The sequence below is a fragment of the Suncus etruscus genome, chromosome 6 (genome assembly GCF_024139225.1).
Source record: "Suncus etruscus isolate mSunEtr1 chromosome 6, mSunEtr1.pri.cur, whole genome shotgun sequence".
NCBI lineage: Eukaryota > Metazoa > Chordata > Mammalia > Eulipotyphla > Soricidae > Suncus > Suncus etruscus.
In genome coordinates, this window is record NC_064853.1 from 52,957,786 (window position 1) to 53,101,964 (window position 144,179).

General features: G+C 45.2%; 3 protein-coding genes across 3 annotated transcripts in view; all 3 read left to right on the plus strand.

Moving 5' to 3' along the window:
• The first annotated feature begins 46,164 nt into the window (after positions 1-46,164).
• IFNLR1 (interferon lambda receptor 1) lies at positions 46,165-72,188 on the plus strand. The gene is made up of 7 exons (XM_049775193.1): positions 46,165-46,365; positions 54,800-54,923; positions 60,611-60,795; positions 65,843-65,991; positions 68,126-68,285; positions 69,615-69,736; positions 71,293-72,188. Exons 1-7 carry the CDS (start codon positions 46,308-46,310, stop codon positions 72,037-72,039), a joined length of 1,545 nt encoding a protein of 514 aa, XP_049631150.1. The 5' UTR covers positions 46,165-46,307; the 3' UTR covers positions 72,040-72,188.
• Positions 72,189-92,577: 20,389 nt separating this feature from the next.
• On the plus strand, positions 92,578-116,230 carry IL22RA1 (interleukin 22 receptor subunit alpha 1). The gene is made up of 7 exons (XM_049775556.1): positions 92,578-92,620; positions 100,544-100,676; positions 102,481-102,659; positions 106,698-106,873; positions 110,612-110,750; positions 113,691-113,812; positions 115,289-116,230. Exons 1-7 carry the CDS (start codon positions 92,578-92,580, stop codon positions 116,228-116,230), a joined length of 1,734 nt encoding a protein of 577 aa, XP_049631513.1.
• An 11,032-nt stretch (positions 116,231-127,262) lies between these two features.
• The window catches only part of MYOM3 (myomesin 3), a 50,153-nt gene continuing 33,236 nt past the window's right edge, over positions 127,263-144,179 (plus strand). Inside the window, exons 1-10 of the mRNA XM_049774640.1 lie at positions 127,263-127,423; positions 127,890-127,967; positions 128,387-128,546; positions 128,998-129,155; positions 135,723-135,818; positions 137,969-138,057; positions 140,491-140,535; positions 141,231-141,371; positions 142,501-142,662; positions 143,722-143,863. Of these exons, the coding sequence (XP_049630597.1) occupies positions 127,263-127,423; positions 127,890-127,967; positions 128,387-128,546; positions 128,998-129,155; positions 135,723-135,818; positions 137,969-138,057; positions 140,491-140,535; positions 141,231-141,371; positions 142,501-142,662; positions 143,722-143,863 (1,232 nt within the window). The remainder of the gene's footprint in view (positions 127,424-127,889; positions 127,968-128,386; positions 128,547-128,997; positions 129,156-135,722; positions 135,819-137,968; positions 138,058-140,490; positions 140,536-141,230; positions 141,372-142,500; positions 142,663-143,721; positions 143,864-144,179) is intronic.

Sequence of the window (144,179 nt, forward strand, 5' to 3'; positions counted from 1 at the left end):
AATCCCTGGCACCCCATATGTTACCACCACCCCTAGACCTCCACGATTAAACCTTAAGTACCCTTGGGTATGATCTAACCTCCTAGCCCCTGCCCACATACATACAAAACAAATAAGTGAATGTAAGGAACAGTTTTGCATACTAGAGCCATCCTGATGGGAACAGTTTCTCTCCTGCCTTTTGCTTCTGTAGTGTTCACAGAGTGGTTTGCTCACAGGAATGGTGCTGAAGGATCTGTCTGGGTGTGGACTCAGGAACAACTGAGGGGGCTGGAGTGGTAAGTGGTACAGCAGTAGGGCCTTGCATGTGGCCGACCCAGGTTCAATCTCCAGCATTCCATATTGTCCCTGAACCTGCCAGAAGTGATTCTTGAGCATAGAGCCAGGAGTAACCTGAGCAGGTATGACCCAAATAGAAAAAAAAAAAAAAATTAACCACCAGGAGTAATTCTTTTTTTTTTTTTTAATGCATTTTATTTATTTTGGTTTTTTTGGGCCACACTGCCTAAGCCCATGGTACTTAGGCATCGCTCCTGGCTCTGCACTCAGAAATCACTCCTGGCAGGCTTAGAGAACCATATGGGATGCTGGGAATCAAGCCAGTCTGTCTGAGGTCAGCCGCACGCAAGGCAAATGCTCTACCACTGTGTTATATCTCTGGCCCCCACCAGGAGTAAATCTTGAGTGTGCAGGAAAAACTACCTAAACTTAAATCTTGGTTCTATTATATTTTAATAATATAATCCTGAGCAAGTTTTCTCCATCTGTGTCTCAGTTTTTCTCATATATAAAATGGGAAGATTTATTGAAATCCAAAACATAAAGCACAGAACAGTGCCCAACATGGCACTGTCATTATTAGTATAGATCCAGGATCCTCTTAGATTTGAATTTTCTTCTTTTGTTCTGTTTTGGTTTGGTTTTGGGCCGGTGGCGCTCAGGGGTTACTCCTGGCTCTGTGCTCAGAAATCGCCCCTGGCAGGCAAAGGGGACCATATGGGATGCTGGGATTCTAACCACCATCTGTCTTGTGTTGGTCGAGTGCAAGGCAAACTCTTTACCACTGTGCTATTGTTCCAGCCCTGAATTTTATTCTTGAATGCATCTAACACCAAGGGACCTTCACTTTATGTGACTTCTCCATTCATTTTCTTTTACTTTGTGAAGGTAATAAAAGCATGGGTAGCAAGGTAATAAAACCATGCTGAAATGTGGATCCTGGGGTGGAGTGGGACATTCACTAGGCCAATTGGCCAAATAAACACTTTCTCCCAAACTCCAACCACATGTGATCCCAAGAAATACACATTTGGTTACATTGCTCACACATATTCTTGGTTAGGTACTCTTCTGGGTTGAGGGGTCACGTTCTCTTGGAGATTGGTTGAGGTTTGATCTCTCCAGATCTCCCAGAAAGGAAAGGCAATTCCCATTCCCCTATCCAACAAGGAGAGGGAACACAGTTCCAGTTGTATAGATCTGCAGTAAATAATCCACACAAGCAAGAGGGTAAAAGGAGGCAAGAAGGTCAGACACAAAATCCTTTGCCCAGCAGGGGCTAGAGCAATAGCACAGCAGTAGGGCATTTGCTTTGCAAGCTGCCAATTTGAAACGAACCCAGTTTCGATTCCCCAGCATCCAATATGGTCCCCCAGCCTGCCAACAGCAATTTCTGAGCACAGAGCCAGGAGTGAGCCATGAGTACTGCCCTGAGTACTGCGGGGTGCAAACTAAAAAATATAATAGAAAAAGAAATTCTTTGTCCACCAGTCAACTGCTCCAAAATCTAGAGCCAGCTCTCCTGCTGCAAAAGACCCTTTCCTCCCAGCTTTTGTCCTATTTATTTAGATCCAAACAGAGCCCCCTACCTGAAAGGTCATAGGTGGAAAGCAGGCAGAGAAAACATACCAAAGAGAAATATTATAAAAGCCTCTAAATACCTAACAATTCCCCCTTTTTTAGTATTTAAAAATATAAAACAACGTGGAAAATAAGTAATAGAACCTCTAAATACCTAACAATTCCCCCTTTTTTAGTATTTAAAAATATAAACCAACGTGGAAAATAAGTAATAGAACCTATAAGGACAAGGGAAAATTTAAGCTAACAAAAGGCAGCAGTTTGCATAGATGTATGATAAGAAAAATGTAATGAAAAAACTTCTAAGCCTAAAGACAGGGTGTCCATAACCAGAAACATGAATCAAGCAATGAACAATAAGCTCCAGAGATGATCATTCTACAATCCACGAAGTACAAGACGAAGAGTTCTAATAAGGTCTTCCTTAGAAGATTGAGTGATGTAGCCAGAATTCAAAGATCAAAGATTTGGTAGATTACGAGATCTTAAGAAGCAATTGAAAAGTCCCACTGTGATGTGAAGTTGGAGATCCTCCAAAGAGATGCAGGAAAGGCCGTCCAACAGGCAAGGTGAAGTTTATTTTCAAGTCATGCTCAGAATGGCAAGGAAGCCCATTTTGGGGGGCACAGATTTGAGTCTCTTCCTGGAAGACAGTAGACACACCCAAAGATCACTGTGGAGAAACCTGCAATGTAAGACTAATGGATACCTCGGCTTAATTCAAGCTCTTCTTTCATTTGAAGAGTCCATGCAGAAGTCCCTGAAAGATCCAAAAGTAATGTACTAAGTACAAGGGAGTTTGGACGATGTCTTAGTGATGGGAGATTAAGTCAAAAATCCAAGACAAGATGTTTCAGACTGAGAACCTCCCTATGTAATTAAATAAATTGAGGTTCCATCCATAATGGATAAAAACTTCTTTTGAAGCTACAATTTTTTTGATATGATGTGTCCAAGCAAAATATCCTGACAGTATACAAGGAACATCATTTGGGATAATTTCAACAGGTCAACAAAACCATTAACCTAAAATTATTATAAGAAACAAGGGGCCGGGAAGGTGGCATTACAGGTTAGGTGTCTGCCTTGCAAGCAGATGGACTGCGGTTCGATCCCCCGGTGCCCCATATGGTTCCCCCAAGCCAGGGTGATTTCTGAGCACGTAGCCAGGAGTAACCCCTGAGCATCAAACGGGTGTGGCCCAAAAACAAAAACAAAAACAAAAAAAAGAAACAAACCAAAAAAATGTTATACAAAGTAAATTCCTATAAGTAACTAAAATTGGGGGAGTACTATAATTGCAATAGACAAAAGAAAACTAGAGCAGCAAATATAAATTCAAGAAATACACTCAAGAAATATACAAAAGGTGAATGTCCTTCGGAGTCCAATACAGATCTGGGTGAACTATAAAGAATCTGGAAATCCTTTGGCTGGAGAGCTAGAATGGAGGTAGGGTGTTTGCCTTGTATGCAGAAGGACGGTGGTTCGAATCCCAGCATCCCATATGGTCCCCTGAGCCTGCCAGGAGCAATTTCTGAGCATTGAGCCAGGAGTAACCTATGAGTTCAGCCGGGTGTAACCAAAAACAAAAAAACTAAAACAAAACAAAATCTGGAAATCCAAGAAATCCATCCATGGAGACTTGAGAAGTCCGGATAAACGGTTCATAGCTGTCATAGAAAGTGAAACTCCAAAAGCCATGGATCTCTTCAGAAGGCCAAATTAGGAAGCTGATTGTAGCTGAGTCTGGAGGAGATGCCTTGAGGAGAAAGAGGAGTTTCTGAAAAGGGAAGATTAAGGGCTGGGGGAGAGGGGAATAGATCTGACAGAAAGAATAAATCGGAAAAGAGAAAAATGAGGAAGAAAGGACTATATACAAAATATACAAAATGGACAGACAAGTAACAATAGAGGCAAACGAAGAATAGACATAAAGGTGGCCACACACTCACACAATAGGTTAATCATTATATCAGATGAAATGGATCCAAAATGAAGTGAAAGAAAAGTCAGTTGGAATGGTTTAAAAAGCGCTTCAAGGGGCCGGAGAGATAGCACAGGGCGTTTGCCTTGCAAGCAGCTGATCCAGAACCTAAGGTGGTTGGTTGGAATCCCGGCGTCCCATATGGTCCCCCAAGCCTGCCAGGAGCTATTTCTGAGCAGACAGCAGGAGTAACCCCTGAGCACCACCGGGTGTGGCCCAAATAACAAAAAACAAACCAAAAAAAGCGCTTCAATATATAATAGCCAACAGACTAGGTAGAAGAATAACTTCAAACTCACAAAAATTTCTTCCAAAAATCGAATAGAGCAGATCTGAAAGAGAATTTCATGTACAAGACAAGCATGGAGAACCCTACTACAAATACTGTACAGTAAATCTATATTTTGAGCAAAAATGAGGAGCACTGGAAAGGGAATCCACATCAAAAAGTATCATCTTGCCTAAATTCCGGGTCCAAATTTCATCCTGAAAACTAAACTGAGGAAAATAAAACAGGAATATTAGAATATAAAACTGAAACTCATTAGAGAAATATACCTTAATAAAATGATACAGAGAAACATTAATAAAGTGCTGAAGTCTTCTTTTGGAAAATCCCTGTGTAGTAAAGAATTTGATTATATAAAATTCATAAGGAGAAACAATCATGGAAAATAATAAAAGCAAGACATAAATTCACCATAAGGTGGGGGGGCAGAGCGATAATACAGCGATAGGGCGTTTGCCTTGCAAGCAGCTGACCCAGGACTGACAGTGATTTGAATCCCAGCATCCCATATGGCCCCCTGTGCTGCCAGCAGTGATTTCTAAACAGAGAGCCAGGAGTAACCCCTGAGAGCCACCAGATGTGGTCCAAAAACAAAGCAAACAAAAAAATATACCATAAGGATTACTGAAGGGTATATCCAGCGTTTTCACTGGGCCACATTATTTCACTGCAGTGCTTGCACACACCATGGCTAAGGTCGGATATCTTGTGGTTCAGGGGATCACAGCAGAGCTCCAGGATTATACTCAGGGCATGTAGCACACAAGAAGCAAACTTTTGGCCTCGTATAAGACAGGTACTTCAGACACTGAGTCACCTCTTAGTCCCAAAGATTTCTTTTTTGGGTTGGGGAGGTAACCATACCTGTCAGTGCTCAGAGATTTAAGAGTTGCTCTCAGCAGTGCTTGGGGGACACATATGGGACCTGAAATGGATCCCAGACTCTTGCACACAAAGCATGTGCACCAGTTCATTAGGCTGTTTCTTACCCGTAAGTCTATTTTTTTTATTTAAAATTTAATTGACCATTTTGACTTACATGTCTTTCACAGTAGCTAAGTATTCTTAAAAATCAAGTGCAAATCTAGAATTGGTATTGATAAAAAAAAAAAAAAAAGACAATAAAAATATGATGAGAGCCCGGAGAGATAGCACAGCGGCGTTTGCCTTGCAAGCAGCCAATCCAGGACCAAAGGTGGTTGGTTCGAATCCCGGTGTCCCATATGGTCCCCCGTGCCTGCCAGGAGCTATTTCTGAGCAGACAGCCAGGAGTAACCCCTGAGCATCGCCGGATGTAGCCCAAAAACAAAACAAAACAAACAAAAAAAAAAAAACCAAAAAAAATATGATGAGTACTGTACGTAAAATCATTTTACCAATAGAAAATAAATCAATTTTGTAAACACACACAAATCCAAAGAATCTTTCATAATTAAAAGTGCATGCACAAGGGCTAGAGAGATAGCATGGAGGTAAGGTGTTTACCTTTCATGCAGAAGGTCATCAATTCGAATCCTGGCGTCCCATATGGTCCCCTGTGCCTACCAGGAGCAATTTCTGAGCACGGAGCTAGGAAAAACCCCTGGGCACTGCCAGGTGTGACCCAAAAACCAAAAAAAAAAAAAGTTCATACACAATACCCTTTGACCTTGGGTTTAACACTGTGGGATCCATTCTACCTGGGGTGAGGGCTAGGTAGAATGATAGAAACTGCCATAGAGAAATGAACAGGAGGTTCACGGCTCCAGAAACTAGGCTGGGAGGCATGTGGGGCTAGAATTTAAAACATATTCACTGCTAACATACCTAATCACATAATCCCACTAACCTTCCTTATCAGATGTCCACCTAGAGGAACATCCTTTGCTAATTTGCAAAAATGAACTACAGTTCAGTACTTAAAGATACATCTAAGATGGTTCCTGCAACAGTCTGCAACAACCAGTGCAGTAAATCAGCAACAACTTGGATAGTCCACTAGGAAGAAAATAGTCAGAGAACGTACAGTCAGCAACACAATGAAAAGTAAAAGATTATTAACAAGAACAAAGTCAATACAAGTTCACCTCAAGAGATGTCAAAAAGAATCAGATTGGGGGGGGTTGGGTCCAGGGATCCTCTGAAATGTTCTCCAACAATCCCCTGGTTTCTCTGCTTCCCCTGATTTCATTTTCCTTCTTAGGTTTCTCTAAAAGACTTTGCAGTTGAAGATTGGGCATTACTAAGTCAGTCCTTGTACTTAACTCTTTACTAACAGAAAATATGACTTTTCACACCTATGAACTGTTTTGTATGTTATAATAAGATTTTTATTTATTTATTTATTTATTTTTGGTTTTGGGCCACCCCTGGTGATGCTCAGGTGTGCTCAGAAATTGCTCCTGGCTAGGGGACCATATGGGATGCTGGGGGATTGAAACCCTGTCTGTCCTAGGCTAACGCAGGCAAGGCCAGACGCCTTACCGCTTGCTTCACCACTCCGGCCCCATAATAAGGTTTTTAAATAGTAATCAGAAAAGAATCTGTTATATTGACTATGTCTGCATGCACATGTTTATGGGGGCTTAGAGAAGGTTGTGGTATGCTGAAAAGAGACATACAGCCCATACATACACTTTGTCTACACACACTTCAGCATCATTTGACATGTTATGACTAGCAGGCATTATTTGTCATTGGCCAAACAAAACAGTACCTAAGAGTTTCTTGTACTATTTGTGCCACTGTTCTGTAAACTTAAAATTACATTAGATTAAAAAAAACTTGAACATTCAAAAAACAAACAAATAAAAGCAATTGCTCTTTTCCTGAGAAATGAAATAACAAATCAGTAGAAATCACCTACTGAATTGCTAACAAAACTGAAATGACTCCTATAAAAACAGTCTAGTGAAAGAAGGGACCTAGGCATGTGGGTGAAACTATTTTTCAACTACAGACTCTAACTTAAGTTCTTTTTCACTGGAAATCTGTGATGAAGTAGGATGATGTTTAACATGGATTGAGTCTCTTATGCAAGAGATTGAGGATCTGGAGCCACTAGTCCTTTATGAAGACATACCTATATGCATTTTTATGTTTGTTTGTTAGGGGGGCCACATCAGTGCTGCTCAGGACTTCATTCCAACCCTATGCTAAGAGATCATTTCTAGCAATGTTTACTTAGATTACATATGGAGCTAGGTATCAAATCTGGCTTGACTATTTGCAAGGGGCCCTAAATACTGTACTATTTCTCCAATCTCTCTATGTACATTTTTTTGGGGTTTTTTTGTTTTTGTTTTTGGGCCACACCCGGCGATGCTCAGGGGTTACTCCTGGCTGTCTGCTCAGAAATAGTCCTGGCAGGCATGGGGGACCATATGGGACACCGGGATTCGAACCAACCACCTTTGGTCCTGGATCGGCTGCTTGCAAGGCAAACGCCGCTGTGCTATCTCTCCGGGCCTGCATTTTTGTATTTTTATGGCTCATACCAGAATTTCAAGAAAAGGATAAACTCATAGCTCATAATTCCATTTGATTGGAACTCAGACTTCACTAAGCCAGTCCTCATGATGAAAACCCTAACAAGCCAACATAGCCTGATGCTCTTTATTCATAGATTCACTGTAACACAGATCACAAGAAAAAAGGGAAAACATCAGAAAATGACACTGAATGGTTGTTTTGGTATTTCACTTTCTCCTTTTGTTTATTTCTACTCTCTTGAAGGTCCGCAGCCAATGTGTATTATTTTGACAACAATAAAAAGCTATTATGAATACATTTATTATTATAAATATAAATATGTATATATATGCATAGACAGAGCCCTGAGACGCACCACACCCAAAATAATCATAGTGTTTATGCACGAGTGGTGGGCTTATGGGTTTTTAGCTTCATTTCTGGAGCTTATCAGGAGCTCCATTTTCCTTATTACTTTTAGAATAGGGAGTTGATTTGAAACAGTAAGAAATCATTCCCTCCAACTTATCAGCTTTTAAGATCTTTTTACCTTTCCCCACATGGGCACCCCACTTAGAGCCTCTCCAGTTTCTCAGAGGACCCCTCTCTGGCTGCCTTATTTAGGGAAGTGGGGGTGTGGTGGGGGACCGAGAGAGGGAGCATTGCCTGGGCTTGCTGGGGCGAACTTGCTCTGAGTCCAGCCCCTGAGTCACATGGGAAAAACCTTTAAACACATGTTCCAGAGCTGAAGTTCCCTCGCCCACCTCTGTCCTCTGGAGAAAGAGCTGAAAGAATGCCTACGAATTAGGTGAGGCTAGGGAGCACTCCCAGATTCAGGATTTGTTCCCAGCAGAGAAGCAAGTGAAGATCGGGAGGTGGAGCTATGTTCCCCTGCTCTCTGGGCCTAGCTCAGGCTGGCTCCTCCATCTCTCTCCTCTCCTGCAACAAGCAAAGTAATAGTACCAGAGGTTAAATGGCAGGAAGACCTCTGGATAAAAACCTCACATGGAATATGCAACCAGATGTGTCCCTTACCCAACCACAGATCTTCACAGCAAATCCAGCAACTATAGCCACTTCCCGGATCATCACAGAGATGCCATCTTAAAGGGTACCATAGAGCAGAATGGGTTTTGTTCCATCCAAGGTTGAAATTACTAAAGCCTCTGTGAGGGGGTTCTCACAGGAATCAAACTTATCCTGATAAAAGGCCAGAGAGGATCAGAGGGGGAGTGAGTGAGACACTAACCTTGCATGTGGTTGACCTTAGTTTTATCCCAATATCCCATATAGTCCCCCAAATTCCACCAGGTCTGATACCTGAGCTCAGAGCTAGGAGTAAGTCCTGAACACTGCTGGGTGGGGACCAAAAAAACAAACCAAACAAAAACAAAAATCCTCACCCAGATACCCAGGTTGTCGGTGCCTTATAAACTGTTTCATGGCTAGCACTGATTCAATAGGCAGATCTTTATCTTTATTTATTTTTATTTTTATTTATTTATTAGGGGGTTGGACTACACCTAGCAATGCCTAGGGTTATTCTTGGATTTGAGTTCAGAAGTGACCCTTTGTAGGACATATGTAGGAACATATGTGGAGCTAAGATTAAACCAGAGGTCAGCCCCTCCTGGTATTTATTTATTTATTTTGCTTGTTTGTTTTGTTGGGTTTTTGTTTGTTTGTTTTGGTTTTTGGGTCACACCTGGCAGCACTCAGAGGTTACTCCTGGCTCTACACTCAGAAATCATCCCTGGCAGGCACAGGGGACCATATGGGATGCCAGGACTCGAACCATGGTCCTTCTGCATGAGAGGCAAATGCCTAACTTCCCTACAGGACCTCAAAACCCTCCTGACTCCATCCATCCTGATCCCAGCTTTCTCATCTCCAGCCCTTAACTCCTTATTACCTCCTCCAGGAAGCCATCCTTGCCTACTCCTCAATAAAGGGTTGGGATCCCTTCTGGCCCCCTCCTGCCTTGCTCGCTTCACCACAGTTTTTTTTTTCCCCCCACCACAGCTTTTAGTATCATGGACTGTTTGTCTGATTGCTTGTTCACTTACCAGTGGTCCTCAAACTATGGCCCGCGGGCCACATATTGTATTCGTATGTTTTGTTTCTTCATTGCAAAATAAGATATATGCAGTGTGCATAAGAATTCGTTCATAAATTTTGTTTTTACTATAGTCAGACCCTCCAATGGTCTGAGGGACAGTGAACTGGCCCCCTATTTAAAAAGTTTGAGGACCCCTGACTGTTCCTAAATTGTGCCCTCCCCCCACACCACTTGACCAAGTGCTGACTGAAACCCAGGAAGCATGCAGTGAGTATGCTTTCTTTGTCATACCTCAGGCATCTTACATAGGGCCAGTGTAGATTCCCACTAATCAGATTCATCAGTGATACCTGATTTACACAATAATTTATATAGGGCAGAGGCACAGAGAGAGATAGTCAGGGGGCCGTGGGTCCAGATACACTTAGATCCAAGCCGCACTCCTCCAGTCTCTGGCTAGGGCCAAGGACCATGAGCTCCTCTCCCAGCCCAGCTGTCCTGGTGCATAAAATGGGAGGAACAATGACCAGAGCACTGATGGGGAAGGCTCAGGCCTCTGGTCCAGGAAGTATTAGTTCAGAGGCTGCTGCTGCACGCAGCAAACATTCACTAAGGCCTTTCAAGTTTCTGTTCCCTCAATCCTAAGTGACTATGGAGCCCTCAACCTTCTCAGGAGCTTGGAGACAACGAAGGCCAGGGACAAGGAAAGCCCAAGGGGCCAGGCCCCTGGGTGAGTGGCAGGTTCCTGACCTGGATTCCAGATCCTTCTGAGGAGAATGGAGAGACCCAGCCTGGGCCTCCAAGGCTGGGCTGCCTCTCTCCCTGCCAAGAATTAGCCTATCGCAGCCTGTGAAACTCAGGTGGGTGACTCAGAGACAGGCGGGCCACCCTGATTGCTGCTCCCTGGGCTGGGTTCCTGGGCAAGGCCAAGGCGTGGGCCTCTCCACGCTTCACCAACCCCCTACACCCCTTTGGGACCCCAAGCTGCTGGAGACCCCCTTCTGCCTCTCAGAGCAGCCAGAGAAGCCCCCGCCCCCTTTCTTCTCCTCTTTCCTATTATTTACTTGTCTAGCCTGTTGCTTTCTCACCCCAGTGAAACATGAGAGGTGTCATTAGAAATTACCACCATTGTCTCCAGCTGACAGCAGAAATGCAGTGGGGAGGGGGCTGGGAACACACTTTTGGCTTTGCACCAATTCCCTTACCCTCCCGCTGGGACAGCCAGACCAGATGTGTCACACCCCAAATACAATGGTGGTTTCTGGAAATCTTTTGGGAGGGCCTCCAGCTGCAGTTTTCAAGAGGCCTGTAGTGCTTGCATGTATGAGGCCCTGGTCTCATCCCTGACACCCTGAAAGAAAGGAGATTTGCAGACCCCTGAGGGGTCCAGAAGCCCTGTGAAGGCATAAGCAAGGCCAAACTGATTTTCCTGAGTGCTGAGATGCTGTGCAGCTTCTCATCTCATTTTTAGACAAGCATACTATGAAATTTTCCAGAAGCTACATGACATGATATTGCAACAGATGGAATGCAGTGGCAGCTGCAGGAATCTCACCCTCTCCCATTCAGCCAGACACTGACTAGGCTTGCAAAAGCATTAAAGCTATGTCAGTTTCCTCATGAAGCTGTTTTCATCTGGAAAAGGCTCTTCCAAAAATGTGCTTTTGTGCTCACATGTAACAAGTGTTTATTCTGTTTTTAAATCAGAACAAACCTTTGGCACAATTGACATTTGGTACTGGATGATCTATTGGGAGACTGGCTTGTGCTTTGTGGTTGAGTGTGGGCAGCATTTGTGGACTCTAGGACCAAGTTGCTTAGCAACCCCTCAGCACAGTCACCATTGTGATCAATAAAGTGTGTTGAAGGCTAGAACTATAACCCAGTGGAAGGGTATTTACCTTGCACAAAACTGACCTGGGTTCAATCTCTGGCATCCAATATGGTCCTCCAAACCTGCCAGAAGTGATTTCTGAGTGCAGAACCTGGAGTAACACCTGAAAACTGCTGGGTGTTGTCCAACCCACCTAATAATAATAATAATAATAATAATAATAATAATAATAATAATAACAAAAATCTATACATAAAATAAAGTCTTGAGATGTTACTATATGCCCCTACAAGACATAAAATTGACCCTAGCTGAGAACTACTCCTTTAAGTGAATGAATAAATAAATGGCTATTCATTCTAAAATGTCAGGTTCAAATTTGAACATAAATGTTAGCAATATGTTAGCAATAGACATAATCCACAAAGCTCTCAAAAATTTTGAAGTGTCTAATGGATCCTGAGGTAAAGAACTCTCAGACCCTGCAAGCTGCCAGGACTAGCAGAGAAAGGCAAAGGAGTGGCCAGCCCTGGGATCTCTGAAGGCCAGTTCCTGCAGTGTGTGTGTGTGTGTGTGTGTGTGTGTGTGTGTGTGTGTGTGTGTGTGTGTGTGTGTGTGTGTGTGATGTAACCACAGCCCTTAAGAGGGTTGCTGGGGGACATAAAAGTCAGCTTCTCTGGTTGACTTACAGTTTTCCTACAGCATCTATTTTGCCTTTTTTTTTTTTTTTTAGTTTTTGGGCCACACCCTGTGACACTCAGGGGTCACTCCTGGCTCTGCACTCAGAAAACGCTCCTGGCAGGATTGGGGAACTATATGGGATGCTGGGAACTGAACCTGGATCCATCCGGGATCAGCCTCGTGCAAGGAAAACACCTTACCACTGTGTTATCACTCCAGCCCCAATTTTGCATTTTTTTGAAAGACAGAATCACACATTCAGGGATGGAAAACATACAAAAAACACATGGAGACGGAAAGGATCCTTAGTTTCTACCACTCACAAAGAACACATCACATGCCAATGTTTGTACTAAACCTGAGTGATCTGAATCTTTGTTAGTATGGCATGAGTACATTTGAATTTGAATGGTTTTCTCCCCAACTCTGCCCCAGAAGTGCCTCCTGAGCTTGTAATTTAAGTTTCCTCAGATGGACCAGGCAGAGGGTGATTTTTGGAATATACTAAAATTTCTAGAATATCACAGAGCCAAATGTCTCTGAGACTCATACCTGCTCCAAAGTTTTCTGAACCACAGGTTAGTGTCTGAAGGCCCAACATCTGAGTGTCAGGCTTTTCTCCCTCACACCCTCCTAGAGAGATTTGCCATCTTTCTGCTCTAAAGCCTTTAGGTTCCCCATTCTTTGTAAATCCTAATGTGTTTTCATGAGTTGGTAACAATTGGATCCCATTTACTATGTGCCCATTAGATTCCCAGGCTTTGTGCCAGGTACTTCACATATCACAGTTCCTTCTATCTTATAGACTACATATATATGGAGAGCATTTTTAGCCCAATACAGATGAAAACAAACAAGCAAACAAACAAACCTATAGAGACATAGCTACTAGCAGTAGATCTGTGTCCTCACAACCTGTGTTCCCAAATGTCCATGTACCCATTGCATGCTCTTTGCAGAGTTCCACCTCCCCTTCAGTCACTTATCCAGAAATATAAACTTTTCCCAGAAATGATGACATCATAAGTTTATTATCAGATAATAAATGAATTCTGGTTTTAAGTTCATCATAAAATACTGGAGGGGAGGCACCCTGGAACACTGTAGGAAGACATACATTGGTGCAGCTTCTATGGAAAACAATATGGACATTGCTTTAAAAAGTTAGAAATTCTACATGATCTAGCAATTCTTTCCTAAGTATTTATCCAAAGGTTATGAAACACTAACTCAAATGGGCATTTGAACCCTTTATTCCTAGCTAATACATGGAATCCACCTCAACTGTCCATCAACAATGACAGGGTAAGGAGGTTGTAGTATACCACTCTGCCCTTAAGATCAAATTGTGGGGGCCAGAGTGATAATGGGTAAAGCACTTGCCTTACATGTGAATAACCAGGGTTCAAGCCTGAGTCACCTCAGGCTTAAAAATAAGTATGGCAAAAACCATTTTGGACAAAATGGTTGGATCTTGAGGTGATTCTTCAACAGACAATAGATAATGAAATGAAATACAATTACTGAATAGTTTCATTCATATGTGGAATATAAATAAGTAAACAGGAAACAAAACAACAAAAGGAACTCAACAAAACTAACTCCTAGAACTATGGTGATTTTCAAAAATAAGGAGGGACTGAAATAAGGGTCACTTTGGTGGTAGATGGTGGGATGGCACTAGAATTGGGTAGAGGGAGTGGTTAATATTATTCACTTGTACTAGCCACTTGAAATTCCATAATATTATAAACCAATGATGAATTTAAACCAATAATTTTCTGTTTTCATTCTTAAACCACATTTATCTGTACTCAAAGCTTACTTCTGACTCTGCACACAGGGATCATTCTAGGCAGGTTTGGAAGATTATAGGGGATGCCAGGGATAGAACTCAGGTCAGCCACATGCAAGACAAGTACCCTACCTGCTGTACTATTGCTTCACCCTAATATATAGGTTTCTTTTTTTTGTGTGTGTGGTTTTTGGGTCACACCTGGCAGTGCTCAGGGGTTATTCCTGGCTCTAGGCTCAGAAATTGCTCCTGGCAGGCACGGGGGACCATATGGGGCGCCGGGATTCGAACCGATGACCTCCAGCATGAAAGGCAAACACCTTACCTCCATGCTATCTCTCTGGCCCCTATAGGTTTCTTTTTTTAAAGAAAACATTGTGAGGGAGCCAGAGAGATAGCATGGAGGTAAGGCATTTGCCTTTTATGCAGAAGGATGGTGGTTCGAATCCCAGCATCCCATATGGTCCCCCAAGCCTGCCAGGACCTATTTCTGAGCATAGAGCCAGGAGTAATCCCTGAGCGCTGCCAGGTGTGACCTCCCTCCCCCAAAATAAACAAAACAAAACAAAACAAAAAAGAAAATATTTTGAGAAACGGAATTTTCCCTATAAAATTTGGTTTGGTTTGGTTTGGTTTGGACCATACTCAGCAATTGAACCATACCCAGCAATGCTCAAGATTTCTTGGCTCTATGCTCAAGGATCACTCTTGACAGTTCACAGGAAATGATATGGGATGCCAGAAATTGAACGTGATTGGCCATGTGCAAGACAAGCACTTTGCTTGCTATTTTCTCTGGCTACTAAAATCTTTTAAGTTAAAAGAATAAAATAACTATAACCTAAGGAAGTGCCTCTGTCTCTGAGCCTTGTCTATATCACCTGTAAAATAAGAGTAATATTTCTGACCTCATAGCAATGAAGACTTAGTGATGTAAACCATATAAAGCCTTTGCACCTAGTCTGACTACTAATAAAAGGGAAAAGAAACCCTTCACCCAACCACACCAAGATCCTTGTGGTTTCTCAAACACCTGAATTCCTTGTAGCCACTCTTTCCTAAATAGTTACCTCCATCTGACTTTCCTCTGTTTCTTTACTTGCAACTCCTATTTGTTCTTTAAGGCCCTGTTCAGGTTCCATCTATTCTTCAAGCTACTTCTTAGCTTCTTCTTACACCTCCAGAGCTATGCTCCCGAACTTGGCTGGGTCTTAGAATCTCAGGCTTCTTGTTTAATTCATTTACTCTTGGCCCCAATAATAGAATCAGATCATTTATATGAAATGGGATTAGACTCTATCTCTGATAGCTTCTCAGTGGATGAGGGCAAGCAGTCAGTGGACAACCAGCATGCCTATAGCACACTATCCTATAATTATTTGTTTCCAGGATACTTATCCTGGTCTCCCACAGGATGGGCTCCCACAGAGGGTGGAGAAAACTTTGAAGGTCAATAAGAAGCCTCTGTTTTCCTTCCCCAACCTACTCATCTCATGGGCTGAGCACTTACTTACTGGATCAAGATTGTATGTGTTCCACTTGTACAATCTTATGGAACTCTCTGTATACTCTCAGAAATAGATATCATTATCAGGGTGGGTTCTGCAAATTGACTTGCTCAATTCCACCTCCTCTGGAGCAGCCGCAAGAACAGGCCTGGAAAACCTCCTACTATAGGGAGTGTAAATGCCTAGCCCTAGGGGCCCCCACTAGCCTTGCCTCGAAGTTCATCTTGATGGGATGAAGCCATGGAGTCAATGGTCACTCTGAAAGGGATAAAGAAACAGATTTATTTCTTGGTAACACATATTCTTTCTCAGTTGATATTGGTTTCAGCATTCCAGAGGCTGTGCTGAAATATTTTCAAATGCTTTCATCTAACCTATGCCTTTTCTTGGAGTCTTGCTTTACCATCACTCAGCCTTACCTGGCTCCCTAACTCTTCTTTCTTATGTAGGCATTTCCCCTAATTAAATCCTTCCATGCTCAATTCTGTTTTATAACTGCTTTCCAAAGGACCAAACTATCTCATTACTTGTGAAGAGACTGGAAAGCTTAATACTATTTCCCAGACTACATAATATCTATAATTCTGGCTATGGGCTCTAGTGTGATTTTTGTAGATGGAAGAAGGGCAAAATAGTCTTTAACTCTTTTTTTTTTTTTTCTGATAGCTATCCAAGTTGGATGTTTCTGCAGTAGATTCCAATGTTCATTATGCCTGGGTACCAAGATAATTCCAATGGTGGTTTCTAAATTTGCTTGTCTGCCCCATGATTGGCAATTTGGAGAAATTTTCTCTTTCACACACTATAGCTCCCCTACTTAGTCAACTCTAGTGCTGGATTCCAGTTGCCACATCTATCTCTGGTTACCTTAGCTCTTCCAAGATTTTTGTAAACTCCTAAATCCCTTGACTGAGTCCCTATGTTTAAGATACCTGGAGAGACTTCGTTTTCCGCATAAACACTGGCATAATTATTATTTTCTTTTCCTAGATCAGAAAACTGAGCCTTGGGTGCTTAAGAAACCTGCACAAGTGTCAGAGTAGAAACAGACATAGGCCCTCACCACCAGTCTTTCCAGCAGTGTCCCAGCTACCACCATTCCCCACTTCGTGTTTTATACACTCTGGGTACATCCACGTGATCACATTGAAAAAAAACCTATTTTCCACTTTTTTAAGAAGAAATGTCCCCGCCTTGTCCCCATCACTCTACTCTTGTTCCCAGAAACACCCTACTCTGCGCCTCTACTCTTGCTGGCTCTGCTGCCTGGAATGCCTCTGGTAGCCTTTGATTGACACCTTATTTAGCTCAGAATTTCACTCAACAGTCTCCTCACAGTCATCTCTATGGCCTCTGGATTTCATTTCATTACTCCTTTATTCACTCATTTTTTCTTTTTCATAGAATAGCAGGTTCTGTCATTGTTTTTGGTCTCTTTTACCATGCCCCCACTGTGTAGATTGGGATTGGTGTCAGTAAGATGGGGGAGACACTGGTCCTAAGATTTCTCAGTCACACAGATGTGCTCAGTAAATTATTTTTTGCTCAGTAAATTTTGATTAGATGAATTAATTCATGTAAGAAAAGTTGATACAGGCCTGAGTAATAGTAGAGTGGGTAGGATGTTTGCCTTGCATGCAGTTCAATTCCTGAGACCCCATATGGTTCCTCAGGCCCACCAGGAGTAACTCTTATGTACAAAGCCAGGAGTAAGCCCTAAACACAACTAGTGTGGCCCAAAACAAAACCAAAAAAAAAATTAAAAAGAAGAAAAAGCTCATACTTAGGGCCAAGAGATAGTACAGAGGTTAGTTAACATGCTGACCTTACATATGACTGACCCTGGTTGATTCCTGGCACTAAACAATCCCCTGGGCATTGCTGGGAGTGACTCCTATGCATAGAATTAATAGGAGCCCCCCAAAACTGTAGGGTATGGTCCCAATCTTCTTTCTTCAAAAGAAAAAGTTTGTGTTTTCACTGGTTGAGTTATTTATTTTTTAACTTATTTTTATTCCTTCTTTTTAACCTATTTTTTCACCTATTTAACCACAGTTGTCCAGAAGCCCCCTCCCCAAAAGCCTTGACCACTGTTCCCAGTAATCATTAAAATTGTTTGTTGGTGTCTCATTCTATTGGAGAGTCACTACATCCCAGCTTGGGGTGCATGATTTCTTTCTTTTACTTTTCTTACATCATTTTGGAGTTACCCACACATCTCAAAGCAGAGTGCATCATTTATTTCTCTTAATTTATGGGGTCACCTCTTTGTCTTTACTCTCATCTCTCCTACACAATGCTTCTACTATACACATATTCACACACACACACACACACACACACAAATGCATGCACGCACACGCAAGTGCTCTCACACACATATATGCTCACACACTCACTCACTCTCTCCCAAGGCTGTGGGTGTGGATGGATCCACAGTGTCAGTGTGTGTAGGATACTGGGAAAGTTGTTTCAGTCTTCTCAGAGCCCTGCCGTTCCTGCTCTGAGCCAGCCCCAGCTCAGCCCACAGCAGTGTTTATTTGATAAAGAATCTGCTCAGCCAAGCCTCCATACACCCCAAGTTCTGCAGCACAGTCCTGACTTTTTCCCTTCCCTCCCCATAACCTAGCCCAAGCCCCTTTAAGTTAAACATAACTAAGATAGGGTCAAGGGGAGAGAGGAAAATAAACACAGAAATTGTCATACCATTAAGTCATCTGATTCCTTCGTGTTGAATATAGCCATCATAACACATGCCATATTTCCTATTTCCCTTCCCTGTGAAACACCCCTCTCTATCCCATAGGAGAGCCCTTAGTCTAGATCACCAAGACTTCAAGAGCCAACTCTGCAAGAGTTGGATCCTGAGGGTGGCACAGACCTCATTGTGTCCTCCAATGCTGACCTTCCAAAACCCTGACTTACAGGTCAAACTGGCCCATTTCAAAGATAACCAATACCAAGGCAAAATAGAAACAGACTGTCACACTCCTTCCTCTGGGATCCCTGTCAAATTTCTTCCTCTGGGGTTCATGTTAAACAGTCCTAATCAATGCATCCCTTCTCCCCATCAAACCCAGATGTGTTCTTCAAATTCATTCAATACACCTCTCCACCAAACTAATTGACTGTCATCATGCCTTCAAACTAATTGTTGTCAGGGATTTGTGCCCTTAACAGCACAACCAGTTCAGATTCTGTGAACGCATGTTGGGAGCTGCAAAGTCATGTCTCTGCTCAGAGGTAACTCTCTTGAAGGCTCTGAATAGTTAACAAAAATAGATCCCTATATGGTCCCTCCTCACTGTTCTTTGCACTTGAAGAAAGAAAAGCACCCAAAAGGTTCTGAGATTATACCATGGTGTCCTGTGGATAGGGTACAAATCCTAGTCTCGCCACTTCAATGTGATCTTGGATATCCTTTCTGAACTTCAGTGTCTCCATCTCAGTCTTAACCAGGGACCTTCAGCAATGTGTAAAAACATTTTGATGATCAAAACAGGAGAATGTATGAGGGGTTAGGAGGGATTGAAAACCCCAGGAGTCCACTGGGGCAAATGCCACATTGTGCACGTTGTGTTAGAGAGAATTGCAGAGCTGGCAATGACTTCTAAGAGTCTAGGTGCCCGTTGTGGTTTGAATTGGACCAGAAGTTGCACTTTTAGGAAGTTAATACTGTTTTGTTATTATTTCTATTTTATGGCTATGAAGCCCTGGAATGGCTTCTGCCTGAGTGGGATTTACTTGTAAATCAAGAATAACTGAGTGAAAAATGAGGATTAGAGCATAGTTCTAAGAGAGAAGTCAGAGGCATCAGTGCATGAACTTTATACTGTTTCGTGTGTGCAGAGGTCTTTCAGGCCAACTTCCTGGTTCACAGATGAGGCTGTCTGATATGAATTTGATGAGTGCAGGCATTATATTATCACCTGAAGAAATTCTGCTGCTTCAGAATCTATTGTATAAAGTATGTGTATGCGCACGCACTCCAGGACACAACTTTCTTAATTTGGACTTAGAATCCTTTCTTCAGTAAATGTACATGGGGTCCCCACTCTGCCTGAGCACAGAGGGTTCCCCAGGGCAGTGAGCACAGGATCCAGAGCTGAGCTCTTACCTCAGCATAGTCAACCACCACCTGCCCAGTCACTCCTTCATTCATTCATCACAGAAACATTTGATAAGTCCCAATAGGAACTGAGCATTGTTCTAGGTATTTAGTCAGGTTAAAACCTCTTCTCTTCAAAATGCCCATTCAGGGTAAATCTAATAATCCCTAGTTGACAGATTTAAAAAAAATAAAATGAACAACTGAGGGCCAAAATAGTGAAGTCAGTAGTTGTTTGTGATCTCACATCCAAAAGGGGACAGAGCTGGGTAGAGTTCTCAGCCCTGCCACTCCCTCTCCCTGGCTCTCTCCTCCTCTTCCCTCCTGGGTCTTCAGGCTCCCCTAGGAAAATTGCTCTCTAAGAACGCTGAAGAGCTCTGGGCCTCGCCTGGCTCCAGAGCTGTGACACGGGTGTTTCATTAAGCTCTTTACAAAGTTACCTGGTTCCACCCTTGAGAGATACCTAAGTGCCAGCCTCCCATGACAGAGGGGAAGCCCAACGGTTTTGGGGCCCTGGCAATGCTGGCCAAGAGCCAGCTGTCCCCAGACTTACACTGTAAACCAGGCCTGGTGGTGTAAGCGGAGCCTGGCAAACACAGAAGGGATGATAGAAGCCCGGCAGTCAGGGCAGAGCAGGGTTGGAAGAGCTATGTGGGGGGATAGTTTACCTCTGTGCTCTTGCTTTGTTCGGTGAGAAAAGTTCCTACTGTCTCCTTATCAGATGAATCATCTTTGGAGTTTTGTCACCTCACCTCTATGCTGAACCCCCCAGAACTCCTATGTGAGAGGTTTTGATGCAGTCAGGCCCCACTGTATGCAATAAGCCATGCAGTGGTCCTCAAACTATGGCCCGCGGGCCACATATTGTATTTGTATCTGTTTTGTTTCTTCATTGCAAAATAAGTTATATGCAGTGTACATAAGAATTTGTTCATAAGTTTTGTTTTTACTATAGTCAGACCCTCCAATGGTCTGAGGGACAGTGAACTGGCCCCCTGTTTAAAAAGTTTGAGGACCCCTGCATCAGGGAAATAAAAAGTGCGGCCCAGGGAGTTTCAAAGTTCCCAGTTGTTCCCTGTCAGACATCACTGAGGACCACAAAAAATCGGCTCCCTCTGAGCCCTGCAGCCTCATTTTTCTGCTCAAGGTAGAATGCTAGATATCTCCTTACAACAGAACTGACATGTGTCCCAATAACCCATGACAAAGTTGGTGGTTAGAGACAAGCATTTGTTACATCTCAAGATTTTATGAGTCAGGAATTCAGGTAAGGGGCAATTCTTTAGTTCCATGTGGTGTGACTGAGGTTATTTGATAAGCCTCACTCACATTCCCAGTGGTTTGGTAGGGATGACCAAGAGCCTGTGCCCAACTGGGCCTGCTCCTTCTCCACCAGTAGTGGGGTTTTGTGTATAATTTTACCAGCCAAGGCAATAAGATCCTGCCCTGGACAAGCTTCTTTTGACTGTAAACAGAAGCTTGGGGTCAGGCAGGCATGCATTCGTTCTTCTGGATTCTCATGACCAAGATGATAACAGAATCACCTGGATTCAAGGGAAGAGGCTCTTGACCTCACCCATTGAGGAAAATTACAAAGAATGGACAGCCACCATTAAAGTATTATGGCTTGGGACATGCCATGTCTCCTAAAGCCATAGAAGGGTCAGCAAACAGAACCTTCCTTACATTTTCATGTGTACTACAGTCCTCACTGAATTAATTCAGAACCTTTGTGGTGCCGTAATCTTTGGGGAATATAGAAATAAGCTATTTATCCCCCTTCAGGAGGTCACCACTGCTCTGGGAAAACAGCCCAGACTCCCTGGAGGACAAAGTGAATGAACTAGGAGACTCCAGAAGGAAAATAGAGCTCATACTTGGGGGACTGGGTGGTCAGGTGGATCTGAGCTGCATGTTAAAGATGAACTATAAGAACTTATGGGTTATGGAATGCCTGTGGGTGCCAGGTACTGATGATGAGGCAGCAGGGCCCAGGACTAAGCCTTGTCCAAGAAGCTGCCGTGTTGATTAAGAAAGACTACTTCTAGGCCAGGTCATAAATAAATAAAGAGCATAGTTTCGCATTGTGATAAAGGCTATGAAAGAAAAGGAAGTGGGAGAAAGGGACTGAGAACAGCTGAGCTGGGGGAGGCTGATATAGGTGGGGAATCAAGCCATTCCCGCCCCAATGACACTGGAACAGGGATGTGGCTGGTGCAAAAATGCCTTCCAGGTAGGATCTGAGACCCCTAATGTAGGCAAGTGGCAACCAGGGACAAGGTCAGGAGATGGCTGCCATTACAGTTCTGTGAAAGGCACAAGGGAAAAGCCCGTGGTGATAGACTGTGTTTGGTGAGGTTGGAGATGGCAGGGTTGGGATGCAGGCTGGAAACTTGATTCACAATCAGTCCTCCATGGGAATAGGAGCTGAAGAGAAGAGGTGCAACAGAGCCAGTAAGGAAGGTTTGGGGAAGAGAAGTACAAGTAGGAGAGAAACTGGATTTGGGATTATCTGAGAGGACCTGGAGCACCTTGCTGAGGAACCAAGGTTGGATGTAGGATTTGAGAAAAACCCAGGGTCTGCACATGAAGAAAGTCCAGGGGCTGCCCTTCCCTGAGATGATGACCTGGTGGCAGAGAGTGACTGTCCAGACACACAGCACTGGTGAATTATAGCTTCAATTGTTCACAAAGCTGAGAGGGGATGGGATGTGACTACAGCTGTTATTTGTTTGTTTGTGGGTCACTCTCTGCATGCTCCTGTTTCTGAACTCAAGATCACCTCTAGAAGGGTAACATGTGGTACCAAGACTACAACCTGGTTTGACCACATACAAGACAAGTGCCCTGCCTGTTATACTATCTCTCTGACCCCTGCAGTTACCCATTTGAAGTGTGCTTGGCAGGCCCAATTCTCTTGGCAATTGGACAAACCAAAGCTCTGAATTCCCTGCCTAACCCTGCAGGTTGCAGAAGCAGAGTCTGAATGTAAACTGTGTGTCAGATCAACCCCATCTCCATGCCTCCTGCCTGCATTCTACACTTATGTATCTACCATGTTAAATCCCACCCACTACCCTGGGGAATAATATTAGGCAGGGTTTGGAGGCATTTTTGGTTGTCACAACTGGAGAATGAACCTGGATCTAGTGGGTAGAGGCCAGAGGTGTATGTGATTTAAAAAAAGGCACTGGGGTCAGAAAGCCCAAGTTATAGGGGAGAAGGACAAGTCCAGGTAGGCCACAGGATACTGTGTAGTGCTGAGAGATTCCAGCAGGTGTAAAGAGCCAGATGAAGGGCCTGGATGCCGCTCTGTGGGGAACAAGCAGACCTGAGGATGGGAGCAAGAGACAGATTCCCTTTCCTCATCTCTGCTCAGGAAAACAGCAGTCAACATTCTTCACTGGAAGGAGAAGTGGCAGAGGGCCAAGGAGAGCCCTTTCCTGGGCTCTAAATTTTAACATGAGCAGAGCCACGAGCCGAAGAATGAGCCAACGATGAGGCAATTGTGACCATGTCAGGATGAATCCAAGCAGAGAGTTTGCATGAATGACTATGTGCAGCCTGGGTTGAGCAGGTCAGGGCTTGCTGGCCTTCAGAAGCTGAGTAAAAATGTACAAAGCACTTCCACCCATCAGCTGTTTATCCCCCTGGCACCACCTCCAGGAGCAGCCACATCCCATCATTGATGAAAAGTGGACACACTCACGTATTAAATGGTAACCCTGGGAGCTGCCCCTTGAACTGAGAAAATACTCCCCAACATTGTTTTTGTTTTTGTTTTTTTAATCTTGGTTAAGCTTAGGGAAATTGTAATCATTGCTGTCACTTATTGAGCATTAAATATTTTCTGGGTATCAGTCTAAACTTTACATATATTATTAATTCACTCATTTCCACAGGACAAAGGTTAAGTAGTGCCATTTATCAACTTCACTTCACAGATGAGGACACTGAAAATCAGAGAGGAAAATCACAGGCCTGAGGTCACATGGCCAAGTTAAGACTCAAATACAGATTGTGCACCAAGGAGCTCAACTACTGTCCCACCAGAGATGGGAGCTTTGTGGGAAGGAGAAGGCCCAGCCAGATGGGCAATACCACACCATTCCCAACACTTCTCACAATAGCTTTCAAGGGAAGATTAACACGCTGGGGCTCTTGGGAACCAGGGACAAAGTGGGCAGTGGGGAGGGACCAAGGAAGAAAATACAGGACACATTCTTGGCTGGAGGCCAGTTGAGAAAGTTAAAGAAAAGACCACGAGAATTCTCCTTTGGGGGCCTGATACATTTGCAAGGTGTTGTCTTTCTACTGGACTGTATTTGCTTTGCCAAACTGGAAATGTTTTCTGAAATCCCACAGCCGAGGAGTTGTTTGTCAAGGGCTGTTTGTCAAGGGACTGGGGCCAGAACAAGTGGGGAAGGTGTGGGACTGAGTCTGCATATGTCCACTCCTGGAATCATTTGCCTGGACAACAGAGAGCAAGAGAAAGGAGACAGAGAGAGAGAGAGAGACAGAGAGAGAAGACAGAGAAAGAGAAAGAGAGAGAGAGAGAGAGAGAGAGAGTGTGTGTGTGTGTGTGTGTGTGTGTGTGTGTGTGTGTGTGTGTGTGTGTGTGTGTGTGTGTGTGTGTGTGTGTATGTATGTGTGTGAAAAACACTGGGTTGGGAGTCAGGAGAAAAGAGACAATTTGGACCTATTTCTGGTGTTTCTCCTTCCCTGGCCCTATCCTGGATCACATGTATCTATTTTACCTTCCCTCTCCCTTGGGCATATTATTAATTTCTCAAACTTCATACCATTCAAAACCATCCTCAGATCCCCAGACCAGTAAAAGATGCTCAGCTAGAAAATGCATGATCATTCAGGCTTCTCCTTGGTTCCCCCTGCCACATATTCTATGTGTCAGCACCTCCTGTGGCTCTACTACCTAACTGTACCTGCTGGGCTATAAAGGTGGAACAGCCAAGAGGGCATTTGCCTGCATATGGCCATTTCAGGTTCAATCCCCGATGCTTCATATATGCCCTACCAGAAGTGATCCCTGAGCAGAGAGTCGAGCGTGACCCAAGAAACAAAAAGCAAAAACAAATTCTACCCTGCTTCTGACCACTCCCCCCTACAACCACCACGGGCCCAAAGCCCAGTCACTTCTCAGCTGCAGAGCTGAACACCCTGGCCCCCCCACAGTGTACCTGTTCAATGGCTGGGTGGAAATCAGATCATCTGCCCTGCTCAGCACTTCCTGGTGGTTTCCCATCAGACTTGGAGCAAATGTCCTATGTTCTATCATGACTTGGGTACTATCATAGACATAGTACCATGACATAGAACATTTGTAGTATACTCCTGTCACCTTGCTCTGCATCATCATATACTCCCAGCACTCGGACCTGGTATCTGTGTCTTCTGCTGAATGGACTCTGCCATCTAGATTGTTCTCCTCCCACAACTTTTCATGGCTCCCTCCTTCCTGAAACTCACAGCATCCACTTAGTGCCAGCTCTTTAGAGAGGAGCCCTATGACTACCCTGATCCAAGGTTATCTATCTTCTTTATACAATGTTCTTCATAACATGCATTGTATTTTGAAATCAGGAGTTACTGTTTGAAATCCTTATAAAAGTAACTTCTTGAGAGCAAGGACTGATTGTCTCTCAGTCCCTGCTGTGTCCTCAGTGCTGGGAACTGTGGCCAGCTCACAGCAGGGTCCTGCACCTCTCTGTTTCTGGAATGAAGATGCCTGCTTTGTCATTCTCATCAGTCAGCAGTCAGCTGTCTCCTCTGACTCCTCTTGAGTGTTCTATGAGACATCTGGCTTCATGTGAGGCCCCTTCCTCCTCTAATGCTATCTCTGACTCACTTATTCTCAGGATCATAAGAGGCCAGGTAGTAGATTTATCAAAAGCCACAGAGGAAAAAATGATGGCTAGAATTTTCATGGGATACAAAGGATGGAGGAGGACATGGGCTAGAACTGGGAGAGGATTGTTTGAGTTCTGCACCTTGGTCACTGCCTGCTGTGATCTTTGACCAAGAAGTTTGCTCCTTAAAGGTTCATTTTCCTCTTCTATATAGTGGTTACGTCTTCCAAGCCCTATGTACTCTGCAAGGTCAAAGAGAATCAAACAAGAACACATTCTGTGGGCCAGGATTTTATTAAGTACACAGATAAGGAAAAAAAAAAAAACAATCTTTACTGTGGCAGGAAGGGGGAGGGGGTGGTGGCATGGAGAGTGGCTTTTGCTTTCTAGAGGACAATCACACAGATAAAAGTGTGCTAACAAAGAGCAAGGGATCAGAAAGAAAGCACAGGGTTTAAAATGCTTGGGGTTTGACCCAAAAACCAAAAAAAAAAAAAAAAAAAAAGTTGCCTTGCATTGTCTGTCCCGGTTTGATCCCTGGCACCACATATGGGTCTCAAATACTGCCAGGAGTCACCTCTGAGTACAGTAGTGGTACTTCCATCAAAAGAGATCAAGGAGTGAGTGTGAGAGGTGTGGAGGGAGGGCATTCAGAGAATGCCTAGTATAAGGGATGGGTCCAGGAAGACTTCCCTGAGGAAGTGTCACGTGGGCTGAGAGGTGAGGAATAATCCATATTGATGAGATAGAGGAGCAGCAGGAAGGTTGGAAGGGTGTTACAAGCACAGAGTTCAGCTGAGGTGGGAAAGGACATGGAAGAAAGTGGGAACTGGAGAGAACTGACAGCAGACACAGAGGCAGGCGCAGCAGAGGGAGACACAACAGGCAGAAGTCAAAGCCCCAGGGTCACATGGGACCTGGAAAGGATTGGCTCCTGGTCTCAGAGAAGTGTAACCCCAAAGGGCAATTGGGGAGTTTGAGAATAAATACACAGTTTTTATTTTGAAAAGACAACTGATAATTGTTAGAAAAAGAACTAGAACAGCCCTATTGCTTACAGCCCAAGTCCTCTGAAGAGCCGAGAAATGAATCGGAGAGGTGTCTCAACCTTGTGCCCAGGGAGGTATTTTTTTTTTCTAGTTTTGGGCTCACACACTGCATTGCTCAAGGCTTACTCCTGACTCTGCACTCAGGGAATCACTCCTGGCACTCAGGAGTTACTCCTGGCAGGTACAGGGGACCATATGGGATGCCAGGATTTGAACCAACATTGGTCCTAAATTGGCTGGTTGCAAGGCAAATGCCCTACTGCTGTGCTATCTCTCTGGCCCCTAGTGTGATTTTTTTTTTTACTTTCTTGTTTCTTACACCAAAATTCTTCAAAGTCTGTTACATTTTATTTGCTTACAGCAATGCAATAAATTTTTCATTTGTTTTGGGTTACACCTGCGGCACTCATTGGTTACTATTGGTTCTGTGCTCAGATATTACTCCTGGCAGGTTTGGGGAGCCACATGGGATATTGGGGATAGAATCCGGGTCGACGTCATGCAAGGTAAATGCCCTACCTGCTGTGTTATCAGTCCAGCCTGCAATGAATATTAAAGTGATCTTTTACTTTACTTTTTGTATTACAAAAAATCTTCAAAATCTGTTGCACTTTGCTTATTTACAGGATATTTTAGCACCAGCTAGTCTTCTTTCTCAAGCTTAGTAGACACAGTTAGCTAGTTAGGGGCTCCCCAATTTGACAGCACAGTTTAGAGCCTCCTTCTTGGGTTTATATCACAGTGGCATGTTGTCAGAAACCAATCTGACAACTAGAGGAAGGTCATTCATATTTATATTTTTCATGACATTTTATAGTGTCATTATTCCAATTAATATTCAACAATGTCTAGAAAAATTATTTTCACATTAAAAAGTCCTAAATCTAGGACTGGAGAGATAGTACAGTGTGTAAAGTGCTTGCCTTACATGTGGCCAACCTGGGTTCAATTCCCAGCATTCCATATGGTCCCCAAAGCACTGCCAGCTTTGATTTCTGAGTGTAAAGCCAGGAGTCATTCCTGAGCATCTCCAGGTATGCCCTTCATCAATTTTTTTAAATTAAAAAGTCCTAAATATGGGATCAGAGTAACAATACAGCTGATAGGGAGTTTACTTTGCATATGTGGGACCTGAGTTTGATCATCGGCATCCCTTATGGTACCCTGAGCACTACCAGGGGTAATTCCTGAATGCAGAGCCAGGAGTAATTGCTGAACATGGATAGGTGTAGCCCAAAACAACAAAAACATTTTTCTGTACCTTGCTGCTATACCTGGCCTCAGAGTGGAAGGAGGAATCCTGGGCGTCATTCATCCTCTTCTCTCATCAATGTCACAAACTTTTTAACTTGATTCCACCCTTTTTGTAGTAGACTGGATTTTACAATATATAACAATATATATAACAGCCTCTGGGTGAAAGAGCTTTTAATACTTACCTTATTGCCTCTAAAAATAAATTAATAAGATGTCCCTCCCCAAAACTTAAAAGGGACCGTCATTTTGTGGCTAATAAAACACTGCCTACATTGATAAGAACTCTCATGTTTGGATACTTTCCACAGGCCCGGTGGCTGTGCCTGATAAGTGTGATATCCTCCTACACCCAATTTGGTGAACAGTGTGATTGTCCTCATTTTACAGAATAGGAAACTGAGATTTAGATCGAGTCAAGATCAAAGACATGTATTAGTAAGAGTCTTCACTGGAATTTATGCTTAGATTTTGCATTGAAATTTATGTTCGTTGATGTGACTGGACTGTTTCGCAGTCTAAATGAAACTATAATGTGGTCCTGAGCAGCTTCCAAAGTCCAGACTGGCAGATTAGTGAGTTTTTCCTTGCAGTAGGCAGGTAGGAAAATCTCTCCAGCCTGTAAAGCACACACCCGACTTTGAATGCACCCACAAAGCTGTCAAAATTGCCAACACTTCCATTTTGGCCTGTGCCACAGAGTTGATAAGAATTTTCCTTTGGTTTTGAGGCCACACCCAATTATGCATTGGGATTACTATTGGCTTTCATGAATCACTCCTAACAGGCTTGGGGGACCTTATGGGATGCTGGGGATCAAAAGCAGGTTGGCCATCATGTGTAAGACAAACTCCCTATCTATTGTACTATTGCTGTGACTCTGGATTGAGGAGCATTTTGAATATCACTTTGGGTAATACAAGATTTATGGCTTGGGAGATTATCATGAGTTAACTCACCAAATGATCTAATATTCTTCCTTCTTTTCAGAACAGTTATCTGGACAATTGTTAGATAATTCAATGAGCTCCAGAAAGGCTAAACACAGAGCCTGAAAGTCCTTTGCCCATGGCTGTATCTTATACTTTTACTATGTCATTGCTAAGTTGGATCTGCCCTTTCTAGACTCTTCTATATTACAGAATTTCTTAAAAGGTGCTCAGAAGCACTTTAAAATCAAGAGATGCCACATTATTAATTATAAAAATTGAGGTCAAGTAAATTTGGGAAGCTGAAGCTACTTGGATTCCTAAAGTAACAAAACACTAAAGGGTGTGAGAAGACTTGCAGTCTAGAAACTCAATTGGCATTGTTTGTTTCCAACTCTATTTGGACTTATCGACTAGATTCTCTTTCTCTGTAGGGAGAGTCAAGTGGGTGGGTAAACAATGATGTGCAACCTCCAGATTTCACATTGGAAACACCTACTGTTTCCAGCTTCAATTTGACCAAGTGAGGATGGTCAAATTAATGAGAGACATGTGTGTATATGTGTGAGTGAGTGTGTGAGATAGAGAGAGTACGTGCATGTGTATTTCTTACTTGAAAGCTGGCCCTGAGAGTCTTTTCCCAACATTTGAGCATGGACTTGCAAATTGTGAACTTCCATGAAATGTGAGCACCTATGAATGGAGACTCTTTTCCACGAAATATGAGCAAGTTCACACATATATGTTAACTCTTTTCCATAATATGTGAGTGAGCTCACATGTGTGTAGTTCCTTTCCCCTGCTGTGTGAGCTCACACGTGTATAGACCCACTCCTGTGATGTAGAATCTCACACCGGTGCTCCTGCAACTTCCTAGACTCCATCATCTTTCTTCTGCCTAGATGCTGATGCTGCCTTGCAGGCAGGCAGTGAAGTGGAGACCTACCACCAAGGAAGGCTTCCTTGAGGAAGGGAGTGTTGAGCCAGCCATTTAGGAGGGGTGGGGCCCAAAGGGCAGGGAGGAGGGTGGAGGTGAAAATGCCACACCCCTGGAACACTGGCACCTTCCAAACCATGCAGCACCCTGTCAAAGTCAGCTGTTGGCTTTATGCCCTGGCTTTTCGCCCTCCTTCATTCCCCTCCCTCCCTCACTCCCTCCCTCCCAGGGCCAGAACAATCTCCTGAGTCAGCTTTGGGCTCAGACCCCTTCCAGCCCAGGACAGAGACCACTGTCTTAGGACAGCAGGGTGCCCGCTTCCTCACCGTAGAGGCTGCAACTAACTTTCCTGCAAAAAGGGACAGAGCCTGAGAGATGGTGTTTCTTCCACTCCAGCCCTGGGGAAAGCTCAGGTGTAGCCTCTCAGCCCAACCTCTCCTTTGCCCAGTAGAGAGATCAGAAGTCATGTGAGTGGAGCTAAGGAAGGAGCTGAATGCGAGCATGGGAAACACAACTCAGGCTAAGGGAGCTTGGGGGACCCCCAAGCCCACTGGAGGCCTAGGAGTGAGGTGAGCTGGGAGCAGCAGGGGTGTGAGAGATAGAAAAAGGCAGGCACCCAGCCTCTCCTTCATCCCAGCCCAGGGGAGCGGTCTGGATCCCTCCCTCTCAGCTGACAGGGCAGGGCCTGGAGCATGCAGGGACCTGGAACCGAAACTCAGCAAAGACTAGACTCAGCCCAGGGACCCTCGCCCAGGCGGAACCCCGGATTCCCTTGGAGCTTCCCCGCCCAGAGACTGTCGCCCCAAGAAGGGGCTGGGGAGGAATCACAGACCAATGGCAGAGAGGAGAGTTTGCTGTCAGTCAGAGGTGTTTGCTGAGCACCTGTTACGCTTCAGGCCCCAAAGTTGGTTCCAGAACACACACAGTGGGACAGAAACTTGCATCTTGCAGGCTGTGTGGTCTTGTCATGTCCCTCAGCCTCTCTGAGCTTCAGCTGTAACCGGGGGCTCTGAATGCCCCCATTTAGCTGTGAAGATCAACTGGCCTAAGCTTCAGTGTGTAGAACCCTATTAAAAGTAGCAGCTTAGGCGGGGGCTTTGCTGTGTAGGTTCTTTTAGAAAGGCTCACTGCATCGGATCAATCCTTGGCTTTCTTCAGATTCAGAACGCCAGTACCCCCTGGCTGACCTCTGTAGAGCCTGCCCTATGCCTCTCTGGCCCTCAGTTGCCTCTGCTCTGAAACTGGATCCAGCTCTTGGCTACTTCCTTGGTAGTCCGGTGAGAAAGATTCTAAGACCATTAAGAAACCCCCAGGGACAGAGAAGAGGCAAAAGTAGCATTGATTTTCAAACTGCAGGTCATGAGTCATTGTAAGTTTTGAAAGCAATGGAGAAGCATAAATCAGAATTTTAAAAGGGCAAAAAGAAAGAACACCAGGTTGTATGAGGTACTTTTCCTGCGTAAATTTTGTTCCATGTAAATATTGGTAGAGGCTTGTTTACTGTGTCTGAATATAAAATGTAATTCTTGTTTGTTTGTTTGTTTGATTTTTTTTTGTTTTAATTGGGGACACCTGGCAAAGCGTTCAGGGGCTATCTCTTGTTTTGTACTCAGGAGTGACCCTTGGCAGTCTTCAAGGACCACATGCAGTGCTGAGGATTTGAACCAGGGGGAGCACATACAACCCTGTATTACCTCTTCAGCCCCTACTAAGTGTACTTCATACTGTGGATGCAAAACCACTAGAATGATGAAGCCTTCTACTCAGAGTCTGAGTTTGAATCTCAACTCAGCCTCTTGCAGATGGTTCCCTGTTGGGAGGATAACTATAGCTCTCTGTCTTCTTTGTCCATACTCATAAAGGGGATCAAAGTAGCCCTCTTCCTTGTGAGGGCCACCAGTGGCTGCCTGGCAGTGAGACCATCAGTCACCATCAGTCGTGGCACTGACCAGAGTGGCACTGCGAGGCATCTCTGAAGAGGGGAGACGGAGCAGGTCAGCTTAGGAATCAGGGAGAAGAGGAGCTGGACCTGGCTACCTTTCTCCCAGTGCTCTCCTTCCAGAGTACCTATAACTCCCTGGGGTGGCATGAACAAGGACCTGAAGCAGAGTTCCTAGCAACACGCTTGCCCCCAGAACAGAAAAAAAACAAAGGTGTTCTACAAATGAACTGTGTGAGCAATACTAAAGTGCTCCAGAGATGCCAGACTGGGGTCACAGACTGAAGGGGAAAAGAGAGCTAGGTGCCCTTGGCCCCAGGCAAGGGTTAATCATGACACATGCACAGACGCCCAAACCACACACTGGCGTTTTGTTCTCAGGCCTTCCCTGGACATTGAAAATTCCCATACCACCAAGTGTTTTCCATTGTGATATATCAAACAACCCCCAAATCCACTGTAAATCCTCATCAGCAGGATGAACTTTACTCTCATCCATAGAAGGCAGAAGTGTGGTCTGTGCGTATCCCGTGGGCAGGCCTGGTGACTGCTTGTTGGGTTGGTCGCACCAACATCTCCAGCTGCCTCTTCTGCAGCAAATGAGCATTGTTTTCTCTATGAAGGACAAAAAGACTGTTTTCATCAACCAAAATAAAAACTCCCCACCTAAACTGACTCATGCCTCCTTCCCGGACCCACGCGTGGGTTGAGCCCAGGCCGCCTTCCACTAAAGCCTCCAGGTGTGTCCTTGTGGTTTGGGGCACCAGAGCCCTGAGATACAGCCTGCTTTTTTCTTTCTTTTTCTTGTTTGCTTGGTGTGACAGCCCTGACCTACTGGTGGCGCTTTGAAAAATACACACACGCCACAGATTGCAGCTCTCACACATGACAGGGTGGAAGGCAGAAAGGAGTCTGAGTCATGCCAAGTTTTACTATGCAGTGACTCCTAGTATGTCCTGTATATAAAACTAAAGCCAGGAGGAGTGACAAAGATTGGGGGGCAGATATTCTCTAAGCCTTGAATGCCAAACCAAAATGGGGTCCAGGTGGGCAAGGGCTTTAGAAACTGCTTCACAGTGAAATAGCCCTTCCCAGAGCCTTCCCATGAGACTACCTTATTTGATGTGTTATGCATGTGTATGTGTGAAGTACCTGCATATGTGTACGTGTGTACATGTGTGTACAGATGTGCTGTGTGTATACGTATGTTGGAGGAAGCCAGAAAGAGATGCAATTTGTCCAAGAAAGGGATATAAAGGCTAAGAATTGAATGTATACTGAGTGTTAGGCATGGGACAAGATAAACCCAGATGGACATTAAAAATAAAGCCCCCTTCCAGGATGATGCAGTTTTGTGGGTTACCACAGGTATCCAGAAAGCCCTTACTCAGAACCTCGACTACCCATCCCTTCAACACAGCACATTGTTCTGCATTATCTCACCCTCCTGCAGGGAGTCCATAGGTCTCACTTCCCACCTGGTCTAGTCCCAATCTAGGCATGGTGCCTGTTATGGCAGGTGCTCACAGGTACTCAGGGAAGGCCTGAAAATGAAGACCAATGAAGTTTGGAGGGGGCATGACTGAATGTGCCCAAGGTCAGCGGACCCAGACTCCTTTTCTTTTTTTGTGGTGGGGGAGGGGGGTCACACCCGTCGGTGCTCAGGGGTTACTCCTGGCTATCTGCTCAGAAATAGCTCCTGGTAGGCACAGGGAACCATATGGGATGCCTGGATTTGAACCAATCACCTTAGGTCTTGTATCAGCTGCTTGCAAGGCAAACACCGCTGTGCTATCTCTCCGGCCCCACAGCCTCCTTTTCTTTCTGTCTGGCCCATGAGTCAAGTGCAGGCACCTTCTGGAATCCTCATCTCTTTCTGTTCTCTATCTGCAGAGAGCAACTGGTCCACCCCACATCATTTCTTGCTCTGAAGAGGAGAAATTGGGGAGTGGGTTTCTGAAGAGAAGAAGATAGAACCCGACACATTGCAGGTGGCACACACAGTCTGACAAGGAAAGGGTACTGTGCATATTTGCCTTTTTTTTTTTTTTAGAAAATCAGCCACTCCTGCAAGTGTGGATGGTTTGGGAGATGGATAGGAGCCTAGGAGGCCAAGAACCATAAAGGATTAGACCCAGTGAGGAAAGCTTGTACTGGTTTGGAACTTAACTGTGCTAGGAAAACCAGGTCTATGATGACACTACTCCAGTGAAAATTGCTTCAATCTGTGGACCATGGAAGTAAATGTCAACAATGTCTCCTGCTGGATGGCATAAGCATTACACCATTACACCTTTTGATTCCCAGAGCTAAAATAAATAAATAAATAAAGGATATTGAGCATTCGACAACTACCTGAACTGCAGCTATTTTTATTGTGTCCTAGTTACTGTGCTAAGTACTTGTGTTGAATTATCTCCTAATAGTCATAACACTACTGGCTGAGGTAAAATATCCACACATCTGAGATTCATGATGAATTAATGATGTCTGCTAGGGACATTGGAAGGGGTACAGGAGCTTGTAAGTCAAGTGTGACTTCCTCTTTAACTCTTTTGTTTGTTTCCAGGCTACACCTAGCAATGTTCATGGGTTACTCCTGGCTCTGTACGCAAAATAACTCCTAGCAATGTTGGTGGGGGGGCGTCATATGGAAAGCCAGGAATCAAATCAGGTTGGACACATGAAAGGCAACCACCTTGCCTGCTTTACTATCTCTCTAACTTAATCCAACACACTGCTTCCAGTGATGCTTCCAGCAATCTCTCCAATGGGGTTAAAGTTCAATCTATCCAATGACCTTAAAGGTATCTCAAATATACCAAGTCTAAGAAAGAAATCTTGACTTGAACCTCCAAAGTCATTCTTCCATTGATCACTCCCTTTAAGTAGAAGGCATTACTGGTTTTGCTTGCCTCAGCCAGATGCTTTGCAATCTCTCTTTTCCTCTTAAACCACACATCAAATATACCAATAGATCTATTGGTTCTTCCTTCAAAATATGATCAGAATCAGTCATTGCTCACTATTTCCACACCTGCCATCATCATCATCATTCCTAAGCTAAGATGGCAGCAGCTAATTTGACACCTGACCAATCTTGTTCCTAGGATGCCACACACTATTCTCCACACCAGAGGTAGACATTGACACACACACACACACACACACACACACACACACACACACACACACACACACTCACACACACACATTGAAAAGGTCAAGTAAAGATGATAACGAAGAAATCCAGAAAAAAGATCTTCTTTTTAGAAGATTGTCTTCTTGAAATGTCTTCTTGGTCTAGCAGGGGTCTCAAGCTCAATTTACCTGGGGGCCGCAGGAGGCAAAGTCGGGGTGATCCTTGAGTGCAAAGTCAGTAGTAAGCCTTGAACATTGGGGGTTGTGACCCAAACAACTAAGACAAAACAAATCAAAAAATGATTCCTCTAGGGCAGGGCCACAAAATGCTGTACAGAGGGCCGCAAACGGCCCCCGCGAGTTTGAGAACCCCTGACACTCTAACGGAACTTGCATCATCTCTGTCAGGATCATTTTCCTTTGGTGTATGGTTCCCTCTGGTGCTCACGAGAATGAAATGCAGGTGATTATCTAAAAGCCAAGGTGAATGGGTCTGCAGGGAGGAAGCAATGTGAGGGTTCCCTGCCATTCTGCTCTCAGGGGAACTCCCTTTCAGCAAGCTTCTAAAGCTTCCTTTAGAAGCCAGAGTGTTTCAGGAGGGTAAGACAATTGCTGTTTGTTATTAAGCTTGTGCTTCTCAAGTAAACCCACAGTGGTGTAACTTTTTTCAACATATAAAACACACACACACACACACACACACACACACTCACCAAATAGAAATTTCAAAATAAGGTTTGTATGGCATCTCATGATATAAAAACATAATTGGCATGCCATCTATGTAGACAGCCACTGCACATACACACATGGCTTATGTGTGGGTATCTGGAGAATATCAGAGAGGGGCTTACATTCTTTGGCAGTTTTTCTAATTTTCTGTATTTTCAAAATACAGAAACTTTATTAATTTAGTTACTTTATTAATACATCTTCTTAGATTTCTCAGTCACGCTGTACATGTGCTTTTATTAAATTTTAATAATGAAACTAATAACATAAAGCCACTTTAGTGAGAGGTCTGGTCCTTTTCCCATGAAAGCTATAAAAGATCCCTTAGGAGTGCTGTGAGGCTTGGCAGGCCCCCAGCTGTCCTTATCTTTCTCCCCTGACTCCAGGCCTTCCCTGGGTGCCAGCTCAGATGGCCAGAAGTGGGTTCAGGTGGACTCTTAGTGGTCCTCAGGCTTCCCCCCTCCCTCCATACTCCAGGGGAGAGGTGCATGGGGAGGAGGGCGGGCAGACATCTGGCTTCCAGTTTTCTCCTTGATTCTGGAGACCAGCTCTCGCCAGGAATAGGGTTTTTCTCTCCTGTTCTTCAGTCCTTCCCTGGGCGCTAGTCTAGGTGGACTCTATAGGGGTCAACAGGCTTTCCCTCTATCTCTCCCTACACTAATGAGAATGCGCTCTGGGAGGAGGGCGGGCCGTTCTAGCACTGGTTTATGTTGGGACAGTCAGTGGAAATTTTTTCTCCTTGTTTTCATATTGATAGTATTGTATGCATATATTCTATATATCCATAATATCCATCTTGTATTGTGACCTTGATACTGCCTACAAAGCTCATTTCTAATATTTTACTGCCTCAGTCCCAACCCATACTTCCCCCCATCTTCCCATGTAGGTGCAGCTAATGACATGAAGCTCACCACATAGAGTGATAAGTGCAGTTAGAGAAATAACTACACTGAAAACTATCATAACAATGTGAATGAATGAGGGGAAAAAAAAACCTGTCTCGAGTACAGGTGTGGGTGGGGTGGAGAGTAGGTAGATCTGGGAAATTGGTGGGGGGAATTTTGCACTGGTGAAGGGGGGTTTTCTTTACATGACTGTAATCATACAACTACAATTATATTTGTTTTTGTTTTTGTTTTTGGGCCACACCCTGCGGTGCTCAGGGGTTACTCCTGGCTGTCTGCTTAGAAATAGCTCCTGGCAGGCATGGGGGACCATATGGGACACCGGGATTCGAACCAACCACCTTTGGTCCTGGATCAGCTGCTTGCAAGGCAAACGTTGCTGTGCTATCTCTCTGGGCCCTACAATTATATTTGTAATCACAGTGTTTAAATAAAGATAATTTAAAAAAATTAAAAAAAAAAAAGATCCCTTAGAAGCACTCAGTAAATAGTGAGCAAGTGAATTTGTCCCCCATCAGGAACTTCTGTGCATTCTAGTGGTCAGTGGGTACTGTGCTCACCCAAACATTTTATGCCCTAACAGGAGGAGAAGGGGAAAATGCTCAGGAGATGGAAATAGTGACATGGAAACAGGAACCCACCCTCGACTCTGCCAAAAATAAATAAATAAACATCTATTGAACAATATTCTCAGGCTGAGCAGAAACTGCAGGGTGCAGAGAAATTATATACATATGTGTGATCAGGGCCATAGTGGTAAATAAATACTCTCCAAGGTCACAGCAGATAGAGAGAGTCTAGGTGTCCAGAACAGCTAATTCCTAAGTTTATCCCCTTCAGCAGCTATCTAGAACTTCACAAAAGTTCTCTACTTTGGTGAACATGTAAATTATCACAACAATAAGAAAATAATATTGGTCTACAGACATAAATCTGATGAGACCAAAGGTTGGCAAAGATCCTGAAGATAGGATAAGTTTCAGCTACACCTACTGTAAGAATGAGATTGGTAAAAATATTAAAAAAAAAAAAAGAATGAGATTGGTTTGACTATGTTGGAGACCAATTGGCAATTTTTCATATGTGCATACTAAATATAGTGAATGAACCCTAGAACCTATTGTGGAATAAGAAGGGGACCTTCTCAGCACTTTGTTACCCTGAATACCAAATATACTCTAAACAGTTATTGCTTATACAACAGTTACATAAAGTGCCACACATCTGAACTATGGGATCATCTGAGTTGGGCAGAAGGAGGGGAATCTTGTAAACTGATTCAGAAAGTTCTCTGCCAAATTCTACTGAGTGGAAAATGCCAGAAGCAGGTTGCAGAGCTGCACGACTTTTATGAAATATCACACAGAGAAATACAATCTCATATCATTGCTGAGTTGATCATAAAAGACTTAGAAAAGTCACCCCTAAAACTTTTAGAGGGATGAGGCAAAGGAAAATGGGGAGTCTGTGTTACAAAAACACCTTCGTTCATTTCTTGTACAATTAAGAACTCATTCTTTAAAGCATAGAAATGAGATAATAAGGAGAAGGAAGCTTTCCCTCTGGCTGCTGCACACACACATCAGGCCCGCCAGCATGGGCAGTCCGGACAAAGGTGTCATAAGCTGGAAGATTCCAGATAGGAGCAGACAGGTAGCCTGGGGGTTAGGGGGTGGAAGGGGAACAGGCTCCTGCAGGTGCTTCTGTGTTCCCAGGAGGTGCAAGTTGGCCTCTGGGCTCTGGGCTAAGTCTCTGCAGGAGCTCTTCAGTCCCTGCATGCCCAGTAGCCAACAAGCCTGGGAACCACTGTCAAAAGCCTGGGGGCCTTCCCAGGCCTGAAAGGAACTGATAAAGGCAAGCTTGGAAAGAACCCAGGAAGGAAGAAGGGGGTTCTCAAGGTAAGTACAGCTTCTAACCACCTCTCCCATTCTGTGTGTCCAATCCCACGGGCATTTGGACCCCAACTGTGAATCAGGATAGGCTTAAGCCAAATTGGAATATGAGGTAATTTTTCTAAGATTAAGAGCTGAGCTGAAATCAGAAACCTCGGGCTACCTTATAAACTAGGTTCAAATCCTGGTCCACCTCTCTCTAACTTTGTGTACTTAGGAAATGATCTCTCTCTCTCTCTCTCTCTCACACACACACACACACACACACACACACACACACACACACACACACACACAATCATTGACAAGAAATCCACTTCTGGGGCCCGAGAGATAGCATGGAGGTAAGGCGTTTGCTTTTCATCCAGAAAGACAATGGTTTGAATCCTGGCATCCCATACGGTCCCCTGAGCCTGCCAGGAGCGATTTCTGAGCGTAGAGACAGGAGTAACCCGTGAGCGCTGTTGGGTGTGACCCAAAAACCACACACACACACACACACACACACACACACACACACACACACAAAAGAAATCCACTTCTTTTTACAACTTGATTAATTGCTTGGTTTTTGGCCACACCCAGCAGTGCTCAAGGGTTACCTCTGGCTTTGCACTCAGAAATCACCCCTGGCTGGCTGGGGGACCATACGGGATGCCGGGAATCAAACCAGGTCTCTTCTAGGTTGGCCACATGAAAGGCACGCCTCATCACTGTGCCATCTCTCTGGCCCCAAGAAATCCACGTTTATTTTTTATTTTTTTTAATTTTCTATTTATTTATTTATTTAGAAATCCACTTTTAAAGTGTACAGTGTGGAGCCAGGAGATAGTACAATGGTTAGAAACATACCTTGAAGGTGCCCATCCTGTGTTCCATTCCTGATACCACAGGGTCCCTTGAACGTCTCTGAGTGTGGCTTGGAAATCTTCCAACACTACCAAACATGACACCTCGGGACCTAAGCAGCATCACGTCCTCAGGCTCTTGCATTGAGTCTCCAGTCTGTTGACTAAGAACTTCCATTGGTTCTCCTGAGAGGACCATTTGGGAATCCCCATTCCCAAATAGAATTATAGGGTGTCTTATATATTCACAAAACTATACAACCATTACCACTAATTTCAGAATGTTTTTATTGCCTGAGGAAAACACCCTCACCACAATTCTCCTTATTCCAACTCCTGCAACCACTAACATACTTTTGACTCTACAGATTTGCCTATTCTGGATGTTTCATATAAATGAGTAATTTAATATGTGACCTTTATGTTTCACTTAGAATCATGTATCATTTTCCTGTTTCTACTTCATTCCTTTTATTAGACCACATATGGTTTCTTCTTTCATCTAGAGATGGAAAGTTAGGTTGTTTTTACTTTCTGGCTATTATAAAAAAAAAAATTGTGAACTTTCAGGGGCAGCTTTTGAGACCATAAGTTCTCTGTTCTGAGGTATATACTTAGAAGTGAAACTTCTGAGTCATATAATTCCTATGTTTGACATTTTGAAGAGCTGCCCAACTATTTTTGCAGCAATTGCACCAACTTACATTCCCATTAGTTAAGTTCTTAACCTCCCTGAACTTTATGTTCCCACTGGCAAAGCATCAATATTGATTTTTAGCTTATAGGCTGGCTATCAACCTAATTAGGTAAAAAGTAGGGAAAGAAGTTAGCAGGTAGTGGCCTTCAAATCCTGAAATAAAATATCTACAAGACTCAGCCTATTCCTTTCAATTTCCTTCAAATGAATGGATGTTTGAATCTACTCCTCAATCTCTCCAGCTCTTTATCTGTGTCTTGAATTTCCCTCAAAAATTGAATTAACTTTATTGTGGAGAAAAATCAATCTCAACCTTTCTCCCTCTCCCTCTCCATTCTCTCTAATAGGGTCTAATCCAAAGCTAAATAAATGCCCATATTTCAAGGACAAGAAGTTTGTGTGGCTGATCTCAAGCACTCCCTTATGTGTAAACCAGTGGATTGGAAATATGCTGTTTGTCTCCACAGCATTCATTTTGGGGACAGCTCCCCTGATCCCCTCCACATGGTTAGAAGGGCTATTTCTTGGGGGTGTTCGACTCATTGCTCCCACCCCAGGGAAGAGATGCCAGTCAGATCAGCTAGCTAGAGAAACTCATCTTCCTTGGTTAAACAACCATTGAGTCAAGGAATGGCATGTGACTCAAATCAAACCAATCCTGGTTTTTTTTTAATCTTTTGCAGAAATTACATTTTGTTGGTTTATTATTTTTATTTTGGAACCATGAGTTACAATTGTGTTGATATTTTTGTCTCAGGCATATAATGTTGCCGTACCACATCCACTCACAGAGTGCCATTATCCTACCACCAAGAACTCTAGAACTCCTTTCAGTGAACTCAATTCTGTAGAAAAACTCTCAGCATAGTTTATCATTATTTCAGGCAATTAACATCTTTTTCTCTGCTAGAGCCATCCCATAGATCACATCCAAACTTGTGTTCATTCTGGAACTCTGCAAAATTCTTTTGTGCCATAAACTTACTTGGGGTTTCTGTCCTGACCATTAATAAAGTCTTAAGTGGCACTACTATATAAAAATGGGTCTTCCTAGAGCCAGACCGAGAGTACAGTGGGTAAAGTGCTTGCCTTGCATATGACTGACCCAGGTTTGATCCTGGTGTCCCATTTATCATATTTTTTTCGCTCTATAAGACGCTCCTGACATAAGACACACATGGTTTCTAGATGCTCTCCTCCCCTGCACTCAGGCTTCAGCTCCAGGTGGCATTCTCCCCATAAGACACTTTTTTTTTTTTTGGTTTTTGGGCCACACAGGTGATGCTCAGGGGTTACTCCTGGCTGTCTGCTCAGAAATAGCTCCTGGCAGGCACGGGGGACCATATGGGACACCGGGATTCGAACCAACCACCTTTGGTCCTGGATCGGCTGCTTGCAAGGCAAACGCCGCTGTGCTATCTCTCCGGGCCCAAGACACTTCTTTTATGGGGAAAAAGTGTGTCTTATGATACAAAAAATACAGTAGTCCCTGATGACAGCCAAAAGTGATTCCTGTGTGCAGGACCAGGAGTAATTAATCCCTGAAAATTGCTGGTGTGGCTCAAAAAATAAAACAAAAATAATTAATTAAATACAAACAAAAGTGGCTGATGAGATAATACAGAGATTAGGGCACTTGTCTTGCATGTAACTGATCCAGGTTCAATCCTTGGCACCACATATGTTCCCCCAAGACCACCAGGAGTGACTGCTGAGTGATGAGTCATGAGGAAGCCCTGAGCGTGATGACATGCTACCTGACTTCTTGCTCTTATATTGAGGCTGCACCAACCCCACCCCAACATTGAACTAAAAAAACAGCAAGAATAAATAAGTGAAAATAATAATTGCTATTAATTTAAACTCTTTAGTCTCCTGGGAGCAAAAATAATGCTAAAAGGAATCCTACTTCTAGAACAAAAGAGTTTAAGATGTATTTTCTCCACCTCTCTTTCTTCCTATAACTTATTTTACCAACTGCTGATTTTCTTCTTAAATGCCAAGCCTTACCACAGTCTCCTCACTACCTCTTGCAATGTCCTTCTACCCCACCTTGTTGATCCTCTGCCAACCCTGGCAGAAGAAGAGGCTATGAATCATCACACGGGAATGTAGGCCTATTTCCTGGGACCACTTGATAATATATCTTTATCTAGGCCTATATGAGAGGCCTGGTACAAAAGTTACCTATGGTGGGAGGCAAGCAATGAGATCATACTTTCAGAAAAGATATCAAGAACTCTGAAGTATGAGTCATGTGCCAAGTTCACATTGGTAAACACTTACTAGACATTTAGTAAACTTAGCCAGCACAGTAAACAGCTAAGAATCCAGAGAGGGGTTGAGTATTTTTGGGCACATAGAATTGTCCAACTGAGTTTTGGATATTGAAGCTCTGATACTCACTCTGGTGGAATGTCTACTGTATACCAGAGGCATGAAGAGGTAGCCAGGAAAAGAGATAGTAAAGGCCACACACACAAAAATTAGTTCTAGGGACCAAAGAGATAGCACAGCTATAGAGCAGTTTGAAAGAGATAGTAAAAGCACACACACACACACACACACACACACACACACACACACACACACACAAATAATTTTAGGGGCCGGAGAGATATCACAGCAGTAGGGCATTTGCCTTGTACTTGGTTAACCCAGGACAACCAGGGTTTAATTCCCGGCATCCCATAAGGTCCTTTGAGCCTGCCAGGAGCGATTTCTGAGCTTAAAGCCAGGAGTAACCCCTGAGTGCCACCAGGTGTGGTCCAAAAACAACAACAACAAATTATTCCTAGGGCTAGAGCAACAGTACAGTGGGTAGGGCACTTGTCTTGCATGTAGCTGAGCTAGATTGAATCTCCAGCATTACATAAAATCCCCTGAGTTCACTAGGAGTGATCTCTGAGTGCAGAGCCAGAAGTTGTAATCCTTGAGCAGTTGGAAGATGTCCCCCACCCCCAAATTGATTTCTGTGAAACACAAATAAGACCTGCCAAGGAGACAAATGTGGGAGTTGGGAACTAAGTTCTCAGGTGATAAGACAGAGTCCCAAGGAATGAACTATGGAGTGACAAGCAAGAATTATCTGGAAAGGAGAGGTTGGCATAGTACATGGAAAGTTGAGATTTGGAGGTGTAGGGGAAAAGGAATAGTAAGGGGTAAGGTGAGAAGTAAAGGGATTCCATGTGGCTGACCTGGAGAACCAGAGAAGAGGAGAGCATCAGGAGGCATTCGGGGAGACCTTGTTATGCTAGCCTTTGGCTGCTGTGAAGAAATCTTGACTTTCATATTGGGGTCCAGAGTCTTTCAACACAAGCCCTACAGATCACATAAGGCATGGGAATCCAGTTTTCTTTTTTTTCCTAAGTACGCAAAAGTTCAGGTCCACATCACTGGGGTGAATGTTGCTAGGGTGCCCTTGGATCATCATGCTCAAGCTCAAAGGAATGACCTTTTTATTTTTGGAAGGACATACGTGGCAGTGATCAATCCTGGCTCTTCACTCAGGATTCACTCCTGAAGATTTGAGGACCATATGGGATACAGAGGATAGAACCCAAGTCAACAACATACAAGGCAAGACACCCACTGTACTATCTTCTGGGCTTCTGGTGGCCTTATTAAAATAAATAAATACAGACATATATACATGTAAATTGAACTCCAACGTTCAGTTATAAATTATCCATTTGAAGTGAACAGGACTTATGTGTCCAAAGCTGATTAGGTCAAGCAAACCACAGGCTTTTGTCCCAATACAGTGTTCTAGGACCACACACTAACATGGCCTGTACTGGAGGAATTTATGCCACCAAAACTGGCACCTACTACCAGGCAGGGCTACACTCTGTCCCCCTAAGGCCCTTAGAATACTTATAGCACTGCTATCACATAGCATGTTGGCTCAAGGAAGTGGTGGCTCCTCCAGCCCTTGAGAATCTTGTGTTGTGACTTCTGAAAATCAAGAACTGATGACGCTGGGCCATTTCCTTATTTTCCTGGTCTACGCTTCACCATCTGGAGATTGATAAACAGAAGTTTTAATCTCACAGAGTTTGAGCCAGACTGAGGAACAAATCCCAGCCCCATCACCAACACTAGATAAGCAATGAATCCTTTCAGAGTTATACCTGGTATTTAATCTTTTTTTTAAGCATGGAGGACATATGTGTTGGCTTAAGGGCCAACATATGGCTTAAGGGCCATTCTTGGCTCTGTTCTCATGGACCACTCCTGGTAGAGCTTGGGGAGTAGAAGTGCCTTAACCCCATATTATCTCCCTGGCCCAAATTAAGCCTTTAAAATGGGAATATTAATAACTATTTCATACGATTGTTTCAAGGATTAAATACTATAATATATGTAAACTATAATGCCAGTATACAACAAAAACTCAGTAAATGTTAATTTATTGAAAACTGATCTAGAGAGAACTCAATTGAGAGATGCTTGTTTTATTCCAGAGTGCATGAATTCTCAGTTGTTGAAAAATTTGAAAGAAGCAGCAGCATGCAGAGACTAGGTTAAGGAATTGGCTGAGATCTGGCCTGTATCCCCCAAAGCCTTTTTTTTGTTTGTCTAACTTTTGTTTTTTGGGCCACACCCAGTGACACTCAGGAGTTACTCCTGGCTATGTGTTCAGAAATCGCTCCTGGCTTGGAGGACCATATGGGACGCCAGGAGAGCGAACTGCAGTCCGGTCCATCATAGGCTAACGAGAGCAAGGCAGACGCCTTACCACTTGCGCCATCGCTCAGGCCCCCAAAGCCAACTTTATAAAGGACAATGTGTCCAAGCTTGGAGTCATCTAGCACCCTTTTATACTGATGTACCCAGGCACCCAGACATACACTTTCTTCATTTGAAATTATGAATTAGAGAGGGGGACAATATGTGGCAGATTTTGCCTAAAAGAGCAGGCATCAGATTTAGTGAAGCCAAGTGGATGGAGTTGGTGGCTAGTGAAGCCCCCTCTATTCCCTGTCAATGGGATTCTGGGTTTAGAGAAGCATTTGTCAACGTTTTCAGAGGACACGTCAGGACATTTAGCCTCTCTCCAGGGCTACTTGTTCCTTCCTCACCCTGGAGATGTGGACATGGCTTGTAGGCCCTTCAGTAGGAGGAAAGGATGGATCCAAAGTTCTGCTTGGTTTTGAACGATGAAAGCACTGATGTTTCCAGCAAGACCACAGAATTTTCTCTGTGGTTGTTTGAGTTCATAAACTTGGTCCCAGCTGATGTAAGATCACAGTTGTCACTGAGACGTAGCAGGGCCACAGAGGGCATGTGACAACAGTCGGGTACCCAGAACCTACATAAACTCTCCCAAAGGACGTTTCTTTTCTTTTTTTTTTTTTTTTTTTTTTTTGGTTTTTGGGCCACACTCGGCAGTGCTCAGGGGTCACTCCTGGCTGTCTGCTCAGAAATAGCTCCTGGCAGGCACGGGGGACCATATGGGACACCGGGATTCAAACCAACCACCTTAGGTCCTGGATCGGCTGCTTGCAAGGTAAGCGCCACTGTGCTATCTCTCTGGGCCCTAAAGGACGTTTCTTAATCTGTAAAGAGGAAGTCATATCTCTTTCAAGGAGAGACAGCAAAGAACATGTAAGAACTAAGAAGCTGGTTTGTGTTTAGAATACAAATCTTTTCTTGTAGGAAAGCAATGCAGAGAAATTACTGAAAAGCCTAGAAACTAAACATGAACAGAAAAAAATATTGATAACCACCAGAGATAACCACTACAGGCATAGTAGAATTTCCTTCCGAATCTGTAATCCATGCCAGCAGACACTTTTTCCTCATGGACCCAGAGTTGCTTGCTTGTTTTAAGTGACTTCAAAGTTTCGACCATGTTCTCTTACAATTATTGGAGAAGACAGTGCTGAGTGGTTACTCCCTGAAGTAATTCCGGCTCAGGTGACAGGGCTTTGGTGTAGGAGGGACCAAATTTTCCTTGCCACAAGTCATGAAGTTCTGGAAACTGCCACTCTCGCATGAAGAATGGAGGAATGGAGGTCACACATGAGGATTATAGTAGATAAGGGGTGAAAAAGTGCTTGTAGCTGACACATAGAAGTGTGTTAAATTGGCCTTTTAACATGCTCCTGTTAAAAAAATTTTTTTTTATCTTGGATTTTCTAACTTTTTTTAGTATGTGGTTATTATTAATAATAGTATTTTTAAAAGCTGTCCCTCTCCCTTTCCCCACCCCACCAGGCCCAGGGTTCCCGATCCCTCGCCTCGCCCCACCCCCTGCGCCCCGGGACCTGCTCAGGACAGTCACGGTAGTTTCTTCCGACCCGGCCCGGCTCAAAGGTGGCGGTGGCGTTGGAGCTGGTGGCCAGTTTCGGTCCCGCGCGCCACGCCGGGTCTTCCCCCGGGATGCCCCGACCGAGTCCCGACCGACCTGGGGCGGGCCCCGAACTGGCTCGGCCTCCCGTTGGAAGCCGGTCACGATATTTGCGGACCGGTGGGCTCCGCGGCTGAAGGCTGGAGCTGGCGGGGCCGGACCCGGGGCTCCGGCTGGGAAGGGCTGACATGGCCCGGAGCTGGCAGCGGGCCTCCCTTCTCCTGTTCCTGCTGCTGGTCGCTCCAGGTAAGGTCTCCAAACTAGGGAGCGCGCGCGCGGCCGGGCCTATGGGCCTTTAGCACCCACCCTAGAGCTAGGGCCGGTGTCTGTGTGTGTATGGGCGGGTGGGGTGATTGGGAGGGGTGTCACCACCGACACTGGGGCGCAATCGGCCTTGTGCACCTCACCACCACCACCAGGGTTTTTTCCCCCAGGACTAAAGAGAGTTTAGACCCGAGTTTTGCAATTCCTTTCCGGGAGGAAGTGAACCCAGATTCCTCTCCCATTCCAGAAGCTCCAGCGGATAGAAAAAGAAATGGTAGTTTTCAAAGAAGAGGGAGGGATAGTACAGGCATGAAGTAGCTAGCTTCCTTGCTTCTGGCCAAGCATCTCCTACTGTGGTCAGACACTCCACTCCCCCTGCCCTCAACCCCTGACTCCCACCCCACCCCACTCCCAAAAGAAAATAAATCTGCTTTGATCATAGAGATGGACAATGGGAAATGGGAACAGAACCATCCAGCCACCACTTCAGCTGAAGGATGCCCTAAATACTGGCATGTCCAGGGTAGGGATTGTATTTATACTTGAGGGGACAGTGGGACCACTGGAGGGAGGGAAGGTGAGGGGCTTCCTTCCCTGTTTCACTGACAAGCTCAATACTTTCTGTCTGTACTGAGGTATTTCACTCATAAAGGTGGGTCAATAGCCGTGGGTAAATGATTGACCATCCTGCCATTCTGCTATCTCTGAGCCCAGGGCCACAGAAGGGGAGCAGAGGGGAGTAACCTATCCCAAAAGCTGACAGTTCCTGGGAACTGAATGGGGTTTTGCGTTTAAAGTGCCAAACCAATGCCTGGCACTTTTTAGAGGCTCACTAAAGTGTCACAACCACAGGTGCTTCTCCTCTGTCATCTCAAGAGGCCTGGGGTCCATTCTGGACCCAGAAAACCTTACAAGCTCTCAGAGACAGACTTTGCCCTCCTAATAGTCACCTGCTAGCAAGTTAGGAAGCTGAAAATCATGACAACATCGATATCCTGGTCATCCAGTTCTAAGTGGAGGACAAAGGATGGGCGGAAAGGTGAGAAGTAGGAACCCATAGTTGGGTCTAAAAGACCATGGATAGGGACCAAAATCAAGAAGCATTTGTAGAACTGGCCCCTCCCATTGAGGCTGGACCATCTGTTTTCTGGACTTCCTTTGTGGCATGTGACCCTCAGTAGTTTCAAAAGACAGGACTGGAGTTGGACCCCATTCAAACTTCTGATCTGCAGTGCCCTGGAGGTAGTGAATAAATTTGAATAGGCCCCCATGAGGACCTAGAAGAAGACATGTAGAGGGAAATTCTGACTCAAAGTGAGGGGATAAGGTGCTTATGAACATATGATGATTCAGTTCTATTCCAGACCATGTGGTTCTTGGTAATCCCCAAACAACAACATATCCTCTGTCCCTCACACTGAACTGAATTAGTATAAGATCCTGGGCCTCCTGAGCACTGCTCTTATGTCACCCTCCGTAACCTCCACCAAATAATAAAATTGAGTAGGCCTGGATTTGGATTCTGAATCTACATGTTACTAGATGGGATGACCTCATGTTCCTCACTGCAATGAGATGATTATATTACCTGCTTCTAGGAGGGTGGAAGGATTAAGAGACAAAATAAAAGGCTCAAGCAATAGTATAGCAGGTTGGGCCTTTGCCTTGCATGCCCTGACCTGAGTTTAATCTCTGGCATCCCATATGCCCCTCCCCAGCCAGCCAGGAGTAATTTCTGAGCACTGCTGATGTGGCCCAAAAATAAAAGCAAAAATAAAAAAAGAGAGAGACAAAATACAGGCAACGTGCTTAGCACTGTACCTGATATATAGTAAAGACACAAAACACTGTTGTTTTTGCCATCATCATCTGTTGGATTAATCGGGTTCCATCCTATTCAGGATATCTTGTTATTCATTGGCCAAAGCACCTTTGGATGGAAGCATCCTTTGGATTGATGCCTTAGACCACCTGTTCCCTACTCCAAGTTATGGTCTGGTGCTTGTTAATAAAGTCCTCAGATTTCAAGGAAAAACTGCTTGTGGTTTCAATTTTTTCCATCACTATCTGCTATCTGCTTCTTAGGAACAGAAGAAGCCTTCTGTGTGTGGGAGTTCCTGAACTTGTTTTATCCCCTTAGCTGGGTGTGAATTATTTTCTGCATCAGTGTTTGTTTCCAGACTCATGTCTCTTCAATGCCCTAGACTTGGGGCATGAAGCTAGATACTTTTGTCTCACTCTAGTCCTACCCCCTCCTGGTGGATGGGTATTGGTATAATAACCAGTTTTGGGGGGCCAGAGAGATAGCATGGAGGTAAGGCATTTGCCTTTCATGCAGAAGGACGGTGGTTTGAATCCCAGCATCCCGTATGGTCCCCTGTGCCTGCCAGGGGCGATTTCTATCTCTATCTGAGGATAGAGATTTCTCTATCTGAGGATAGAGATTTCTGAGGATAGTAACCCCTGAGCATTGCCGGGTATAACCCCCCCACCAAAAAAATCAATTTTTGGCTTGGCACATGAAGATACCATGAGGAAGAAGCCACGAGAAGCTACTGACTTCTTGATTTCCCTGACTGGCTTGGTTTATTATTTCTTCGCCACAACTCTGTTTCTTCAGACCTGTCTGCCGAGGTTAAGAGATACGGTTTGTGGAATGATCTCACAACCTGTGGGTTTTATTTTACAACTGGTGCTCTAGCAGTGACCCAGGGACCCAAGAAGACCTCAACGATGGTGAGTGCCTTGACCCTCTGGTGACTATTCACCATGATGGCCTCCTTGAACTGGACTGAGTGTGCAGTGCCCATTACCAGATCACCAGTGTACATGGCCCATGTTCTGAACATGGCAGAAACCCACTCAGGTGGGATGCAAAGCAGGCAGTGAAGGGGCGAGAGCTGAAGACTCTGAGCAACATCCCAGAAGCCAAGGCCCACTGCCCTTCTTCCTCCAAAGGTAATTTTTGGTGAGGACCTCAATCCTCAGTCTGTAGCAGCTTATCTAGGTAATTGATGGTGTAGAAGCCAAAGAGAAAGCTTTATTTGAGGGGCACCAACAGCAGGAAGATGAGCGTGTTTTCTCCACCCAGATGCTAGCTCAAGAACTGAAGGCCTTTACATCCCACAGGAGGAGAAGATGGAGGAGAAAATGGAGGATCCAAACCCAACTGTTTTCAGAACTTCCTGAAACTTTCTTCTAGGTTAAGCTATCAATCCTATTTGCCTGAGTCATTATATTGCTGGTTATATTGTGTGTTCAACCTGTATTAGATTTTTCGTATGTAGAATTAATTAAATTAATAATACTCCTGGGTGGGGCTGGATGATGGTGTATGGATGGGAAGGCCTTTCTTGGCCAGGCCAGGTGCCTTCAACCCCTTCCAGCGGCTGGTCTGTGGGTTGAGGGTAGCGGCGAAGAAATGATTCACAGCAGTCTGATTCAGGAGACATTAGCTTTATTAAAGGCCCTAGTCACCATGTGTGGCTTCTAAGCTAAACCTTTTAAGTAGGCTCTCCACAGCTGTCCTGCATATAAAACCTGTCTCTTATCCCTCCATGATGCTTCCTCTCCTGAGGCTTCTTGCTGAATCTCCTCAGTCTCCCATCTACCCCTCATGCAACCCCTTTGTTACCTTCCACAGGCCCCTCCCAGATGTGGGAGGGTTTGACCATCAGGTAATATTAGCATTTTGCCCTAGGAGGGGGTGACAATATCTACTGTTTTGTTCTATGCCTCACTGCAAACAGAAATTTTATATCCAACTTCAGTGGTTTAATATTAGTTGCAGTTTCTGGGAAATGCATAATGTTAGATTTTAATAGTTCTCAGATAACTTAGTGAATGTTTCCCAATTGCTGCAATGTTTGATTGTGTATATTATGTAACAGCTTATTCTCAATTTTTTTTTTGTTTTTTTTGTTTTTGGGTCACACCCAGCAGCGATCAGGGGTTACTCCTGGCTCTATGCTCAGAAATCACTCCTGACAGGCTCAGGGGACCATATGGAATACTGGGATTCAAATCACCAACCTTCTGCATGAAAGGCAAACACCCTACCTCCATGCTATCTCTCTGGTCCCATCAAATTATGCCTACAAAAATGTTCAAATGTTCTTGTCCACAGAAGTTGATGTAAAAGGAACTTGGATACTAAAGACTCTTATTACAGTGCTCATTATAAGATAGCTTTAGCAAATTTATTTTCTTTCTTTTTGAAGGGGCCACACCCGGTGGTACTCAGGGATTACTTTTGGCTCTGTGCTCAGAAATTGCTCCTGGCAGTCTCGGGGGATCATGTGGGATGCCAGGAATCAAACTCAGTTCTGTCCCAGGGCAAATACCCTACCACTGTGCTATCACTCCAGCCCCTGCAGAACTATTCTTGTGATTTTGGTCACAGATGCTTATGGAAAAGGAATTGAGATGTTCTAAACTTGTAATACAATGCTCAGTGTAAAATGTTTAAGAATTTTCAAATTATGTGTATCTGCAGAAAGGATCTAATAATGTTTATGTTCAGAGAGGTCTATGAAAATGAAATTTTTACCACCAGTGTTGACCTCCTTCCATCAAAGTTCCCAGTGTGCATCCTATACCTCCACCTATAGCCCGTTGGCCTGCCGGTGAAACAGGACTCTTTTAAGTTTAGATTGTTATAGTTTGGGTCTCTTGACTTCATTGCTGTTGACTTTGTCTGTTTGTTTTTTGGGTTTGTTTGTTTGTTTGTTTTGGGCCACACCCATTTGACACTCAAGGGTTACTCCTGGCTATGCGCTCAGAAATCACTCCTGGCTTGGGGGGACCATATGAGACACCGGGGATTGAACACGAGCCATCCTAGGCTAGCACTTGAAAGACAGACACCTTACCTCTATTGCCACCGCTCCATCCCCTATTGCTGTTGACTTTGACTTGGGTATTTAGTTCTGTCCTTTTTTTTTTTTTTTTTTTTTTAATCTCCACTAATGCACCTGAGACTACTTGGCCTCTGGTCCCATCCTCTTTTTTTATTTCTTAACTTTGTAGAAAAATGCAGAAATTTGAAGTAAAAACAAAGTAATTCATGGTGCAAGGTTCTATGAAAAAGGCGGTAGCCCCTATTTAGAAGATACAGATAAAATTTTTAAATTTGGGGTGGCAGTTTGTTGTTGTTTGTTTGTTTGTTTGTTGGGAACTTATTGGGGTTTTTTTTGTTGTTGTTGTTTTGTTTTTTGCATAGGTGCAGCAAGCATTTGGGAAATACCCTTGACCTAAAAGGCAGGGTGTTCCTACCCATGAAGCATTCTGTTATAAGACCAACTTCAGACTCCAGGCAAAGTAATTGTACAACCTCAAGGTCTTTTTTTGTGGTCCCAGGAAAAGTCCTCCTCAGTCGCAGTTGTTGCAGTCAGGCTTCTGTAATTAGAAATCTTGTTTTTTGCATAGATCCTATGTTGAAGCCAAAGTGTCATGAAGAATCTTCTGATTTCATCTCACCATTAGGTGGGCAGGCAGGGAAATCAGATCTGAAAGCAAGTTGTTGCTATTTCTTAGACATCAGGGTTTCATATGAACCCACCCTGGAGTAAATTGGAGCCAGAGCATCATTAGGGCTTCTCCAAGTAGAAGTTTGATTCCTGGTGCTGGTGCCAGTTCCAAGGATGGGATCCAAGGTTCAGGATTGAATGGTTTATATCCAATCAACTGAGGCCTAAGTCGTCACTATACCAAATGTTCAGGGTGAAAGGAACCCCTGCACTATAAAATTTATGAGTTCCTATCCCTGTTATATAAGAACTTCTTTCATTCTTTTATATTTTTTTAGATAAGAATTTCTTTCTATACGCAAGATTTCCCCCATTTTAATGTGCCTATGCAAAAAAGGAAAAATGCCACATGATACTACTGGTGCATAAGGGATTGTTGTTTTAATATAATATATAAAATCTAATATCCACATGTCTGGGTGAGGCCTTTCTTAGCATGACACTTGTAACCCCTTGGCCTGTGGGTCTGAAGGTTGCAAGATAATGACTGAGATATTCACAAGCAGTCAGATTATGTTTCAGGAGATAGACAGTATTATTACACAGCCCTAACCGCCATGTGCATTTTTCCACATGGCTTCTAAGCTAAGATTTTTATGCAACCTCTTTCCTGCTTCCCTCCAAGATCCTTTTCTGCCTTTCTTCCTCCTCTTCCTTCCCCCCAGATAACACCTTTATTTCCGACCGCAGACCCCTCCCAACTGTGGATGGGTTTGACCATTCAGGTGATATTAGCATATTGAATTGAGGGGGGTAACAAAAGAACCACTGTAAACAAATAAGTTAAAGAGTATTATAAGGGGCCAGAGCTATAGCACAGCGGTAGGGCATTTGCCTTGCAAGTGGCAGACCCAGGAAGGACTCAGGTTCTGAGCCTGCCAGGAGCGATTTCTGATTGCAGAGCCAGGAGTAATTCCTGAGTGCTGCTGGGTATGCCCCCCCACACACACACACAAAATAGAGTTATTATAGACATATAAAAACTAAGACACTAAAACATTCTTTTTTTTTTTTTTTTTTTTTTTTTTTGGGCCACACCTGGTGATGCACAGGGGTTACTCCTGGCTATGAGCTCAGAAATCGCTCCTGGCTTGGGGGACCATATGGGACACCAACGGATCAAATTGCAGTTTGTCCTAGGTTAGCGTGTGCAAGGCAAACGCCCTACCACTTGTGCCACCACTCCGGCCCCACTAAAATATTTTTATAGTGAGCCCTGGCTACCAAAGACATTCTGCACCTGTTTCTGTGAAAAAAGAATTAGAACATTATTATAGACCTCTATAAAAAGCAGCTGTTTGAACACCTCCTCAATCTAAATGACTGTATTCCTTGCTGCAGTCTCTTTGAAATATAAAAGAGAATATAGGTTTTTGTATTTCTACTCTTCCACTCAATTTGTTTCCTTCTCCTCGCTATATACTCTGGAGCCTAAAGTGAAAATAACAACCACTTTTAGGGTTCCCCCACCTCTAGAAAAGTAGAACAATTTTTGTAAAAGAAAACTTTTGTGGGGCCAGAGAGATAGCATGGAGGTAGGGCATTTGCAGACCTGTCTGCTGGGTCGGTTCATGGAGTGATTTCACAACCCTTGGGTTTTATGTTACAGTCTTCATTGTCATCATCATCATCATCATCACCACTACTTTTTTGAGGGGCAGAGGTGGAAGGTACACCTAGTTGTGCTCAGGGATTACTTCTAGAGGTTCTCAGGCAATCCTATGCAGTGCCAGGATATTCACATGCAAGGCAAGAGACTTAAACCTCAATCTTCTTAGAAAAGTAAGGGAAGATGTCCTGGAAGGACGGATGTTTGAGTCAAGTCTTTCAAGGATTAAACAAAGAACAGCAGGCAGCCAGAGACATCTGGGTTCACAGACATTTGAAAGAAAGCCAAAGTTTAGGAAAACAGGCGAGGAGAGAGTCTGCAGCCTGGCATTCCAGGGAAGAGGTGATGTGGCCAGACCAAGTGAGGTAGGAAATCCAGACCAAGCTCGATAAGGTGTGTGGACTTTATTCTATAGGCAAAGGAAGGGCGTGAAATGGGAGTAGTCATTTAAGTTTCAGGTCCTACAGACTAGCAGTGAAGAGGGAAAGGCAGGCAGGTACAGATGAAAGAGCTCAGGGAGCATGTCACTGAGACTGCAGCATCTGAACTAAAATATAATGGAGCAAACAGGGAGGCCAGGCGGACATCCAGAGATAGGCCGAGGCCCCTGCAACAACTGTGGACCTAGAGGAAGGAGTATGACTGGAGGGCTCAGAGAAGAGGGACCCTATGGGAGAGTCAGATGGGGCAGGGAGCTGTGGGCAGGGATGAAGACCCTGGATTTTACCCTGAATGAAATGGGAGACTTCAGAGGGTTTCAAGCAGGAAGATCACTTCACTGATCATCAGCTTTCACTTTTACCCTGGGGCTTCCTTCTATGTGGATGATGGATTGAGAAGACAAGGTTGGAAGCAAGGGGGCAACTAGGGGATCTTTGGAATAATCCCTGTAATCACAATATTCATTCACTTACTCAATGTTGTGAGGAGCTTGCAGGCAGACTAGTGGCAGGTCTCAGAGCCAGAGAGAGGCCCTGGCCCCAACACCCATGGGGCCATTTCCTTCTACAGGAATCCACGAGGTACTTCCTGTTTTATGGTGTTCTACCAGGCCCCAGGTGCTTTCTCTGTGGCAGATAGCCTACTGAGGCCTAGGAAGTGGAGAGGGATATGGCATTTTGTGGCTAGACTTCTGACCCCTCACTCTGCCCCTCAGTCCAAGACTACTCCTGCTGCAGGATTCTCAGACTCAGTCCTCACCTGACTGCCCTTCAGCCCCAAATAGCCCACATCTATGCCAGTCAGAGATCCAGACTTCATGACCCCTTTCTCCTTGCAGGGAAGCCCCGTCTGGCCCCTCCTCAGAATGTGACACTGTTCTCCAAGAACTTCGGCGTATACCTGACTTGGCTCCCAGGCCCTGGCACCCCCAAGAACGTGACCTATATTGTGAAATATCACAGGTATAAAAGTGTTTCCAGGCTGGTGGGATGGTATCTGAGATGGGAAGGGATCATGGGATCTCTGGGGCAGACAGATCTGACCAGGGTCAGATCTGACCTGACTAGGGTCTGCGTTCTGTGCGAAACAGCCGTGGCAGGTATGTGGAAAATATGAATGCTAAAGGCTGGGAACTAGGAATGATGCCATATAAAGAATACCTTTCTCTTCCAGGAACTCCTGAGTTGTTTTAACTTGCACTTAATCATGGTTTTGATGTTGTTGTTTTTTTCGTTTTGTTTTTGTGTTAGGCTAAAGAGATAGGTAGGGCAGCAGGTAAGGTGCTTGCCTTGCATGCAGCTACAATAACCTTGCTCCTAGTTTAAATCTCTGGCAACATATATTGTCCCCTGAGAACTGCCATGGTTCAGTACTGAACACAGAGCCAGGTTTAGTCCCTGAGCACTGCCTGGCATGACCCTAAGCCAAAACCAAACATAGTAAATAATTAAAAGCATCTTAATTGATGTTGTAGTAAGATATCCCAAGGCTAATTTGCAAATTTCCCAACCCAAGATCATCTGTTTCTCCATTTAATACTGAAAGAAGAAAAATGGACACCAACAATGGCCAAACACACACAGAAAGAAAGGAAAGGAAGAAAGGGAAGGGAAGGGAAGGGAAGGGAAGGGAAGGGAAGGGAAGGGAAGGGAAGGGAAGGGAAAGGGAAGGGAAGGGGAAGGGAAGGGAAGGGGAGAAGGGAAGGGAAAGGGAAGGGAAGGGAAGGGAAGTGGAAGGGAAGGGAAGGGAAGGGAAGGGAAGAGGGGCCGGGCGGTGGCGCTGGAGGTAAGGTGCCTGCCTTGCCTGCGCTAGCCTAGGACGGACCGCGGTTCGATCCCCCGGCGTCCCATATGGTCCCCCAAGAAGCCAGGAGCAACTTCTGAGCGCATAGCCAGGAGTAACCCCTGAGCGTCACAGGGGTGTGGCCCAAAAACCAAAAAAGAAAGAAAGAAAAGAAAGAAAGAAAGAAAGAAAGAAAGGAAGGAAGGAAGAAGAAGGAAGGAAGGAAGGAAGGAAGAAGGAAGGAAGGGGAAAGAAGGAAGGAAGGAAGGAAGGGGAAGGAAGGAAAGGGAAGGAAGGAAGGAAGGAAGGAAGGAAGGAAGGAAGGAAGGAAGGGAAGGAAGAAAGAAAGAAAAGAAAGGAAAGAAAGAAAGGAAAGAAGAGAAAGGAAAGAAAGAAAGAAAGAAAGAAAGAAAGAAAGAAAGAAAGAAAGAAAGAAGAAATTAAAAGGTCATGTGAAGACAGATACTAAAGGACTTTGCAAGTCAAGGAGAGGAGGAACCAAACTTCTGTCACCTTGATCTTAGGCTTCAAGGTGTTAGAACTGTGAAATAAATTTCTGTGGTTTCAGCCTCTCACCCTCAGTCTCTGGAACTTCAATAAAGTTCTCCTGAGGGACAAATACAGATTCCAGTGAGGTGCAGAAGTGACTATATTCCAGAATAATAGATAGAGGTTGGAAGAATTTTTGTGATGCATATAAAAACAAAAACAAAAACAAATCAAAACTAAGACTATGGACTTTAAAGGTAATTCTGGATGATCTTAAATGGGAAGGTGAACCATTTTATTGGTACCTGGAGGGAAAGTAGGGCTTTTTTGAGGTGGAAAAATGTGACTGAATTGTATTCCTGTGTTTTGTGAAAAGGAGTTATGCATTTGGGGAGAGGGATGTAGTTTCGTGGTGGATCACATATTTAGCATACAGGAGGCCTGCTGCCCTTTGTAAGCTTTTACTTCATTGCAATTATTCTATTGATATTGAGTAATTGTTTTTAATTTCATAAATTCTCTTAAGTTGTTTAATTTTTTTTTTTTTGCTTTTGTTTTGGGGCCACACCTGGTGGTGCTCAGGGGTTACTCCTGGCTCTCTGCTCAAAATTGCTCCTGGTAGGCACCGGGACCATATGGGATATCAGGATTCGAACCACCATTGGTCCTGGGTCTGCCGCTTGCAAGGCAAATACCCTACTGCTGTGCTATCTCTCCAGCCCCTGAAGTTGTTTAATTTTTTTAAGCTTTATTTCCTTTTTCCTCGTTGTCTTTTCCCTAAACTATTTGCACTCAGAAGAAATAGTCTGTGTGATACCTATTCTTCAAAAATGTTTCAGTTGCTTTATTTTTTTAGTTGCTTTATTTTTTTAATGTGTTCTTTTTTTTTTTATTGTCGGCAATATGATCTACAATACTGATAAGGTTTCATACATGCAATGTTTCCACACTACACCCGCCACCAGAGTGTCCTCCCACAACTTATGTCCCCTACCTCACACACCCCCAGTCTTCCACCATGGTAGACTCAATTCTTTAGACCAATTCCCTGATTGCTTTTTCTTTGACATTTGGTTATTTTCCTCTTCTGTTTCTTTAAAGGTCACCTATAAGAGTGATCATTCTTTGTCTGTTCTGCTTTTTCTGATTCACTTCTGTCATCACAAAACTCTCCAGTTAGATCCACAGCAGAAAATGCATGGTCTTATCTTTTCTTATAGACAAGTATTATTCCATTTGTATATATACCATAGTTTCTTTATCTAGTCATCTGTTCTTGGACACTTGGATTGTTTTCCATAATTTGGCTATTATGAATAGTGCTACAATGAACAAGGCAAAACAAATATCTTTTCTAAATATGGTGTTTGGAGGTAGATGCCATGTTGAATTGCTGAATCTTATGAAAGTTCAATTCTTTTTGAGAAGTGACTACATTATTTTCTAAAAAATTTCAAGATCCCACCCAGAAGTGGATTAGGGTTCCTTTTTTCCAAAATCTAAAACAACACTAGTTGTGTTTTGTTTTTTTGTGATGTATGCCATTTTCACTGGTGTGAGGTGTTATCTCATTGTTGTTTTGATTAACATTATCTGATCATCTTATTATCTGTGTATCTTCTTAGATGGTATTTCTTCTGTACATCTCATATCTCCGATTTTTTTATTTGACTTATAGTTTTTCTTGTTAAATTGTTGTGAGTAGGGGCTGGAGAGATAGCATGGAGGTAAGGCATTTGCCTTTCATGCAGAAGGTCATGGGTTCGAATCCCGGCATCCCATATGGTCCCCCGTGCCTGCCAGGAGCGATTTCTGAACATGGAGCCAGGAGTAATCCCTGAGCACTGCCGGGTGTGACCCAAAAACCACACACACACACACAAAAAAAATTGTTGTGAGTACTGAAGCTAGAGAGATAATAGGGCACTTGCCTTGTATGTGAGTGACCTGGATTCTCAGACTCTGTCAACCTATAGGGTTTCCCAAGTGCCACCAGGTGTAATTCCTGCATGCAGAGCCAAGAGTAATCCCTGAGCTTTGCTTGGTGTGAATCTCTAAAAGTTAAAATTACTTTATATCCCTTGAATATTAACCCTTTGTCAGATGAGTGTTGTGATAAGCAAGTATTTTCTCCCAGTCTGTGGAGTATCTTTTTATTCTGGTCATTATTTCTCTTATAGTGAAGAAGCATTCTAGTTTATTTTTGGTTTTGGTTTTGGTTTTTGAGTCACATCTGGCTGTGCTTAGGGGTTACTCCTGGCTCTACACTCAGAAATTGCTCCTAGAATGTTCAGGGGACTATATGGGATGCCAGTATTCGAACCACCATCCTTCTGCATGAAAGGCAAATGCTCTACCTCCATGCTATCTCTCAGGCCCCTTATTTTGGTAATTTAATCATGAATTACTAAATGAGATATTCAAGATGTATGTCAATATAATTATTAATTTTCTGGCTTTTCCTATAGTATTGTCTATTTTTGTTCTTTTTCTTCTTTTGGATTTTGGGCCTACTGGCATTGCTCAAGGCTTATTCCTGGCTCTGCACTCAGGAATCATTCCTGGTGGAATCATATGAGGCACCAGGCATCAAACTCAGATCAGCTGCATGAAAGACAAGCATCCTATACATTGTACAATTGCTCCCTCCCAGTTTTTGTCTATTTTGTGTAGAGCTTAAGAGTTTGAAGTTGGGCCCGGAGAGATAGCACAGCGGCGTTTGCCTTGCAAGCAGCCGATCCAGGACCAAAGGTGGTTGGTTCAAATCCCGGTGTCCCATATGGTCCCCCGTGCCTGCCAGAAGCTATTTCTGAGCAGACAGCCAGGAGTAACCCCTGAGCACCGCCGGGTGTGGCCCAAAAAAAAAAAAAAAAAAAAAAAAAGAGTTTGAAGTTATGTAGACATGTGTAAGTTTGGAGAATGGGTGGATATTTTTTGGTAGGATAATAGGCCATAACTGGCCCTGTTCAGGGCCTACTTTATGCTCTGCATGCTGGGATCCTCCTGGTTCGGCTGTGAATTGTGCAAGACAAGTACCTCACCCCCTAAACTATCTCTTCAGTCGATAAATTCTGGTTTTTATATTTACCTGGCCAATAGAATCATTTATCATTATGTAGTCATTCTTTTTATCTTTATGCTTGCTTTTGATTTAGCTCATATTTTGGTTCATATTATTGAAACTATGCTGATTACATTTTTGTTGATACTTATGTAGCATGATTCCACTAAAGCATGAAACTGAGGCATTTCCCCCCTCCTATTTTTGTTTAACCAACTCCACTGAGATTTCTCCATTCTTGTGGCCTAGTCCCCATCTCCACCCCAACCCCACCCTCAATGTCCTTCATTGTTCTTTTCTTCACATTCCACTTCCAAGTCAAGAACAACTTTATAAGAATCTACTCCAAAACATTCCCAGAATCCACCCTTCTCACCAGGTCTCATATGTCCTCTCTGGAAAACTCAGCCTCCTAGCTGTTCTAACAGAAGGACCTAAAAACATGGACTATATCTCCTTAACTTCTTGTTGCTCCAATCCCTTATTTGGAGCCTGCAAGTGACCTTTTATCAAAACGAACCCCACAGTCTTTGCCAAGCCCTGCAAGGCCTTGCACACTCTCCACCCTCTCCTCTATCCCCATACCTCTCCTGATTTTGGTCCTGGACTTCTCTCTTGCCTCTTTCTGTTGTTTTATTTTTATCCCAGTAGTTCTTTCTCCTTCCCCCAAACCTTCCCCAGGCTCTACTCTCATTAGCGTGGTCTCATCTTTGATATTACCTTCCTGGCCTTTCCTGAGCCACCTTTGGAAATCAGTCAACTCTGTGACTCCATCTTTGTGGCTACCATTCTCAGTTGCTTTATGATAATTGTCTCTATTTCCCCAACCCCACCAAGCCACAGAGCCCAAGGGCAGGGCTGGGTCTGTCTTGTCCAGAATGTTGCTCCCTTCTTTGAACCTCAGTAATCTCAAGAATCATAGGCCTGTCAACTCCCTTTGATTCCCACTTCACTCTCTACAGTACACAGTGCCTGGCACGCAGATATGATTCACTGGTGATGGAATGAGTAATGGTATAGAAAATGTTTTCTAGAATGAGTACTGGAAACTAACACAACAGTCCTTTGAGGCCTTTGACTGAAAAAGAGAATGAGGCTTAGGGTAGAAACATGGCTGAGGTCCCAGAGCCAGGGACAGGCAAAGCTGGGGTTCCCACCCTGTCCTTCTGCCTCCAGAGCCTGAAATCTTAACCAGGTATTTGCATCTTGTTGATTGGATGATGTGTAGATGGGCAATTAGGCTGAGCAAAGGGCTGAGCCATCATCTGTTCCCCAGAGACAGATTCTTGGGTTCACGTTTCCTGTTTTCTCCCTCAGCCGTCCGGAACCAGGAAAGTGGCGCAAAGTGGAGAAGTGTACAAGAATCACAGAACTGACATGTAACCTGATGTGCCTGAAGAACCTGGACCTGTATAATAAGTTCAAAGCACGTGTGCTGGCCATTTCTGCCAACTCCAGGTCCCACTGGGTGGAGTCTGAGTCTCTGGATTACCTCGAAGAAGGTAGGCCTGTGGATGCTCTCTGGTATCTGGTATCCAACTTAACTGGTGCTGCTGTCCTAGATTGTCCATTTTTCCACTTCCCAATGCAGAGGACAGATCCAGAGGGAAAGAAGAGTCACTGTAATAGTTAGGTGGCTAGGAGTAAGAGATTGGAGCAAAAGGAAGAAAGCTGCATAGAGATTACTTTTTCTAATTTATTTTCTTCCTTCTCCTCCTCTCCTGATTCTACTGGATTATGACCAGCTGTCAATAGTCCACCTTACCTTTTGGTCTTTTATATTGTTCTTTTTTGGGAGAGGGGGTTGTCACACTGTGGTGCTTGGGATTTACTTCTGGCTCTGTGCTCAGGGAACCAGGTGGTGCTGGAGATTGAACCCAGGCCTCTTGCATGCACAGCATGCTATTCATACTACTGACCTATCTCTTTCTAGTCCCCTTCTTGCTTTTTTTGCCCTCAACTGTGACTCTGTTCGTGTCTTTCTCTTGAGTTCTGGTTATCTGAAAAGTTTATTTCTACCTACTTTTCCCCAGCTTCTGGATGTCAATATCCATGAAGACTTCACTTTCCACTGCCCAGGGACTAATACAAAACCAGTATCCAGCATATGCTTCTAAAACACATGGGTGTGGCAGCATGGGGAAACCACATATTTGCTTTGAGTACAGAGCAAAAATGATCAATATGGTCGGAGTGGCAGCAGCCTGGGAATCAGGGAAGAACTCAAGGGCAAACAGGCATTTCAACTGAACTTTAAACTGTGCTGTATTCATTTTCTTTTGCTACTGCATTACTTGAGATGCTGCCTCCTTCTATCTTCAGATCATTCTGCAAAATTAGATGTTCTTGAAAGAGTATTAACAAAAACATGGATGTGAAAGGTTACCAGTAAGAGCTCAGAAAGAAGGGAAGAGTCATATAGAATAGTGGTCTTTAATCTCCACTCTACAAAGCGGGCTGGTTTGCAGATGTAGAAAGATCAAAAATCACAGGTCTATGACCTTGGTGATAACTTCTGGGTTGGACTGCTGTGGACAAGTTATACAGGGCAGATGCTGGCCCACAGGTGTAAAGGGTTAAAGAATGCTGCAATAGAGAATATGTAATTCTTTGTCAAGAATATCTAAATTGTCAGTGAGCAGAATGTTAGTAGAATGTTCATAGATATAAAGGCAGAAATAGAAGTCAGGGACCAGAAAGATAGTACAGCAGGTAAAGTGCTTGCCTTGCATACTGTCCCCTAAAAAGAGAGAGAGAGAGAGAGAAGAAAGAAAGAAAAAGAAAGAAAGAAAGAAAGAAAGAAAAGAAAGAAAGAAAGAAGAAAGAAAGAAAAAGAAAGAAGAAGAAAGAAAGAAAGAAAGAAAGAAAGAAAGAAAGAAAGAAAGAAAGAAGAAGAAAGAAAGAAAGAAAGAAGAAGAAAGAAAGAAAGAAGAAAGAAAGAAAGAAAGAAAGAAAGAAAGAAAGAAAGAAAGAAAGAAAGAAAGAAAGAAAGAAAGAAAGAAAGAAAGAAAGAAAGAAAGAAAGAAAGGAGGGAGGGAGGGAGGGAGGGAGGGAGGGAGGGAGGAGAGAGGAAAGAAGGAATAAAAGAAAAGTTGAAAGATGTACTTGAAAATGAAAGTGAAGTTTGTTTGATATCGGCAGAAATCTGGGCAGCATTGTGTCCTGAAGGTATGCAGAAAGTCAAAGTTGTATATGATGACTTCTGAAATTTATCAGGGAAATTTACAAGTTATATGCTAAGTACGTGAACTGGTTTTTCCTTGCTAAATTGAAAAATATTAAACTAAGAGAACCAGAACTTGATTATTTGGGAAATTTTCAATCTATTCAAACAGCAGATGTAAAAATTAAGACATTGTTTTCAAAAGTGTAGTATAAAGAAACAGACAAATTTGTGATTCTACAATCTTTACTAAAACCTCCAAACAATTCAAAGATCAAAGTACTCAGTCATGAAAATAATCTCAGAAGAGATTGAGTTTAATTCACATTCAGTCTTCTTAGCTAAATCCTAAAATAGAGAAGAACTTAAGTCAAAAAGACTTGTGAACTTGGCTTCTATTTAATGGATTGACTCCTTAAGACATTCACAGGAGAGGCTAGAGCCATAGCACAGCAATAGGGCATTTGCCTTGCATACAGCCAACACAGGATGAACCCCAGTTCGATTCCTGGCATCCCACACGGTCCCACCAGAGCATGCCAAGAGCAATTTCTGAGCACAGAGCCAGGAGTAACCCTGGCACAGCTGGGTGTGACCCCAAAATAAAACAACAACAACAACAACAACAACAACAAGACACTCACAGAAGATCCATAAAGTTCTTGAGAACCCAGTATTAGCAGAAAGCTATTAGTCTGTTTTCAGTTGTACTGAAAGAGACAAAAAGAATATAAAAGGCTATTAAGCCCCCAACTTCTGATTATATAAAGTGAACTTGTAAACAACTTAGCTATTTACAACAATATCTGCTACCTGTCATGAAAAAGAAATAATGCTTCAGAAAGTGGAAATAAAACCCCAGATGATGGAAATAAGAGCCAAGATACCAATGCTAAGAGCCAGGCCTTGGGGCCGGGCGGTGGCGCTCGAGGTAAGGTGCCTGCCTTACCTGCGCTAGCCTAGGAGACGGACCGCGGTTCGATCCCCCGGCGTCCCATATGGTCCCCCAAGCCAGGAGCGACTTCTGAGCGCATAGCCAGGAGTAACCCCTGAGCGTCACCGGGTGTGGCCCAAAAACCAAAAAAAAAAAAAAAAAAAGAGCCAGGCCTTGAATGAATTCTAATTAGAGTTTATCTAACTGAATTTCAAAACTACATTGGATCAGTGACTCTTTTCTACCCTCCATTTCTCCCTGTTTGAACCAAAACAGGCTTTACCTTAACACAGTTGGAAGCAGATACTTTGTTCCTTAGTTTCTCTGACTCAGAAATGGACAGAAACTTTGTGAGAGTCTACTGAATAGAATTTACTTATAACTCCATTGAAATCTTGATTTAGATACTCTAGACCGGGGGTCCTCAAACTTTTTAAGCAGGGTGCTGGTTCACTGTCTCTCAGACAGTTGGAGGGGCAGACTATAGTTTAAAAAAAATACTGTGAACAAGAAAGAGTCAGAGAGTTTGGCACACATTCCTACACAACCACACTTTGGGCCCAGAATGAGTTGGCAGCAGCTAAGCAGGATAGGCAGTGGCGGCAAAAACACCTGGCAGGCCGAATATATGTTTTGGGCAGGCCACATGTGGCCCACAGGCCGTAGTTGGAGGACCTCTGCTCTAGATGATGAGAATTTGGAATTGGAGTTGGTGCTGTAATGAGATGAGTTCTTGGGAAACTTTAGGATAGAGTAAATGTCTTTTCAATTAGAGGAAAATAAATTGGGGATGGGACATAGAAATCTGAGGAAGGATCATGATAGACAGTTTGGTTTTCCAAAGATATTTATACTTAAAACCCTATAACTGTGACTACATATGATGTTAATTTTACATGAAAAGGGATTAAGTTCAAATTTGGCCTTCAAATAGTGAGATTAGTTTTGAATTATTTAAACAGGACTATCTAGTCCAGGGGTCTCAAATTCAATTTACCTGGGGGCCACAGGAGGCAAAGTCGGGGTGATCCTTGAGTGCAAAGTCAGTAGTAAGCCTTAAAAATTGGGGGGTGTGACCCAAACAACTAAAACAAAACAAAACAAAACAAAAAAAGATTCCTCTAGGGCAGGACCACAAAACTGCAAACGGCCCACGGGCCACAAATTTGAGATCCCTGATCTAGTCCCATGACCCCTTGAAGCAGAAAACTTTCTTAAGATAGAGTCTAAAGGGGCCGGGCAGTGGCGCTAGAGGTAAGGTGCTTGCCTTACCTACGCTAGCCTAGGACGGGCCACGGTTCGATCCCCCGGGGTCCCATATGGTCCCCCAAGCCAGGAGCAACTTCTGAGCGCATAGCCAGGAGTAACCCCTGAGTGTCACCAGGTGTGGCCCAAAAACAAAAAAAAAAAAAAAGATAGAGTCTAAAGACCTATAGAGACCAAAATTAAGTGTGAGGATATTAATTATGGAGTCCTGGATGGAGGTGGATGGGGATGGGATATATGGAGGGTGAGGCCTTTCTCTGATGGTCAGTCAGGTTTCAGGAGACATCAACTTTATTCAAACCCTGGCCAACATGTGTGGCCTATAATCTTAACCCTATATAAGCATGCTCTCTTTAGCCTCCTTGTCATCTCAACCTATTTCTGCCATGTCTCCTCCTGCTGCAGCTTCTTCCATCTCCCGCTGAATCCCTCTCTATTCTCTTCCTGCCCCTTAGGCAATCCTTTTGTTACCTACCAATGACCCCTCCCAGAAATGGGCTGATCTTACCATCAGGTAAGGTTATGCTGAAGATGGGTGTGGGATGACTTGAGGACACAACATGGTACTTCCCATTTGAAGATGCAGAGGGGCTATGATGAGAAATGCAGATTCCTACAGATGCTGAGAAGGACCAGATATCGTGACAGTCTTTAGAAACTGAAGTGTTCCAACAGTCTGAATGAACACAGAAGTACATAGAACCCCCTAGACTGTTCCACATATGAGTGCAGACCTGCCAATTTCTGCCCTGTCCTCATGCAGAGGACCATGCAATCTACTAGATTCTGACCTATAGAACTATGAGACAGTGAATCTAATGTTGGTTTAAACCACTAAAGGGTGTGATGTGGTACCCACAGAAAACTAATACCCAAAGGCAGAGCTCTGATAGGCAGTGGTCTGTATTGAATAAGTATTCAGATAACGGGAACAACAGGGTACAAGATAGGTGTATGAGCTTGGCCCTGTCCACGTTTCCCCTCTGCAATAAATACTGACCATTGCTTAAAAAAAAATAGCTCCCTCTCATGGTTACTACAAGGCTTAAATACAAAGACTTAGTAAGGCTCTTGGTGTACAGTAAGTGTTTGACTCTCTGACATGGGAGAGACAGGTGTGTATAGAACTATGGGGTAGCACACTTATTGCAGAGGGTTCTAATGCAACATGTATTGTTTCTGTCAGTGGAGCCAGCCCCACCTGTCCTGCTAGTCACTCAGACAGAGGAGTTCCTGAGCATCAATGCCACATACCAGCTGCCCCACTGCATGACACCATCACCATCAACTCTGTCCTATGAGTTGGCTTTATGGAAGGAGGGGACAAAGAACAAGGTGGGAAATTTGTTTTCTGCCTCAGTCTTGAGATCTCAACCCCATGCTCCCACCAAACCTCAGTATCTTTTTTTTTTGGGGGGGTGGGGTGGGTCAAACCTGGCAGTGCTCAGGGGTTACTCCTGGCTCCACACTCAGAAATCGCTCCTGGCAGGCTCGGGGGACCATATGGAATGCCAGGATTCGAACCAATGACCTTCTGCATTAAAGGCAAATGCTTTACCTCCATGCTATCTCTTCAGCCCCACCTCAGTACCCTTTATCTTTCTAAACCTGCTCCCTTTAGCCTTGCTCCAGAAAGTTTACCTAGCATGCATTCCACTCACTTCTCACATGTTCTCTTTGACTGCAATAAACTTGGCTTGCAGCCCACATCTGCCTTCTCCACCTGCTAGACCAATTTCAAGCCAACCCATCTCTGATGTGTTACAGGTGGTAGCAATATAAGTTTCTACCAGATTTACTTAAATTATTAAATTCTTTCTTTGTTTATTTGTTTGTTTTTGGGTCACACTCAGCAGCACTCAGGGGTTACTCCTGGCTCTACACTCAGAAATCAATCCTGGCAGACTCAGGGGACCATATGGGATGCCGGGATTCAAATCACTGTCCTTTTGCATGCAAGGCAAACATCCTACCTCCATGCTATCTCTCTGGCCCATAAACTCTTTGTTTTTATTATCCACCCCTACTTCAAGGAAGTATAAGTAAAGTAAAGTGGGCTCCAGGATCCAGAAGTCCCACTTGCCAAACCACCCAATTTACTACCCCAAAAAATCAAGTACATAAGCTCTCAAAAGGAAACCAACTGTGTGTGTACATGCATGTGTGCAAGCTAAGGGTGACAGACTTTTTTTGTTTGGGATCAGAGAGTAGGTGATTCTGACCTGATGGACCATATGATCTATATAGTCACTCTACAATGAGAGAAGAGGAGACATAGAGAGATGTACATGAGAAGGCAGGACCAGTTTCCAGAAACACTATTTACGTAGCTCCCAACTATAGTCTTCTGACCCCCGTCCAATTCCTGTTTCTTGTGTTCACCCACTCTCACACTCCTGGCTTCACGGGGATTCTGGATCCTCAGAATGTCACTTTCTTTCCCATGTGATCACTGTCTTCAAAAACTACACAAGTATTCCTTACAAGACTGCCTCAAAGAAATACAGTGTAAGCCTCATCTATAATGTGATATGGTAAAAAGTAAGTAAAAAGAAGCTAGTGAGGGGCCAGAGAGATAGCATGGAGGTAGGGTGTTTGCCTTGCATCCAGAAGGACGATGGTTCGAATCCTGGCATCCCATATGGTCCCCTGAGACTGCCAGGAGTGATTTCTGAACGTAGAGCCAGGAGGAACCCCTGAACACAGCCAGGTGTGACCCCCCCCCAAAAAAAAAGAAGCCAGTGAATTGTATTTTAACTGTAAATTTTATTTCAGCAAAACTTTATGGGGAGTTGAGGGGAATGGAGCTGGGTCGCACCCTGCAGTACTCGGGGGCTATTCCTGTCTTTGGAAGTAACCCCTGTGGTACTTGGGAGATAATATGCAGTGCTTGAACCAAATCAATCAATAAAATAATAAATAAATAAATAAATAAATAAATAAAAGGCAGGTACCTTATCTCCTATACTACCTCTCCAGTCCCAAAATTTTATCATTTTAATGTGTAATAATGTACAACTTGGTGAGGTTGTCTGCACACTTTCCACACCAGATGTGGTGTTTAATACTTGGAACACACATTCCCTCTGCCTGGACTTACTGGATTTCAGGGCTTTGTGGTACCTGAGGCCAGTGGCTACTATATTGGACAGGGAAGCCCCCCAATTTTTTTGTCTGTCAAAGCCAAATGATAGGTCTCCCCTGATGCAATTAGAAAGGTCTGGGGGCAGGAGAGCTAAAGAACCCTCTTCTTGAGCAAGGACCTGCAGGTCTGGAGGGATGCAGATTTGGATGACCTCAGTAGCAGTGCTCTTGGTGGAAATGTTGGGTCTCTTGAGCTTTAATGCAGGAAAATAAAAGATCAGGGGTAAGGGTAATAAATAGTGTCGCCTGCTGACTAACCCCATCCCATTCTGGCTGCCTAGAGCCAGCCCTCACAGTATGTTCCCTCTGCTCTCTTTCTACACAGACCTTTTATCCAGCCACTCCTCATGACAGCTCAGTTCAGATTCCTCTTCAGACACTTGCCAAAGGAAGCTACTGCCTGAGTGCCAGAACCATCTATACTTTTTTTAACTCCAAATACAGCACCTTTTCCACACCTACCTGTTTCCTGCTAGAAGCTCCAGGTGGGTTTTGTGTGGTATGGAAGGGGGGACTTTCTTCCTGGGCCTCACCATCTTCCTCCATACAGGTTCCAGAACTGAATCTAGAGGTAATTACACTCAGATTCAACTCCTAAATCCACCACACTCATTGTGTGCTTATAGGTGGCTTCCCTACCTCTTTGAATCTTAATTTCTACAATCTATTTTATATTTTAAATACAAAAAAATAAGAATGATTTATTAGCGGTCAGAGCAATAGTACAGTGGGTACCATTTGCTGGCAAGTGCTGCCCTGGATTCAATCCCTTGCACCCTATATGGTGTACCCTGAGCCCAATCCAGGAGTGATACCTGAGCAAGAGTCAAAACAGTAAGCCCTGGGCCAGAGAGATAGCACAGCAGTGGGGCTTTTGCCTTGCATGCAGCTGATTCGAACAGACAATGGTTTAAATCCTGGCATCCCATATGGTCTCCTGTGCCTGCCAGGAGCAACTTCTGAGTGCAGAGGTCACTCCCTGAGCACCGCCAGGTATAACCCAGGAAAAAAAAAAAAAACAGTAAGTCCTGACATCAATAGGTGTGCCCCCTCTCCCAAAAAGAATAGTGTACTTATTGACTGGGGGTAGGTCATATATATAGGGTTATATATATATATATAGGATTTATATATATACATATATATGTATATATATATTTATTTATAGTGCTGGGAGATAGGGCATGCAGTGCTAAGGGTAGAAACTAGGATCTTGTTTTTGTTTTTGTTTTTGGGCCACACCCGGCAGTGCTCAGGGGTTACTCCTGGCTGTCTGCTCAGAAATAGCTCCTGGCAGGCATGGGGGACCATATGGGACACCGGGATTCGAACCAACCACCTTTGGTCCTGGATCGGCTGCTTGCAAGGCAAACGCAGCTGTTCTATCTCTCCGGGCCCAGAAACTAGGATCTTAGTGCATGCAGGTATGTATTCCAACTCCCTTTGAGTTATCTCCTGGCCCCAGGAATGGTTTATTTGTGTGAGAATTAAATAGGATAATGTGTGTGAACCCTCTGGCTTATATACATTTATAGGCAGGAGTCATTGTGTTTGTTTTATTGTTTTTGTGGGGGTTTTTTTGTTTGTTTTTGTTTTATGTTTTTTTTTTGTCATAACCTACAGTGTTCAGGGGTTACTCCTGGCTCTGCTCTCAGAAATCGCTTCTGGCAGGCTCGGGGGACCATATGGGATGGTGGGGATCAAACCTAGGTCTGTCCCAGGTCAACTACATGCAAGGCAAATGCTCTACCACTGTGCTATTGCTCCTGCCCCATTGTGGTTGTTTCTATAGTCACTAATGTTTCCTCTACTAGGAGCCAAGTGGGCATTCCTGTTGCTGTTGCTGCTGCCTGTGCTGTTACTCATCCCCACAGGGTGTGTGATCTGGAAGCTCTTCACATCTTTGTCTAAGCAGGCAAAGATGCCCCAAGTCCTGGTATGGCAAATCTGGGAGGGGAGGGAGTATGGAAGAGAAGGGGAGGTATTAGAAATGGAAAGACACCCAGAGCTGATGCAAATAAAAAACCAAGATGTTCCAAATGACAAAACATATTTCACCATTGTCTAAATTTCTACCATTAGTAATTCATTCCTTTGACATCAATTTAAAGCAAACATGTCTGGAAAGGAAAGATGCCCCAAGTTACTTTTAGCTAAATAACTTCATCTACAAAGGATTTGTTGGGTGTTTGTGAGTAAAGAGGCTAGCTTTGGGACTAGGAGAAATGGTCAGAAGGACCAGAAAAGGGTGATTCTGAAGGAGAAGCTTCAAAGAGTGCCCTTCCTTCATTCTCAATGTCACTGTGGCTGTGTCTTATTGATGATGACACTGAAATTCCTTCACTTGCCAAGGCCTTTAAAGCCAGAGCCAGAGCGATAGTATAGCAGCTAGCTAACCTTGCACATAGACAACCTGGGTTCAATTCCTGGCATCCCATATGGTCTCCAGAGCACCACCAGGAGTGAATCCTGAGTGCAGAGCCAGAAGTAACCCCTGAGCACTGCCAGATTTTGTGGCCCCAAGACAAAACAAAACAAAAAATTTTGAGGGGGCAAAGCAGTAGTGCAATGGTGTTTGCCTTGCCTGCCTGACCCAGATTCAATCCCTGATGCCCCATATTTTCCCCCAAGCATTGCCAGGAATGATCCCTGAGCACAGAACCAGGAGTGAGTCCTGAATACCACCAGGTGTGACCTCTCATACACAACAAAGTATTTTTTTTTGTTTTTTTGGAGGGGGAGGGGGTCACAGCCGGCAGTGCTCAGGGGTTACTCCTGGCTCTACACTCAGAAGTTGCTTCTGGCAGGCGCGGGGAACCATATGGGATGCCAGGATTTGAACAACTTTTTGTCCTGGGTTGGCTGCATGCAAAGCAAAAGCTCTACTGCTGTGCTATCTCTCCAGCCCCTAACAAAGTATTTTTTGATGCCAGGGATCTAATCCAGAGTCTTCACTCTATCAGTGAGCTCCTTCTTGACTACAGGAGTTTTAAAATCCTGATTCTGGAAGTTGAAGGAGTGCAAGCCAACCCCAGTGCACCACACCAGCCACTCCCTTGCTCCTCCAGCTTTCCAGCATTGGGAGTCACCGCTTTGCCCTTCAGCAGCCAACACCTGAATCTGAGGTGTTCTCTGGCCTTTGGGGTCCACTATTCCAGTCCTTAGGACAGGGATATGTGATAGGAAATTCACAGCAACAAGCCCTCAGTCTCTCACCTGCCAACTGGCAGAAATATACCCCCCAGTGCCCTTGGTCCACACAGTGAAGTGACTCCTGAGTCCCTGACAGGATGCTCCTTCAGCTTCTCTTGGGAGCACTCATCTCAGATCACCTCTCTTATAAACTATCCCCCAACCCCCTTCTCATCTGTGCACTTCTCATCTTAGTTTCTTCTGAGATCTTATCCCATTACGGTTAGAGTCTGTTTGGGGCGGGGGACCCGATTAAAGGATTCTGCTTGCTGACTTCTGTTCTCTCCCTTCCCAAATCAGGACTTCTCTGATTACAGACCCATCATTGCCACTTTGCCTCCCAACCGCCTGGAGTCCCTGGATAACCTGAGCCTCTGTCCCCAGAAGGAACTGAGCATCCAGGTCAGGCTGAAAGTTCAAGGTAGAAGCCCAGCAGGCATGCAGGCACAGACAAAGAAGGGCAGCACCAAGGGTGACAAGGAGGAAGAGGAGGAGGAGGAGGAGGAGGAAGTCACGGATGAAGATGATGACAATGATGTCCGCTTCCAGTCCTACATTTTGCCACCCCCACTTCCGGAGCACTCGGGGTCTGAGGGGTGGGGGACTCTCCTGGTCCCAGCAGACAAGCCTCCTGGCTGGGATTCCTCCTCCTCCTCCTGGGCAAGGACTGAGTCCACTGGCTATTTGTCCAAGGAGGGGTCAGGCCAGGGGCTGGGGAGGGAGGAGTGTACAGAGTTCCTGCTCCCTGAATACTATGATGACTCAGATTCCCTGAAGGAGCCCCTGGAAGGTGACCTCGCCTCCTGGGTGAACTGGAATTCCTTATTGCCAGGATGGACTCTGGACTCTGATGAGCCCCAGGTTTGCCTCCACACACTGGTCTTCCGTTCAGACAGCAGCACTGGGCTGGATGAGGAAGAGGAGGAGGAAGTGGAGAGCGGGGTGGACTCTGAGAATGAAGACTGCAGAACCAGCAGCTGGGGGCTTGAGGCTGTTCAGGGGATAGAGGTCAAGTCTCAGCCACTGGGGCAGTACATGGCCAGGTGAGCTGCCCTTGCTTCCCTCCTGACTCTGCTGTCGACAGAGCTGCTGAGCTTTCCGAAGACCACAAGGCCAGGGAGAGTTGGCTGTGAAGTGGGCAGAAGATTCTCACAGCTCTTTGGAGACCCTCCAGAAGCTGCTTGACAGTTGGATAACATTAAGAAATCAGCCCAGCCTCCAGGCCCCTTGCTTAAAGCTAGGTTCCAAAGAGGGGTCAAGAGCAGCCTGGACTGAGATCAAAGGTGGCTGGGAGAAGGTGAAAGCACTTTCCTAAGGATAAAAGATCCAGTGACTCAAAGCTACTGAGACCATATGAAGCAGCTGAGGTCAAATCAGGCCACAGTGGACATTAGGCACCTTTCAGGCCATGTGGAATTGAGGGACCAGGAAATTTTAGATACATATCTCCTGGCCTCTTCCCCCAAAATCTCAGCATCCTGATATGTATGTTCTCTAGGTAAACCTCAAGGGCAGAAGATGGAAATGCTGTAAGGGAAAGGGAAGAACCTTGACCTTCAGTGCCATGTCTGAGTCATGGAGTCACAGTGTTTATGTAACATACATAGAACTAGGTCACAGTTCTGCCAGGATACCCTATGACCTTTGGCCTGCCCCACCCTTCTTTCTTTATTTTGGTTTTAGGGCCACATTCAAGTGTTTTTCAAAGGGTTACTCTTGGCTCTGTGCTCAGAGATCACTCCTAGTGGTACTCAGGGAACCGCATGGGGTGCTGGGTCAGCCAAAGCAAAGCAAATGCCCTAACTAGTGGTTGTACTATTACTCTGACCCCTGTGCCTTGGTCTTCACTGACTCTTCTCTGTCACCTGAGGTATGTTGAGAGTCAAGAGAACAGAAGGGAAAGAGACAGACAGGGATGCTTATAGCCTGCCAGATTGTGGACATCTGCATGGTGACCTTAATGTCCTCCTTCCACCCAGGCTAAGAAGAAGCCACTGGGCCTTTTGTATGAGAGACCCCAGAGCTCAGAGGGGGGTGCAGCTGTCTTGCTCCCTGTCTCCTTCTGCTCTCACTGCCCTACCTCATAAGGAATCAGCATGCTAAGAACCCAAAACCCAGAAGCCAAGGGAACCCAGGTCACACTCCCTTTCCCTGCAAAGAACCAAATGCTGACCTTCAGAAGGTTCATTCATGCAGATAGGCTCATGGAGAACAGGGGCTAGATATCTAGGCCTTGAGCCCTATTTGAGCATTTTAGACTTGGTTTTCTACTTGGTTATTAAGTTCCACTTTCTGTCCTGGTATCTCTGGAAATCAGTGACTGTCAAGAACTGGTGGCAGTGACTTGGTTCTCAAAAGTGTTTTATTACCATACCTGGGCTCAACCATGGAAGAACATGGTTGAATTTTTACTCAGAGGATCCTGAACTTGGGCCTGTTTTGTGACTGGAGGGTCTGAACAATTGGTTCTGTGACCTTGGCACTACTATTGAATGGCTAGCACCTATCTTTGTCTTTTTGTGTCAGAAGGGCTTCAAAGCTATTTACCCATGAGAAAATATTGTTTTAAAGCCAACCTGAGGGAATATAATTAAAAGATGGATCTGGGAAAGCTCCTCTAAGGTACTTGGCCTTAAGGTACTTGGAGTTTTCAAACCCTGTTCTTTAAAAGCCTTTTGGTTTCCTGGAAAGAGTGTGGGAGGGAGAAGCCTGGCCTCTCAAACTTCCCATTCCTGCCATCTAGCACAGTACTAATTTTTCTGTGCTGATTTTTGGCTGCAGGAGCTTGCATTGGGTTTTAAGGATTCCTTGGCTAAAAAAATGATTAATAAGCCACTGGACATTTGTCTTCTTTCCAACAATGAAGCTGTAATGTTGACTTGTTATGTTATTTTTAAGGTGAGGAGATCTTTGGTTTCTCATCATCTGGGCCAAACCCAGTCCTTTGACTATGTCAATAAAACCTTGGTTGTAATTCTCATATACATAAAAACACAGAGACAAATAGATACACACATGCACAAAAATTCTCACATGTGGATGCACATATGAATACAAGCATATACATGTTTTATCTCTGTCTCTTATGTGTGCCCACACACATTTCTGCAATCAGACCTGTTCACATATTACTTAGCATGAAGGAAAAAGAACAAAACAAATCCAGTGTTCTGGGTCAGTGCCCAGGAAATTTCCCAGACCAATTTTCCAGACCTGTTTACAAAGACCTTGCATTTCTAGTGGCCTGAGCTACAGGGACTTATGGTAGGCCATTAGATGAAGAGGAGGCTATGCCTCAGATTGGAACAACTACTCTAGAGTATTGAGAGGATTATATATCACTCTAGACATGTGTGTTTTATTTCTTTTTGCTCCCTTTGTATAATATTTAAATAATGTTCTAATGTTTGTTGGTGCTAACTTAGACTTTTTTTTAATAAAGAATTCTATTTTTAAAGAAAAAGTAGAAATAGATGGGGAAGTGTGTTCTTCTTTTACAAACACTCCTTAAGTCTAGTCTTTGAGAACAATAGGTTTATTGTTGGTGGGAACGTAAACTAGAGAGCAATATAAAAATTCCTCAAAAAATTAATAAGAGAGGCCATAGAAATAGCACAGTGGTAGGGCATTTGCCTTGCACGCAGCTGATCCAGACAGTGGTTCAAATCCTGATATCCCATATGATTCCCCGAGCCTGCCAGGGGTGATTTCTGAGTGCAGAGCCAGGAGTAACCCCTGAGTGCTGCTGGGTGTGACCCAAAGAAAATAAAACAAAAAAAATTAATAGAAGTAATGCCATACAATCCAGTTATTCCACTTCTGAATAGTTACCTCCCATAAAAAAAATAACAGTGTAATTTCAATAACAAAAAACGTAAATTCTTGACATGAGTAAATAAAGAAACTGTAGTCTGTATACAAAATGAAATACTGGAGCTGGTGAGGTTGCGCTAGAGGTAAGGTGTCTGCCTTGCAAGCACTAGCCAAGGAAGGACAGCCTTTTGATCCCCCGGGGCCCATATGGTCCCCCCAAGCCAGGGGCAATTTCTGAGCGCTTAGCCAGGAGTAACCCCTGAGCATCAAATGGGTGTGGCCAAAAACAAAAAACAAAAAAAAAAAGAAATATTACTCAGTTGCTTTTTATTAAAAAAATAGAAATCCTGCGATTTGTAATAACGGGAATACGATTAGAGAGTATTATGCTCAGTAAAGTAAATCAGACAAAAAAAAAAAAAAAACAAATGCTATCTGATTTTACATATGATCTAAGGCAGGGGTCTCAAACTCGAAGCCCATGGACCGTTTGCGGCCCTCCGTACAACATTTTGTGGCCCTGCCCTAGAGGAATCTTTTTTTGTTTTGTTTTGTTTTAGTTGTTTGGGTCACACCCCCCAATGTACAAGGCTTACTACTTTGCACTCAAGGATCACCCTGACTTTGCCTCCTGCGGCCCCCAGGTAAATTGAGTTTGAGACCCCTGGTCTAAGGGGAAAAAATGTAACTAAATAAAATTGATATCAGACCAATTTAAGTAGGGGTAGTCAAAAGAATAAAAGGGTCAATTTTGTGTTGAAAGAGGTGATCTCTGGGGCTGGAGAGATAGCATGGAGGTAAGGCATTTGCCTTACATGTAGAAGGACAGTTGTTTGAATCCCGGCATCCCATATGGTCCCCCGAGCCTGCCAGGAGGGATTTCTGAGCATAGAGCCAGGAGTAACCCCTGAGCGCTGCTGGGTATGACCCAAAAACCAAAAAAAAAAAAAAAAAAAAAAAAAAAGTGTTCCCTTAGTGGTAAATTTAATATGGTATAATAGATGTTAATTATTTAATTTTTTTATAATTTCTTTATTTAAATACACCATGATTACAAACTTAATTGTAGTTGGGTTTCAGTCATAACAAAAACAAGATATGAAGCTCACCACAAAGAGTAGTAGAGAAATAACTACGCTGAGAACTATCATAACAATGCCAGTGAATAAGGTATGTAGAAAGCCTGTCTCGAATACAAGTGGGGGGGTAGGGAGGGAAGACATGGGGGGCATTGGTGATGGGAAGATTGCACGGTGAAGGCTGCATGGGAAGGGGTGTACTTGTTAAGACAGATGTTGTTATTTTTATTACCACTTCCTGTCAGGTTGTGCATCTGCTTCTTGCAGTGAGTAGTTTTCACAAGAGTTCAGAATTTCCTGTCCAGGGCATTTACCTTGCACGCTGCCGGCCGCTATAAGCCCAGGTTCGATTCCCGGCATCCTATATGGTCCCCCGAGCCTGCCAGGAGCGATTTCTGAGTGCAAAGCCAGGGGTAACACCTAAACACCGCTGCCGGGTGTGGCCCCCAATAAACAAACAAACAAACAAACAAAAACTTCCTGTCCAGATGATCCACACCTAACCTCCCACCCAGCGCATCTAGACCAGATCAACTTCTCTTGGCCTCTATGCGCCACCTTGTGGACAGTTATGGAATGTCATGCTGGTAACTGGCTCTTTCTCACAGGCAGCTCTGAGAAGGGAAGGACATACTGAGAATTCCTTTAGGCAAGGTACTGTTTATTTAGTATAGATACTATTCTAAGAAAATTGGTTTTCAGACCTGTTTACAAAGACCTTGCATACCAACACTTGGAAACTTAGTATAAAAGAAAGATCTGAGTGAATTGAGAAAAGGCTGACTCAGCTGCTTTACATACAGAGGTATCCCCTGCTTTTTGAAAGTTCACATTATGTCACTTTGCTTTTATGAAAGTACCAGCTTTCCCTGAGCAAAAGAAATTCTCATATGAAGGGCAGGAGACATAGTACGAAGTGTAAGGGCTTGCCTAGTAAGTAGCTGACCCAGGTTTGCTCCCTGGCACCCCATATGGTCCGGTCCCTGAGTCTTCCAAGAATGATCCTAGAGCACTAGCTGGTGAGACCCAAAAACAAAAAGAAAAAAAGAAATCCTAGGGTTTCCTTTTTCTTTTCTTTTTTTAAAGAAAAAAAAGTTTTTTTTTTGTTTTGTTTTTGGTTTTTTTGGGCCACACCCGGCAGTGCTCAGGGTTACACCTGGCTGTCTGCTCAGAAATAGCTCCTGGCAGGCATGGGGGGACCATATGGGACACCGGGGATTCGAACCAACCACCTTTGGTCCTGGATCGGCTGCTTGCAAGGCAAACGCTGCTGTGCTATCTCTCCGGGCCCCGAAAAAAAAGTTGTTTAAATAGCATTCAACCTTTGTTTTGTCAGGAGCACTTGGTTAGCATGCCGTGAGCTGAGGGAGAGACACCACTAAGCTTCTACTTCACGGATCAAACTACTGGCAAAACAACTGCCAGCAGCATATGTGCTTTTACTGTAAGTTAGTGTGATTTTAGGTTGTACCTATTATTGGGATGAATGATGTGATAGGTTATCTTTAGATTTGAGAACAGGAAAGGAGACGGAGCAATAGCACAGCAGTAGGGCATTGGTCTTGCATGAGGCCAACACAGGACAGACCCCGGTTCAAACTCCAGCATCCCATATGGTCCCCCGAGCCTGATAGGAGCGGTTTCTGAGAACAGAGCTAGGAGTAATTCCTGAGCACTGCCAGATGTGACCCAAAAACCCAAAAATAAAGAGAGAAGAAAAGATAAAAGAAGAAAGAACGAAAGAAAGAAAGAAAGAAAGCAAGAAAGAAAGCAAGCAAGCAAGGAAGGAAGGAAGGAAGGAAGGAAGGAAGGAAGGAAGGAAGGAAGGAAGGAAGGAAGGGAAGGAAGGAAGGAAAGGAGGGAGGGAGGGAGGAGGAAGGAAGAAAAGGAGGGAGGGAGGATGGAAGGAAGAAATGGAGGGAGGGAGGAAGAAGAAAGGAAGGAAGGAAGGAAGGAAGGAAGAAAGGAAAGAAGGAGGGAGGGAGGAAGGAAGGGAGGGAGGGAGGAAGGAAGGAAGAAGGAAAGAAGAGAGGGAGGAAGGGAGGAAAGAAGAGAGGGAGGAAAAAAGAGGGAGGAAGGAAGGAAAGAAGGGAGGGAGGGAGGAAGGGAGGAAAGAAAGAAGGGGAGGGAGGAAGGAGGAAGAAAGGAAGGGAGGAAGGAAGGAAGAATGGAGGGAGGAAGGAAGGGAGGAAAGAAAGAAGAGAAGGAAGGAAGAAGAAGAAAGAAGAAGAGGAAAGAAAGAAAGAAGAAAGAAAGAAAGAAAAGAAGAGAAAGAAAGAAAGAAGAAAGAAAGAAGAAAGAAGAAAGAAAGAAAAAGAAAGAAAGAAGAGAAGAGAAGGAGAAAAGAAAGAAAGAAAGAAGAAGAAAGAAAGAAAGAAAGAAAGAAAGAAAGAAAGAAAGAAAGAAAGAAAGAAAGAAAGAGAAGAAAAGAAAGAAAGAAAGAAAGAAAAAGAAAAGAAAGAAAGAAAGAAAGAAAGAAAGAAAGAAAAAAGAAAAGAAAGAAACGAAAGAAAGAAAGAAAAGAAAGAAAAGAAAGAAAGAAAGAGAAAAAAGAAAGAAGAAAAGAAAAAGAAGAAAAAGAAAGAAAGAAAGAAAAGAAAGAAAGAAAGAAAGAAAGAAAGAAGAAAGAAAGAAAGAAAAGAAAGAAAGAAAGAAAGTCAATGGTGATTGATATTTGCTACATATCATTTCTGTTTACAAGGATCCATAGGAGGGCTGTTTTCTTAGTGGGAAAACATATTAGGCACAAATTCCTGTCGTACGTGTTTTTGTTTTTGTTTGTCTTGTTTTCTTTTGGGGTCACACCCTGCAGTGCTCAGGAGTTACTCCTGGCTCTGTGCTCAGAAATTGTTATGCATGGTCAGGGAACCATATGGATACTGCGGATCAAACCCAGGCCTGTCCTGGTCGTCCATGTGCAAGGCAAATGCCTACCACTGTGCCATAACTCCAGCCCTCCTGTTGCATGTAGATAATGGCCCTTCCTCGACTCCATATTTGTGAAGGAAACTGATGGAGAAAGCAGAAGAGGGAGGGAGGGAAGAAAGTACCATAATCTCCTCATGTCACCTGTTATTGCCTTTATGACACAGTATTCCATCCATGAAACTTGTTTACATTATGCCTGAGCTCATTCCTACAAGCACAGAGTAGGGTCAAAGCAATAAGAGTTTGGGGTTGAAAAAGACCAGAAGGAATGAGTCAGTTGTATGAGTCATAACTCACTAGTTGGCACCAGGACCTATTCCAGACTATGGAGTCCCACCTCCAGACAAATAAGACACAGGATACAAGAAGGTGATGATTTTTACAAACAATCAAGTCTTTTTGCCCTTTCCTATCTCTTAAGTAGGGTTGGAGAAAAAGGTAGGAGTTCCAAGATAGAAAAGCCTTGGACTTTGGGGCTGGAGAGATAGCACAGCAGTAAGGCATTTGCCTTAGATGCAGAAGGACGGTGGTTTGAATCCCGGCATCCCATATGGTTCCCCCGAGTCTGCCAGGAGCAATTTCTGAGCATAGAGCCAGGAGTAACCCCTGAGCGCTGCCAGGTGTGACCCCCCCCCAAAAAAAAGCCTTGGACTTTCCAGGAAAGTCATGAGCATCTCCAAGGGCACAAGCCAAAGTGAACCCCTCAATATACACTCTCTATGGTTGAACCCACTGTCTCCTAAGTCTCAGCTACTCTTGGACACCATCTTGGAGATGGTGGAAGAAAGATTCTACCAGCCCTACTCCCAACACTATGCTCAGGCCCTTTCTCAACTACATATAGCCAGAGAATTAATACTGTAGGTAGGGTGCTTGTCTTGTAAGAAGTTGACCTAAGTTTGATCCCAAACACCCCATATGGTACCCTAAACCTTGCCAGGAGTGATCCTTGAGCACAGAACCTGAAGTAAGTCCTGAGCACCACTGAGTATGACCCCAAAACAAACAAAAGAAATAGTAAAAATTAATAACTCTACCCCAATCTTAAACCCTCAGCTGTGATATTTAATACCTATAATGCATTTCTTCCTTACTTTGCTTCCCTTATTTCCCTGATCTTCCCTCCCCCTCATACATACACCCCAGATTTTCCTCAGAAATAACTACCAACTCAATTGTTCTGTTTGGTTTGTTTATTTGCGGTTTGGGAAAGCAAATCTAGGGCCTCATACAGGCTATACATGAGCACCATTAAGTCACACCCTAGCTACCTTGATTATTTTGTTTGTGTGTTTTGGGGGATGACACCCAGCAGTCGTCTGAACCCAACAATGTTCAGAAACTTTCTCTGACTCTGTGCACAGTGCATATCTAGTAGTGGTCAAGGAACCATATGTAGTGCTGGGTATTCTAGTCAAGGTCAGTTGCATGCAAGACAAGGGTCTTATTATACCTTGTACTTTCTCTCCAGCCCCTAACTCAAATTTCAAAGGAATATTTCTCTTTGTCCCCATTGGCTCATGTCCTCCATTCCCCCATGTATATGGGCCTTGGATTTTGGAAGGCTTTTAAGGCCTTTCACTTGGTTCTTGAGTTCGCGTTTTTGTAAAAAGGAAATTCATAGTCCTCAGAAATTGTTCAGACATCACCCTGTTTAATCCTCCTAGCATCTCTGAGGAGCAGAGGCTACAGTTTCCCTTTTGTGGACAAGATCACAGAGAGAATAAGCAGCCTACATGCTGCAGGAAAGTTGCAGAGCTGGGGTCTGAACCTCAGTAACTATCCAACACCCACATTCTGCTCACATACCAGATCCCAGCGGGCATGAAAAACTGTTCCCCAATTCTGGCAAGAGACATGGTGTCTTCTTTGTGTCTTAAAGAAGAAGCCTGGCTTTTACAAGCATGTACACACTTCAGGAACTCCTTACTCATTTTTGGGTGTGTGTGTATGAGATAGAAGTGGGAGTGGGGTGGTCCATACCCCACAATTCTCAGGGGTTATTCCTGGCTCTGCACCCAGGACTCATTTCTAGCAGTGCCCAAGGGGTGACAGGGACATGGATGATACACACTAGAAAGTGGGGGGACAGGATCATGAGAACCACAGAGTTGGTGCTCTAACCCAATTAGGATCACCCTGGTTGGGTTATCAGTGCATATCCTGGAGGAAATGAATAAGAGAAGAGAGCTGAAGAATGATTAACAGAATCAGACAGGAAAATAGGGAGGAAAATGTTCAGGTACAGCTTGTATAGGCTCAAAGGGAAGTCAGTACAAGGTCACAAGGTAGAAATTGTTCAGAGAGATAATAAGTGCATTTTCCTGGAAGTTAGGGCCAGAACCAGCAGTATGAATCTGTTGCTATAAAGGTCACTTTCCTAAATTAATATTGAACAACTGTTCTATATTTAACCCTGTAGGATGGACAGAGAAATACAAGGCGATCTCTCTATTCCCAGAATGTTTTCTTCCTCGCTATGGAGACAAGAGCTGTTAGATTTTAGAAAGTAAATCTACCAAGGAACATGTACTAGGCTCATGGGTGCTCGTGAACAGCCCAGGATCCAAGATAGCCCAACCTCTCATCAGCCACTCCTCCTAGGGAGAGCTATTTCTTTAGATCCAAAGCAATCTACTGCTGTCATAAAGATCTTCATTGTCCCCTGGTTTTTCTGTTTAGAGGTAGTTATGCAAAAGGTACCAAACACTTCTCCATTTAACAGCCACTACAGTATTTGAAGAAAAGAATAATATCTCACTCACCTCTCAGCCGAGTCCCTTCTTCTACTCTTTAATGAGAATACAACCAAAGAAAAATAATGGATAATGCCAAATATACAGTAAACCAAAGTTCTAGGACATTTTGTTTTGTTTGGAGGCCACACCCAGCAATGCTCAGGGATGACTTCTGGCTCTGAACTCAGGAATCACTCCTGTAAGGACATGAGGAATCAATAAGATACCAGGATAAAACCCAGGGTTGGCTTCATGCAAGCCTACACCATATCTGCTTGCTGCATTATCACTTGGGACCTCATCTAGAAGGATTTTTTATAGTAACAGTGTGGCAGACCAGAGTTGTGAGTCTTGTGAAGGAGGAGAAAGTACTTGGGTTCATGCTGATGAAGCGGAAGATTGGTCATTGACTGAGAGGAAATAGCAGTCCAGCAGAAAGGTCAACAGTCTACACTAAGACCTATTTGCTTTGTACCTTACTTCCTTACTATAAAATAATGCTTCAATAAATATCTCAGTTGCTCAGATAAGGGAAGAAACACTACTTTCAATTCTATTACCACCCAGAAATAACTTCAATAACATTTTAAATATATCTTTCAAGAGTTTTTCCACTATGTGCAAATTATGTTTTTGGTTTTAGGTCTTGTGAGGGTTTTGTTTTGCGGGGGGGTTGTTCTTAATGCTGTTGTTCTAGCTTTATGGTTTCTGGTTTGGTGGGGGCCACACTAGTAGTACTGAGAACTTACTCCTGGTTCTGAGCTCAGGGCTCATTCTTGGCAGCATCCAGGAGACCACATGCAGTGCTGAGAATCAAACTGTGGTCAACATATGCAAGGCAAGTTTCTTTTTTTTTTTGTTTTGTTTTTTGTTTTTTGGGTCACACCCAGCTGTATTTAGGGGTTACTCCTGGCTATCTGCTCAGAAATAGCTCCTGGCAGGCACGGGGGACCATATGGGACACCAGGATTCGAACCAACCACCTTAGGTTCTGGATTGGCTGCTTGCAAGGCAAACGCCGCTGAGCTATCTCTCCGGGCCCAAGGCAAGTTTCTTAACTCCTGTTCTATCTCTCTGAACTAGCGTGTGTGTGTGTGTGTGTGTGTGTGTGTGTGTGTGTGTGTGTGTGTGTGTGTTTATTCTGTACAAAGTTTCTTTTCATTTTATGGGAGTTGATGAGGTTACCAAACATTTTATCCATCATTATTCTGATGTAAGACTGCATTAACTTTGCATTGAGATACTTAACCATATCCCTGTCATGAGAAAGTTGTTCTCACAGCAACACAATAGTAGTTGGAGATTCCAACACACTTGATCACTTCCAGATAGATCCATTAGATTAAAAAATCAACAAGGAGAGTCTGGAGTAATAGAACAACAGTAGGGCATTTGCCTTGCAAGCAGCTGACCCAGGACAGACCTGGGTTCGATCCCCGGCATCCCATATGGTCCCCCAAACCAGGAGCAATTTCTGAGTGCAAAGCTAGGAGTAACTTCTGAGTATCACTGGGTGTGATCAAAAAAACAAAACCAAAAACACACACAAATCAACAAGGAGGAGCCAGAGGGATAGCACAGTGGTAAGGTGTTTGCCTTGCATGCAGCCAACCCAGGTTCGATTCCCAGCATCCCATATGGTCCCCCAAGCCTGCTAGGAGTGATTTCTGAGCACAGAGCCAGGAGTAACCCCTGAGAGCATCCAGGTGTGTTGCCCCCAAAAAAATCAACAAGGAAACATTGGCTTAAAGAAAGAGATAAACTTAAATATATATATATATATATATATAACATATATAGTACATATGGAACGTTTTCTTTTTTTTTTCTTTTTGTTTTGGGTCACTCCCAGCAGTGTTCAGGGCTCAGGGGACCATATGGGATGTTGGGATTTGAACCACCATCCTTCTGCATGTAAGGAAAACGCCTTACCTCCATGCTATCTCTCCGGCCCCAGAACATCTTAAGATAGACCACATTCTGAGTCATAAAACATACCTCCATAAAATTAAGAGAATAGAAATGTATCAAAGCATTATACAGATTCAATAAAATATTGAATAGTCATGATATTTTTATTTTTTGTTTTTTGTTTATTTGTTTTTGGGTCACAACTGGCAGTACTCAGGGGTTACTCCTGGCTCTTCAGCCAGAGTAGCTCCTGGTAGGTTCAGGGGACCATCTGAGATGCCGGTATTTGACCCGGGCTCGTCCTGTGTTGGTCGCATGCAGGGCAAAGGTCTTACCGCTGTGCTATCGCTCTGGCCCTGGTTTTTTTTTAATTTTGGGTCACACCCAGTGGTGCTCAGGGGTTACTCCTGGCTCTATGCTCAGAAGTCACTCCTGGCAGGCTCAGGGGACCATATGGGATGCCAGGATTCGAACCAGGGTCTGTCTTGTGTTGGCCACATGCAAAGCAAATGCCTTACCATTGTGCTATTGCTCCAGCCCAGCCCTGATATTTTTAAAGACATAGATCAAATGCTGTAGAAATTCATATGGAGTCATACCTCCACACTCCAAATACCTATTTTTTCAGACCAAGTTGTGTTGAATCTGAAAGGTAACCACAAACAGAAATGTATAGAAACTCAAACATGGGGCCGGAGAGATAGCATGGAGGTAAGGCGTTTGCCTCTCATGCAAAAGGTCATCGGTTCGAATCCCGGCGTCCCATATGGTCCCCCGTGCTCCCAGGAGCGACTTCTGAGCATGGAGCCAGGAGTAACTCCTGAGCACTGCCGGGTGAGACCCAAAAAACCAAAAAAAAAAAAAAAAAAGAAACTCAAACATTTGGAAATTAAAAATAATAAAACAGAGCAGATAAATAAAATTGAAACTAAAGAACAAACTAAAAGATCAATGAAACTAAGAGTTGGTTCCTTGAAGGAAAAAAAAACAGAATTGACAAAATTAACAACACTCACAAGAAAGAGAGAAAACTCTAGAAAACCAAATCACAAAGGGTAGAGACTACAACAGATAGCATAGAAATTCAAAAGAGCATAAGAATGGCTAAAGAAACTGTAGTACGGGGCCGGGAAGGTGGCGCTAGAGGTAGGGTGTCTGCCTTGCAAGCTCTAGCGTAGGACAGACTGCAATTCAATCCCCCGACGTCCCATATGGTCCCCCCAAGCCAGGAGCGATGTCTGAGCGCATAGCCAGGAGTAACCCCTGAGCACCAAATGGGTGTGGCCCAAAAACCAAAAACCAAAAAAAAAAAAGAAAAGAAAGGAACTGTGGTACATATACACAATGAAATATTATGCAGCTGTCAGGAGAGATCAAGTCATGAAATTTTCCTATACATCAGGGGTCTCAAATTGAATTTACCTGCGGGCCACAGGAGGCAAAGTCGGGGTGATCCTTGAGTGCAAAGTCAGTAGTAAGCCTTGAACATTGAGGGGTGCGACACAAACAACTAAAACAAAACAAAACAAAACAAAAAAAGATTCCTCTAGGGCAGGACCACAAAATGTTGTATGAAGGGCCGTTTGCGGCCTGCGGGCTGCAAGTTTGGGACCCCTGCTATACATGGAAGTACATGGAATCTATTATGCTGAGTGAAATAAGTCAGAGAGAGAGAGAAAGATGCAGAATGGTCTCACCCATCTATGGGTTTTAAGAAAAATGAAAGACATTCTTGCAATAATAACTTTCAGACACAAAAGAGAGAAGGGCTGGAAGTTACAGCTCACCTCATGAAGCTCACCACAAACAGGGATGAATTTAGTTAGAGAAATAACTACATTTGGAACTATCCTAATAATGAGAATGTATGAGGGAAATAGAAAGCCTGTCTAGAGTACAGGCGGGGGTTGGGTGGGGAGGAGGGAGATTTGTGACATTGGTGATGGGAATGTTGCACTGGTGATGGGTGGTGTTCTTTACATGACTGAAACCCAAACACAATCATGTATGTAATCAAGGTGTTTAAATAAAAAAATAAAAAATAAAAAAGAGCATCAGAAATTGCTTTGAAATTATGCCATGAAATGGGAGCACAGAAAAGAAATGTTTTCACTAGTGAGTTATTCAAAACCTTTAAATATTTGGGGCCAGAGGGATGGCATGCAGGTAGGGCATTTGCCTTGCATGCAGAAGGATGGTGGTTTGAATCCCAGCATCCCATATTGTTCCCTGAGCCTGCCAGGAGTGATTTCTGAGTGTAGAGCCAGGAGTAATTCCTGAGCACAGCCGGGTGTTACCCCCAAACAAACAAACAAACAAAACCTTTACATCAGGGGTCTCAAACTTGTGGCCCGCAGGCCGTTTTGCGGCCCTCCGTACATTTTGTGACTGCGGCCGGTCTTCAAATATCGCAGTATTCGCGATTATTCACTTACTGAATAATCACAATAAAATCACATTAAACATTCGCATACCCTGAGCAGTTCCATTCGGGGTATGCAAATGTTTAATGCTATTTTTTGCGATTTTTTATTGCAAATATTCGGTAAGCAAATAATCGTGAATACTTTGCGCCTAGCGCAGACGTCATTTCCGCTGCTCCTGCCCGCTGTCCCTTGCATTATCAGAGGCCTAAGGGAGAGAAGTTTATTACAGAATTAGATTTTGTCATACCTTCATCATGACTTCATCAAAGCCTGCAGTGAAGAGAAAGATTGATGACGAGCACAGATAATTTCAGGAAAAGTGGGAGACGCAGTATTTCTTTATTGAGTACAGGGGCATCCCCACATATCTTATTTGCTCAGAGAAAGTTGCAGTGCACAAGGAATACAACTTGAAACGCCATTATTCAACTAAACATGCTGAGGAATGTGCAAAATATCAAGGGAATGAGAGAACCAAGCGGGTTGCCAGTCTTGAAGCATGTCTAATGAGGCAACAAGATTTCTTCAAGAAAGCAACCAAAGAGAATGTTGCATCAGTCGAAGCTACTTACATGGTTAGTGAGATAATTGCTAAGGCAGGGAAACCATTCACAGAAGGACAGTTCATTTAAAAAAAATGCATGTTACAGGCTGCAAGTATTATCTGTCTGGAAAAGAAAGGTCAGTTTAGCAAAATCAGCCTTTCTGCCAACACTGTGGCATAGCGCATTTCTGACATGTCAAGTGACATTTATCATCAACTGTGTGAGAAAGCCAAATGTTTTGATGCATACTCAGTTTCTCTTGACGAGGGCACAGATATAACAGACACTGCGCAGCTCACAATTTATGTCCGTGGTGTTGATTGCAATTTTGAATTGACAGAGGAGCTGCTCACAATAATTCCAATGCATGGCCAGACCACCACTAATGAGATATTTCGGCATCTGTGTGATGCCATTGAGAATGCAGGTTTGCCATGGAAGAGGTTTGTTGGAATAATAATCGATGGAGCCATCGATGACAGGGAGGAAAAAAATGGACTGGTGGCACTTGTTCAAAAAAAACTTGAAGAGGAGGATGTAGAGAAGGCCATTGCTCTTCACTGCATTATCCATCAGCAGGCCCTTTGCAGTAAATGCCTGCCGTGTGACAATTGATGTCTGTTGTTGCGAAATGCATCAACCAAATCAGATCCAGGGGCTTAAAGCACAGGAGGTTCCATGCTTTTTTAGAGGAAATGGAATCAGAATATGGAGATGTGCTCTATTTCACCGAGGTACATTGACTCAGCACGGGAAATGCCTGAAAAGATTTTCTGAGTTGAGAGAAGAAGTGAAAGCCTTCATGGAGAAGGAAAGGAATGCTGTTTCTGAGTTGAGTGATCACAAATGGCTCATGGACTTAGCTTTTCTTGTTGACATCACACATAAGCTGAATGTACTAAACAAGATGTTACAAGGCCTGGGGCAGCTTATCAGTGCTGCCTATGACAAAGTGAGAGCATTCTCCACAAAACTTGTGTTATGGAAATCCCAGCTCTCTCAGACAAACTTTTGCCATTTCCCAGCATGCAAGGAACTTGTGGATGCAGGCATACCATTCAGTGGTGAGAAATATGTTGATGCTATTTTTAAGCTAGAGAAGGAATTGGATCACAGATTTGCAGACTTCAAAAAGCACAGAGCCACTTTCCAAATTTTTGTGGACCCCTTTTCCTTTGATGTGCAAGATGCCCCTCCTGTGCTTCTAATGGAGCTCATTGACCTGCAATACAACTCTGATCTCAAAGCCACGTTCAGGGAGATTAGTGGAAAAGCAGACATGCGCATGGAACTAGATAAATGTACATTGCCCTCAATGTTTAAGGAGTTACATAAGTCTAATGTCTTTAGATTATATTGTGTGCTGCTAAGAAATAGTATGTACTACAACTGGGGATTTGAGGGACAAAGTAATTGTATTGTACATGGGTTTAGTTTTGTTTTCCTTGATGTTCTTTGTCTGAAAGTTCAAGGCTGGGCTATCATCAATGGGACTACCGAGAATTCTGTTTATGGGTGATTGTGCTTCCACTGTAACTTTACCCTGTCCTCTTTCTTTGCATCTTTGTTATCATAATTAAAAAAAAGAAAAAGAAAAGCAGACATGCATAGGCAATTTTTGAGAGAATTGCCCCCCAGCTTCCCTGAGCTTTCCCAAATGTTCAAGCGCACCATGTGCCTTTTTGGGAGCACATATTTGTGTGAAAAATTATTCTCCACATTGAACTTCAATAAGTCAAAAAGTACAGGTCTAGACTTAATGATGATCATCTTCAAGCCATACTGAAGGTCTCTCTAAAGACAAATGTGGTTCAGATTTGTGAGAAGAAGTGCTGTCAAGTCTCTGGCAGCAAGGACTAGGCAAAAGATGCCATGTTCAGAAGAACTGGTCATGATCTTCACTCAATGTTCTATTCATGTTCAGAAGAAATAATTAAAACTGCTAATAATGACATTTGAGGACTTTTTTTTTTTTTTTTTTTTTTTTTGTGAAATCCCTTATGTAGGGCCCGGAGAGATACCACAGCGGCGTTTGCCTTGCAAGCAACCGATCCAGAACCAAAGGTGGTTGGTTCGAATCCCGGTGTCCCATATGGTCCCCCGTGCCTGCCAGGAGCTATTTCTGAGCAGACAGCCAGGAGTAACCCCTGAGCACCGCCGGGTGTGGCCCAAAAACCAAAAAAAAAAAAAAAAAAAAAGAAAGAAAGAAAGAAATCCCTTATGCAGCCCTGCCTCACCCTGACTTTGCCTCCTGCGGCCCCCAGGTAAATTGAGTTTGAGACCCCTGCTTTACATATTTATTCCTAATCCTCTTCAGTCTCTTTCAGAAAGCTGAGAAAACAGGAATCCTCCCAAACAATTTCTATGAGGTAAATATTAACCGATACCAACAGTCAGAGGCAACTCAGAAAAGAAAGACTATAGACCTATACCCCTGATGAACATAAATGAATCCTACTAGGTCATGGTGTTGAATCCAACAATACATCAAAACGTTTATACACCATGACCTAGTAGGATTCATTTAGGGAAGCAAAGATGTTTTAATATATGCAAGTTAATCAATGTAATATGCCACATCAATATAAGAAAAAAAATCATATGAACATATCAATAAATGCCGAGAAAAGCATTTGACAAGATCAAACACCCATTCAGATTAAAAAAAAAGTCCCAATAAAAGAATCTTCCTCAACATAGTTGTCATTTAACACAAGTCCACAGCAAACACTGTACTCAGTGGAAGAAACCTTCCCTCTAAAATACGGCATATTTCAAGATTTCCCACTCTCACCTACACTATTCTATATAGTATTGGAAGTCCTTTTTTTTGGTTTTTGGGCCATATCCGGCGGTGCTCAGGGGTTACTCCTGGCTGTCTGCTCAGAAGTAGCTCCTGGCAGGCACGGGGGACCATATGGGACACCGGGATTCGAACCAATGGAAGTCCTTTTATTGTAACTAGTCAAGAAAGCGATATTGAGGGTATCCATATCAGAAAAGAAGTCAAACTCCCGTTATTTACAGACAACATGTTAGTATATACTTAGAAAACTCTACAGAAAAAAAAAACTACTTAAACAATAGTGAACAGTAAAGTGACAGTAAAGTGACAGGTTACAAAAATCAACACACAGAAATCCATAAATTCTCTATATTCAATGGAAGAGAGAGAAAGTTTAAAAACAATCCCATTCAGAATTGTGCCTTAAAAAATCAAGTACCTTGGAATCAATTTAATAAAAGGGGCAAAACACTTATCTAAAGAAAAATATAAATCACTTCTAAAAGAAATAAAAGAGGTAACTTAGTCCTCCTATGCTAAGTTCCTCCCCATAGGGGGATTTCCTTCTTCTTTCTCCTCTACTTTCCAATAAACTTTTCTACCTTCTAAAAATAAAAATAAATAAATAAAAGAAGACACAAGGAAATGGAAATACATCCTTTGTTCATGGATTAGAAGTGTCAACAATGTCAAAATGACAGGTAAGCAAGATAATGACGACATAGTCAAAATGACAAAACATAATCTTGCCCAAAGCATTATACAGATTCATTGCAGTCCCTAAAAATACCCATAACATTTTTAAAGACACAGTTAAAATAATCTTGAAATTCATATGGAGTAATAATCATTATATTCCAAAAAACTAAAGCAGTAAGAGGAAAAAGGGAAAAAAAAAACCTTCTCTTTCCACTTCAAGCTGTGCTATGAACTAGTAGTAATTGAAATAGTATAAAACTGGAATAAGAAAAGATTGTCACAAATGACTGTCTTCAAAAAATAATGTTGGGGATAACTGGCCAATCATATGCAAAAACAAAAAAAGAAGAAAAAATTTAGAACTCTTTCTATCATTATGCAACAAAATTCAAATCCAAATCCATAAATTATATTGAAGAGAACATAGGTAGAACACTACATGACATTAAAGCTAAAGTATCTTCAGCTACACAACACCACTGGTCAAGCAAATGAAAACAACAACAACAAAAAAAATTAATGGGATACAACAAGCTATAAAGCTTCAGCACAGCAAAAGAAATGAGTACCAGAAAAAAGACACCCAGAAACTGGGAGATAATATTTTCCCACCAATCATCTGATAACAGGTTAATATCCAAGATACATAAAACACTGGTAGAAATTTACACAAGAAAAACAATCAATCCCTGCCAGAGAGATAGTCTAGTGGGTAAAGAGAAATAGGCAGTGTTTGTCTTACACGTGTCCTACTTGGGTCCTATCCCTGCATCCCACTTATCTCGATAGCCTGCCAGGAGTGATCGCTGAGCACAAAGCCAAGAATAAGCCCTGAGACTCTCCAAACAAAACAAAACAAAACAAAACCAACAACCCTATCAAAAATGTGGGGAAGATAGATCAAATGTAGAGCACATGTCTGGCATGAGTGAGCCCAAGTTCTGTTCCCAATCCCTCATGGCTCCCTGAGCCACTGGTGCCCTTGACCTTTCTGTCCCACCTCCAGTACTTGCTAGTGTGACCTCCATAAAAACAGCAACAAGAAAAATATATCTATTGAACTGTTTCTTTCTCTGTCCTATGTAAACCCCAGTTTAGATAACATGTTCACAGGCAGGCCATTTGTTTTGCAGTAAGTATTTGTTTTAAGTAAGAGTTATAAGAAGCCCATGCATTTGTCTGTCTTTTACTTGGAGGGTAGGATGATGGTTGAGGGCACCCAGGACTCTTAGGTGTTCTCTCTATGCTTCTCAGCCTGGCTAGTGATTCATTGAAAGGATCTGGTATCTTAACCCCTCTACTATCTCTCTGGTCCATACACACACTTATCTATGGTAATCCCCCTAAGACTTGCTAAACATAATAAAATAATGCATTTGATTTTTTAGGTCATTACCAGAAGTAGAAGATACTCTAGGTGTGAGAAGATGCAATTTAAGAGATAAGGATTGGGGAGAGCTTTTGTAAAAATAAATAGAAATGGGTTTTTTGTTTTTTTTGCTTGATGACTGACAAACACCGACACACACACACACACACACACACACACACACACACACACACACACACCACAACACATGCCCTTTTGCAAAATTTGTCTTTAAGCCCAAACTTCCTAAAACTTCCAAACTTCCAAAAGCCACTCCTCTCAGACTTCTTCAAGAGCTCTTTGACTATGGAATAGGCTGGTGGCATGAGGCAGGGCCACCCAGCTCTCTCTTTTAATCATCCTCCCCATCAGAATCCAGGCCCCTTCAAGAGACACAGCGAGGAAAAAGCTGCAGTCTCACCGCCTTCCTTGGGTTTGGTTCATGATTATTCGGGAATCAGAGGGAAGGCATGGAGCTTATGCAGCTGAATTGTTCCATGCTTAGGACTGGGGATATGGTGCTAGGGGTCAAAAGGGCTCTACCTAGCACTGCTCAGGAGGCCTAGTCCCCATTCATGAATTTTTATCTCCCTCTTTTGCATAAAATCACTGACATTTTACAGATCCCAGAACCCCAAACCTCAAGGTCAAAATACCAGCACTTCTCACCCTAATGGTCTCTCAATGACCCCCTCACCCCCAAACTCTTAATCTACCCTTGGGGGACCAACTTTGGGGTAGCTTGGAGAGGCTGCAGACACATTATTTCCTCTGTCGGAACAAAACCAGGAGCTGCTACCTTTTCCTCCTCCACAAAAAATATTCTCGAAGTTATTTTTTGTTCCCTGTTGGCTATGCCATTCCTCAGTAATAACAAATGAAATTACTGAGGCAAAAGGTAACCACGCCTAGCAGGTTTTTATTGTCGAGTGCCCACCAGTCTCAGATAAGATTGTGTACGGAAGACTCTGCCTTCTCTGCCTCTCAGTTCTCCGATATTGCACTGAAGTGTCTGGGGAATGAATCAGTCACTGGACCAGATAAACAAGCCAGCCAGTCCCTGCTGCTGTTCTCTGCAACTAGGAGGGGAAACTCCCTTGGATTCCTCACAGGTCCTGGAATACCGAAGCACATGAGGACTGCCAGGCACCTTTGCACCCCGCTCCCCACAGCTCAGGTCCCACCTCCCTTTCCACGCCCAACAGCAGTGGAACCACCTGCCAAGGCGCCAAAGCTTCAGAGCACATAAGTGCTCACCAGAGTGGTCAGAAGAGGGCTCTATGCAGGGCCTGATGAGGACGCTACTCGCCATTCTCGCTGCAGGGTCCCTGGTTGGTGAGTAGTCCCTGTGGGCAGATCCCATTCCCCCTAGGAGCCAGGGTCAGCATGGGCACCCTCACCTTTCCCCCCAGCAGAGGCAGTTTCAGTTTCTTCTCTGCTAGGACTGAATTGGGTGCTGAGTTACCTTGAGGCAGTGGACACTCAGATCACTGGAGAGGATGAGAGGGAGCCTCAAAAATTCAGCCAATGAACTCTCTAGGCTGTAGGGAAGGTGCAGACCAAGCTTTGAGTCCAGCCATTTTTCACTTCCCTGTGCTCAGGGACCCTCGCTTGCCAAGGCCAGAAGATCAAGAGCCTTTTCTCTGCAATGGACATGACTAGCTGCACTATTGGGTTTTAAAACACCTCCACTCCTGAAACAGGAATTAATTTTTCTATTGCAGTCAGGTGGGTCTATTGATCACCATTATGAGAACTCTGAGTCTGGCATGAGTTTATTTTAGGGGAGGGCTTGGGGGGATCACACCTGGCAGCGCTCAGGGGTCATTCCTGGCTCTATACTCAGAAATCACTCCTGGCAGGCTCAGGGGACCATATGGGATGCCGGGATTCGAGCCACCATCTCTCTGCATGTAAGGCAAACGCCCCACTTCCATGTTCTCTCCAGCCCCTATGAGTTTATTTTTAACTGTATTTATTTATTGATTGATTTCTGGGCCACACCCAGCGATACTCAGGGGGTTACTCCTGGCTCTGTACTAGAGATTGCCTCTGGCAGGCTGGGGGACCATATGGGATGCCGGGAATCTAACCAGGTCCCTCCCAGGTCTGCCACTTGCAAGGCAAATGACCTACTGCTGTGCTATCTCTCCATTCTCTGGCATGAAATTTAGGTTGCATCTCTGTTTCCTGAAATGGTTACCACATTCAGGAAATTTTCTGAGGAGTGAAAGCCTCATCCTGACTGAAGTGGGAATGGGGTGGGATGGACAAGTGGGTTGGGATGGACAAGTGGTACAGGCAGTTTTCTGAAGCCCCAGGTCCAGTGTAAGCAGAGGGCCATAAGAAATCAAGATTACCCAGCCCTCTTTGCTGTCCCTGGCCAGTCTTCCAGCTATCTCCCACCCCATTTCTGCAGTCTGACCTTTCTCTGATTCCAAGGTGAGTACTGTCAACAGATGGAATCTGTGTTAAGTTAGGATTTGATGCAATCCTGAGAGACCCTATGACCATGTCCCTTTGGATTCCCATCCATGCTGGGGGAATCTGAAAAGCTCCTGGTCTTTTCAGATGGAGGAGTGCTCACAGAAAACATCCATTATACAGGGGTCTCAAACTCAATTTACCTGGGGGCCACAGGAGGCAAAGTCGAGGTGATCCTTGACTGCAAAGTCAATAGTAAGCATTGAACATGTATGGAGGGCCGCAAACGGCCCGTGAGATCCCAAGCCTCTACTCAGGCTCATTCAAGAGTAAGTTGAATTGTTTTCCTTCACTTCCCAAAGTTAAGGAAATGGGTCTTCCCGCTGTGAAAATTTCCCTTGAGAAGAGTTTATGGCTCTTCAGATGAAACATTCCTAGTGTCCCAATGTAGACTTTCACCCAAGAATGTGGGAGTGATGCAGGCTGAGAAACAGATAGTAGTTTGAGAAGGAAAAGGTGAGGGAATTGTGTACCCTCAGATCCCTTCAAAGAAGGAACCAACATTCTGTTGGGAGGGATGCGGAGCAGTGGCACAAGTGATAAGGTGTCTGCCTTGCTCATGCTAGCCTAAGACAGACCGCAGTTCGATCCCCCCAGCGTCCTATATGGTCCCCCAAGCCAGGACCAATTTCTGAGCGCATGGCCAGGAGTAACCCCTGAGTGTCACAGGGTGTGGTCCAAAAACCCAAAAACACCTCCCCAAAAAAAGACTCCCCTGGGGAGGTTAACTTCAGTTACAATCTGGCCCTTAATCTGCTTTCCACCCCCACCATGGTCTCTGCCTCAGTCACAGGCTCCCCCCAACTCACACATTCTACCCCAAACAGCCACCCCTGTGGCCATAACACCCCACCAGGAGAGGCTAAGCACCCCCTAGTCTTCCTCTCAAATGGCCCTTCTTTCTCTTTTTCCCTGAACTTCAACAACCTACCAGTAGCCCCTCTTCAGTTCTGACATCAGTGAACTCCCTCCTTCCACTCAGACTCAGCCTTGATCCCAGCATTCTTCTCCAGGACCCCAATTCAGCCCAGACTCAGATCCAGGCAAGATGTCAGCCCCACTGCAGGACCCACAGTATATATGTCACACTATAAATAATATCCCCTGGGCCCCAAGGTCCATTCTGAGGAAACCAGAAATTCTGGAAGACAAAGGTTTCTTCAGTTTCTAGAAATAACCAGAACAGGTTCAGAAAAAATTGTGGCTTTAGTGTTAACTTAAATACAAGCTGAGTCTAACTGTCCTAATAGTCTCTATCTTCCATGGGCCCCTCAAGTCTATGGTTCATGCTCACATTCCCTACCTACAGAAGCACAGTGTGGACTCTGAATAGAAGAACCCTTCACTCCCTCTCTCCTTGGTATGTCTGTTGGTCACGTCATGTCCAGGAGAGGCTTCAAGGTCTTCTTCAGCCAGATCCACACCTGCTTCCTTCCCAGCCAGCCTAGCAAGCCCTTCTGACAAGCTCTACCTCTGCCTCCCACCATTTCCTTCACAGACCAAGCTTAGAATGCCATGAGGAGAGTTCTGTAAGTCAGGGACTCTCATGGGGAATTCCTTTGAGGCAGCAGCATGTCCCCAGGCCTCTTTTCCCCTTTGTTGCCTTTCCCTTAACTATGCAGCAATAGCCCCAGCAAACACCTGGACTAACCATAGCTTCTCCTCTTCCCATCTGCCCATCCTCCCTAAAGGCTAACAGAGGCCTTGGGAGATAGCATAGGGCTAACATATTGAATCCCTGCTTGAGTTTCCTATACTGATGACCCTTGAGACAACCTTAGAGATCACTAGGGATCCCTAGTAGCCACTGCACTACAAAGCCAACTAGCCCAGCCTTGTTGGTATCATGTCCTAAGGAAGAGCATTGATTAGAAGGCTCCAATTAAAAAGTAAATTGGACCCCTACACACACACACACACACACACACACACACACACACACACACACACACACACCATCTATACAGCAAGTCCCTTGTTTCCCCAGGATTGAACCACTCCAATAGCACACACCTGTACAAAACTAAACACACTCCCTCCTAGACATTAATTACCCCACAGTCTATCAGGGCCTGTGAAAAACTCTATGAACTCTTTCTGGTGCAGGAGCATTGACAGTGGGTGTTTGTATTTACTCACATTTATCAAATATAAAATAAAGATGCTCAGGTTCCAGGTTAGAACATAGAAGAGTTTATTGGGAAGTAAAAGAGAAATAAACTCTTCAACAGGAGATATAACTTGGTGAAAGTAAAAGAGAAAGAAACTCTCCAACAGGAGAGGAACTTGGTATAACTTGGTGTAACTGTGGCTTGTTTTGTGGATTTTTTAGTAGAAAAACTGAGTCTTTGTGTTACTTATCAAAAATATCCTCTTCTCCAGGCCTTCCCTGGGTGCCAGCTCAGATGGCCAGAAGTGGGTTCAGGTGGACTCTTAGGGGTTCTCAGGCTTCCCCCCTCCCTCCGTACTCCAGGGGGGAGGTAGGCGGGCAGATATCTGGCTTCCGGTTTCCACTTTGATTCTGGAGGCCAGCTCTTGCTAGGTATGGGGTTTGGGAAGGCCCCATGCCGAAGGCCTTCTCCCTAGCTTGGGGAGTGCTGAGAGGCTTGGCAGGCCCCCAGCCATCTCCCTCTTTCTCCCCTGGACTCTAGGCCCTCCTGGGTGCCGGCCCAGATGGCCAGAAGTGGGTTCAGGTGGACTCTTAGTAGTCCTCAGGCTTCCCCCTTTCTCCGTACTCCAGGGGGGAGGTGCATGGGGAGGAGGGCCGGCAGATATCTTGTTTCTGGTTTCCTCTCTGATTCTGGAGGCCAGCTCTTGCCAGGCATGGTGTTTGAGGAGGCCCCATGCCAGAGGCCTTCTTTCTCGCCTGGGGAGTGCTGGGAGGCTTGGCAGGCCCCCAGCCGTCCCCCTTTTTCTCCCCTGAATTCCATGCCTTCCCTGGGCGCCAGTCCAGGTAGATTCTATAGGGGTCATCAGGCTTTCCCAATACCTCTTCCTACACTAATGGGAATGCGCTTTGGGAGGAAGGCAGGCTGTTGCAGCACTGGTTTATGTTGGGACAGTCACTGGAAATTTTTTTCTTTGGTCTTCATTTCCAAAACCATGCGGGGGCTAGTGCCCCCATGCATACAATATATATTGATAGTATTATATGCATATAGTTTATATATGCATAATATCCATCTTGTATTGTGACCTTGATACTGCCCTACAAAGCTCATTTCTAATCATTTACTTCCTCAGTCCCAACCATTATTTCCCCCTATTTACCCATGTAAGTTCAGCTCATGACATGAAGCTCATCACATAGAGTGATGAGTGCAGTTAGAACAACAACTACACTGAAAACTATCATAACAATGTGAATGAATGAGGGAAATAGAAAGCCTGTCTCGAATACAGTTGTGGATGGGGTGGGGAGGAGGGATATCTGGGAAATTGGTGGTGGTAATCTTGCACTGGTGAAGGGGGGGGTGTTCTTTTTTTTGTTTGTTTTTTGTTTTTTTTTGTTTGTTTGTTTTGGTTTTGGTTTTTGGGCCACACCCGGTAACGCTCAAGGGGTTACTCCTGGCTATATGCTCAGAAGTTGCTCCTGGCTTGGGGGACCATATGGGACACCGGGGGATCGAACCGCGGTCCATCCAAGGCTAGCACAGGCAAGGCAGGCACCTTACCTTTAGTGCCACCACCCGGCCCCTGGGGGGGTGTTCTTTATATGACTGTAATCATACAACTACAATCATATTTGTAATCAATGTGTTTAAATAAAGATAAAAACATGTCCTCTTAATTTAGGGCCCAGTTGTATGTTAAAATTGACATCTTGCGGGGGGGGGCTGGAGAGAGAGCATGGAGGTAAGGCATTTGCCTCGCATGCAGAAGGTCTGTGGTTCAAATTCCGGCATCCCATGTGGTCCCCCGGGCCTGCCAGGAGTGATTTCTGAGCGCAGAGCCAGGAGTAACCCCTGAGCATTTCCGGGTGTGATCCAAAAACAAAAACAAAAACAAAAAAAGATTGACATCTTGGGACTGGAGCACAGTGGTAAGGCATTTGCCTTGCACATGGGCAACACAGGATGGACCCCTGTTTGAATCCCAGCATCCCATATGGTCCTCCAAGCCTGCCAGGAGCTATTTCTGAGTGCAGAGCCAGAAATAACCCCTGAGTGCTGCCACCAGGTGTGACCCCCTCAAAAAAAGATGTATATCTTATTTCCCACTTAGGTAGGAGAATATTTAAGACCATTGTAGACTTTGTATTTCACTATACACCCAGTTATTGCTTCCATTATCTCTGTGAGTTCTGTGAGCCCAAGGTCTGTATAGTCTTGGTAAATCATAAACTTCCTCAGTCTCAGAGCCTAATAATTTGTAGGAATGTTTTAAAATATATCTGGGGACAGACAGCTAAAATAAAGCTGTTTGTTGGGGCCAGAGTGGTGGCACAAGTGGAAAGGCATCTGCCTTGTCTGTGCTAGCCTAGGACAGACCATGGTTCGATCCCCCGACATTCCATATGGTCCCCCAAGCCAGGAGCGATTTCTGAGCACATAGCCAGGAGTAACCCATAAGCGTCACCGGGTATTGCCAAAAAAACAAACAACAACAACAACAACAATAATAATAATAAGCTGTTTGCTGCAGCTGACAAGGAGAAACTAAGACTTCCTCTTTCATGCACACATAACCCATAAATAACAAAAAATGACCATAGTTCACTGAGCCTCCATTTTTCTCATTACCAAATGAGAACAATGATAGTAACTGTGCATCAGGGTGTTGTGAGGACTTTAATCATCTGAAATGCTTAGTCTGTTAAGCTGTGAGCAGCTGGCTAAGACATTGTTATTTCTGTTCAGAAAACCTAATTATTTTATTTTGGAGATGAATAAATGGAAGTCTAATTGCTTAAAAAGCCAAAGCAGCCCATCCTGGTGGTTGTCCATCCCCATTAGATAGGCTACAGGTTGTCAAAGATGCCCTTACCATCTGAGTTTGCTTCTGGCTGGCTGGGCAAGGTTCATGTGGCCATCACATAAGCAGGAAAATAAACATCCTCCTCAAGATTTTTTAGAAATGAATGTCTTTAAGCAAGTTAGTTCTTAAACATTTTAATTGAATTTTTGTTTGTTTGTTTTTGGTTTTTGGGTCACACCTGGCGGTGCTCAGGGGTTACTCCTGGCTGTCTGCTCAGAAATAGCTCTTGGCAAGCACGGGGGACCATATAGGACACCGGGATTCGAACCAACCACCTTTGGTCCTGGATCGGCTGCTTGCAAGGCAAATGCAGCTGTGCTATCTCTCCGGGCCCTAATTGAATTTTTAACATTTAGTTGACTATCTCAAAAGCATTCCCTTGGGAAACATGGACACCAACATCAGTCAATGAGAGAGAAGAGCTGGCAAGAATGTGGATTCATGAGACCCTCTCAAATATCGCTGGTTGGAAGGGAAGATGTGAGGCCACTGAGAAGTGGAATCTGGTAGTACTTCCAACAGTTAAATGTAAATCTGAAGTCCTAAATGTAAAGTTAAATCTCTCCAGGAACTGGAGAGATAGTTGAGAGGGTAAAGCAATTTCCTTGCACATGGTCAACATGAGTTCAATCCCCAGAATTCCATATGGTCCCCCAGCACCACCAGGAGTAATTTCTGAATTCAGAGCCAGAAATAACCCCTGAGTATCACTGGGTGTGGCCAAACAAACAAGAAAAAAAAAATCTATGGTCTGACCAGCTCTGTGGATAAGTCACCCCTTAGCTCTAGAACTAAGAAAAAAATTTTTTTTAAATCTGTCCACTAGGGGCCGGGCGGTGGCGCTGGAGGTAAGGTGCCTGCCTTGCCTGCGCTAGCCTAGGACGGACCTCGGTTCGATCCCCCGGCGTCCCATATGGTCCCCCAAGAAGCCAGGAGCAACTTCTGAGCGCATAGCCAGGAGTAACCCCTGAGCGTCACAGGGTGTGGCCCAAAAACCAAAAAAAAAAAAAAAAATCTGTCCACTTAAATGCTTATTTGCACATATTTACAGTAGCATCATTTGTACTAGCCCAATATGGCAAGAACACGGTAAATAAAAATTACAGGGAATATTATTCAGCCTTAAAAGTAAAAGATGCTAATTCATGCAATGTATGGTATAGATGAAAATATCAAACAAAGTGAAAAAGGTCAGAGACAAAAACTATCTATTGCATTTATATGAAAAGTCTTTATACAAAATATCCAGATAAAGAAATCCATAGAAAAAAAAATATATATATATTGGTTTTTGGGTCACACCTGGCAGTGCTCAGGGGTTACTCCTGGCTCTATGTTCAGAAATCGCCCCTGGCAGGCACGGGGGACCATATGGGATGCCGGGATTCGAACAACAGTCCTTCTGCATGCAAGGCAAACACCTGACCTCCATGCTATCTCTCTGGCCTCAGAGACAGAAAATATTTGAGTGGCAGCTGGCAGGGGAAGGCAGGACGGGGACCATGATTGATGATAAATATAGGTTTTCTTTTTGGAGGGATGAGAATGTTCTGGAATCAGCAATGATAACGTGTGCACAACTATGTGAATTATTAAGAAAATTCTGACTTGGACTTTTTAAATTGGTGGCTTGAATTATATCTCATATGCAAGGGAAAGAATGAGTGAAGAACAAAATGTTCTTCATAGTTCTGAGGACTGGGGTTAGCTCTCACAGACTTCTACATCGGCCAGTTGGTTAGAAGGTTAAGAGCTGTGGGGTCTATGAGTCTTCTCATCTGCTCCAATTTTCTGCAGCTCACATTGCTGAAGATACTTCCAATCTTCTTCAACACGTGAAATTCCAATCCAGCAACTTCGAGAACATCCTAACATGGGAGAGCGGGACAGAGAGCACCCCAGACACGGTGTACAGTGTTGAGTATAAGATGTAGGTTTTTGTTCCAAAGCATTCTATTTCTGCCCTGAAACTAAGCCTTTCCAAAGATCCAATCTCCCATTACGTTCACTCTGTCTTTCTCTTTGTCTTTCTCTGATCTCTGTCTCTCTCTGTCTCTGTCTCTCTCACTCACTGTTTCACACTTTCTCCACTCACCCAGATAAAGTCTTACTCCTCTTTGCTTCTTTGCAGAGGGAGGATAAAATAATGGTGAAAAATAGGGAGGCTTGGGCTCCATCCCCAGTACCACAGTGCATGCTGACTATTACCTGGAGGCCTTCAAGGACATCCAGAGTGGCCAAGGTGGTCCCCGAGCAGCCCCACATCCTCTCAGCCTAGCACGGAAGTGTCAGCCTATTAACCAAATATCACAGGCATGGCTCCCTCATCACAACTCCAGAGACCCAAATTAAACAAAAACTAGTAGCAGAAAAGAGCATGTAAATAAAAGTCTAGCCTTCAGAGCCAAACTATACAGGCTCACATACTCAACTATATGAATTTCAGCAGCTGCTTACGTCACCTAACCTCAATTTCCCCAGCATCAAGACAGTGATAGCCCCTTCATCATAGAATTATTAAATAAGGTAGTTTTTAGGGCCGGAGAGATAGTACAGCTAGTAAGGACTTTGCCTTGCATGCAGCTAACACCCATAAGGTCCCAGAGTCCACCAGGAGTAAGTCCTGGACACAGAGTCAGGTGTAAGCCCTGCTCATGACTGGGTATAGGCCCAAATCCAAAAATAAATAAATAAATAAATAAATAAGGTAGATTTAGGTACATTAAATAAAATAATCATTAGCACTTGTGCTTGACAAATAGTAATCTAATTATAATTGCTTTATTCTATTAACAAAACTAAGGCAATAAAAAGTCATTCCCCTCTTAATCTCCTTCCCACCAATTCAAACCCTTGTTTCTGGGCAGTGGGAAAAGAGTTCGAGTCTAATCCTGAGTTTCACTCCTGTGGCAAGTCACATTTCTTTGACTTGAGGGGATTGAGTGATCAAATGATTTGATCATTTCCAGGAATCTACCTCAGGACCCCTTACATGTGAAGCACAAGCTCTACCACTGAGCTTCATCCCAGCCTCCCTAGTCACTTCCTTCTGAAGCCCAGCCCCTCACCTATACAATAGGGTTGAGTGATTGCCTCAGAAGATTGGGATGTGGATTAGAGAGTTGGCATATGTGGCAGAATACATTCCTGTCACATATGCAAGGCCCTACCCTAGCCCCAAATGGCCCCCCAGTCACCACTAGGGATAATCTTCATGGTCACTGAGGACGTTGAGACAAACGCCAAACCCATACAATGAGGTGTAATCTGAGTGACCCTAGATTCCCCTAGAATTATTATTGTTCAAATCTTGGCTCCGCACATGCATACTCCAAACACCTGGTCAATTCTTATCCTTTTTAAATAGGGGCTTCCCCAGGGATGCTGGGGCCACCCCATGGCCACTCCTATGAAAACTGGTCAAACAAGATAGGCCTAATAATTACAGGCTATTACCCAATGGCAGTAGAGTTGGTGGTGGTGTTATCAGGGACGGAACTGGGTGCTATGTCCCAGAGCCTCATTTTAACTTTCTTACACTTCAACTTTCTTATGGTAAAGAAAGGCAAACAATAAATGAACCTCACAGGACCATTGTATGAATTAACAACCATTCACATAGGGGCCTGGGCATGTGCTAAGTAAATATTGGAAGTCTTTATCACTTTTAATAAACCACAGGCACACTGCCAGGCCTGCTCCTGATAGTTGGGCTCTGAATTCTTCGTCTACAGGTATGGAGAGAAGAACTGGCTGGCAAAGGAAGGTTGCCAGCGAATCACCCAGAAATCTTGCAACCTAACATTGGAGACGAACAGCATCATGGACCTCTACTATGCCCGGGTCACAGCACTCACCAGAGACAGCCGATCAGCCACCAAGATGACTGACCGCTTTTGTCCCCAGCAGCACAGTGAGTGAGGTGCCTCAGGGTGGGTGTTGGGAAGCAATGAGGGGTGTGACTTTTAGATAAGGATACCCACCCCCTTCATAGCATTCCTCATTGTGGTTTTCAGTCTTTCTACACCTTTGATCCCACCTCCCTGGTAGAAAACCTCTTTATTTTTATCTTTTGAGTCATTTCAAGTCCCAAGCCTTTTTCCATGTAGCATTGAAAGGCATCTTCTCGACATATCCATCTCAACTTCTTTATCTCTGTGTAAAACCCTTCAGTGACTTCCCACAACTGCTTAAGTAAGATCCAAATTTTTGCCATGGCCTCAGAAAGTGGCCCTATGGGGTTCTCATCTAACCCTCTCCTACTACTCTGCCCTAAACACCAATAGAATCCAATACAGGGACCTCACTGCTCACACTTGTCTCGAAGCTCTTCCTGTACCTCCCTACCCTTGTCTTAATCTATCTGAGCATCTCTGTTCCCAAACTGACAAATGTATTTCACTAGGTCACCACACTGTCACAATAAACCATTAATTGTTTTCACACTTCACCTCACACTCTACAATTATTGTGTTTGCTTATCTATTTCCCCATTAAAATGTGAGCTCCAGGAGCCATGTATGAATGTGGAACCCTCTGTGTTCCCAGACTTTCTCCTAGTCTTTCACACATAGAATATGTTCAGTATATAATTGATAAGTGAATGAATGGACTGAATAGCTGAATAAATGGATGTGAGTTGCCAAACTCCCCATACCAACTTAATAATAGCACATAAATTTTTGTTTGGTTAATTGTTATTGCTGTTGTTGCTGTTGTTTGGGGAGTCTATTAAGTGGGGGGGGGGGACCTCTGAGGTAGAGATCCCAGCCATCCTAGGGTTTTTGGCCAATAAGACCCTGAGGTTTTTTTTGTTTGTTTGTTTTTTGGGCCACACCCAGTGATGCTCACTGGTTACTCCTGACTATGCACTCAAAAATGGCTCCTGGCTTGAGCGACTATATCGAATGCCAAGGGATCTAACTGTGGTCCATCCTGGATCATCCACATGCAAAGCAAATGCTCTACCGCTGCATCATCACTCAGGCCCCTAAGCCATGAGCTTGATGTAAAGGCCTGAGGCTTGTGGAACTACACTGTGGTGCTCCAAGGTCATGGCTGGCAGTGCTCGGGGGCATTAGGCTGGTTGGGCAGAGAAGGTATGTGGTATGTGCTAAGAACTAAATGAGGATTGGGAGCATGAAAAGTATGCCAACTTATGCCCTTTATGTCTCTGCCCTGAAAGACCTTTTTTTTTTTTTTTTTTTTTTTTAGAAAATAGAAAAGTTAATTGGAAAGTAAGTAGAAGAAGAGAAAGAAATTTTCCAGCAGGGGAGGAATTTAGGACTAAATTCCTTTTGTTGGTTTGGTTTGGTTTGGTTTGATTTTTGGGTCACACCCAGCAGCACTCAGGGGTTACTCCTGGCTCTATGCTCAGAAATCGCCCCTGGCAGGCTCGGGGGACCATATGGAATGCTGGGATTCAAACCACCGTCCTTCTTCATGCAAAGGCAAATGCCCTACCTCCCTGCTATCTCTCCAGCCCCAGGACTAAATTGTTTTTTGGGGGGTTGGGTTTTTGGGCCACACCTGGTGGTAGGAGTTACTCCTGGCTCTACACTCAGAAATTGCTCCTGGCAGGCTTGGGAGACCATATGGGATGCTGGGAATCAAACCTGGATCAGCCACATGCAAAGCAAACCCTACCCATTGTGCTATTGCTCCAGTGCCAGGACTAAGTTCTGAAAAACTATTTAAGAAAATAAAATAATAGGATAGATGGATAGGAGTAATAGTACAACAGGTTAAGTGCTTGACTTGCAGGCTGTTGATCCAAATTCAATCTCCAGTTCCGCTGAGCCTACTAGAATAATCCATGAGAACAGACCTAGGATGAACCTGGGTTCCATCCCCAGCATCCCATATGGTCCCCCAGAACCAGGAGCAATTTCTAAGCTCATAGCCAGGAGTAATCCCTGAGCGTAACCAGGTGTGGCCCCAAAGCCAAAAAATAAAAAAATAAATATAATATACTTAGGGCTAGAGAGATAGTACAAAGGTTGGGCATTTGCTTTGCACACAGCCAATTCAGGATGGATATGGTCTCCCTGAGCCTTCCAGGAGGAATTTCCGAGCATGAGCCAAGAGTAACCCCTGAGTGATGCCGAATGTGACCCAAAAACAAAACAAAAAAAATGCTTATTATAGCAACTCTGGAATATATAGACATCTATATAGAGAATACAATATAAAATTAAGGTATCCCTAAATAACCTGAATACCTTAACATACCGCAATTATCCACTTTTATTTTCCCCTTTCTTTTTGCCACTGATATACTTATTATAGAAATTCTGGAATGGTGCCAGAGAGATAGCATGGAGGTAAGGCATTTGCCTTGCATGCAGAAGGATGGCAGTTCAAATCCCGGCATCCAATATGGTCCCCCGGGCCCGCCAGGAGCAATTTCTGAGCGTAGAGCCAGGAGGAACCCCTCAGCACTGCCAAGTATGACCCAAAACCAAAAAAAAAAAAATTCTGGAATATATAGCATATGAAATAAAAATAAATGCAGCCCCTAAATAACCTGAATTGTTTTAATATAACCATGATATGATCACTTTCATTTCCTCCCCCCCCTTCCCTTCCCTTTGTCACTGTGTGACTGTGGTTGCAAGCATGTTTGTAGTACTCACACATGTGGTTGTGTGATGAGGAGTGTACACTTTTTCACTGCACTCATGTGTGTATGTGGAGCAAAGCAAGGCCTCTTGCTTGCAAAACAGACATGCAATGTGCTCTATCACTGAATTATCTCTGAGCCCTATCATTGTATTCCTTTGTAATCTAATTGGTTTATCTTCCTTCCCCCAGTGGCATCATGAACATTTACTTATGTCATTAAATATTTTTCCACCACATGATATTTCAGCTGTAAATAATCCAGTTTATAGACATACTCTAAATTATTTTCTTAATTCGTCTTTTGAGGAAATAATTTCATATTTCAATTGGGGGGGTGGAGGGATAGTGAGAGAGTTTGAGCCACACTCAGCTGTCCTCATGGCTTTCTCCTGGCTCTGCTCAGGGATCAAGCTGGCAAGCTTTGAGGTCAATGAGTGCAAGGCAAGCGCTTTTTGAGTCTGAGGTCAATGAGTGAAAGGCCAAGTGCTTTAACCTCTGTGTTACCTCTCGAACCTCCATCTTTCAATTTTATAAATAACACAGAAGCAAGCATTTCTCGTTTAGATATTTTCCATTATGGAGGTCAATGGTCTTTCAGGGATTTTTTTAAATTAGCTTCAGGAGAGATGAGGTTCATAAATCATGAAAAGTGGGTACAATTGGGGCTGGAGTGATAGCACAGCAAGTAGGGTGCTTGCCTTGCATACAGCTGACTAGGATTTGATCCCTGGCATCTCATATGGGCCCCAGAGCACAGCCAGGAATGACCCCTGAGTGCAGAACCAGGAGTAACTCCTGAGCACTGTTGAGTGTGGCCCCAAAAAAAGAAAAAATAAGTGGGTATAAGATTTTTATAAATGAATCTTTTGGGGAAAACAAGATCCATAATATTTACCAGACTCCCCCCAAAATTTGTAAACAAGTAAAGATTATTAGTGATTTGGGAAATTCCATCTAGAGAGGTTAAGCCTTGGGCCTGGCCTTTGAGATTGAGTCCAAAGTACTGTGCTCTCAAACATTTAGGATGTGCAGTGAGTGGAGCTATCAGTCCCCAAAAGTCGGTACTAATAAGTGAGCTAAAAGGGTATTCTGGGAAGACTCAGGGTAATGGAGAACTAGGAGTTGGGCAAGGACATGATCAACCAATGGACCCAATACCCCTATCCAAGGCCTCTTCCCACTCAAGCCTGCCTCTGCTTTACAAAGCATTTCTTTGTGTAACCAACTCACAAGCAGCCTTAGAGTGTGGGAGACAGGAAGTAGCCATTCCCCGTGATTTAGGACAGTCACTGATTTTTTTCTCTCTTTTCGCTCTCCCTTTTTCCAGCTACCCTCAAACCACCTGATGTGACCTGTATCCCCAAGGTAAGGTCGATTCAGATGATAGTTCATCCCACCTTCACACCCATCCGCTCAGAGGAAGGTCACCAGTTAACCTTACAGGACATCTTCAATGACTTGTCCTACAGCTTGGAGCTTCGTATCAACCACACCTACCAAACGGTAATTTCCAGTCTTTTTCTCAGGGCCTCCCCTTTCTGGGAAACTCATTTCCCTCTCAATTAACTCTGTGCCCAAGGAGACAGGTGGGCAGATTAGGTGGAGGCTAGGTGTGGTAGCCAGAAGAATCTATTTTACTAGTAAAGAACTATCAAGCAGAGAAGAGTTCTTATTTATTTATGGTCCCTAATTGGAGTCTTCCAGAATGTTTTATTGATGCTAATTTCTGAATTAATTCAATTTGTAAATTAAATTGCAAATTATATTTAACTTTAACATTTTTTTATTTTTGAGTTGGGGAAATAGTGCAGTGATCAAGATACTTGCCTTGCATGTGGCAGGCCCCCATTCAATCCCCAGAGTCCCCTGCTAGGAGTAACTCCTGAGTAACCCCTGAGATCTGTCAGGTATGGCCCAAAAACCAAAAAAAAAAAAAAAAAGACTCAGTGCTTAGAGCCTAAAAGTCCAAGGGACAGGAGCTCTGAGCATGGAGTAGGCACACAATTTATACATTTTTCAGCCCAGGTATTCAGGACACATATTCATATTCCTTCAAGACATATATAAGCAAAGCAGATATTAGATTAAGCTATGTATCTTGTTTACAAGCCCTGTTTGCTTTTTGTCATCCCATATTCCTAATCTCATTGGGACCCTCAGCTGATTTTCCTAGGTGCAGGCCCAGACTGTATAATGGCACCACTCTGGTTCACAACTTCCTTGAGCATAATTATAATAGTTACTTAAAACCATTATCTGGGGGCCAAAGAAATAACACAATGGGAGGGCATTGGCCTTGCACGGGGCCAATCCAGGACAGACCTGGGTTGGATTCCTGGGATCCCATATGGTTCCCTGAGCCTGCCAGGAGCAATTTCTGAGCACAGAGCCATGAATAACCCTTGAGCACCTCTGGGTGTGACTCCAAAAAAAATTATCTAAAAACTTCAAAATTTTTCTCAACTTGGAGTAGATTTTCACTGTATTTATTCCTGAGTATGGTTCATATTTTATTTCTTTTCTCCCTCCCTCCCTCCTTCCATCCCTTATTTTTCTTTCTTCTTTCTTTCTTTATTTCTTTCTCTCACTCTTCCTTTCTTCTTTGCATTATGAGTGACATATTAGACTCTGGATTCCGTATATTCTTCTAATAAGTATTTCTTTTTTTCTTGTATATTAATCAATTAATTTAGCTTAACTCAAAATTTAGCTTAGATCTAAGTTTAGCTCTTTCAGAGCAAAGTTTATACACAGAATATTCTCTCTTTTTCTCCTTTTTTTCTTTCTTTGAGTGTGTGTGTGTGTATGTGTGTGATGATTCATTACTATTCTCCTTCCTTTCTTCCACATCTCCCTCCCCACCTCATTACCCTGAACTCTATTTTCTAAATAATTTTTTTGTGGGTCCACACCTGGTGATTCTCAACGGTTACCACTGGCTTTATGCTCTGGAATCACTCCTGGCAAGCTGGGGAGGTCATATGGAGATAATCAACCTTGGTTGACCACATACAAAGACCACATACCCTATATACTATATCTTTTCAGTCTCTGTCTTCTAAACCAGTAAGATTACAAGGTTTCTTTTAAATTCTAGACACACACACACACACACACACACACACACACACACACACAAGGTTTAGAGCATGCACCTGCTTTTAGACAAAAAGATTTTTGTACTTCGTTCATTGGGTCATTTTGTACAAGAAATTCACCCATTGTCATATTTCCTTCCTTATTTCTCTAGTACAGGGATCAGCAACCCAAGCTCCAAAGCTGCATGCGGTTCTTTTGAGGTTTTGCCAGGCTCCAACAGCAGAGATGATAGCAGAGGGGCGGGGAGCGGTATCACTTAAATATTTTAATTGGCTATTAATTTGCACCAATATACGTTTTACATTGTTAAGTGAAAGAGTTCTTTTTTCTTCAGATAGGCAGCTAACTGCATGATCCTGTATATAGCATTAAGATAAGAAACAATGTATGCAGCACTGTATTTGTTTTAAATGTCAAGATGGTTTGGGGGCTCCCAGGTTTTTTTTCCCTTGGAAAGGAGTCCAAGTGGCTCTTTATGTCTTAAAGGTTGCCGACCCCTGCTCTAGTATATACTTGCCTTTGCTGATTATCAAATGTCAATGTTATTTTATTTATTTATTTATTTATTTTTGGTTTTTGGGCCACACCCAGCATTGCTCAGAGGTTACTTCTGGCTGTCTGCTCAGAAATAGCTCCTGGCAGGCACGGGGGACCATATGGGACACCGGGATTCAAACCAACCACCTTTGGTCCTGGATCGGCTGTTTGCAAGGCAAACACCGCTGTGCTATCTCTCCGGGCCTGTCAATGTTATTTTTATTTTGATTAGAGTTTATATATGTTATATAAGGTTATTCTGATTGAAGCTATAAATTACTGGGAGTAAAATGAAGAAAGATTGAATGCAAAAATAAAAGAGAGAAGAGAAGTCAAGGTATTATTTATTATAGTATAGGATGGAAAATAATGGATTTGAACTACAGAAGAAGCAATAAAAACTAGGGGATGAAGAAAACTTGGAACCTTTGCAATGCTACAGGTATTGCATTTTATATATATATATATATATATATATATATATATATATATATGTATACACTTATATATTTGATAAGTACAGTTTTAGCAACATAAGTTCCACAAAGCAATAAGCTGTAAAATCCATGTGTGTATTCACCTATCTTTATCCTACTCTAAAAGCAACAACAACAACAACAAAGATAACTATAAACCTTCCTTTAGGGAAATTGTAGCTAAATTACAAATAAGCCAAAAAAGAAAACTAAGATTTTAGGTTTTAAACTCTCAAGAACACAATTCTGGACCCTTTCAAAGCCTATTCATTTAAGGGTATTTAGATATAAAGGTCATAAAAATAGACTTATCAAAAGCTTTAAAATTCTGGGACTCAAACACTAGAACAAGTAAGATACCATTAACAAAATTATGGAACAGGTTTCAATGTTGAGGTGACTCAGACCCAGAAAGATAACCACATCACACATATTGCTTCAGAGAGTTTCTCATTCAAGGATCTGGAAAACACATAAGAAACTTGGGGGGAGGGGTGGCAGAGCAATAACACAGCGAGTAAGACTTTGCACACAGCTGACCTGGGTTCAATCCCTGGCATCTCGTATAGCCCCCAAGCTTGCCAAGAGTAACTAACTTCTAAGCACAAGCCAGTTGTAACCCCGGAGTACCACTGGGTGTGGCCTAAAATCAAAGGGAGGAACTCTAGGGAGATCAGAGCTATAGTACAGCTGGTAGGGCTCTTGCCTTGCATGCAGCTCACCTAGGTTCAATCCCGAGCATCCTATATGGTCACCTGAGCCGACTAGTACTGATTTTTGAGCACAGAGTCTGGAATAACCCTTTAGTACCACCAGGTGTGCCTGCCAAAAAAGAAAAGAAACTTTAGAAAATCTCACTGATATACATTTGAGAATTATTCACATACTAGTCATGATAGGATTCATGGGCCCAGGAAGTGCTAAATCAGAGTATATGGAGAGAAAAGAAAAGATGATTGAAGAATAAATATTTCAGAATAACAAAAAGAGGGCCCAAATTCAGCTAAAAAGCAATTAGAAAAGAAATAGGAGAATGAGACTGATGAAAGCAGCCAAGGTGTGAGCTTGTTGACTTAGACTACATAGAGTCTGGTATGTGAGAGTCATGTTGCGTTTCTCTCAAATTCAGTACCTCGAAGGGAAGCAGAAAGAGTATGAATTCTTTGGCCTGACCCCCAATACAGAGTTCAGTGTGATCATCATAATTTCAATTCCGACCTGGTCCAAGGAGAGTGCCCCCTACGTGTGCAGAGTAAAGACACTGCCAGGTGAGTTTAGCTAAAGCCAAACACGGTGGTGGGACTCCTGGATTCAAATCTTGACTATGCTTTTCTCCCTGTAACCAAGGCGAACTTGGCAGAGCTCTGGGGGACTCCAGAGAGCTGTTAGGATTTTTATTAAAGTTAATCTCGGCTTATCTACAAATGAGTTCACTGATGGGTTATCACAGCATATGTTTAACCTCCACCCACCAGCCTTGGTCTGAATTTCCTCTCTCTAACAATATTTGTGTGTACCCTGGCAAAGAAAATTCATTTTAATATTAACTCAAGTGAGATATGCAGAGAAAATAATCATCAGGAGGGTGAACAGAAGATAAAAAAGAGCCCTTATATCTTCCAATGTCAAATAATAATGGTGCTGGTGACGATAATTGGCAATTGTATAGCACCAGTAGGGAACCACCCAGGATTCAAACAACCAGGGAGTCAAGAATTATTCTCATCTTCACTTTCCAAATGACACTGAGGTTCTGAGTGACTAGGTAACTTGGCCGTGGTCTTAGACATGGTGACAGATCAAACTAGACTTAGTTCTATGTTCTCACCTCCATGTGACCACGGAAGGGCTTTGAGTCATCTGCTAAGTGAAAAATATTCCTTCCTCTAGAACACTGAAACTTGAGTCTTGGCACAAACATTGCAATATCTTTATTAGTATTTATGTTCATAAAGCAAATACGTTGTAATGCTCAGAGATTTAGAAGATGAAGGTGGTGGCAGTATACTGAGTGGAGTCACAATACAATACTGTCTCCAACTTACCGTAGTCATCATATTCAGACTGGTGATATTCAGGACGTGGTCTCTATTCTGGCCATGCCAGCATTCGGATTATAGTTTTACTTGACAGACATATCATATGGCGCAGTCAAAAGAAGGGGACCACATAAAGAATGAAGAGGTACCGATGCTTAAAAGTCAGCTCTGTTCCCTCAAGGGACAAGCCTTTATCTAAGGACACCAAAGCTGGGGCTACAGGAAAGAATCAAGGCCCAGTGACTGCAAAGTTGGGCCCCAGATTTTTTTTTAAAAAAAGTTCAGTTTGATAGAATTCTCATAAGAAAGATTCCTTAGTGATGTTTGGAAACTTTGTTCATTGGATCATCCAAAATCCCATGAGAGATCAGTTCCCCCCTACCCCAATCCCAGCACTTTTGTTTTTAGGGGACATCTTCTGGTGGAATAGGCCACATGCACAAGACATGCCCTTTCTAGGGAAAGGGCCATTGGGGAGACCATAATAAAACTTGACAAGAGACATAGGAAAAGGAGACTCTATCTTCCCATGCTTTGGGAACACATATATGATCAGGGACCCTCTTCCTGAACTGTGATAAATAAATTCCACCCACCCCTAGCTCACCCTGCTCTCCATGCATTTGAAAGCACAAAAAAACAGTGCCCCATAAGTCTTCTATTGGCTGATCCAGCTCAGGATGGGTTTTTCCCCCTAAGATTGTAGCCACTTTCGTAAAAATCACACTTGATGGCTATTTCTGCCACATATAGAAGGCCACTAAATCTTCAAAATAATGTCTCTGAAAGAGTCTTTTTTTTTTTACCAAACACTTCACTATATACTTTACCTCACTGAATTTCCCCATTTAATATTTAGAATAACCCTATAAATTGGGTAGTATCATCCTACTTAATAGAGGGAAGTACTTGTCTGAGACCACACAGTGATTAGTAAACCTAGAAAGCCCCAGAAAGCCCCTTGCACCATTGGTCTAAGGGAGGCATGAGGAGTACAGCCATTGGCATTTGGTTAACAATTCTTTCAGCCAAAGCCAGGAAGGAGTCAGAGAAAATGATTCCAAGAGTCAAGACCCCTAGATGACACTAGGAACCAGTTTAACAAACCTCTAGCAACCTAATATTTCTCAGCCCTTTATCTTACAGGAAGCATGTTGACAGCTGTCTGGTCCCACCCTCAGGTACAAGCACACAGGGAGAGAAGCCAGCACCAACATCCTTCACTCCCCCTCTCCTTTCCTAAGGAGAGCAGCAGTTCTACAGGCTCCCTCCTGAGCCAAATACTAGGCTGCTACATCAGAGGAAGAACAGATTCCTCTCCTCCTCACTTCTCACCTCCTTCTCCTCTGCCAATGTAACAGAACTAGCCTTAAACCCAAGCATGAATTACCCTTTCCTGATCCCAGATATTATATGGTTCTGCTCTGGCCCTGATCTAGCCATGGATTTCCCCACTAATTGAAGAGTCCATAGGTCCAAGAGAACGCTGTCCTTGGTGTTCCTGGCCTGTCCTCTAGACCATACTCTTAGTTCCTGGTACCACATGTCTTGTCCAGGCAGCAAACCTCATTCTGTGTCTTCCCCCCAGGGCAAACCTTCAGGTGAAGTGAAGACCCTCAGCCCACAGGGTGGTTAGTAGGTAACTGTGGGGGTAAGGATAAGTTTTTGGAAAACTCTAGAACCATGGGCATGGGGTCTCTGGGCATGGGGTGGAGCTTGGTTGGGCTGGAGGCTGGCAGTCAGCTACCCTGGCACCTACACGTGTCAGCAGAATGCTCTGGGCACTCTCAGAATTAAACATTCCCACCTGAGCATAGTGGGGAGATATCTACTTGCCTATGGGAACATAGACTCGTTTTCTTCCACACAAAAGGCATGATTAGTAGTCAGCAGGGCCTTCCAAGTCCTTTTGTCCCCTGTTGCCAAATATACACAGCTTACTGATAAATGGCTGTGGGGAGAAAATAGGTGAAGACTTCTTATTATTCCTGCAATGTAAGCTTTATCTTCACTTCTGAGTGTTTAGACCTGGGGTGGGACCTGACTCATTAAATCTTGAAAAAGTTTTGAGTAGAGGTGTGTTAAGGGGAAGGAGAGGAGAAGACCAAGTGACAAGGCCCTCACAGTCCTAACTTCACCCTCACTGCTCTGATTACTTTGCTCCCCTAGATCCGACCTGGACCTATTCCATCTCAGGTGCCTTCCTCTTCTCTATGGGCTTCCTGGCCGCAGGGCTCTGCTACCTGGGCTACAGATACATCACCAAGCCACCACCACCTCCCAAATCCCTGGTGAGTAGCCTCCGTGCACCATAGAGGGCTTGGGCAGGGATACCCAGGGACCCTGGCTCTCCTTGAAGCACAGGATTTTCACACAGAACAATAATTAGTCTTTGTTCCTCCAGCTTCAAGTGACCATGCAGAACTCAGGGTGGATCAGTGAATCAGGGTGGATTAGTAGGTGCTCAGAGCAGTGGGGATGGGCTGGGAGTCCCATTATGAGCCAGAACACTCAGGGGCCAGACCAATAGCACAGACCCAAGAAAGCAACTGGCTGTGGGAGGGCAATTGGGCATTGAAGTCATGGAGAGCTGCTCACACACAGTCTAAAAGAGGCAGCCAAGTGCCACCACCATCAGGAATGTTGGCCCAGCTCTACCCCTTTTATTCAACCAGAATGAAATCTTTCCATTGTTAAGTGTCTGAAGCTAGTTTTGAGTTCTGTTTCTTTGTTTTGGAGTTTTGATTTGGGGGCCACATTTAGGTATGTTCAAGACTTAATCCTGGTTCTGCACTCAAGAATTACTCCTGGAAGTGCTTGGAGGGCTATATGATATGGTGAGGATATAACCCAGGTCAGATGCAAGAAAAACGACCTAGATGCTTTACTATCTCCCTATTTTTTTTTCAAATGTAATCCCTGGAACCAGAAAGATAGGACAGCAGGTTAGGTGCTGACTTGGGTTCCATCCCCAGCTCTGTTTATGGTTTCCTTAATATCACTAAGGAGTAATCCTTAAGCTCAGAGGTAGGAATAAATCCTAAGAATAGCTAGCTACGTGACTCCAAAACCAAACCAAAAAAAAAAAAAAAGTGAATCTTCTACAAGTCCCACTAACTGCAGAGCCTATGATGAAGCCACTGAAGCTCAACTGGTGACCTTTTTCCTCAGAAGTGCTGGGGAGCTTCAGGGTCCCACCCCACCCCCAACCCCACCCATGTTAAGTCACTTCATGCAAACCTCTCTCAGCTTCTCCTCTTCCTTCCTTTTCCACCAAGACCTCCACATCAGACCCATGGGGAATCCAGGAGCATGAGAGCTACCAGCTCCAGACTGTACCCAGGGGTGATCCCAAATCCTAGTCATCTGCTTCCTAATATCTTGCTTGCTAGAAAACCTCAGCTTAACTCTCAGCTTAAACTCTCCCTGAGATAAATCAGACTTAAGAAATGACTACAAAGGACCAGAGTGGTGGCACGAGCCATAAGGCATCTGCCTTGCGCGTGCTAGCCTAGGATGGACCTCGGTTCAATCCCCCGGCATCCCATATGATCCCCCAAGCCAGGAGTGATTTCTGAGCGCATAGCCAGGAGTAACCCCTGAGCATCACTGGTTGTGGCCCAAAATAACAAAAAAAAAAAAAAAAGAAAAAAGAAATGACTACAACTAAATGTATGGGACCCCAACCTGGACCTCACCTTACTGATCACCCCTTTTCCCCAGTACACCCCCAACCCTCATGCTGTACTCTTCCTCTTCCTGCACAGGACATCCAGCATATGCTGACCTTCCAGCCCTTGCGGTTCATCCAGGAGCACGTCCTGATTTCTGCCTTTGAGGTCAGCGGCCCTGGCAGTCTGACCCAGCCTGTGCAATATTCCCAAATCATGGTCTCCGGACCCAAGGAAACCCCAGGAGGCCCAACGCTGCACAGCCTATCTGAGATTTCCTACCTCGGACAGCACGATGTTTCTGGCCTACAGCCCCCAACCATGCCCTCTCCCCGGACAATGGCCCCCCTTTCCTATGCCTCCCAGACTGCCACTGAAGTCAGACCCCCAGCATACACACCTCAGAAAACCCCAGAAGCTAGGCCCCTCATCTATGCTCCACAAGCCAAAGCTGAGGTCCAGCCATCTTCCTGCAGCCCTCCAGCTGCTGCAGCCAGCTGGCCTCCTTTCTATGGGGTATTCATGGAAGGTTCTGGCAAAGACTCCCTGCCTGGGACACCACATAATCCCAAGCACCACCAATCTGATGATCACTTCCAAAAAGGGGCTTCTTCTGGACACTGCAGCCTAAGCAGCCTCTCTCTGAATGGAGTTAACTCTTTGGTCATGGAGGAGCCCCAAGACACCAGTTCCTTCCACCCCCACCTGGGAATTTATACAACCCCAAATGAACTGCCCAAAGGGGAGCCAGGGCCATCAGGCTACTTAAAGGACCAACTGCCCCTCCTCTCCTCTCTCCAGATTGAAGGGCACCCCGGGTCCTTCCCGTTACAAACACCTTCCTTCCAGTGCTCCCCCACAGACCAGGGTCGCCATCCCTGGGGCTTACTGGAGTCCCTGGTGTGTTCTGAGGACAAGGGTGCGGTGTCCGAGACTAAAGCCAAAAGCCAGGCCCCTGGGACCTCAGAGCCAGAGCCACAGGCAGAGCTGGACACTCTGTTCAAAGGCCTGGCATTGACTGTGCAGTGGGAGCCATGAGGGCATCTCAGAGCAGACCTGGGCTGGGGCCAACTACAAGCTGTCCCCTCTCTGGCATCTGAGCAGCTCTGTGGGTGCCCTGGAGAGAGCTCCAGGGTTTTCCCCAGGGTGTGCTCTGACTGGACTGGCATGAACAGACACCACAGAAGCTCCTGATGGAGGGGCCACCTTGTGCTCTCAGAGCAGTGAACATTCACAGTGCATAGGTACAGGCCTGGGAAGCCTTGGCATCCCCCTGGCTCCTTCTGCCCACTTCCGGGCCATCCAGAGCTGAAGCCAGATTCTCAGCACTTCACTCCTAGCCAGTTTCAGAAGTTTGTGCCATCTGGGTACCCATCTCCTCTGGGAAGATTTAAAAAGAAGCCTGGAGAAGAGCACCCTGGAGCAGCTTGGAAGGACAAGCACAACTTGCACTTCTACCAGGGCTAGCAGTGGCATGGTGGCCAGACACAACTGCAGGGATTGCAGCCTCAGGCTCTGTCACTGTGAGGGTTCCCCTGAACTCATTCTTGACTATAGGCACAGGCAAGGAACCTGGAACCCCCAAGGAGAAATAACCACAAACTATACTTCAAAAAGTTGGAAAAAGAGTTTTGAGCTCAGCCCATCTGTGTTCAAATTCCAGTTCCACCACTTCCTGCTTGGGAACTTCAGACCTGTGACTCATTGCTGGAAGTTTCTGCTTCCTCTTCTGTTAAGAGGGGATAACACCAGCCTCAGGGGTGGGTGAGGAGGAAATTAAATATGTGTGTGGAGAGCTGAATGGGGCAGTGCCCATGGGCAGGACCCAATCAATATACTGTTTCCTACTGTGTTTTTTGAATTGGGAGGTTCCTAAAGCAATGGCCCCCTCTGACCCACACACACCCCTGGGCTCCCCCGTCTCCTGAGAGATTCTCTAGGTCAATATATATATATATATATATATATATATATATATATATATATATATATATATATATATATATATATATTGGACTGGCCTGTCTAGCAAGAGAATGGCAGGAACAGACAGTGATAAATGGGACGGCCTTCTCCCTGAGACTATAGGTGGAGGCTGGTTTGTTTTCATTTTGGAGCAGTAGAGCAAGTGGGGAGCAGCACTCTCAGTGGGACTCCTCTCATTCCACTAGAACCAGGGTCTTTTCATGAAGCCACCCATGCTGTGCCCCCCTGAGACTCCTGTGGGAGTGAGAAGGACATAGTAGGCATACAAGCCTCACACCATTGCAGACCTGTAATCTTGGGGGATAAGGTTATGGCACATGTGGAAAGGAGGAGAGTAAGGGATCAGTGAGGTGTGAATGAATGCCCCCATCTTTCTCCCATCCCAAAGCCCTTCCTAAACATCCGGTTCCAAGTTTAGTCACCTCAGCATGACCCTACAGGCAATAGATGCCCTTTCTCTGCACTCAGATAGGCTCCATCTCCTCCCCTCCCCACCCTGCACCAGGTGGTGGAGCTCTTATCTGGGTGTAAATTAATATTTAACATCTCTTCAGGGTCAGAGGTTTAGAACCAATCTCTACCATGAGGAGTAGACTGCCCTCTCTCCTGAGCACCCCCAGCTCATGCTCTCTCAAAGTCTCTCCTTGCAGCATTATTATTGGCTGGAATATTGCTCCCCGCACATCTCCCCAGCCCTCTGCTAGCAAATCTGTTTCAAGTTATTTGAGGCAAACTTGGTCACAGGTTGACTGTTCTCCAGTTAGTCACAAGAAAGTGCTTCACAGCTGGACTCTTCCCACCACATACACTGGATGAACAGTCCCAGTGCATTATCAAAAGCCATAAATAAAAGCTGGAGCGATAGCATAGCGTGGAGGGCATTTGTCTTGCACATGGCTGACCTGAGTTTGATCTCCGGAATCCAATATGGTTCTCTGAGCACTACCAGGAGTGATTCCTAAGAGCAGAGTCAGGAGTAAGTCCTTTGTACTGCCAGGTGTGCCCCTCCAAAAGAAAATAGCCATAAACAGGGCCAGAGAGGCTGTAAAGGGTTTACAGTGCTTGCCTTGCATGCAGATGGCCCAGGTAAGATTCCTAGAACTGTATATGGTCCCCTGAGCACCACTAGGAGAGTTCCCTAAGCACAGAACCAAATGTGATCCCTGAGCATCACTGGATAATCCCCACACCCAAATAAATAAATAAATAAATAAATAAATAAATAAATAAATAAATAAATAAATAAATAAATAAATAAATAATGGAGCTGGAGTGATAGTACAGTAGGTAAGGCACACTCTTTCTTTTCACATAACTGACCTGGATTCGATCCCCAGTATCCTATATGGTCCCCCAACCCCTGCTAAGAGTGACCCAGGAGTAAGCCCCGAGCATAGACAGGTATGACCTCAAAACAAAAAAAAAAATTTTTTTCCAGAAAGAGCTCACAGGATCACAAATCTCCCTGAGTTCTTCGGCGTGAGACACTTCCCACATCTCCCTGACTCTTTGAGAGCAGAGTCTGCCTAAATGACTTGGAGTTCAGTGACCCTCAGAGTGGAGCCCTTTCTCTGTACCCAGATAGCCACCCCCCTCTCCACCCTGCACCTGGTGGTGGATGTCCCCACTGTCATTAATGTTCCGACTGATGGGGTAGCCAGAGCTCAGGATACAAATACCCTCCATTTCAGGCCTCCCAAGCAGGCTGACCAGGCCTGCAGATGCAGCTACAAAGCTATTTTGAGTGTTGGAGACCCCTGGGAGTTAGGCCAGGGCTTTGTTATCCCTAACTGCCCTAGGCCCTGGCACCATTGCAGAATCTTCACAGCTGAGGCACACTCCACCCAAAAGAAAGCAAGTTTCTAAGGTGCTGCCTGCAGGATGACCTGGCAGAGCCCATCCCAGGGCACTAGGAGGAGTAGGATGAAGAGGAAGAGGCACTCAATCATGTTGCAGGTACTTGGTATTATGTCTTGTCCCTCCTCTCATTCACCTTCTGTGAAAGGTGGGATTAGTCTTGTGCATAATGGAAAAGGTTGTTCAAAGAAATTGCTTGTCAGTTTCCTGCTTTGCCTCAGCACCAGGATTCCAGGAGCTTACCACCTTCACAGCCCTGCCCCAGAGCTGCTGAGAACAGTACCAGGTTCTGACCCAGGCCAGGGAAAGGATAGGGCTTCTACCTGGAGGTTCCCAAATCACAGCCTCAAATCTTGCCCTGGAGTCATGCTCCCTTTCCTTTTGACTCTGGTTGGGGGAGATGCTATGAGGCAGTGTCACTTCAAGGCCTGCAGCCTGAACACCCTGCCCTTCTGTGCCCTGGATCCTGGAAATGGTTGGTTGCCCAAGTATCCACCTATGGGCAAGGATTGATGGGATCAGACTCTGTGGATCCTGGAGCTTCAGGTCCCCCTCTGCCCCCAGGTCTGGATACCAGAAGTCACTACTGCCATTGTCTTCACCAGAAAGTGGGCACAGCCCATTGCTGAGGCAAGAGAGGCACAGGGTGGCCCCATCCCGGGATGTTCGAGCCATTTTTCCTTCCCACTCTAAGGAGTACCAGGAAGATAAATTTTGCCTGAAGATGTGAGAAGAACAAGAACTGGAAGTAAATGAACTATAAGTAAGAATGGAGAAAGGAGGTGGATCTGCTTTGGGCCAGGTAGTTTTCTATGTGGCCCCCAGGTGGAGCCATCAGCCAAAACACAGTTTGGTCACACACACACACACACACACACACACACACACACACACACACACACACACACACACACACACACACACACACACACACACACACACAAGCCAGTTCAGGCCAGCTGATAGGTGAAACTGGGTTCAACAGACTGTCATTAATGTTCCTCAACTCAGAGAAGGAAATTAAATTAAAACAGGAAACATTTTTTTAGACTAGAATTCTTTAACCACCGATCTGTGGTGCTAGTCATGGTGTAGAAAGATTGGAAACCCCTATTCTACTTTCTTGGTTATAAATGTCAGCCCAGGGCCCGGAGAGATAGCACAGCAGCATTCGCCTCGCAAGCAGCCAATCCAGGACCAAAGGTGGTTGGTTCGAATCCCGGTGTCCCATATGGTCCCCCGTGCCTGTCAGGAGCTATTTCTGAGCAGACAGCCAGGAGTAACCCCTGAGCACCGCCGGGTGTGGCCCCAAAACCAAAAAAAAAAAAATGTCAGCCCATAGACTAGTATGCAGAGCAAGGACTGATCACTGGTGTAAAGAGGCGGAAGAATGCTGTTTGAAATGATAGCCATGATTCCAACAAAAAAAAGAAAAAAGAAAGAAAAAAAGGGCCCGGAGAGATAGCACAGCGTTGTTTGCCTTGCAAGCAGCCGATCCAGGACCAAAGGTGGTTGGTTCGAATCCCAGTGTCCCACATGGTCCCCCGTGCCTGCCAGGAGCTATTTCTGAGCAGACAGCCAGGAGTAACCCCTGAGCACCGCCAGGTGTGGCCCAAAAACCAAAAAAAAAAAAAAAAGTAAAGAAATGATAGCCATGATTCAGACACTCTCATTTGAAGTTAATCTGAAACTATTCTACAAGATATGTATCCATCAGTTCATTCACCATGTGTGTTTATAGATTGTTTTATTCAATTTTCAATGCACCCCCATCAAGGCAAGTATTATTATTATTCATCTACAAATTGGGAAACTGAGTCACAGAGAAGTTAAAATATAAGTCATACACGGTAAATTCAAACTTTGAAAATCCAATTCCAGAATCTTACTTGCTATTTATCTCTTGGAGGGAAAGAATAAGAAGGAAGGAAGGAAGGAAGGAAGGAAGGAAGGAAGGAAGGAAGGAAGGAAGGAAGGAAGGAAGGAAGGAAGGAAGGAAGGAAGGAAGGAAGGAAGGAAGGAAGGAAGGAAGGAAGGAAGGAAGGAAGGAAGGAAGGAGAGAGCTAGAGATATAGTAATAGCAAATGTGGTGCTTGCCTTGCTTGCGGCCAACCCAGGTTTGATCCCTGATACCTCCTATGGTTCTCTCAACCCTGTCAGTAGTGGTTTCCTGAGTGCAGAGCCAGAAGGCCTGAGCACTCCTGTGGAGTGCTGTGGAGTGGAGTGGAGTGGAGTGGAGTGTGGAGAGAGAGAGAGAGAGAGAGAGAGAGAGAGAGAGAGAGAGAGAGAGAGAGAGAGAGAGAGAGTGCTGTGGAGTGGAGTGGAGTGGAGTGGAGTGTGGAGAGAGAGAGAGAGAGAGAGAGAGAGAGAGAGAGAGAGAGAGAGAAGTAGGGAGGCCAGGAAGATTAATTCTTTTGATTTGGGGGGCCATACCCAGAGATGCTAATGGGTTACTCCTCGTTCTGCACTCAGGAATCACTTCTGGCAGGCTCTGAGGAATGCCAGAGATTGAATCTGAGTTGGCTATGTGCAAGGCAAGCTCCTACCCAATGTACTATCTCTGGCCCAGGATTCATTCATTTGTAAATAAACATATATCTTGGGCCAGCTATGTATCAGACACTATTTTGGTCTGGTGATTCAGTGAACAGAAGAGGCAATTTTCTGTGGTCTTAAAGCTTATCCTCAATTGGGCCAGGCAGTGGCGCTGGAGGTAAGGTGCCTGCCTTGCCTGCGCTAGCCTTGGATGAACCGCGGTTCGATCCCCCGGCGTCCCATATGGTCCCCCAAGCCAGGAGTGACTTCTGAGCACATAGCCAGGAGTAACCCCTGAGCATCACCGGGTGTGGCCCAAAAACCAAAAAAAAAAAAAAAAAGCTTATCCTCAATTTATAGAAAAAGAGAAGTGGAGGCCCTGGGAGCCAAGTATAAAACTAAGGATAGAGCACTGCCTCGTATGTGCAAAGTCCTGGGTTTGACCTCTGATACCACAGGTGCGTCATATCCCCACCCCTACCCCACTCTCCAATAGCACAGCCATGTGAGACCCTAGGGTCCCTGGAGTCCCTCTAGGCCCACTAAGGGCAGGAATGGTTCTCACAATAAAAAAAAATTAAATTGAGTAAAATGAAAGACATGACTTTTTTTTTAAGTAAGAAAGGAGGCTTGAAAACATTTTTAAAAGGATGAGACATCCCAGAGTTGGGATTTAAACTGAGATTTATAGAGTTCAAGGCCTGGCTTTTTTCATTCAGCTTGGTGGCCTGGGGGGTTGCAGAATATAGAATAGTCTGGTCTGTGGAGGAGTGAGTGATCTTTGGGATTTAGTCAGCAAGAGGATATGTGGGAATCACAGCAAGGGGGAAGGAAAGTTTTCGACTGCCCTAGAACTGTAGAGTGCTCAGGAGTGTTCATTTAACAGCTTCTGCCAGGTATGTGCTAGCAGCTTCAACTTTCCTAAGAGACTTTTTTCTGTCTGAACACAAGGCAAAAGTATCACACACAGACACCCTGAAATAGCTCTCTCTCTCTCTCTCTCTCTCTCTCTCTCTCTCTCTCTCTCTCTCTCTCTCTCACACACACACACACACACACACACACAAACACACACAACCTGGAGTATCTCTCTTTTCTCTCTCACACACACCCTGAAGTCTCTCTCTCTCTCTTTCTCTCTCTCTCTCTCTCTCTCTCTCTCTCTCTCTCACACACACACACACACACACACACACACACACACACACATACACACACACACACATGCACACTCCTTGTGGAAGGACCACCTCAGGGACCAGTTCTGTCTGCTTCCTTTGTATTAAGGTCCTCTAAGGGCCTTGCAGGTTTGACTCACCCCACCCTGAAGAGCTTTCTTGGGTAGTCGATATAAAGTGAAAGAGCCACTCTGCTCTCCCCATTAAAAATGGCTAGTAAGAGAAGCAAGTTTTCAAAAGAGGCAGAAAGGTGAGATTTGAGGCTGAAGAACTCATTTGTGTTCTCTCCCCTCTCCCTCCCAGTCTCCCTACTTGCTTTGCCTGTCCCTCCCCTCACCTCCTTTGCCTCCTCTCTCCTCCTCCCTTGCTCCACCCGTCTCTGTCTCTCTTCAGTGAGGTACTAATAAGCGTGACACCCGTGACACTGGCTCAAGGCCCTGGGAGGAGGCCAGGGCTGGATGCTGTGTGCTGGACACACATTGGCACAGCCTTTCCAACCTGCTCACGCTGAGAACTGGCCCGCCTCACTGGCCCCGTATTTTCCTGCTCTACATTGGGACTTTCTCCCTGTTGAGGCTTTTACTCCCCTTTACATCCTCAGTGCCCCCAGGTCTACAAAGGATGGTTGAGAATGAATGTGAGGGCCAATCCCTGCCTGATACAGGGAGAGGAGTGTCCCTTCCAGGGAAGAGAAGCCTCGGGGCCACAGTGGACACCTAAGCCATCGGGAAGATGGCTTAGGCAGAACGGAGACAGTCCCCCAGTCTCCTGTGGAGACCTGGCCCCTCACTTACAGGACATTGGCCGGGTGCTGTGTGGTAATAGCTGAATGTTCCTTCTGAGCAGAGACCCACTGAGAGGTCACTTTAAAGTGTGGGTGTCCAGGCTTTTTCCATTTCTTCAGAAAGGGGAGTCAGATCCAAGAAGCTTGGTGTCTCCCCATGGGACCCAGTAGTACTAAGGGATAGTGGAGAGGTTGGATCAAACCCCAGCCCCTGGGTAAGCCAGAGAGTGGGACTCAGGGGAGCAGTAGTGGTTGGGGGGAGCAGTGAGTGGAGGCCAGTGGGGGTGGGGACAGCTGCACCTGTTACTCAGCCTCAGCAGGGCTGGAAGGAGAGAGCGGCCCCTCCTGGCCGCCCCCCCAAGTTCCCATCCATTGTCATCACACTGTCTTGGATACTGTCTCATTGCTCTATTTAAGGCCGTGCAGGCTCCAGGATCACATTCTGCTCCCAGTCCCTGCCAAGCCCATCTCTTCTCGGAACCGCTCTCATCCTCCAGAACCTTCTCCCCAGAGACCTCCTAAGTGGACTCAGCTGCCTCTGTGAGTCACTTTCAGGGATCAAGGAAGAGAGGGACATCTCCAGAGAGTGAGGATCCCTGCTTTCCACTGGAAAGTGATATGCCTATGATGGGATGGGAGTGAGAATGTTGTGTGTGTGTGTGTGTGTGTGTGTGTGTGTGTGTAAGAGGCTTGAGAGATTTGAGAAGAGAAAATATACATGTGTTTCATTTTTCTGAGGGAAAACAGTTGTGGCCCCTTGCCTCCACCCGCTGCCCATCGCACCCTTCCCTGTGGCCACGGAGCTGAGCAAGCCAAGCCTCAGGCAAGTAGAAGCGGAAGAGCAGATGTTTGTGGGTGCCCTGGGAAGTGGAGAAAGGATCAGATCCCAGTACACCTGGAGCAGACTGGGGTCCCTTGCAGGAGGAAAGCCCATCGGGGAATTCCTGGAGAAGTTGGAGGTACCACCTCCAGCCTGACTTACTGACAGGAAGCTGGAGCCCGAATGCAGGATGTTGCCTCTGGTTATTCCTTATTCCTCAGCAGTTGGGTCAGGACTTGGTAGAGCCCATGCTCCAGCCTGTCCAAATAGCCCAGATAGACCTGGACCCCTTGACTCAGTTTCCCACCCCAGATCCCCAGGGGCCAGGGTATACTCCCCCAGCCTATGTGGAGGAAGAGGGAGGCTAACCCTGTCCCATGGGTTCCCAGAAAGCCTCCTTGGGAGGAACATAGAGAGACCCAGAGCTTTGCACCCAGAAGAGGGTACCTAGAGGGGGTAGCAGTTTCCTCCTGTCCTACCCCAGACCTTCCCCCAAGCCCCACCCAGCACTCAGGGCAGAGGGCAGAGGAGGTTCCTTGGTCTTAATCTGGGGCTCAGTCAGTGCTTTAAAAAGAACCAGAGGCTCATCCCAGAAGCCAGGGCTCTTATTGCTGGAGGCCCTGGAGGTCAAGGCCGGGCACTGGGCCCACCAGCTGTGCTTCTTGGGACAGTATCAGGGAGCCAGGGGCAACTGATGCCAGGGCTTGTTAACCTTCACTGTTGGAAAACCTGGAAGCCTGCCCCTCCAAGCCTGTACTCAGCAGCTTCCTTTAGAGCTGTGTGTGAGGAGGAAAGACCAGGACCTCAGGCTGCCTTTCTCTGGGTGCCTGCTGACCCTGTGCTCAGGAAGGGCCACACAGGAAAACCAAGAAGGAATCCTGCTAGATTCTGAGCTACCCATAGGCAGCCAAGGAAGCTTTAAGGTGTCCCTGGGTCCAGTAGCCCAGTATCTCCTGCTTTTGGGGGACACCCACAGGTAGCAAACTTCTAAGAAGAAATGGAGGAAGTAAATGCCTACATGGCTGAATCCTCCAGCACCCCATAAAAAGGCTTCCTGACCCAAGATCTCTAGTGAAGTCATGTAGTCCAATTCCAGTGTCAAAGATTCAGAGATATGATCACCATGGCATTCTCACCCCCCTCTGGGATCACAGCTTGCCTACACCCCTTCAGCCATGCCTACGAACCCCAGAGAGACAGATTCTGGGCTGAACTGACTTCAAAAAGCAGAGGATAATACTAAGGGGCTCAGTTCTCTTCTACTTTCTTCTTCCTGTCCTGGACCTACCACATGTCCCCTCCCTACTCAGAGGCTGACCCCTCAGATTGACCCCAGGAAAGCATAAGAGCAATTCCAGGGAACTCTCCCTGCATCCTAAAGCTTTAGCAATACAGAGGGACTCTTGGGATAGGCAGCAATACCACGTCTTAGTCTGGGAAAGACCCCAAAACCAGCAAGTTCCAGGCCTCCAACATCCCCCACCATACAGGCCTTTATCTCAGATCCTGCAATTTGCCCCCTGACCTCTCTCTGCCCAATCTGCTCTAACTCTGTTGGGGACATGGAGACTGCCAGGCCTAGTCTCCAGGAGCACAGAGGGGTATTTGCACATCAGGATGGAAAAGAAAGGCCAGAAATCTGGGGGATCCCCAGCCCAAGCTAAGGCCTGACCTCCTATATGGGTAGCACAGTGGTTAGGGGGCTCAGAGGATGGACAGTGCCAGTCATGATCCTGCCATCAAACAGCTGGACAACCCTGGGCAAGCCCAGTCTGTTCTCATGAGTAAAATAAGACCTCAGATGTCATGTCACCTGAGTCATTGGAGGGACTAAAAACTGCATTCAAAAACTCATGACTTGGGACCTGGGTATGTTTAATTCTCTTAAAACCATAGCATCGAGCTGCACAGATGTGAAGTCATGGAACAGAGATAGGAGGCTTTTTTCCTTTCTTTCTTTTCTTTTCTTTTTCTTTTTTTTTTCTTTTTGGGCCACACCTGGTGATGCTCAAGAGTTACTCCTAGCTATGCACTCAGAAATCATTCCTGGCTTGGGGGACCATATAAGACGCCAGAGGATCAAACCTCGGTCCGTCCTAGCTTAGCAAGGCAGACGCCCTACCGTTTGCGCCACCACTTCGGCCCCAATAGGAGGCATTTTTTAATCTGAGCAAACTCTGATGTGCAGGCAGAAAATACCAGAGGAATTTCCTGTGGTATTCCCTTCTCAGCAGGGCTTGTTAGTGTGTCTGGCCCATTATCATAGTTATCACTTTGTGCTGGGCCCCATGTTTGAGCTTCCAAGTTCTAGATATTGGGGAGATCCACTTCCAAGCTGGGGAAGTCTAGACTTTGGCCCATATTCCCCCACTTGTTAGCTGGAAAGAGAAGTTGGGATCATGGAGTTGGGCTGGATTCCACAGCCCCCACATTCAACCTTTGCCATCCAAGGAGTCTCAGAATGTGACTCGAAGCTGAGCTAAAGTGAGGCAGTGTGGGAGGAGTTCCCTGGAAGGAAGCCAGGTGGACCAGGCTGCAGGTGGGTCCTGTGTGGCATAGAGCAGGACTTTTGTCCAGGTTGAGTCCCAGATTGCTCTTGGTCCTTAGGATAGGTGCTCACTGAAGTCTGGTGGCCCAGAGAAGGGTCTTGGGGAGGCAAGAGAAGGACTGCAGCTGGAAGCCTGTCCTCCCTCAACCCCCTCAACCCCCTCCCCCCCCACCCCCCACCCCCCGTCCAAGCCTTCGGTGATTGAGTAGTCAGCGGTCAGACAAGTATAGTCTTCCAAGCCTGCCCTTGTCACTTTAGCCATGCCCCCCTCTCTCAACTCACCCCAAATGTGGGGAGGCCCTGGGGAAAATGCTGGCAGACCCCTAAAAGAAACACATACTTTTTCTCAGCAGGTGGTTGCCATGACTCTGCCACACATCCCCGGAAATGTGGGGGAACCCCAACCCCCCCAGACAGTGGAGGTCCACAGGCTGGAGCACCACCAGGAGGAAGAGCACAAGGAGGAACGGCAGCACCACCTGCACATGGGCTCCTCAGTGCAGAGGCGAACCTACCGCAGCAGGTGAAGGACACTGCCACTGCCCTGAGAGGAGCCCCTTCCAATGGGAAGGGTACAGCCCCATTTTCTCTGGAGATTCCCATCTAAGAAGGGAGACATATGCTTGTTCTTTTTGGAGACTCCTGTCTGAGGGTGGAGACACAGCCTTGTTCTCTCTAGAGTCTCAAGTCTGAGGTGGGGAGGCATAGCCCTCTCTGTAGAATTGAATGTAAGTCTCCTCTCTAGAGATTCCAGTCTGAGAAGGGAGACACAGGCGTGTTGTTTCTGGAGATTCTAGTCAGAGGGGCTTAGGGGGAACACTACTTTCTGATATATTGATTTGAGGAGGGAGGCATTGCCTTGGCAATTCCAATGCTCCAAGGCTGGGCAAGTGGAGGGAGATTAGGGGAGAAGGGTGTGATGGGGGGAGTTGGATCCTTAATCATCCCTGATGACTATTAAGCACTATTAACACCCTTTTGTGGAGCAGTGAGGAAGAACAGAAGTTCAGCGCCGCAGACTATGCCCTGGCAGCGGCTCTGGCTCTGACGTCCACTGAGACATCAAGGTAAGTCAAGTGCCCTCAGAAGAACCTCGACCCAGGGCAGGCCCACTGTCTGGCCACAGAACCCACTACCCCACATTGGGCTGGTCCACCAGCAGTAGTAGGAGGGTCAGAGGAGCAGGTTACCAGACCATGTGCCGTGTTGGGTTGGTCTCCTCTCATGTACCTCCGGGAGTCTCTGGGATCTAGCTCTGAGATGAGGCACTCATATCTGTTCATGTGAAGAGCCCCATGGTTTCTGTCAAGTCTATCATGCACCTACTATAAATAGGACCCATTCAGGGAGGCAGGAGAGAATGTAAAATGTGCTGCAGTCCTCACCACTCAGTGCTGCGGACCATGCTGGTCCTCAAGATGTAGTACTGCTCACTCTGGACTTGATATGGCCCAGAGTCCCCTGTCCAATGGATTCTTTCGCACAGGGAGGCCAGATTGAGACGCCAGACCTCCTCTGTGGAGCTGGAGGAGCGAGGGCAGAAACGGGTGGGCTTTGGCAACGACTTGGAGAAGACCGAGAAGGCCTTCCTGCGGACCCAGCGGCTGCTGCGCCAACGCCGAGACTGGAAGGGCCTGCGACAGAGGGTGAGCCAGGAGTTTCCACACAGTACCCCTAACCCATGTTTTTCAAAAAGCTGCCAGACCTCCAAGAAAGGGCCCAAACTCTAAGTCCAGTTTGAGCCTTGGTGCCTCTTCCAGAGAGGATACGCATGGTAAAGTGGGAACTCGGGAAGCCTGCCCATGGGACAAACACGGAAGACCTCAGGAAGGACTATTCTTGATCAATGTCAGGGATCTTAAGACCCACTTGGGGCCCTATTGTTCACAGACTAACCCCTCTGCTCCTCACCTCAAAGGCTCCATACCCACTAGGTCCCCACATCCTGCCCTTCTGGCCATTGGAGAAGGAGCTCCAGTCACATGGGTGTGATTTTAGAGCCTGGTACCAGTGGGAGAGCAGCAGCAATGATGGGACACCAAGCTGGCAACCTGTTTCCCAGAAATCATGCCTTCCCCTCCCCACTGCCTTCAACAGACAGAAGCAAAGATCCGGGAGGCTAAGGAATTTCAGGAGCTGTGCTCGGGCCGAGGGCCCTGGTTCTGGATGCCCCTGCGTTCCCACGCCGTCTGGGAGGGCTCCACGGTCCTGCTGACCTGCACCATCCAGGGCTCGCCTCCACCCCAGGTCACCTGGTAAGCCACAGTAGATGAGAAGGGGGCCCACCCTGTCCTGCCTCTGGCTGCCAAGCCACAAGTGTACATTCCTGACAGCCCTACCCACAGCCCTCCGGGGGCCCAGTGGCTCCTGAGAGAGATATGAGTAGCCCCACTTCACAAGAGGGCTGCGGACCCACAAACCTGCCCACACCCCTAACAGAGCTGCAGCTGCTGGGAAAATTCAGACAGGGTTATTCTTAGCTGTCTTCCAGCCAGATGGAGCCTGGAAGCTGGGCTACAAGAAGCCAATACTTGTAAAAATATGACTCTCAAGGCAGGACAAGGCACCTGCTGAGAGCAAAGTGTCTATGTTAAGGCTGGGGAGATCTCAGGCAGGAGGAGCAGAGGCTTCAAAAGGCACTGGGGACTGACGGGGACCCTCAGGAGACCCCTGAACTCCAGGCCCAGTTTTATTCTAAGAATTCAGATGCAGATCCTGCCTCAGTTTCCCATTTCTTTTCTTTTTGTTTGGTTTGGGTTTGGGGCCACACCCAGCAGTGCTCAGAGGTTACTCCTGGCTCTGCATTCAGAAATTGCTCCTAGCAGGCTCGGGGAATCATATGGGATGCCGGGAATTGAACTCAGGTTCGTCCTGGATCATCCACATGCAAGGCTCTACCACTGTGCTATCTCTCTGGCCCTTCCATATCCTATTTCTACTTGGCTGGCAGGCAGTGAGAATTCAGTGCTATGGCATGTAGAAGCTCTCAGAATGTGCTGCTGGGAAACCAGAAGATGTACTTCCTGGGGCAATTGCAGAGCCTTGGAGCTGAGGACCTCGATGGCTGAGGGGATGCAGAAATGTCTGATGGAGATGGAGGTGGACATGGTGTGTCCTGGGCTCTTCATTCTATCACCACGGAGGAAGTCTTGCATACAGCAGAGCCCCTAATTTCTGAGTCTCCCCAGGGTTTCCATGGGCAAGCATGTTGGGGGATAAGGAAGAGACTTGAAAAAATATTTATCAGGACTTGGTCTGTGCCTGGCCCTGGCCCTGGCAGGGACACTGAAATCTTTTTTTTTTTTTTTTTTTTTTTGGTTTTCGGGCCACACCCGGCAGTGCTCAGGGGTTACTCCTGGCTGTCTGCTCAGAAATAGCTCCTGGCAGGCACGGGGGACCATATGGGACACCGGGATTCGAACCAACCACCTTTGGTCCTGGATCGGCTGCTTGCAAGGCAAACACCGCTGTGCTATCTCTCCGGGCCCTGAAATCTTAAAATGAACCAGCCATAAGGTCATCCCAGGAACTCCCAGACCAGAAGTGAAATGTTGGGGCCAGAGAGATAATACAGTGGGGAGGTGTTTACTTTATATGTGGCAGACCTAGGTTCAATCCCCAGCATCCTGTATGGTCCCCCAAGCACTGCTAGGCATAATTCCTGATTGCAGAGCAGCACTAAACCTTGAACACCACCAGGTGTGGCCCAAAAAGAAGAAGAGAACTATCACTGCAGAGAAGTACATTGACAGTTGATGTTAAAGAGGAGAGTGGAGGTGAAGAGGAGGAAGAGGTAGTTTGTACCTGGAGAACACAGGAAGGCTTCTCAAAAGAGACAAGATATAAGCCAAGAGCAGGGTCTAGAGCAGAGAGGAGATGCACACAAATAATGATGATCATAAAGAAAAAGCAACTCCATGTGCTTGAACCCACTGGTCATCCTCCAAAACCTTCCTCTCACATGGTCAGGGCTCTCTCCTCAGAGAGACAAGTGTCTCCTCTACTTCACAAGGAGGAATCCGGGTTCAGAGAGGTAATGTGACTATGGACAAACAGTCAGAGGATAACAGGATTTGATCACAAGTCTCTTATGTCCCAACATAGAAAAGTGGGAAGTGGTTGTTATAACCATTTGTCTCCTTCAAGAACACATGATGCTACTGAAATCCAAGAAATAGAAAACATGAGGTCAAGAGCAATAGAGAAAGGTAATTTTGTTGTAGTTTGTGGCATTGAAGAAGGTACGCAGAGGCTCACCCCCATCAGGCCAGTGGCCTATTATTGAGCTTCATTTTGATCTAAGAAAGGTGTTGGAGCTGGCCTGGAGGCTGGTGGTCATTACTAGTTGGCTTTCATTCCAAAAGGTATGCTGGGTGCCATGGTGGGCACTGGTGGTCTGGGGAGATGGAGGCACAACATGCCAGCAAGTTGTTTCCGACAGCCGGCCTGTGCTAAGTGGAGGTCAATCCTCAGCTGTCCTGGCCTGGCTGCCCAACTTGCCCTGCCCTGGCACTGAGGCTACATCTAAGGCATTCCTGGGAGCCTCTTGGGAGGGAACTTGCCACCAAAGTTGCCACATAGGAGCAGTGCATTCCTGATGAGTAGGAAAAGCCAAGTCTCTCCTGATTGTTCCAGCTTTGATATCTAGAGACCCCAAGGGCTCCTAGCTTCCATGTTATTCTACTTCTTTCCTGGGCTAGCATCAGGGCTCTGCCCAGGCCTCGAGACAGACCCACATCCTGCAGCAAGTGCTGAGATGTTAGGGTTGTGAAATAAGTCCATTTATTTAGCAGCACAGAAAGGGGCAAGAGCAGGCATGGTAGCCATGAACAGTGCGGACACTATTATGCCACAGAAGTGAACCCTGGCCACAATTCTACCTGGTGTGCATTCAAGGGTCTGGAGAAACAGTACAGCAGGTGAGGAACTTGTCTTGTACATGGCTGATACTGTTTCTACCCCAGCACCACATAAGATACTCCTCTAAGCCTACCAGGAGTGATCTTTGAGCACAGAGCCAAAAGTAATCCCTGAGCACTGTTAGGAAGAATCCACAAAAAAAGAAAAGGGGGCCAGGAGAGATAGCTCAGTGGCGTTTGCCTTGTAAGCAGCCAAAACCTAAGGTGGTTGGTTCGAATCCTGGTGTCCCATGTGGTCCCCCGTGCCTGCCAGGAGCTGTTTCTGAGCAGATAGCCAGGAGCAACCCCTGAGTGCTACTGGGTGTGACCCAAAAACCAAAACACCAAAAAAAAAAAAAAAAAAAAAGAAAAGAAAAGAAAAGGAAAAATCCACAGACAAAGAAAAAGAGTAAAATAAAAGTAATGTAAATTCTAGGGTCCAGACAGAGAGAGTGCAGGAATGATGGAGCTTGCCTAACATATTCACCTCTGTCTCTAACCCACACCACATGGTTCCCTGAGCATCACCTGGGTGCAGCTCTGGAGGTCCCCAGCACCACAGGGCAGCAAGACAATACTGCATTGAACTTGTATTAAACTGCCAGCCGGCTGGTGGAGAATTCAAGCGATCCCAGCGAAGGAACCCTGGGCTTTCTAAGATCTGACTCCAAATAAACAAATTAAAAAAAAAAAAAAAAGCCACGGGCCCAAGCAATAGCACAGCGGCAGGGTGTTGCCTCACATGCTGCCGACCTGGAACAGACCTGGGCTCAATCCCCAGCATTCCATATGATCCCTCCGAGCCTGCCAGGAGTGATTTCTGAGCGCAGAACCAGGAGCAACTGCCGAATGTGGCCCCCCCAAAAAGTCAAATCTAGCATCAAAATGTGTAGAAAGGTCTTGGATATAGCTAAGTGACAGAACACTTGCCTTTCATTTGTGAAGTTCAATGCTCAAGTACTGAAAAAAAAATAATAATAATAAGTAATAATAAGTGTAGTAGAGGGACTAAATGATAGGAACATCTGGGGTTTTTTTTGCCACACCTGGTGATTCTCAGAGGTTACTCCTGGCTCTACACTCGGGAATTACTCCTGGCAATACTCAGGGGGACCACTTGGGATGCCAGGGATCAAACTCAGGTCTGCCAACTGCAAGACTAGTACCTACCTAATGTATTATTGTGTCAGCTCAACACCTCACTTTTTTTGTTAGCGCCTCTCTGGGTGAAGGTCTTAGCTGGGTCCTCCCTGCAACTGTGTTATAGAATGCATTTTTTTTAAGTATGCATGAGCTCCTCCATAAATTCCCCCTTCTTGGAGTCTCCTTCCCTCAATCTGAGACTGAGGCCCAGAGGGGATAACAGGAGAGCTCAAGTCTGTTCTTAACTGCAGCTGCTGCTTTTACCAGGAAAGGCCAAGGATCTCCTGCAGAGGCATCTGGAATGTTCCTGACAGGTGCTGGGGTGTAAGGGCCTGACCTTGGCCCCCAGGCCCAGGAAAAACTAGCACCCAGACCTCTGCTGCCCTCCCCTCAGGAGATTTAGATAGGCTCCTTTTAGCTGCATACGCACTGTCTGGAGGCTGGGAGAGATGTAGGCATGACCTGTTTGGTTGTCATGGAGACAAACAAGGTGTTGGGGGAGCCAGGTCAAAGGAAGGCTGCACTCTGCGGGGCAGAAAGCATTCAATGGCTCCCTGAACAGACAGATGCCCGGAGAGATGCAAATTTTCCCAAAGTCACACAGCAAGCTGTGTCAAGCACCCAAACACATAATGGTCCCTTCCCTCAAACACACTTAGGCCTCCAGACACACACACCCTCCCAATAGGCTTTGGAAAGAGGCAAGACTTCCTCACTGTCTGGTTCTAGACGAAAAGAACCTCCTGGAGTTCACAAGAAACAGGGTGCAGAGGGACATGGAGAACTGTTGGGACATCCTGGAAATCACCAGGGTAATTTGTTCGAGAGGGTGGGGTTGTGTTGGTTGGACTTGGTTTGAATTGTAGGGTTCTCTCTCTCCCGCTTCCTTTGTTGTTGTAATGACAGAGGGGTCTTATACTTGGACACAGTGCCCAGGAAATGACCCAGGATCACACTTGGCATGTGGGATGATGCCGGATATCAAGCTCTTGGCTTTAAGCAAGGCAGGTGCTGAGTTATATCCCTGAGTATCCACCTTCAAAGTTTCCCTGGTCTGGGGCCAGAGCGATAGCACAATGGTAAGGCGTTTGCCTTGCATGCAACCAATACAGGACGGATCCCGGCTCTAATCCTGGTATCCCATATGGTCCGCCAAGCCAGCCAGGGGTGATTTCTGAGCACAGAGCCAGGAGTAACCCCTGAGTGCCACTGGGTGTGACCAAAAAAAAAATTTTTTAAAGGGGCTGAAGAGATAGCATGGAGGTAGGGTGTTTGCCTTGCATGCAGAAGGATGATAGTTCGAATCCTGGCCTCCCATATGGTCCCCCAAGCCAGTCATGAGTGATTTCTGAGCGTAGAGCCAGGAGTAACCTCTGAGCGTGGTGTGACACAAAAACAAAAACATAAAACAAACAAAAAATAATTTTAAAAAAAGGCAAAGTTTTCATGGCCTCATGCCAGGGCCTCACCCATACACACATTGACATTTAGATGTGTTGAGGGATGGGAGTTGGTTTTCTTGGAGTTTTTGTGATTTTATTGTTGTTGCTGTTGTTGTTAAAGGGAGGATTTGAAGGCCACAGCTATGAGTGTTTAGGGTTTATTCCTGGCTCTAGGTTTAGACACTTCTGACAGTGCTCGAGAACCATATGGGGTGCCAAGGATCAAAGCCAGGTCAATTGCATGCAGGCTAGTGCTCTACCCACTATGTTATCACTCCAGTTTCAAGGGCTGAGGGGTTTTATGGCTTAAATAAATGCTTACTTCTCTTCCATAGGCATGTCTGGAGAGAAAATGGGATTTCTATGATGGTGGACCTAACTGACCCCTCAAAATCTGACTTGTTTCTCATGACTGGATTAGGGGGCAAGCCCTGGTTCACCCAGTAGGAGTGCACTGCCTTACAGTTCCATGCCCCAAGCTAGAAAGACAAAGGGACAAAAACTGTCCTCAGGAGCAACCAGTTGACAACTTCTGTTGACAACAAGACTTAGGTACATGGCAACACTCAGCAAAAAGGTGAAGAAGCAGGTCCTTCTTGAGTGGCTCTGTAAGTCATTCTGTTCCTTAAGAGTAAGAGAAGCAGGGGCTGGAGAGAGCAGTACAGCAGTAGGGCATTTGCCTTGCATGCAGCTGATTCAGGACGATGGTGGTTCAAATCTCGGCATCCCATATGGTCCCCTGAGCCTGCCAGGAGCGATTTTTGAACACAGAGCCAGGAGTAACCCCTGAGCACTGCCAGGTGTAACCCAAAAGCAAAAAAAAAAACGAAAAACAAAAACAAAAGAGTAAGAGAAGCAAGGCTGATCTGATTCTAATCCCCAAAGACTAGTGTTTCAAATGTGAACATAGAAGGTTTTGAAGGCTCTTCAGATGATTTGCCCTAGATCCTAGGGGAAAAAACCTACAATCCTGTGGGAGATATAGGTGGGGTTTCTTTCTGCAGCAGCTCCCCTCAATTGGAGGAAAAAGCTGATCTATTCCTTGATGAGCAGCCCTAAAATTACAGGCTCTCTCTTCTGTGTTCCACAGATGAATGAGCCTCAGACAACTGTTCAGAAAGGCCATAAATCCCATTTAAATGCCACAGATCTGTGAGGCAGGTGTTATTATTACCCCTTTTCATGAATGAGGGCACGAGATGCAGGGCAGCGCAGATTGGCTGGGTTCATGTAAGTGAGGAAGCAGCACAAGACTGAGGTTGGAACCCAGAACAAATGTGCTCCAGGGCCTTTCTGCTTAAAACTGCACTGCTTCCCAGACACCACCATTTCTCCACAGGTACAAAAATGATATTCGCCTTGATCCCCGCCTCTTTCCTGCCGGAAAGTTTCGAATCACTAACAACTATGGGCTGCTGACCCTGGAGATCAGGAGGTGAGACTAAGAGCTCTGAGAGACCCAGTTCCCCTTCTTTCCCCTACATCTCACCCCCCCCCCATCCCCACCAAAGTCCTTCCCAACACACACACACACACACACACACCAGTCTCACAACTACCAAGGCCAGAGCAGAGGCCCCTCCACACACACACACACACACACACACACACACACACACACACACCAGTCTCACAACTACCAAGGCCAGAGCAGAGGCCCCTCCACACACACACACACACACACACACACACACACCAGTCTCACAACTACCAAGGCCAGAGCAGAGGCCCCTCCACACACACACACACACACACACACACACACACACACCAGTCTCACAACTACCAAGGCCAGAGCAGAGGCCCCTCCACACACACACACACACACACACACACACACACACACACCAGTCTCACAACTACCAAGGCCAGAGCAGAGGCCCCTCTACACACACACACACACACACACACCAGTCTTGCAACTACCAAGGCCAGAGCAGAGGCCTGACCCTTCCCTGGAGCTGTGTCCTGAACGAACAGTATCTTCCAATGTTTCTGGATGCTTGTTAAAATATTGGTAGGTGTTCTGGACCCCCCTGAATGGGGTCCAGGGATTTCTTTTATCTTTCTGTTTGTCAGTCTTTCTGTCTGTTTCTGCAATTCAAACCAGTCGTGTGTGTGTGTGTGTGTGTGTGTGTGTGTGTGTGTGTGTGTGTGTGTGTGTGTGTGTGTGTGTGTGTCTTTTGGTTTTTGGGCCACAACCAGTGACAGACGCTCAGGGTTTACTCCTGGCTATGTACTCAGAAATTGCCCCTGGCTTGGGGGACCATATGGGACTCAGGGAGATCGAACTGTGGTTTGTCCTAGGCTAGTGTGTGCAAGGCAGACGCCCTATTGGTTGTGTCACCACTCCAGTCCCTCAAACCAGTCTTTGTCTCTGTCTCTCTGTGTCTCTCTCTGCTCTCTCTCTGCTCTCTCTCTCTCTCTCTTTCTTTCCCTCTCCTCTCTTACCCCATCCCTCAGTCTCTCTCTCACACACACTCCATCTGATTCTGAGAAATTTCCACTTAGAGGCCAGCAGCAAAGATAACACTGCTGAGCAAAGAACTTTGAAAGAGCAGGATAACACACATCCATGCACGGAACGTGGGCATGTACACACACAAGCACACCTACACAAGGTCAAACAATTATAGGAAATAGAATTAGACGGGCTTCCCCCAGAGCATCCATGATTTCCCTAAAATATGCATGAGTTGTCAAGGTTGCTTTCTGCCACTGCCACACTCTGAGTAGACAAAGATAGTGCCCTCCATCATTCTTGTGACACCTGTGTGGCAGGAGAAGAAACAAGGGTCCATAAGGATTAGGGCCTTACGGACCTAGCATGGACAGTGCCTGGGTTTGAGCCTGCTCTCCAACTAGACTCATTCCAACACCAAACCTTCCATAATGACCAACTGGGCTTCAGGAACGGGGTCTGAGCAGGACGTGGTTCTACCTTTTAGAAGCAAACACAGATGTGATTAATCCTACAAAGCAGTGTGCCTATGACTGCCTCTAAGATGCCTGGGAAACCGAGACACCAAGGGGCCGGGTGTGCCACATGCTTGACTCTGTATAACAGTTCCCCAGGATGGAGCCAGCCCAGGCCTTGTCTGGGAATGAGACAGGACTGCCTGGGGGTGCAGCTCATGACTGAGCTAGACATCTCCCCAAGTCCTAACAGAGATTACAAGACAAGGCAATTCCCTGCTGGCACTAGATTCCAGGATAAAGGTGTGGATAGGAAGGGGAGGCTAGGCTGGGAATGGCTCAGTAACTCAAAACTGGTTTAAATCACAGTTGCTTTGAGATTCTGGGCAAGTCACTTGGCCTCTCTGTTCCTACTGTGGTTTTTGGTTTTTGGGCTACACCCAGTAGTACTGGGGGTTTGGGCAAGTACCATATTTTTCAGGGAAGAAGTCTGAGGCAGGAGAAGGCAGTGCCCAGGCAAAAGGCATCCAGTACTTCCAAGGCAGACCTGGAGAAGAGGCTGAATTATCTTTCTGAGGCTTTCCTGCAGTCCTCCTGACCATCCCCAATGGAGTCTACATGTCTCGGGATCCCAGCGGTCAGTCCAGAGATGTTTCCCTGTCTTTTCAGATGCACAGTGGATGATGCAGCCACCTACTCGGTAATCGCTAAGAACTCCCATGGCCAGGCCTCCTCTTTTGCCAAGGTCCTTGTACGGAGTAAGTCTTTCCACCCCACAGACTAGGTCAGCCCTGGGGCAAGTGGAGGAGGCCAGGACAGGGTCACCCCAAGAAAGGGCCAAGACACGGTTATCTAGCCAGGGAGTGGATGCCCAGAGCAGTCACAAATGACACATCCCTGGACCTTCAAGCAGAGAGAGCCGCCTCACCCTTGACCATAAGGTGATCTACCAGAGTACCCCCACCACTCCCCGCACCCCTGCCACAGAACCCCTCTGCATCAGGTTCCTTCAAGCTGTATCCAGCTGAGGGTCTCTGGGAAGGTGACCTGGTGCTGTCAGTTGCACTAGGGGGCCTCAAGGACCTAGGTCCAGTCCTAACCACCACCCTACCCCAGACTCCTATTGCCCCATCTGGCTGGTGAGTATTTCCCAAGGTGGCATGTGAGGCTGAGCAAGTTATATACTTCTGAGGTACTTGGGGTGTGTGTGTGTGTGTGTGTGTGTGTGTGTGTGTGTGTGTGTGTGTGTGTGTGTGTGTATGTGTGTGTGGGGGCACAGAGCAGCTATTTCCTCAGGGGGTAGTTCCATTCCCCAACCATGCCTGGCTGCGGCCCAGAAGAGACACCCTGGGATCCAAAGTACACCAAGGATGCTCAAAGGGATGCATCAGTTGCATGTGGGACTCCAGAGTTTGATTACCAGCACAACATGGCCTCCCAATATCCCCAGGCATGGGCTACCCCTCTCCAAAATAGCACTGCACAGCAGCAGGGCATTTGCCTTGACAGCAGCTGACTCAGAATGGACCTGGGTTCGCATCCCAGCATCCCATATGGTTCCCTAAGCCTGCCAGGAGCGATTTCTGAGTGTAGAGTCAGGAGTAACCCCTGAGCATCGCCAGGTGTGGCCCAAAAAAACTAAATAAATAAATAAACAAACAAATAAATATATAAACAAAATAGCACTGCACCTTGCCTTCTCCCAGGGCCTGAAAAAATTTTGCTCACACACATATACACCTACTTACAAACACTCACACTCACAAATACCCACATGTATTCACATTCAGAGGCACTCACATGCTTACAAATACACATTTAGACCCACTCATAAATACTCACAGACATTCACAAATTCATACTTACACAATCAGACATATTTACATACTTGCAAATATACATCACAAACTTGCATACATACACTCATGCACATAAACTCACATTCACAAATATTGATATACACACTTGTACACACTTACACATACTCACACTTTCACACATACATGAACTCATAGATACTCACACTCAGACGCATATATAGTCACACATTCACGCACATACACACAACACTCACCTACATAGTACACTCATTCACATAAACTCATATGCTCACACACATACACTCACATATATTTATGCACAGAGACTCACACATGTATACACAAATTCAAACATACATACAATCACACACACGCACACTCACATATATTCAAACGCTTACACCCATGTACACACACACTCACATCTCCTGGTGAGCAGACACAATGTAGTCCAGCCCTGCACCTTTCGTTAGACCTTTTCAAACTGTTCTTCACTGTCCTCCACCCCTCTGTCCTGTTCTCCAAATAGCTCTGGAGGCAGCTGTCCCCCACCTGCAAGCAGGGATCTCTTCAGAATTTGAGCCACCCCTATAGGCTGTGCCCAGAGTCAAGGCCAAGGTCAGACATCAGGCCATGCCTCTCTCTGCTTTGGCCAGTCCCCATTCTTTTTCCTTCAGAGGGACCCCACCTGCCCCCAGACTTCAGCAGGCTCCTCATATAAACAAGACTTCTTATGCCCCCTCATACATACTCTGATGAGAGGAGCTAATCCTGGGACTCCTGATCCTAATCCTACTAGATCCTAATCCTGGGGTTCCTGCTGACTTGCCTCACTCAAGGGAACCTTTCTGGGGACCAGGATAACTACATGGCTTCAGCTGTGGGTTGCTAGCTGGACAATCGTGCCTCTTTTTCTTATCTATGTGAGAGTATCTGAATGGCATCAGAAGCAGACTGGACGACTGTGAGGTGTAGATGTGCTGATAACCATGCAGAGTGCCCACTCAGAGTAGACACCATGCATGCCAGCCTCTCCCCAAGTCTCTAACCTCCAGAATCGCTCAGCACTGCTCTGTCTCCTATCACTCTCTGTGACTACCGAGTATCTCCTACCAGCCCCCTGGTGTGACTAGGAAGCCAGGCCAATTCTGGCAGTGAGGGATTACCTTTATTGACTCTGGCTGGGTGTTAGCTTTCTTCTGAACCCATTACCCTTGGTGGGGGGAGCTCACTAACCCCACTTACTAGTGTAATAAACTTCCCTAGACCACTAAAATGTCCAGACTGGATCCCAAACTCAAGCCCATGCCTCCCAAATCTGGTAGAGACACGAGTCTGAACCATGGTGAACTGTTTGCTCTGGCTTTTCAGCGTACCTGGGCAAGGATGCTGGCTTCGATTCAGAGATCTTTAAAAGTAAGGAGCGTCTGGGTCCCAGAAGGTGGGATGGGAGTCAATGCAAGACCTCTCTGCTCAGAGCCCCCTTTCAGAGTATAAGCCTCATTGCCCGCAAAGCTCTGTCCCCATGAGTGTTCCTGGTCATACTTGAGTTCTATATTTCCAGACTGATTTCTGGAGATGTCCTAGAAAAATCCCAGAACTGACCTTGGCTGATGAACTTTACCGAAGTGAATTGGGTGTAAAGGCAAATCCAGGGGCAGGAGCAATAGCACAGCAGTAGGGCGTTTGCCTTGCACAAGGCCAGCCCAGGGCAGACCTGCGTTCAATTCCCAGCATCCCATATGGTCCCCATATGGTGCCAAAGCGATTTCTGACTGAAGAGCCAGGAGTAATCCCTGAGTGCCATCAGGTGTGGCCCAAAAACCAAAAATCAAAAGGAAAATCCAAAACCTTAATTCAAAGTGGCCTGGAGGCAGACAGATGGCTCAGTGGGGCTTCTCCACCCTCACTACTGAGCCCTCACTTGAATAAAACTCCTCCCCACAACCCCAGGCCCTCTTCCTAGTGAAATCACATTCCAGAAACTAGTAGTGGGAATCTAGGCCCAGAGAAATGAGGGGTTCCAGGAAGCTCCTCACTCCAGCTAGGCCCCAGGTGGGGCTGGCCACCTCAGAGATACCCACCCTAAATCCCTGCCCCCTGTTCCCCAGGACTGATGCTGGGACCTGTGGTGGAGTTCACATCAGTGCTGGCTCCTGTCTTTGCTCGTGAGAAGGAGCCTTTCACTCTGTCCTGCTTGTTTTCGGAAGATGTATTAGATGCTGAGCAAACCATCCAGTGGTTCCGAGATGGTGAGGACCCCCCCCCCACCTGGCTTCCAGAGAGAGATGAGCTCTGGCCCCATTCTGCTCTGGGACACCCATTGGGGAGGGGGGGGTCATCCCCATCCTCCTCCACTCACAAGCAGGAGCACCCCCAGGCAGGGTCAGGCAGAACCCCATGGGCCCATGTGTGTGAGTGAGTTGGGGACTCCCTCAAGGAGGGGGGTTGAAAACAAGCTGCAGTTGGAGTCATTGCTTTTTGCAATCTGCAGTGACCCAGCCCTGGCAGGCTTGAGGGGTGGAGTGGACCTTGCCTCCCTACTAGGGAGGGAATGGGGGGCACAGACAGCAGAGGTGGGGAACATCAGGGCATGGGACAACTGTGTGGGCTTTTCTGAGTGAGAATGTGGGTGTGGAATGCTGTTGGTCAGGGGCAGCAGAGACAGACAGCTTCTTCAGAGAGAAGGAGGAGGACTGGGCCTCCCTCCCCATCAGGGAACGGGTCTGCAGCCAGAGGACAGGGTGGACAGCACCCCGCAGCTCTGAGCCTGAAGAGGCGGCACCCGCTGGGAGGGAAGCAGCTGCCGTCACCAGGTTGACATGTCCTCCAGCCCGTCCATCTTCCAGAATAGCCGTGCTGACAGGAGGGAGGTGCCCATACTGGGACAGAGGGCAGGAAGGCCCCCCGCTTGGCTCCTCCACTGGATCCCCACCTCCTCTCTTTCACGTCCTCCTTCCACCCCAGTCCTTCACCCTCAACAAGCCTTCTGCTGTTCACACCAACACCCCAACTCTCTCAGCGAACATCCCTCCCCATACTGAGTCCCCCTAGCAGTATCCCACTTCCTTCATTAAGCTCAAATCCCCACCCACTGCCCCCTAGCGCCTCTCACAAGCCCCTAGCCCAGCCTATAATCCTAGGGACCACCCTTCTTGCTCCCATTCCTCACAGAACCTCCTTACCCAGCATTTCCCTAAGCCCTCATTCCCTTGTGCACCCCCAACAACATCCCTGTACCCCATTCCCAAGACCTGAGCAGAGAAGCTCCGCAGTTTAGTTAGGAGAGTGCTGTGGAGGGTGCCCACCCTCAGCTATGGCCCCTCAAGCTCACCTCTGCCTGGATCCCCCAGTGCTAACACAGGACCCCTACCTCTACAGGGAAGCTGCTTAGGCCATCAGGACGGCGGCAGATGGCCTATGCAGACCGCCAGGCTTCCCTGAAGGTGTCCTGTGCCCACAAGGAGGATGAGGGACTCTACATGGTGCGGGTGTCCTCACCTTCCGGGCCCCGGGAGCAGAGCGCCTATGTATTTGTGAGAGGTGAGAGGGCAAAGAGGGCTGCTGGAGACCAAGACCAAGACAAACCTGGGACTGATGCACTGTGGAGCCTTGAGCAAATACCTCTTCTGGAAGCATTATCACAGACCTAAACGAGGGTTTCTCTAAAATCCCATAACCTGCTTACAGGATCCAAAGTTTCTGACTATGAGGGAGGCTGAGCATGGATTGGACCAATTCTGGTCCTGGCTATTTCTGCCTCCTGCTCTTTGAATTGATTCCAGTTTACCTCCCCACTTTGCTTCTTCACAAGATGGAGCAAGCCACTCCACCACATTGAGATTCTGTTTCTCAGCTGTAGATTAGAGGATTGCTGTAGGGCTCATAGACTAATAAGACAATTGTTTGGAGCTTAGTATAGTGTGGGCCCCTGTCACAATCCCAGGTGCAGCTATGTAACTGAATGTGAGAGATCACTGAAAATCTGACAGTGGTAAAAAGGCTTCTGAACACTCAATAATGAAAAATGCACTCAAAAGCCATCACATCATAAATAATCAAGAATCAGGTGTCTGGGCCAAAGCAGTGGCACTAGCCTAGGACCAACCATGGTTCGATCCCCCGGCATCCCATATGGTCTCTCAAACCAGGAGAGATTTCTGAGCACATAGCCAGGAGTCATTGTGTGTTTCAGGCAGCTATTGTCCATGCTGCATTTGTCAGGCAAAAAAGTAACCTAGTGGGACTGGAGATGGGTGCAAGCCGTAAGGTCTCTGCCTTGTGTGCACTAGACTAGGATGGACTGCAGTTCGATCCCCCGATGTCCGATATGGTCCCCCAAGCCAGGAGTGATTTCTGAGTGCTGGGAGTAACCCCTGAGCGTCACCAGGTGTGGCCCCAAAAAACAAAACAACAACAACAAAAAAGTAACCTGCTGCAGGGTGGGTTCCCCCTGCCAGCAGTTTCAGTTGGAAAAGAGGAGGTGGCTGAGAGCAGAGGCTTATGAGGGACAGTAGGAAGGACTTGTGGACAAGTACATGAGGATGGGAAGAGCCTCCCTATCCCCTCACCCTGCCACCTGCCTCCCCACCTCGGTGTCAGATGCTTCTGCAGAGAAACCAGGAGCTCCGGGCTCACCACTGAATGTCCAATGCCTGGATGTGAACAGAGACTGCCTGGTTCTGAGTTGGACCCCACCCAGCAACACCCGGGGCAGCGCCATCACTGGCTATGTCATCGAGAGGTAGGTCAGGAGGATGGCACCCCTGCTTTATTGTAAAAGCTACAGGAAAAGGGGGACCTGTGACTGACCAGGATTAAACAGTATGTTTGAAGAGTAAAAGGGCTCCCATGCCTCCAAATGTGGTACATTCCATCAGTAGAGCCGGTCACTGCCCTCAGCCCTGAGTGACAGAAGCCCTAGGAAAGGGTAGGGCACCCTCGAGGGAAATCCCAGGATTCCCCAACATCCCACACATGGCCAGTTTGAGAGAACAATGAAGCCTGGGGCTCCAGAGGAGGCTCCCGGAGCAGCCTGGCTGGCCTCACAGACTAACCAT

Bases quoted from the DNA above. Each gene is read 5' to 3' on its own strand.
- IFNLR1 (XM_049775193.1), top strand. From the start codon at position 46,308: ATGGCCCGGAGCTGGCAGCGGGCCTCCCTTCTCCTGTTCCTGCTGCTG. The intron at 60,796-65,842 runs GTAGGCCTGTGG...TGTTTCTGTCAG, and splicing joins TCTGGATTACCTCGAAGAAG to TGGAGCCAGCCCCACCTGTC. The intron at 65,992-68,125 runs GTGGGAAATTTG...CTTTCTACACAG, and splicing joins AGGAGGGGACAAAGAACAAG to ACCTTTTATCCAGCCACTCC.
- IL22RA1 (XM_049775556.1), top strand. From the start codon at position 92,578: ATGAGGACGCTACTCGCCATTCTCGCTGCAGGGTCCCTGGTTG. The intron at 92,621-100,543 runs GTGAGTAGTCCC...AATTTTCTGCAG, and splicing joins CGCTGCAGGGTCCCTGGTTG to CTCACATTGCTGAAGATACT. The intron at 106,874-110,611 runs GTAATTTCCAGT...TCTCAAATTCAG, and splicing joins TCAACCACACCTACCAAACG to TACCTCGAAGGGAAGCAGAA.